We start from the raw sequence: 123,516 nt of genomic DNA on the forward strand, positions 1-123,516 counted from the left end.
TGTGTGTGTCCTATGTCCTTCAGTAGATTGTAAACTCCTCCAGGGCAAGGGGTGTGCTTTTTACTTCAGTCTGACTGTTGCCAGGTGCCTAATAGAGCTGGACCATGGCCAGCATTGAGGGGGGTGAAGATGGGCGAGTTGAGAAGCAGCGTGGTCTAGTGGCTAGAGCCCAAGCTTGGCAGTCAGGAGAGCCTGGTTTCTAATGGTAACTCTGCCACTTGTCTGCTATGTGACCTTGGGCCAATCACTTGACTTCTCTGTGCCTCAGATCCCTCACCTGCAAAATGGGGATTAAGACTGTGAGCCCCATGGGGGCCAGGCACTGTGTCCAAGCTGATGAGCTTGTATCTACCCCAGTGCTTAATATAGTACCTGGCACATAGTAGGCACTTTACAAATATTAAAAAATAGAGGAGGGGGAGCTACACAGTGCTGAGGGAGGGTGAGATGCTACCTGAGCTCAGGCAGAAGCAGCCCCAGAGGGCAACTTGAAAGAGAGGCCAGGAAGAGAATGCCTCCATTGATGCCCGGCTCCAGCTTGTCTGGTGGACGCCCACCTCCCACCCACGGGCTGCAGGGCCTGTGCCTTGTTCCCTGCTCAGGTCAGTCCTGCCCCTCCTGGGCTGTGTTCTGCCAAGGGAGTCCCCGTTCCTGCTCAGAAAGACTGCCTGTTCTCTCAGTCAAGGGGAAGGGATGGTGGAGGCAGCCAAGGACACAGAGAGTAGTGGTGAATGAGCAGGAAAATAAGTGCTTGGAGGAGAGGGCAAAATTAAATGAGAGACTTGGAGGTGGTGTGAAGGGAATGGGAAGAAATCAAATAAGGTGTGAGGAGAGCAAGACCCAGTAATAAGATGGATAGTAGCTGCAGAGAGGGAGAGAGAGACCCGACCCCCACCACACACACACACACACACCAGGGACTGGTGGGCCATGGCAGAATCTGTTCCTCTCCTTCACAAACCCTATATCAAGTCAACCCTGCCTCACCAGCTGTTCCAGCTCTACCCCTTGGAGGCCAGAGCCTGGAGGCAGGGAAAGTAAGGAGGTGGGACAGGAGTTGCGGTCAGGAGCGAGGGAGGAACCGGGATTCCTCAACTGTACCGACCACTCAGCCTCTTAGACAAGGGGGCTTTTTGTGTGTTTTAAAGTTTAAATTAAAGTCTGATGGGCCGGAGCCATTTTTCAGGTACAGTGTGCATGCCTCAATGTATGACCCAACTATAGGGAGGGAGGAGAGTTGCCAGCCAGGAGAGGAGTGGAAGGGTTTGGTTGGGTGGAAGGGGTGGGGGGTGGGGGGTGAGGGCAGGCATGGTCCTCCCCTCCCCCATAGAGAAGATCCATTCCTTCCCCCTTCCCATGTAACAGAGGCTCCGGTCACACAGGACTGGCTCTTGGGGGATTGCTGGCCAGAGCCTGGACACACAACTTCTGTGCTCAAGCACAATCAGGCACACAACCACACAACCCACACGGTCACACTACTCACCTCCACTTTCTCACACACACCATCACACATTGGCACAAATGTCAGCATCTTGGCTTCGGCCCAGAGATAAACCACCACAGTTCTTTAACTTTCTAGCTGCAAATCTGTTCTGTACATGTGTGGCTAGCTGGGGTAAACTGTATATATCTATATATAGAGAGAGATACACACACACACACACACACACACGGTGACTTGTGCACATCTATGCAGAATCAGCCCCTATGCTAAGGGCCCATACATGTTATCTTCCTCCTTCTCTCTGGGAGAATGGGGGCATGCAGGGGGAGATTGCTCCACACTGAGTCTGGCCACAGCTTCCAGGGCCTTCTTGGGGTCACAGCAGGAGACGACTGGTGGGGAAGGGGGAAGAAATCCTCTGCCCCCACTCCCTTGCTCTGGGGCTCCCCGCCAGCCTGGCAAGAGCAGCAGAATAAGCAGGGTAGGAAGGGATTTGGGAAAAGCCATTTCTGATATGTGGGTAAATTTCAGCCTGGTTGGAGACATGGTCAGCCAGGTCCAAGAGTGACGGAAAGGAGTTGGAGGACATGACCCTACTGAGGGCTCAGAGACCCCTGCCTCCCCCGACCTCTTTCTCTCCCCCTCTGCTTCTCCATTCTGGACTGGAGGAATTAGAGCACCTCAGGTTGAGCCACCTCCTCTCCCCACAAGTCTGGGGGTCTCCCTCGGCCATACCACTAATGACCTCCTGCTCAAGTCACCAACCAGGGCTCCTAGCAAGATTCTCTTGAGCCAGGTTGGCCCTGCCTGTAGCTGGAACTGCTCCCATGGCTGTGGGGAGCCTCCCATTTAGACTAAAGGAAGGTCCCTCTTAATCCGGCCCTGCAGAGGGAGGAGGTAATAATAATAACAATGTTGGTATTTGTTAAGCGCTTACTATGTGCAGAGCACTGTTCTAAGCACTGGGGTAGGCACAGGGGAATCAGGTTGTCCCACATGGGGCTCACAGTCTTAATCCCCATTTTACAGATGAGGTAACTGAGGCCCAGAGAAGTGAAGCGACTTGCCCACAGTCACACAGCTGACAAGTGGCAGAGCTGGGATTCGAACCCATGACCTCTTAACTCCAAAGCCCGTGCTCTTTTCACTGAGCCACGCTGCTTCTCATATCACATCAAAGTAGCTATTCAGCAGAGGAAATCAAGATTCAGGAGAACGTAGCACCTGGTCAGTGACAGAGATTGGTGAGCTGGGAGGGGAGGGGGGAGAGGGAAGGCTGGCAGAGAGAAGAGGGGCAGAAGACAGGCAAGCAGAGGGAGAAGGTGGTGGGGAGGGGAGAAGAGGTGAATCAGGGAAGTGGCCAAAGGGACAGACACATGCAGGATTGCTGCTATGCCCTTGGGGACAGGGTGGGTTTTAGACCACCCTGAAGACCAGGGGGCCCCATTTCCCCTTTCTCATAGCACAACTTCTGTTAGTTTTCAGAGTAGACTTTCAGGCTAATCCTCTTTCTTCCTTCCAGGAACCTTTTTTGCCAAGACCCCAGCTCCAAGGGATCCACCTCTCCTCATCCCATGGCCCGAGTTGGGGAAAAACAGGCCTGGCTTACTCCAAGGCAGTAAATCAAGTAGGGACACAAAGAAGAGGGGAGAATCCAGCACAGCCAGGTGTCTCTCAAGTCAGAAGCCCTTCCCCTGTACCCCAACTGGTGCTAGACTGAGGTGCCCCTCGCCCAGGGCTCACCCTGGGGACAGATGGTAGGGACCAGGATGCAGATGTACATCCTGGCCAGGGCTCTAGCCCCATGTGTTGGTGGTTGGGGGGTGCTGTGGGGAGAGATGGCAGGTGGAATGGGAATCAAGCTCAGCGGTAGAGCTGAGGTCTGGCTGAATGCCCTTGTCCCTGTGCCAGAACCTTCCTATTCTGCAGCTGTGTCCAGAAACGCACCCACCTCAGCCCCATCCCAGGGAAGAAAAGGGCAAGAACTCACTCCCCCCATCCCAAGCTGCAGGAAGACAGCTGAGTTAGGGGGGCAGGGGCCTCAGGGACAGGAGCCAGGGGAGTTCACGCAAAGGATTTAAGGAGTCCTGGGGGGTGCGGACGGGGCAAGCAAGACAGAAGACAGGAGGATGCTGGAACGGCCGTGTCCCCACTTCCCCGTCGTGGCTCAGGTGTCAGGAACTGAAGATCCGGTTGCCAAGGATTACAGGAATATGAGTGGAGGGTTAGAGCCTCCTCAGGCCAGACAAGAGCAGAGTAGGGGATGCGGAGGTAGGGGGGAGGGGAGGAACCTGAATTGGAAGCACCACGGGCAATGAGAATGAGGCCAGCAGGGAGTAAAATACTACAGATCCCTAGCTTTCCCTCCCTTCTCTACAGCCTCCCCTCCCCCACCAAACACACACACACATCAAGGGAAGGGGATGGAGCTATGTGCCATTCTGAGGTAGAACTATGGGGAGCAATGGAAGAGAAGCAGAGTTCAAATTTAGAGGTTCAAGCCCCTCCCACACCCAACCAAGCAGCTCATCTATCACCTTGGGTTCCAAGGGCTTATGAAGGAGGTGGCACTAGGTTGCCACGCCAAGCCTGGAGAAGGCAGCAGTGTGGTTTTAGTTTGCAGGGATGGAAAGTGGACTGACACGGGTTGGTAATGAGGGGCATCCTGCTGGAGATGGGCGAAGGGGCCAGGGCAAAGGGAGGCCCAAAAGAGAGTCCAGGGGGGCATTTATTGCAGCGGGGGGGGGGGGGGGGGCTGCACGGGCAGGTTCAAGACAGCACGAGGTCTTCCGCTTTCTGGTCCAGACTCTTGAGATCTTCCAGGAAGCGGGTGGGAGTGAGGATGTGGGAGGAGCCTGAAAAGGGAAACAGGGAGGGATAGAACACCCCCAACCAGCCTGCCTGCTCTTGGGCCGGCTCTGCTCTCCCTCCCACAACCCTGGCTTCCTGCCACCCCCGTTTCCTGAGTCCTCCTAGTGAACCCGGCACCTTCTCACGGCACTCACCGATCAGCACTTCCCATTTGCCTTCAGTGGCGTGGGTGACCTCATAGGCCGTGCGCATCTCGGACATGGTCACCCCTCCGATCACATAGACGATGAGGCGAGGTCCACCCCGGGATTCCACCCCTGCCTTGTGCCTGTGCCAGTGGCCAAACCGAGCACTGTGTGGAGAGGTGCGGAAGATCAGCTGGGAATGCTGCCTCCCTCTTGGCAGTCTGCGCCCCCACCCCTGAATCTCACATTTCTTCTTGCCCCTAGGACGCCTCCACCTCCACTAGCCCACCGCTACCTTAAACCTCAATACGTCTGCAATGGAACATCTCACCTTCTCGCCCCTTAACCGTCCTGTCTCAGTCCATCACACCACCACTCCCATGCCTGAAGCCTGCGAGCTTGGGGCTGTCCCTGACTCTCCACCACCCTTCAGCCCTCCCATCCAGTTAACTGCTAAACCTTGCGAGTTCCTCCTCCAGATCTACCCCTTCCTCTCCATCCCGGTTCAAGCTCTTGTCATCTCGCTGTCGGACTCCTGGATCGCCCTCCTCCCTCCCTCCCCCCCACCTCTAGTCCACACTTCGCTGCCTGGATCACTTCCCTACCACTTGGCTCCACCCCGGTCTCCCCTCTCAAAAGCCTCCAACGCCCTCCCACCCCCATTTTCCAAGGGCTTAGTACAGTGCCCCGCAAGCAGTAAGCGCTCAATAAATACGACTGATTTGATTTCCTTCCCTTCCAAGCAGAAACTCCTGACCGTCGGCTTCAAATCTCAGCATCGGCTCTCTCCATCTTCTGTGTCGGCTCTCTTCACCCACTACTCCCCAGGTTGCTCACCCTCTTCGTTCCTCTCAATCTCTCCTGACCGGATGCCGCGCTTTCCCCTTTCCCACCTCCCAGCCCTCGCTCAGGCCGCTCCCCCCGCCTGGTCCTCCTTCCCCACACAAATCCATCGAAACACAATCTCTCTCATCTTCACAGCCCCCTCTGATAAATCTTCCTGAATCAGTCCCCAACACCAACCTGAGCATTTATATACCTAGGCCCATCCTCAGCATACACGTACACACGCACACATCTAACTTACTTTCAGGTCTATCTCCCCCCCGTAGACTGTAGGCTCTCTGTGGCCAGGGATTGTTTCTACTAGGTTGTCTTCTCCAGGAGCTTGGCACAGTGCTCTGCACAGGGTAAGCGCTCGGGCAATACCACTGAGTGCTTGATATATACGTATGTCCAATGGTACAGATACACATTCAGCTCTCTGGTACTGACACATTCAGGCTGCTGCTCCCTCCTTGCTCCTCCTCTGACCCCGGCGATTTGTCTGTTTGGACCGTACGGGGCAGAGACGGTGTCTTCCGCTTCAGGCGCACTGACCCAAGGGCTCAGTGCGGTGCCTTGCCTACGGCAGGGGCTCGACAGAGGGCCAGTTCCTCACGCGCCTCCATTCCCGGCTGTCACCCCGTGTCCTCACCTGACGGCTGTCTGGGTGCTGGCTATCGGGGCTGGGTCGGACACAAAGGGCCACAGTCTCCGGTCCAGTTTATCCTCCACGGCGTCCTGGGAAAGGGGAAGGATGGGCCAACGAGGTGGGGGCGGAGGGGGCATTTTCTAGAACCCGGCAATCTCCCCCGCCTACCGTTTCCCGTCTCCCCACCCCCAGGGAGAGGAGGGACCTGGGCACTCTCTGCTGCAGCCTCTGCAAAGTGGGATGCCAATTCAATGCCCTCTAACGAGGGATTGGTTCTTAATCCTCCGACCGAGGAAAGCGGGGACAGGACAGCCGGAGCGGGGTTTGATTGGATTAGGATTTTGGAGGGGGATTCTGGCTGGGGTAGAAAAGTCCCCCGTGGCCCTGTCCCTGCTCTCCCACTTTGCCCTCCACCTCACCTCCATCACATCCTTAATGACGGGTGTCCAGCGGGACAGCTGATAGGTGGATTCCATTCGCTCCTTCCGCTCCCATTTATTCGAGACCTCAGAGACCTGAGAGGTGGAAAGACAGGGTCGCGGTCAGTGGGGCTTGTTGGGGGAAGCGGAAGGACAAACATTTTGGAGTCAGAAAAACCTACCTGGGGACATCAGGGCAGCTGGCAGGAAGAAGGAGGGAGGGAGAGAGGAAGAGGCTGAGCCCAGAGACAGAGCAGATGACGACGACGAAAGGGGACACGGAGGTTGGGGACCAGAGCGAAGAGGATGCAGGAGGGAGCAGGGCCTGCCACCCGAACCTGGCTGCCCGGGGGGGGGTGTCAGGAACCGCTGGGACTCCCCTTCCCCCAGACTTGGGGGGGGGTGGGAAAGGGGGAAAAGAGGGGGGAGTGGTCACAAGCAGTATCCTTGCCTGTCTCAGTGGCCTCTGGGCTGCTCAGTTCCCTTACCTTACCCCTCGGGCCTCTCTCCGGCCCCAGTCCCCAGCCCCTTCCATCTGTCCTCACGGCCCAGGAACTCACTGTTCCAGCTCCCTGCCCTCCAGGCATCGGGCTCCGAGGGCTGGCCGGGCCACCCTCCTGTCCTCTGGGGGGTTGCTCGCCTCCCCCTGCCCCCCACCCCAGATCCTGGACCCTCCCCACCCCCATACCCCGGCAGAGTGGGAGGTGACAATGACCCCCAGCTGCTCCAGGTTGCGGATGAGGCCGCTGTAAGCCTGCACGTTGGCATGCTGGATCAGCTTAGTCAGGTTCTCCTCGCTCACCCCTAGGGACAGACGGACAGATGGAGGGACGGACACTCCTCCCCCGCAACACACACAAGCACCAGACACCTCCCAACCCCCTGGGCCGAGAAACGCCTTCTCCAGCAGGGAGCGGAACGGAGCTGCAGCTCAGAGAGGGGTCAGGACTAGGAAAGTCCATGTGGTTGGGGTCTGGCCGGGGGGAGGAGAAGCCATCGGTGTGGATGGGCAGGAGGGAGGCCTCCCCCACGGCCCGCCACCCCCCGATCCCGGTACCATTCTTGTGCAAAACGTAGAGCAGCAGGATGCGGATCTTGCTGTAGGCCGGGACCCCGGGGTCCAGCAGCACGGGCACAATCAGCTTCATGGCGTCCTTGATCTTCTCTCCCTCTGCGTCCGTGCCCAGCGCTAAGTCCTGGAAGCGGGCGAGGAGCGTGGTCCCAAACTCCGTGGGGGGAGGATGGGGCCATTCCCCTTAGTCCTCTGACCGACGACTGCCCCAGCAGGGTTGTGCCACAATTTGGGGAGGGCCTGTACCACTGTTGGGGATGCCCACTCTCTCCCTCTCCTCTCAGTCTCCCAGTTCAGGACCCCAGGATCCTTCCCTCTCCCGCCCCGAGAACTGAGCATCCAGAGCCCCGACCTGCTCCACGCTGCACAGCTTCTCCACCGTCCCCTTAAAGTGTTTCATGCAGTCTTCAGCCAGGTGCAGATGTGTTGAGTACTGGGGAGCAGGAGGGAAGGAGAGAGAGCGGTCAGGGGACTGGGGCGTTCAGGACCAGACTGGGACCCGGGAGACAGGACACACGGGGTCACACGCAGCATGGGGAAGCCCAGCTGCCCCTCACCTTGCTCAGCTCCTTCTGATACTGAGGCATTTTCTTCAAGATCTGGGACAGGTCCTTGATGTTGGCCTGGGGATGCATGAAGGGGGCACTGAGGACCTGCCGTGCTCCCCCCACTCTCTCTCTCTCACACACACACACACACCCACCCATCCCCCTCCCTCACCACCCCAGCCGGCCACATCCTCACACCTTGTCCGTGGTCAGCCGCTTGCTCTCACAGAAAGTCTTCAGCAACTCTGTCACCTTCCTGTCCGGGAGGGAGCCAAGGCTGGAGCACAGGCTCCAGACAGGCCCCCTGTGGGGGAGGGAGAAAAAGGGGCCCAGAGACAGACAGACCAGAGGCCTTGGGGCAAAGGAGACAGGGTAGGCAGGCCAAGCAAGAGGTCCAGCCCAGTGAAGGGGAGTACTGGGCAAGAGGAGGTCAGAGGGGGCGGGGCAATCTCCTTACTTGGAGACGTCCGCAATGTGCATGTGCCTCAGCTCCAGCCAGAGCTCGTCATCCTCGTCCAGGAGCACGGCTTTCTCCCGTGAATCACTCAGCCCCGTTGTCTCATACCTGGCCAGGTGGTGAAGGGGGTGGGGGAAGAGGAGTTAAAGGATACAAGATCTAGCACCCCTTGCCATTATGCTTGAGCCCTCGCTCTCAACTCTCACACTGAGGCTGTTGCCCAATGCTGCCTCAAGTGTTTCTCAGATCCATTCCGGACCCCGGAGACAGCTTCCACACCGGCCTCTCCTCTCTCCAGTCCAGCAGTCCTTCTGCTGCCCAGATCACTTTTCTAAATTGTTGTCCCATGCACCTCTCTCCTCAAAAAACCTCCAAAAAGATTGCCCATTCCCTCCCCCACATCTCAGGGTGGGAGCCCCATGAGGAACAGGTATTGTGTCCAACCTGATTAATCTGTATCTACCCCGGCACTTAAAACAGTGCTTGGCACATAATAAGCACTTAACAAGTACCGTAATTATTAATCGTTATTAAGTAGGCTCCCACCTTGACTTTCCCACCCCCCTTTCTCCCAATCCACATGGGCTCACGCTCTTCAAGCCTTTCAAGCAAGCCTCACCGTGCTTCGCTCTCGACTTCCCCACCTCTACCCCCTTGCACATGCCCTCCCCGTTTCCATATACCAGACCCCTGTTCTCCCATCTTCAAAGCCCTGCCTCCTCCAGGAGGCCTTCCCCAACTTAGCACTCTACCTTCCCAGCTGCCCTCGGCACTTCTGCACATTCCCAGCTTCAGTGAACTTACACTTCTCTATCCTTTCTTGTTTCCGCTCTCAGCTGCCATAACACCGTTACTATCTCTTCCTCCACTGATTTCGAAACGGCTCGTGTCTGTCAGTCTTCCCCGTCAGAATGTAAGCTCCTTGAGGGAGGGGCCAGTGCCTCGTCCTCAACTGTGCTCTCCTCGTTCTCAACTGTGCTCTCCCAAGCGCTCGGTACAGTGCTCGGCATACGGTAGGCGCTCAATAAATACCACTGTTAGGCCAATGGTCCTCAACCCCTCCTCCCTTCCCGGATCCCAGCCCCACCCACTTGTAGGTGTCCTGCTGGATTTCGAGCAGGTCATAGGCCATGGCCTGGAAGCTGAGCTCGTGCAGCAAGGGTGACACTGGGTCATAACCGCGGTCCACGATCAGCAACTGGGAGCGCATCTTCTCTGGCCCCTGCAGGGGAGAAGAGCCACCGGCAAACAGCTTCCCCTCCATCCCCCCTCCCCCTCCACCCCAACCCATCCCCTCCCTCCGTCCCCAGGTCCCGGCGGTCCAGCTCTCACCTCACCCATGCTCGGGTTGTCGGCCTTAAAGGCGTTCAGTTTGGCCAGGACGGCGTGGGCAAGTTGACTGGTGCCATCGGGGCCCCTGGGGGGAGCGGGGACACTGAACAGAGAGCCCTCAAAAGAACCCAAGTGGCCCCACTGAACGGAGACCAAAGGTCGGGGGGGGACAGGAGGAGCAGAGTTTGCCTTTTCGGAGGGAAGTCCGACTCTCCCATGGCGGGGCGGGAGGGCTGGTGAGGAGACTGGAGGAGGAGGAGAAGATGGACGGAGACGGGCAGAGGCGGACGGCGGGCGGGAGGGGGCGGAGCCTCACTTGCGATAACGGATGGCCGGGTACTCGCGCAAGGTGGCGCAAAGTGTGGCGATCTGCTCGGCCAGAGCCTCCAGCTGCGGCCCTCGCTCCTCAAGCCGGAATGGGCAGAATAGGTTGTAGTTGCTCTCGGGGGCGTCCAGTGAATACACCTGGAGGGGAGGGAGCAGTAACTGAGAACCAGGAGATCCTGCCTCCCCCAGGCCCCATAATTCCGCCCCTACCCCCAATCCACAACCCCCTTCCCCCCGCCGGCCAGTCCCCACCTCGGGCCGCCCTCCAGACCCTCCCCGGTTCCCACCTGGGCCTCATAGGGCAGGAAAGCCACATGGATTTCCTTCAGCGTCTTGATAGCCTTTGCCAGCCGGGAGCGGCCCAGCTCATTGAAGAGGGGATCGGGGCAGGCTGGAGGAGGCAGGGAGAGAGCGGAGGGAGAAGGGGCAGGGCTCAGGATGGGAGTCTCCACCTTCCTCCCCGACCCAACACCTACCCTACCCCTGATCCTCATCTCTTCATCATCCCAACTTCCCTGGCCCTGTCCTCCCCTTCCCCAGGAGTCACTACTCACTGTCGGTGAAGAAGACATGGGCAGCCTTGTATGTATACGTAGGGATCCCCCTGAAGTCATTGATCAGGGCCCGGACTGACTGGAAGAGGAGAAGGAGGGTGGATTTCTTTCAACATTCTTTTTATTTATTTATTTTTTAATTGCATTTAAGCACCTACTATGTGCCAGGCACTGTAGGAAGCACCGGGGTAGTCACAAGATTAGCAGGTTGGACGCAGCCCCTGTCCCACACGGGGCTCACAGCCTTAATCCCCGTTTCATAGATGAGGTGACTGAGGCACAGTGAAATGACTTGCCCAAGGTCACACAGCAGACAAGTGGCAGAGCCAGGATTAGAACTCAGGTCCTTGCTCTATCCACTAGGCGGTCCCACCCCCTCCTTCGCCCCCACAGCCACTCCCTCACCTTCTCACAAGGGTTCAACAGGTAGATGGCCTCCAAGCTGGGGATGGGCTCCCGTCGCTTGTTGATGTCTTCAACGACTGTGAGGAGGGAGGGACAGGTGGATGGACATTGGGAGGAGAAGCCAATTCCCTCCCAGGCCAAGGAAGCCAGGCACCTGGAGCTCAGAAGGGGATGAGACCCCTGATCTGGACATCTTGTGGGGTTAGAACTAGGGTTAAAGTTGAGAAAGGGGTGGGAGTTGACCTCTGGGAAACTCCTGCTCCCACCATAAAAGGGAGACCCTGGGAGGCCGGGGCCCGTGCTAAGGGGCGCACTCACTGGTGATGCCCTCAGCCAGAATGTCCGACATCTTGCAGCAAGAGGACAGGATCCGCATGCTGGGATGGTCCATGATGAGCACCTGCAGGCACAACAGACACGTCCTGATGATCTGGCTCCCAGGCTGCCTCCCGGATTCTAACCCAGTCCCTCAGGTTGGTGGCGGGGCAGTGTGACCTAGAGCCATGAAACCCCAACTCTCCGCCCCCGCAGCTCAGCCCTCCATCCCATCCAGACAAAGGTCAAACTGGGAAAAAGCCTAGGCTTCCCAGACCTGGCCGCCTCATCTGATCCGAGTCTCTGACAGGTGCAGCCATGGAAACCAGATGTCCCATTCAACCTCATTCTAGGACTCTGGCCCCAAAGTGGGCGGAAGGGTAGGAAGCTCAGAGCCCAAATAAAAACAGTGACTCAGTGTGGCCCTGGCATCTTGCTCAAATCCCCTCTCACATTCTCTGGCTCAAAAGGTCAAATGGGGGGAGGGGGGGAAGGGGGCCCAGGTGGTGAGCGGGGGCTGGAATGAGGGCACAAAAGGTCTGCTCCCCCCGCCTCCCCCACGCAACAAAGACCCTTGACATCATAGAGTGCCCGCACTCTGGTGGGGGGGGGGGGGAGTGGGGGACAGTCCTGAGGCCAGAGGACCTGGTCAGGGGTGGAGCACGATGCTCGCCCATCAGGACCCAGACTGACTAGAAGAATCAGAGCCCCACACTGAACCGTCCCCCAGCTACGTCCGGCCCAGATCCAGAGGGAGGAGAGCCAGGTATTTCTCTCCCAGGGTCCTCTTGGGATCCCCTACCTTCCACTCTCCATCCTTCTTGACGCTCCTGATGACCCCACTCAGGATCTCTGGAAACAAGGAAGAAGATGGGCGAGGTGGGGGTCGGGGGGGGGGAGGAGAGATCGGGGTCCCCCACCTTCACCGCGAGACCCTGGGCTCCTCATCCATCCGTCCCCTTGAGGGGGGCTCGAGGGGGTGCGGCCTAGTCTCCAACCCCAGGGGAAGGGGGCGGGAGAAAGAGAGCGACCAGGTGGCCGGGCTACGAGGCCCATCCCTCAGAGCCAGAGACCGGGAGGCGGGACCCTCGGGGACCCCCACGCGGGTACGGGCGTGCTTTGGGAGAGAAGGATCTCCCGGGCTCTCTCTCCTCTAGACCGTAAGCTCCTTGTGGGCAGGGAACGTGACTCTTGTATGGTACTCTCCCAAGCGCTGAGTGCAGTCCTCTGCAACGCAGTAAGCGCTCCCTAAGTACGACCGACTCTTTCTGCCCCTGACGCCCCCGTCCCCCCTAGGGGGACGAAAACCACGACGGCCTCTGGGGAGTGGCGGGGCTCGAGCGGCAAAGCGGTCTGAGGCCCTTCCGCTTCCTCCTCCCCCAGGCCGAAAGGGAAGCACCGAGTCACTCCCCACGGCCCTCCCCTGCCCGATCCCCCTCGGGGACGGTTTTCGGGCCTCGGGCCCCGGACCCGGGAGGCTTGGCTTCGCAGAGAGAAGCGCCCGGGGAGGAGGGGGCGGGGAGGAAGGGTCGGGAGAAGTCGCTTTCCCGTTGCGGTGCCCAGATGAAAATGGTAAGATGGGGGCGGGGGGCGTCGGCGAGGGGGCCGCGGAGCCTCCTCAACCCCCGTGCCGTCGTAATATCCCACTCCTTTCTTCCCGTGACCTCAGGTGGCTTCGTTGAGGCGCCATGAACACCAGGGGGGGGAGGAAAAGCCCAGTCCCCCTTTGGGTGTATAGATTTCTCCCCAGGAGCCTCGTAAGTTATCACCCCCCGCCCAATCCCGGCCAGCAAACCAACTCGGCCGCGCTCCCCTCCCTCGGGCCCCTTTCCATCTCGGGGCGCCGTTGGCCCGCCTCGCCGATTCGCCCGCCGCCGCCCTCGGCCCCCGTTATCACTCCCGTCCGGCAGCAGGGGAGGGGCCGGCAGGGAGCGGCCGGCCGCGGCCAAACCCTCCCGTCCCTCCGCGAGCCGGGCGGCCGGGGCCGGGGCCGGGGGACCGGGGCCCGCTGCCCGCCTTCGAGACGGGGGGCCAAGGCCGCTCCGGCTCCCGGCGGCGGCGGCCTCCCCCAAGAGGAGGAGGATGAATCGAAGCCCGACCAGCCGCCCCAGCCCCTCCCCCGCCACTGGTACTGCGGCCGCCCGGCGACGACGCTCCCCCCTCGCCAAAGGGGGCACGGGACGAGCCTCACACCCAGGCTGATGGAGCTGCCGAGGATCTGCTACCCACTGCCGCCTTGGGGGTGAGTCGGCGACGGGACCGCGCGGGGGGGGGGGGGGCAGGGAAACGGAGGCACCCGACCCCCCACCCCCACCCCACCGGCCCCGGACCTCCCCGCCGTCCTCCCCGCCCAGCGGCGGCCCAGGCCGGGCCCGGCACTCACTCTCCCCCACCACCGCCTTCAGCCCCGAAGGCGCCATCTTCCTCCGGGCCCCCGACCCCACTTCCGCGTCTGGGTCCGAGTATTTAGAGGCGGAGATCTTTCTGCTCGTCATGTTTGCGGTCCGTCCCGCCCCTCGGCGACGTTTTCAAACCTTCCGTCGGCTTTCCCCTCGGCCCGTTCCACGCCCCGAGCCCCGCCCAGCCATTATCCACGCCCCTCCTCCCCCCCCCCCCCCCCGGCCAAGCACTGTTCTAAGCGCTGGGGCGGATAATAATAATAATAATAATGTTGGTATTTGTTAAGCGCTTACTATGTGCCGAACACTGTTCTGAGCGCTGGGGTAGACACAGGGGAATCAGGTTGTCCCACGTGGGGCTCCCAATCTTAATCCCCATTTGACAGATGAGGTCACTGAGGCGCCGAGAAGTGAAGTGACTTGCCCAAAGTCACCCAGCTGACAAGTGGCCGAGAAATCGGGTGGTCCCACGCGTGGGGCTCAGTCTTCATCCCCATTTGACAGATGAGGCACAGAGAATAATAACGTTGGTATTTGTTAAGCGCTTACTATGTGCAGAGCACTGTTCTAAACGCTGGGGGAGATACAGGGTCATCGGGTTGTCCCACGGGAGGCTCACAGTCAATCCCCGTTTTACAGATGAGGGAACTGAGGCACAGAGAAGTGAAGTGACTTGCCCACAGTCACACAGCTGACAAGTGGCAGAGCTGGGATTCGAACCCATGACCTCTGACTCCCAAGCCCGGGCTCTTGCCACTGAACCACGCTGCTTATGTTGGTATTTGTTAAGCGCTTACTCTGTGCAGAGCACTGTTCTAAGCGCTGGGGGACATACAGGGTCATCAGGTTGTCCCACGTGAGGCTCACAGTCAATCCCCGTTTTACAGACGAGGTAACTGAGGCACAGAGAAGTGAAGTGACTGGCCCACAGTCACACAGCTGACAAGTGGCGTCACTTGCCCGTTCGTTCCTCCCTCGTATTTATCGAGCGCTTACTGCGTGCAGAGCACTGGACCAAGCGCGTGGGAGGTACGATTCGGCCACGGAGACCATCCCTGGCCACAACGGGCTCACAGTCTAGAAGGGGCAGGGGGATGACGGGGGCTAAGCGCTTAGTGTGTGCCAAGCACTGGGGTAATAATGATGATGATGCTGGTGTTTGTTAAGCGCTTAGTGTGTGCCAAGCACTGTTCTAAGCGCTGGGGTGGATAGAAGGGAATCGGGTGGTCCCACGTGCGGGGCTCAATCTTCATCCCCATTTTACACGAGGTAACTGAGGCGCAGGGAAGCGAAGCGACTTGCCCAACGTCACCCAGCTGATAAGTGCGGTGCAGGGATCGGAACCCACGAAGTCCGAATCCCCAAACGGGGTTCTTTCCACTAAGCCAGGCTGCACCCTCGCTCTCCGCACCGTGATTCCGATGGTTATTTGCGTTCGAAGCGCTGGGGTGGATAGAAGCTAATAATAATGTTAGTGTTTGTTAAGAGCTTACTATGTGCAGAGCACTGTTCTAATTGCTGGGGTAGATACAGGGTCATCAGGTTGTCCCACGTGAGGCTCACAGTTAATCCCCACTTGACAGATGAGGTAACTGAGGCCCAGAGAAGTTAAGTGACTTGCCCAAAGTCACACAGCTAAGTGGCAGAGTCGGGATTCGAACCCATGACCTCTGACTCCCAAGCCCGGGCTCTTTCCACTGAGCCTCGCTGCTTCCCTAATCAGGTTGGACACGGTCCCTGTCCCACATGGGGCTCCCACCCAAAGTAGGAGGGAGAACGGGTATCGAATCTGCCAAGTGGCCTTCCCTGACCAGGCCCTCCTTTCCTCTTCTGCATCAACGCCCTCACCTGTTCCTTTTGTTCATTCCCGCCCCCCACCCTTCCCCTCAGCCCCACGACACTTCCGTACATATCCGTGATTTATTTATATTAATGTCTGTCTCCCCCTCTAGACTGTAAGATCGTTGTGGGGTAGGGAGTGTGCCTGTTTATTGTTATAGGGTACTCTCCCAGGCGCTTAGTACAGTGCTCTGCGCACGGTAAACGTTCAGTAACTACGGTTGACTGACTAGTTGAGGAAACCAAGGCACACGGAGAAGCGAAGTGACTTGTCCAAGGCCACGCGGCAAACAAGCCGCAGAACTGGGATTGGAGCCCAGGTCCTCTGATTCCCAGGCCCCATGCTGTTCTCCGCTCTGCCTCTCCCCACCTCTGGCACCTTTTTCATCCCCGAATTCACAGTGAAGATGGGGAACCTCGGGCTCTTCACCTTCAAGAGCCCTGACTCTTTTTACCCCCAAGGACCCGATAACTTGAGCCTCACACTCAAAATAAAGCTTCCCACCTCAGTGTCCCTTCCCTCCGGGTGTGACTGAGGTGTGGAGAGTTCCAATTTGGAGGCATTTACCAGCTCTTGTGCCATTCCTCCTTAGCACATGTACAGTCCTCTAGATTATAAACTCCTTGTGGGCAGGGATCGTTTACTGTACTCTCCCAAGTGCCTAATACGGTGCTCAGCACACAGTAAGCACTCCATAAACCCCAGATTGAATGTTTTTTTTCTCTCTCTCCTTGCCCTCCACCTTCACCAGTGGCACACACTGGGTTCCTGTCCTTTCCTGGTAGCCAGAACAGCTGTGGATTCTGGTTGAGAGGGGTGGATGAGGGACCTAGGGTTCTCGAAGGACACCCAGATGTTGGGAGCTAGGGGCCACAGTAGAAGCAGCATGGCATAGCGGACAGAGCCCGGGCCTGGGAGTCAGAAAGTCGTGGGTTCTACTCCTGGCTCCGCCACGTGTCTGCTGTGTGACCTTGGGCGAGTCACTTCTCTGTGAGCCCCACGTGGGACAGGGACTGGGTTCAACCCAATTTGCTTATATCCACCCCAGCGCTTAGTACAGTGCTTGGCACAGAGTGAGCACTTAACAAATACCGCAATGATTATTATTAGCTGAAAACAGGACACCTGGGTTCTCTTTCCAATCCAGAAAAACGGGAAAGCCAAGGGGAGAAGATGGCTACTGCTCCCAGTAAAAAAAAAAAAAGCGTTTTTAACTGGGCTTTAAAATTATGCAACTGGTAATGCAGCTAAGAGCCTAAGAGTCAGGGAGAAAGCTGTTAGGATTTCTGTCATCTGATCACCCCAAATTAAACCTCATCTCGTAATTGCAGGCCCCTGGGCTAATGACTACTGGACACAGTCGCTTAAAGGAGGAAGGTGGGGGGACAGGACAGGAAATGGGTCCATTTCTCCTTCCCACCCCACCGTGAGCCCTCACTCACTCATTGCTGCGGTCTGTCCCGTTTACCTACTTCAGGACTTGGCCATCTGCGGAGGACTGGGGGAAGCCGGGAGAGGCAGGACTTCCTGGGTCCAGTCTGGGAGAATGAGGGGACTGACTTGGGAGTGGGATGGGGCCTCTCGGCTCTGATTTTGAAGGCAACGGGGCCTCCTCCTACTCCCTCACCCCAAGATCAGCCCCTCAGGACCATTGTCATGGTAACTGACCCCAGCGCTTGGGCTGGAAGAAAGCTCGGGGCTGGGGGGAATGAGCCCCAGGAGCTGCTTCACCCCTCCCTCCCCCCGGGGGACCCCGAAGCCCAGAACATTGCCAAGGAGACAGCCGATCAATACCGGTTTGACCAGCGTTTCCAGACTGGTGGCCCTCAGTGAGGAAGGGAGCTAGCGGCAGGCTCTCTTGGGTGGGTGATGAGGAGGAGGAAGGAGGAGTTGTGCGTCTGGCCAGTTCCTTGGGGATGGATGGCAAGAGAGAGTCTCGCCTTCCAGAGAAGATTCCAGTGATCCACTCTCTTCCCCACAGACCTGAGCTGCGGGTGCCACCATCCAGACGTCAGGTCATAATGCCCGCCTGGTCCCGACCTACTGATGCTATAGGCCTCCAGGTACTGGCTTCTCAGATCCTCAGGGTGAGGAGAGAGGGGACGACTGGGGAGGAAAGGGTGAAGACTGAGTGATCTCTCTCCTGCAGGAGGGCTCTAGGCCCCCCGCCTCAAAGGCTCTGTTTTGTTCATGCACTCACCCTCCTGACTTCCCCTTATAAGGTACTGCCCACCACCTACCTGGAGAATCCTGAAGTAGAACGGCGCTACGCTGCCCCCGCCCCCGCCCCCGCCCGGCCTTCTCAACTCTCAGTAAGTTGACGGCAGAGACCCCGATGTTCCGTCTGAGAAGAGGGGTGAAGGTAGAGGAAAGGGTCAATCCGGAGTCAGTGATCAGGGCCGGGGGCGGAATGGGGCCCGAAGACCTGGAGTTTGGGTTGGGAGTCCGGGTTGGGTGACGGGTCTGGGGAGGGTCCAGCCACTGGCGGCTGACCGAGTGGGCGGCAGCCTCTTCTCCCCCCAGGAGGGTCAATCCAAGTGCTACAGCTGGAGAGGAGGGCTTGGCCCCCTGCAGTGCTGACTGGATTGAGCCAGCGGTGAAGATAGCCCGAGGAGGCTTGGGCCGGACCGGGAGGAACAAGGGGGCCCGGCTCAGGCTGAAGGGGCTACAGAGGTCTGAGCCAAGGCTCTGGGATCTGGGAGTTGCGGGCCGAAACCACAGGGACATTCATTCATTCATTCATTCAATAGTATTTATTGAGCGCTTACTATGTGCAGAGCACTGTACTAAGCGCTTGGGATGAACAAGTCGGCAACAGATAGAGACAGTCCCTGCCGTTTGACGGGCTTACAGTCTAATCGGGGGAGACGGACAGACAAGAACAATGGCACTAAACAGCGTCAAGGGGAAGAACATCTCGTAAAAACAATGGCAAATAAATAGAATCAAGGCGATGTACAATTCATTAACAAAATAAATAGGGTAACGAAAATATATACAGTTGAGCGGACGAGTACAGTGCTGTGGGGATGGGAAGGGAGAGGTGGAGGAGCAGAGGGAAAGGGGAAAATGAGGCTTTAGCTGCGGAGAGGTAAAGGGGGGATGGCAGAGGGAGTAGAGGGGGAAGAGGAGCTCAGTCTGGGAACGCCTCTAGGAGGAGGTGATTTTTAAGTAAGGTTTTGAAGAGGGAAAGAGAATCAGTTTGGCGGAGGTGAGGAGGGAGTGCGTTCCAGGACCGCGGGAGGACGTGACCCAGGGGTCGACGGCGGGATAGGCGAGACCGAGGGACGGCGAGGAGGTGGGCTGCAGAGGAGCGGAGCGTGCGGGGTGGGCGGTAGAAAGAGAGAAGGGAGGAGAGGTAGGAAGGGGCAAGGTGATGGAGAGCCTTGAAGCCTAGAGTGAGGAGTTTTTGTTTGGAGCGGAGGTCGATAGGCAACCACTGGAGTTGTTTAAGAAGGGGAGTGACATGCCCAGATCGTTTCTGCAGGAAGATGAGCCGGGCGGCGGAGTGAAGAGTAGACCGGAGCGGGGCGAGAGAGGAGGAAGGGAGGTCAGAGAGAAGGCTGACACAGTAGTCTAGCCGGGATATAACGAGAGCCCGTAATAGTAAGGCCAAGGGGGCTGGATTGCCCCCTCCACTCACCGTCTCCTCACACCCAAAGTCATTTTCCAAAAACAATCATCCGGGATAATCTTTATGGAGCTTAGGCTACAGAGGGACCAGATGGGGCTAGACCCACAGCCTGCCGGGCTGGAAATATGGATTTGGGGCTGCGGGGGTGGAGGCAGCGCAGGCGGTAGGGAATTCCAGGGTCTGCCGCACCTTTAAAAGCCCCATTCCGGCCCCTGGAGTGGAGGGATGGGGGACTGGTAGCCAGGGAGCGAGGCTCATCGGGAGCCTGTGGTGGAAGACCTGAGGGGTGGAGCTCAGGGATCAGGAGGCTGGGGAGCAGCTAGAGTCAGGGATCCACTGCGAGAATTGGGTGGGGGTGTTCTGATGTGATGGCTGAGCTGGAGAAGGAGGAGGGGAAGGACTCGGGTTCAAATCCTTCCAGTGGGGTAAGTAAGGGACCTAGGAATCCCTGGCCTGGGGAGGAGGCTGGGGCTGTGAGGGGCTGAGGAGGGGAAGGGCGAGCCCACCTCCTGCCTTGGCCCAGCTGCTTGGTCCCGAGTGATCTCTTAAGCACTAGGAAGCCTCAAGGAATTGAAATTTTGACCAGGCAAGCCAATGAATTGGCTCCCTTCAACCCTGAGGCCAGAACCCCAGGGAAGAGAGCCGAGGATGAGGTGGCCGCCCCAGCCCGGGACAGGGCGAGGGGGCTGGGGAGACCAGGAAGGAGCCCCACGTGGGGCGACCTGGGCCACGGATCCCTCGGGCAGAGAACCCCAGAGCAGGCCACCTAGGGCCTGGTCACGGGGACCCTACTCCCTCACCAGAGGGAAGGAGACAGGGTGAGCAGCGGGGCTTAGCTGCCGAGTGACCCTCAAATGCCCCCCATGAGGAGTCCCTCCTCTGCCCTCAATTCAGGGTATTCTTGGCAGTAGCAGCAGTCTCTCCCCAGAGCCAGCTGCCACGTGGCCGCAATCTACTTCTTGGCCGGGTCTCTGGGGGGCCTTGGGAGGGTTGAGAGTAGGGAGCCGACCCAATTCCCACAGTCAGTCAGATTACCAGCTCCTTGCTGTCCACCGCTCAGGCAGCTGAGTTCTGTCCCCCGCATCCTGAACCATGGTGAGAGTGATGGGGAGGAAGGTCAGGGGCTGCTCTGGGAAGTCTGGGTGGGGATGGGTCTCCATGGCCCAACTGGGAGAGGGAGGCAGGGGAGAGACTGGAGAGATCAAGGGAATGGAAACTCTGTGTATGGGGGTGGGGATAGGGGCAGGGCGCTCAGAGGAGACCAAGGAAGGTAAGTTGGGGTGGGGAAGGGCTTAAAGGGGCAGGGGGAAAGAGTTGGCTGACGCTGCTGCTAAACCGAAGGCCAAGGGGTAAGGTCGAGGGGCAGAAGCTGGGTGCCCAAAGGCTTCAGCCTCTTTCTGGGGGAAGGGCAGAGCTGGTTGCCCAGGGTGTGGATAGTCCCTGACCCCCTTCCCCCACCCCCTCCAGGCAGGCACCCCAGAGCAAGAGGGATTCTTCAATCTGCTGAGCCACGTACAGGGTGGGAGGATGGAAGAGCAGCGTTGCGCCCTTCGGACCAGGCCGGACCAACGAACCTCGGGAGCCAATCCCCCCAACCGTGAGTGCTCCCGGTCCCGCCCAGCCTCGGGCAGAGAACCCCAGAGCAGGCCACCTAGGGCCTGGTCACGGGGACCCTGCTCCCTCACCAGAGTCCTGGAGGTCTTCTGGGAACACTGGCCACCGCCAGGCCCCTGGAGAGCCACCTCCCGATCCCAACTCAACCTGACGCCAGCTGGGGACGGGGCACCGATCCCCCTCTTCGAGCGGCAGGTGGGACCCAGGAGTCCCCAGGACCCAGAAGCTCAGACCTCTCCGTTCAATCCCCCGCCCCTGCCGGGGCGGGGTGAAGCCCAGAGTCCCAGCCAGGGGCAGGCCTGGCTGGCTACGGCCGAATCCCTTCCTGTGGGCTGACCCCCGGTGCCCGTGTCTCCGCCCCAGAGGACGGCCCCGGGCCCGCTCCGGAGATGGACAACCTGATGGATATGTTGGCCCACACCCAGGGCCATCGCATGGATGACCAGCGAGTCAGCGTCTCCTACCTGCCCGGCTTCCGGCCCGGTGAAGACAGGGTAAGGAGAGGGGTTTAGCCTGGGCTTTGAGGGCGGGTCCAGGGGCTACCCGGGGCCCGAGGAACACGGCTGGAGGGAGAGGGAGGGGCAGGGGCAGGGGTGTTGATGCGGACCGTTGGTGGGAGCTGGGTCAGGTTCCAGTCCTACGAGGTCAAGTGGCTTCCTGCGAGGCCCCCTGGTGGGTCCTGGGGGTCACTGCAGCCAGACGGTCGGGGTGAGCAGAGGGGCGCAGGGCCGGAGGGGCGAGCGGGGAAGGAATGGGCAGGGGCTGTCAGCAGCCGCCCTCACAAAGCCCCAACGTGGGAGCTCTGGGGGGGGGGGGGGGGGCTGATCCTCCTCTTCTCCCCCAGAGGGCCTCGGAATCAGACACCTCCCCCTCATCGCAAATGCAGCTAAGCCAAGCGGGTAAGGGGGACGGCAGGTCAGACGGAGTCGCCGTGGGGCCCCGAACTCCACGGGGGCTGGGTGGGGACGGGCAGGCAGCTCTCCCGGGTCCTGGCAGTGGCCGGTGTTCCCGGAAGGCCGCCAGGATTCTGAGAGAAGTGGGGATGGGCTGGAGCGGGAGGGGCAGGGGCCCCGGAGCCGCATATCCCAGAGCCACCTGGACCTCTGTGCGTTCCAGAACCTGACCCCGGCCTTCCCGTCCCGCCCTCTTCCTCCTGCAGAAATGAGGGGCCGCCGAGCAGAGGACCACTCTGGTTCCCATCTCCAGTAACTCCAGAGCCGCAGCTCCATCAAACTGAATAAATTCAGCCCTTCCTTTGCTGTGTACCTGGCTGTCCGTTTGTCTGTGGCAAGGGGTCTGCCCCATGGTCTCCGCCCCATGGTCTCCAGGAAGACTGGGAACCACGGGATGGGGAAGGGGGTGGGGGAAGGCAGGTCGAGTCTGATGCAGAAGCCCTGGTGGAGGGAGAACAAGCCAGCCAGGTGGACAGCGTAGTCTCATGAGGTCTCCTGGAAGCGGGGTAGGGCCGGGCTGAGAACAGAGGGAAACCCGGGGGCACCAGAACACCTGGGCTACCAGCCAGAACGTCCCGTTCATCCTCCTTCCTTGCTAGCGTGGCCCAGCCCCCTGCCCGTTCGCTCCCCGGCCTGCGTTGGTCTCCTCCCTGGGGTCCCTCTCTCAGATGTTCCCGATCCCGAGCGAAAACCCAGAACCAGAGGCTCCCTTCTGCTCCCCAAGTTTGACCCTAAGATGGTTTCCCCGTTAAGTGGTGACGGGGAGGTTGGCAGGGAGAGGAGGAAGGGGGAGCAGTGTTGGCTAAAATTCCACCAGTGGAACGGGACCCCGAATGACAGGGAGCTGAGCCCGCCCCCACCAGCCACAACAACCCACAGGGTGTCATCCGACCCCCTCCACCACCTCTGAGATCCTAAACCAGTCCCCTTGACCCCTCTCTAAGGGACAGGAGGAGTCAGACAGCCACTGAGCCTCTGGGCCATCCTGGAGGTCAAGCCGGGATTCCAAAGTTCAGACAGAAGCAGGGGAAAGGTGGAGCTTAGCGGAACCCCTCCAACCCTTCCCCTCAACTACTCTCCACGCAAAGGAGAGAGTGAGAAAGAGGGAGAGGAGGATCTGGGGGAGGAGACGACAGCCCCAATCTACGTCTCCAGTCAAGCCCTCTCCGCCTGCCACAGCCCTGAGACATCCCGGCTGGAAGTCCCCTGCGTCGCCCTGCGACCCACCCCAACCCCTCCCCGAAGCCGATGCTCCCACTTTGTCCCTGCAGGACAGTGGGGGACACAGGCCCCAGCCCCCAACAGACTACAGGCACCCTTCTACCTGCGCCTCCAAGAGGAACAGCAGCTCCGACCCCCAAGCCTCTGGGCCCTGAAGTCGAGAGGACTCTGGCACCCGGCCCCTCCCTCTCCCTCTGCCGAGGGGTCAATAAATAACTTTTACACCATCTCAGGAGGTTCTGCACATTGTTATTGGGGGGTGGGGGGAAGGGGGCGCTCGGTTCGGGAAAAACTCGAGAACTCCCTCCAGTTCTGCCAAGGCCAGTACAGGTCCTCTCACTGGCAAGCTCGGCTCAGCCCCCGAGAGGGCTTTGGCTCCAGATGGGGGGGGCCCCTCCCGAGGCCAATGAGAGCAAAGTCTCCTCCAGTGGAGTTGGGAAACCAGGCCCTGCCCTACCTACATCGATGGAGGAGAGGGCACCATGGGCCTGGAAAGAGAGCTTCTCAGAAGAGCTGAGGAGTTCTACTTCCCGGCTCTCTTGCCTGGGAGAGGCTTGGCCTGCCCACCTTTAGCATCAGAGGCCCGGGACCCTCTCTGGAGTCTACAGGAGGCCGTTCCCCAGCTCCCCCCAGTCCGGGGTCACTGCTGGACGGCTTGCAACCGTTTCTCCTCCCGCTGCTTCCGCATCCGCTCCTTGAAATCTTCCAGCTCTTTGCGCTGAGGAAGAGGAGTCGGGAGTGAGGGGGTAGGGACCTTGCGGGAGGGAGAGGCTGAGAGTAGCGCTCCCCCCCTCACCCCACCAGCTTAATTACCCTCCCCCAACCCTGAAGCCCAAACCCACCCTTCGGGGGCGGGGATCTGAGGCGGGGGGATTGGCCTTCTTGTTCTTCAACCAGCCTCAGAGAGCAAGAGAGACCTTGACCCAGAGTAGGACTTCCTGTCAGGCCCTCCTGGGGCTCCCCAGGTTGGGGCAGGCCAGGGGTCAGGGGGCCACCTGGGAATTTGCAGAATGCCTGTGGGACAGGGCCATCTATTCTCAGGCATTTTTCACATTCAAATTAAAATTCCAATCCCTAAAGGTTATTTCCTAGCTTCTCCCTCCCTAATTGCTCACGCTCACCCCCCTCGGTGACCTAGATCCATCCCAGCTCTAGAAATGAGTACTCGGTCAATGGGGGGTGGGCAGGGAAGGGCAGGGAGGGGAACAGGCCCAGTCTGGAACCCACTAGTCCTATTGTGGAAGAATAAGAATAATTGTGGTATCTGTGATGTGTTTACTATGGCCATGCACTGACCTAAGCATTGGGGAAGATACAAGATCATCAGGTCCCTGCCCCTGGCCCACGTGAGGCTCACAACCTAAATAGGAGGGAGAACAGGTATCGAATCCCCATTCTATTTGATGAGGAAACTTGGGCCCAGAGAAGTGAAGTGACTTCCCCAAGGTCACAGCAGACAAGGGGAAGAGCCGGGATTAGAATCCAACCTGCTCTGACCCCAGGAACACCTCCTCGATGGGGAACAGTTCTCCTGAGGCAAGAGACTCGAGGAACTGAAAGGGCCTCGGGATGGGGCCCGGGACCTCTCTGGGTTTGGTCTAAGCTCCGTGGTCCCCACGACTCAATTGTCCTCTCCCAGGTGCTTAGTACAGTGCTCTGCCCACAGTAAGTGGTCATTAAATACCATTGATTGACATCACCTGACAGACCCCCAACCCCACCCCCCCAGGGGTGCTCTAGAGAGCCGGGGGCCCGGGACTCACCTGGTCCTCCCGCTCAGGGGGGTAAATCTCCCTCTGCGGAGGAAAGAGAGAAAGAAACCATCACTCAGGAAGGTCAGAGAGATGGACAGACCCCATCATTCCCCACCTGAGTAGGGCCTGGACAGGGAAGCAGGGAGGGGGAAGGCCAGTGTTTTGGTGGAACACAGCCCGAGACCAATCTCACCTGGAGAGCCCCTGGGCCCGCAGGGACGGGATGACCGTCAGCCCCATGAGATCGTCACCGAGGGGGCGAAGCCAATGACCTTTCGGCCAGGGCAGGTAGCCCTCCCTGCCCCGCTGAGCCAGAAAAGGACCGGATTTTGGCTCCACTCCCGTGCCTGGCTGGCCAACTGTCAGCCTCCACCACCTTCTCCTTGGTCCTCCTGGGGCTCTGGGGTTGGCATGAGGGGCTGCCCTTGGCCTCAGAACCCCACGAGAGCTACCCATCTGCCCGCCTCAGTCCTGCCGGTTGTCCCGGGCATCCTGAAACCGGGAGACCAGCCCGTCCCGCGGGGTGCCCGCCACCCACCCCTCGGCCCCGGGCTGCTCGGGCCGAACCCTTAGTCCCAAAGGGCTTGAAAAGCAGCAGAGGAGGACGATGGAGAGCAAACAGCTCGGCGGGAAGGGTGAGTGCTGTTACCGGCCTCTCCTCTCTTCTTTTCCTCTTTCCCCTCCCATTGCCTCTCGGCCCCCCGAGGTCCCACCCTCCGCTGCCAAGCCCCAAGTTAACCCATACGCTCAAAATGCGAAGTGGGCACTCCTACACTGATCTGACCAGCTGGGCCTGAGTCTGAGTAAGTCAGAGTCCCAAGAATGAGGAGAGCCTTAACCCCTGAAACCACCGAACACAGCGAAGTCAGCCTCTGCTCTAACCCTTGTTCCCCTCCCAGAAGCTGGACAGGACTGACGAACTGGAGTGGGGCCCAGGTGCTCTGCTCTCCCAGCAGCCCACACCTTGCGCTTGATAACATATTCCTCAAAGTAGTCGGCCTGGTTGGAGATCCAGAACATGGCAACAGGGAAGGACAAGTATAACACCATCTAGGGGAAAAGGAGAGACAGGAAGGTTACAGAGAGAAGTGTTCGTGGGCTTGGGAAGAGGGGGGAGCCAGGGGGCTCTAGACTTTGACCTGGTTGGGAGCAGGAAACGTGCTTATCAACTCTGTTGCACCATACTCCCTCAAACACTCAGTACAGTGTTCTGCACAGTAAGGGCTCAATAAATACCATTGATTGAGGCTCTGGACATTACCATTCCTTTCCTCTCCCTCACCTTCCTTTTATCTCATTATTAGCTAGTTTGGATCTCATTAGGGGGATAAAGAGCAAGTGTTTTGGCTTGTGGGCCATCACATTCCAAAGGCCTGAGCATGTGTGAAGAAAAAAAAAGCTTACAAGGGCATAGAGCTGAGCGTGTGCAAAAAGCCAACAGCCATCTTCAAGTGCTCACTTTCCGACGTCTCCTTCCTCACTGCCTACAAACATGCCCACATCTCCCCATCCTAAAAAGTCCTTCTCCAGATCCCACAGCATCATCCAGTTATTGCCCCAGCTCCCTAGTAGCAGCAGTGACAGAAAAGGTATTTAGTGACTCCTAACATGAGAAGCAGCATGGTGTAGTGGATAAGAGCACAGGCCTGGGAGTCAGAAGGTCATGGGTTCTAATCTCAGCTCTGCCATTTTTCTGCTCTGTGACCTTGGGCAAGTCACTCCACTTCTCTGTGCCTGGGCTTGGGAGTCAGAGGTCATGGGTTCGAATCCCACTCTGCCCCTTGTCAGCTGTGTGACTGTGGGCAAGTCACTTCTCTGTGCCTCAGTTATCTCATCTGTAAAATGGGGATTAAGACTGTAAGCCTCACGTGCGACAACCTGATTCCCCTGTGTCTACCCCAGTGCTTAGAACAGTGCTCTGCACAGAGTAAGCGCTTAACAAATGACAACATTATTATTATTCTCGGAGCCTCAGTTACCTTATCTGGAAAATGGGGATCGAGACTGTGAGGCCCATGTGGGACAGGGACTTTGTCCAACCCTTGGAAGCAGCATGGTTTAGTCGAAAGAGCGCGGGCTTGGGAGTCAGAGCATGTGGGTTCTAATGCCGACTCCGCCACCTGTCTGTGTGACCTTGGGCAAGTCACTTCACTGGGCCTCAGTTACCTCATCTGTAAAATGGGGATTAAAAATGTGGGCCCCACGTGGGACAACCTGAATGCTTAGAACAGTGCTTGGCACATAGTAAGCACTTAACAGATATTATTATTCGTGGCTCAGTGGAAAGAGCCTGGGCTTCGGAGTCACAGGTCATGGGTTCGACTCCTGGCCCTGCCACTTGTCAGCTGTGTGACTGTGGGCAAGTCACTTAACTTCTCTGTGCCTCAGTTACCTCATCTGTAAAATGGGGATTAACTGGGAGCCTCACGTGGAACAACCTGATTACCCTGGATCTACCCCAGCGCTTAGAACAGTGCTCTGCACATAGTGCTTAACAAATACCAACATTATTATTATCACATCTCCTCCAACTAAGCCTTCCCTAACTAAGCCCTCATTTCCCGTATCCACCTTTCTCTCAGAGCTGATTATGCACTTGGCTGTGTACCCCTTAGCACTTTGATATTCACCCCAGCCCCACAAAACTTCCAATAATAAGTAACAATAATAATGATGGCATTTGGCTTACTATGTAGCAAGAACTGTTCTAAGCACTGGGGTAGATACAAGGTAATCAGGTTGTCCCATGTGGGGCTCACAGTCTTAATCCCTATTTTACAGATGAGGTAACTGCGGCACGGAGAAGTTAAGCGATTTGCCCAAAGTCACCCAGCTGATAAATGGCAGAACTGGGATTAGAACCCACGACCTCTGACTCCCAAGCCTATGCTCTTTCCACTTTTCTTCTATGCTTCTACATTTGTCCAAATCCTTATGCTCTTCTATTTCTAATTTATTTTAATGTCTGTCTCCCCCTGTAGACTGTAAGCTCCTTAAGGGCAGGGATCGTGTCTTCCAACTCTATTATACTGTACTCTCCCAAGTTCTTAGTACAGTGCTCTGCATACAGTAAGTGTTCAATAAATATCACTGATTGAGTACCCACTGGGTACAATGCACTATACAAAAAAGCACTCCCTTCTCCCGCTCCTGTCCAAACTCCTCAAACAGACTGTACACAATCACGATCACCCCATCCTCTCTTCCAACTCAATTGATCAATCAGTGGTATTTATTGAGCACTTACTATGTACTAAACACCTGAAAGAGTACAATACACATTCCCTGCCCATAAAAGGCTTACAGCCTACAGGGGAACTCCTTTCTTGACCCTCTATAATCCAGTTTCCACCCTCTTTGCTCTTTTGCGATGGCTTTCGCCAAATCACTAATAACCTCCTTCTTGCCAGATCTAACAGACTCTACTTTATCCCAATCCTTCTCAAGTGCTCGGCTTTGGCAATGTGGGCCAGCCCCTTCTCCAGGTTTTTCTGACACTGTCCTCTTTTGGTTCTCTTCCAACCTCTATGGCCGATCCTTCTCGGTTTCCCTCCGCTGCCTTTCATTCCCTAGCTGCAGGTACCCCTCAGGGCTCAGTTCTGGATCATCTCCTCTTCTCTACATACGCTGTCTCCCTTGGGGAGCTCGGGCCTTCTCATGGCTTTAACTACCACCTCGATACTATAATATGTGACTCCCAAATTTATGTCACTAGCCTGGAACTCTCTCCTCTGCAAAGTCACATCTCCTCCTGGCACATAGTAAGCTTTTCGTAGTTAAATATCAAAACGACCTTTATAGTGCTCTCCCCACTTTCGATTCCCCCTCTGTGACTGTCACCTAAGCCCTCAACCCCCACCCACTATCTCCTTATACTCCATCGCTTGACTTCTCGGTGCCTCAGTTACCTCATCTGTAAAATGGGGATTAAGACTGTGAGCCTCAAGTGGGACAACCTGATTACCCTGTATCTACCCCAGCGCTTAGAACAGTGCTAGGCACATAGTAAACGCTTAACAAATGCCAACATTATTATCTCCTATGGAGTATAAGGACATATGTCCATCGCCTTATACTCCACTACTTCCTCCTATCGGTAATATATTGCAGTGTTTGTCTCCCCTGCTAGATTCTAGGGTCCTTGAGGGCAGGGATCTAATTGCATTAGTACAGTACCTTGCACATGGTAAACGCTGAACAAGTACCATAATTATTATTAGTATTATTCGTGCTGCTTAAACTGTGTGGGGCAGGGACTGTGGCCGACCTGATTATCCACTATCCACCCCCAGCACTTAGAAGAGTGCTTGACCCCATATTAAAGTGCTTCATAAATACCACAATTATTATTTGTACTAATGCTAGGGTACTCTCCCACGTGCCTAGTACAGTACTCTGCACACAAAAGGTGCTCAAGAAATAGGACCACCTGATAAGACTGGCCTCTTGCTCAAAGACAGCGTGGCTTAGTGGAAAGAGTACGGGCTTGGGAGTCAGAAGACATGGGTTCTAATCCCGGCTCCGCCGTCTGTCTGTTGTGTGACCTTGGGCAAGCTAATTCATTTCTCTGGGCCTCAGTTATCTCGTCTGTAAAATGGGGACGAAGACCGTGAGCCCCACGTGGGACAACCTGATGATCTTGTACCTGACCCAGCACTTAGAAGACTGCTTGGCACATATGCCATTATTATCCCTTACCTCATCCCACACCTAACCCCTCTCCCAGGGGAAACCAACGCCCCCCCCAAACTGGGTCCCAAAGTCTTTAGTTCATTCAATAGTATTTATTGAGTGCTTACTATGTGCAGAGCACTGTACTAAGCGCTTGAATGATGGTATTTGTTAAGCGCTTACTATATGCAAAGCACTGTTCTAAGCGCTGGGGGGCTACCAGGTGATACCAACATTATTATTATTATTGGGGAAGGAGCGTGGCTCAGTGGAAAGAGCCTGGGCTTTGGAGTCAGAGGCCATGGGTTCGACTCCCGGCTCTGCCACTTGTCAGCTGTGTGACTATGGGCAAGTCACAACTTCTCTGTGCCTCAGTTACCTCATCTGTAAAACGGGGATTAACTGTGAGCCTCACGCGGGACAACCTGATGACCCTGTATCTCCCCCAGCGCTTAGAACAGGGCTCTGCACAGTTAGCGCCTAACAAATACCAACATTATTATTATGAGGTTGTCCCACATGAGGCTCACTGTCTTAATCCGCATTTTCCAGATGAGGTCACTGAGGCCCAGTGAAGTGACTTGCCCAAAGTCACCCAGCTGACAAGTGGCGGAGCCGGGATTCGAACCCCTGAACGCCCAGTTACTCCCCAACTCGGGCTCTTTCCACTTTAGTCAAAGCGCCGCATGGAATTGGGAGGTGAGGGTGCGAACACCCTGATTATTATTATTATTAAATTCTCCCTCCGAGCTCCCACTGACCCGAAAGACTTCCAGCTTCACCCCCATCTTGGTCCGGGCAGGATTTTCCCTTCGCCTCGGCAATGGCGGGGAGCGGCGCAGCCCCTTTTTCGCCACCCCGCAACAATCCGGCCTCCCATTGGTGGACCCCGATCCGGAGCCCGTGCTCGATTGGCGGCCACTGCGGCGCGACCGTCGCCACTTCCGGTCTTCCTCCTCGGGCCGAGGCCGGCCAAGATGGCCGCCGCCGAGCGACGACAGTCCACCTTTCGGCCTATAGGAGCGGCCGCTCTCCCTAGCCGGGGCGGGGACGCCTGACGAAATCGCCGTGCGCGGCGGCGGGCTGGACGGTAGGTGACGAACTCAACTAGACGAACATGCCGGAGGCGGCGGCGGCCCCCGAGCCCGAGTCGGAAGTCGAAGTCAAAGCCCAGGCTAAGATCAAGGCTGGAGCCGGCCCCCGACCCGAGCGGACCGACATCTTCTTCGTGAGTCCGGGAGTCGCCCTACCGTCAGCATCGTCGGTGGCGTTTGGGGACCGCTCAAGGTGTACGGAGAGAAACAGCGTGGCTCCGTGGCAAGAGCCCGGGCTTGGGAGGCAGAGGCAGCGTGGCTCAGTGGCAAGAGCCCGGGCTTGGGAGGCAGAGGTCATGGGTTCGACTCCCGGCCCTGCCACTTGTCAGCTGTGTGTGGGCAAGTCACTTCACTTCTCTGGGCCTGTTACCTCGTCTGTAAAATGGGGATTAACTGTGAGCCTCACGTGGGACAACCTGATCACCCTGTATCTACCCCAGCGCTTAGAACAGTGCTCTGCACATAGTAAGCGCTTAACAAATACCAACATTATTATTATTAATCCCGCCTCTGCCACTTCACTTCTCTGGGCCTCAGTGACCTCATCTGTAAAAAGGGGATTAAGACCGTGAGTCCCACGTGAGACAGCCTGAATACTTTGTATCCCAGCGCTTAGAACAGTGCTTGGCACATAATAAGCGCTTCACAAATACCACCGTTAATAATAATAATAGTTATATTAAGCGCTTACTATGTGCTGAGCACTGTTCTAAGCGCTGGGGGAGATACAGGGTAATCAGATTGTCCCACGTGGGTCTCACTTTTTTTTTAAATCCCCATTTTTAATAATGTTGGTTTTTGTTAAGCGCTTACTATGTGCCGAGCACTGTTCTAAACTCCGGGATAGATACAGGGTAATCAGGTTGTCCCACATGAGGCTCACAGTCTTCATCTTCATTTTCCAGATGAGGTAACTGAGGCCCAGAGAAGTGAAGTGACTTGCCCAAAGTCACCCAACTGACAGGCAGCAGAGCCGGGATTCGAACCCACGCCCTCTGACTCCCAAGCCCGGGCTCTTGCCGCTAAACCACGCTGCTTCTCATTCTTATTGTTACTAAATACTCGGGAGGGCCCCAGAAAGTTAGTGAACATTCCTGCCCTCGAGGATCTTTCAATCTAGCGAGGGATCACGAAGAGAGACTTCAATTACCGATTGGGGGCGGGGAGGAACAGTATATGAGATACATGCGTAAGTGCCCCGGGGGTTGTGGTAGTTTAAGTGCTTAGATTATGAAGGGACTAAAGCGATAGTTGGAGAGGTGAGATTAATTCGGGTAAGCTTCCCGGAGGAGATGTGATGATCGTAGTAGAGTTTTGAAGATCGGTGGTATTTATTAAGTGCTTGGGTGAAGAGCACTGTATTAGACATTAGGCCAGAGTTTGGGAGACCTGTTCCCTGTCCATAAGGAACGTAGAGGGGAGACAGACATTAAAGTAAGCTGCTAATAGGAGAAGTGGCAGAGTGTAAAGATATGGACATAAGTGCTGTCAGGGTGAGATGAGTTTCAAGTACTTGAAGGAAATGTGTGGGCAACGTAGAAGGGAGGGCGAATAGGAGAAATGAGGACTTAGGTAAGACCTCTTGGAGGAGATGCGATTTTAATAAAGCTTTGAAGGTGGGGAGAATGATGGTTTGTTGGATGGTGAGGAGACTTCCAGGCCAGAGGCAGGATGTGGGCAAGAGGGCAGCAGCAAGACAAGAGATCGAGGTTCAGTGAGTAGGTTGTTGTTAGAGGAGCAAAGTGTGCATGCTGGGTCAAAGCAGGAGATCAGTTAGGTGAGATAGGAGAGGGCCAGCTGATTGCTTACAGCCAGCGGTAAGGAGTTTCTGTTAGACACAGAGTCGGATGGGCAGCCCTTGGAGGTTTTTGAAGAGTGGGGAGATGTGGACCCCTTGGTTTTTTAGGAAAATGATCTGGGTAGCAGAGCAAAGTAAGGACTGCAGAGAGGAGAGACAGGAGGCAGGGGAGGTCAGTGAGGAGGCTGATCCCGCAGCTGATGAGGGCTGTGATAGGAGTTTTGGATTCGCGTGACAGCCGTTTGGATGGAGAGGAAGGGGTAGGTTCTAGAGGTGTTGTGAAGGCAGAATGGGTGGGATGCGGTGACAGACTGAATATACAACAATAATAATACTGGTATTTGTTAAGAGCTTACTATGTGCCAGGCATTGTTCTAAGCACTAGTCGAATGAGAGAGATAAAGTCGAGAAAAATATACAGGCACATGAGATGGGGTGGATGATGATGTCAACAGTGACGGGAGCAAAGTGTGCAGGCTTGGTTATAGTGGGAGAGGAACAAGGCTAGGTAGGAGGAAGAGAGATGATTGCCTTACAGCCGACGGTCAGAAGTTTTTGTTTGATGCAGAGTGGGGAGCTGGGTGCAGAACAGTTTTTTTAGAAAAATGATGCAGGCAGCAGAGTGAAGTATGGACTGGAGAAGGGAAGGGCCGGAGGCAGGGAGGTCAGCGAAGAGGCTGATCCAGTAGTGGGGATGGGAAATGGCAAATGGCTGGACCAGCATGGTGGCCGTTTGGGTGGAGAAGAAGGGACGGATGACGTATCCTGGAGATATCACGGAGGAAGTACTGTCAGGATCTGGTGACAGACTGGATGGAGGTGGGGGTGGGGTGGGGGGGAGAGTGTCAAAATAAAAAAGAGAAGGGAGTCACGGATAATGCCAGAGTTACAGGCTTGAGAGAGATGGGGAGGATGGTGGTGTTTTCGACAATGGTGGGAAAGCGAGGTGGAGGTGGGGAATTGGGAGGGAAGATGAGGAGTTCCATTTTTGACAGTCGAGCCTGGGGTTCCAGCGAGACATCCACAAAGAGATGGCCTGGAAGCAGAAGTGCCTCAGATTACAGAAAAGAGAGGTTGATTTGGGGGTCATCCTCAGCTATTTAAGCCCCACTGAGGGCAGCAATGTGCAGGCGCTTAGTAAAATCTTTCACCTTCAACAAATCTTGTTGATTGATTGGTTGATTTCATCCGGAGGTGGAGGACCCTCTAATGAGAGCTCTCCCCCAGGGACTGATCTCATATACTATCCCCCAAACCTGGCCCGGGAACAACTGTGAGGGGAGCAGCAACACCCCCTTCCTCCACTGGCCCCTACGCGGTTTGGGGACGGGGTCGGGGAAGGGGGCGATGATGGTGATGACCCTGCCTGAACCCTTCCCAGCTCCCGCCCATGACCCCCGGGGTTTCCCACCCTCTCCCCAGGAAGAGGAGGATCTGCAGTATGAGGAGGAGATCCTGCGGAACCCCTTTTCCGTCAAGTGCTGGTTCCGCTATATCGAGTTTAAGCAGAGTGCCCCCCGCCATGCGCTGAACCTGCTGTACGAGCGGGCCCTCAAGGAGCTTCCGGGCAGGTGAGCATCCCTGCCCTGCCTGCCTTTTCCTCTCTCCCTCTCGGGCCCCAGACTCTCTCCCCTGTCCCTTCTGGGTCAGGATGGGGCCCCAAGGGGAGCCAAGGCCCCTTGGGTCTGACTGGGGAAACTGATGGCAGAGGCCCACCTCCAGGCCTGTCATGTATGGCTAGAGCCCAGGCCCGGGAGTCAGAAGGTCATGGGTTCTAATTCCAGCTCTGTCTCCTGCCTGCTGTGTGGCCTTCGGCAAGTCACTTCACTTCTCTGGGCCTCCGTTACCTCATCTGTAAAATGGGGATTAAGACCTTGAGCCCCACGCGCGACAGGGACTGTGTCCGACCCGATTTGCTGGTATCCACCCCAACACTTAGTACGGTGCCTGGCACGCAGTAAGTGCTTAACAAATACAGCTGTTGTTGTTACCGTCTCCATTGTGTCGCAGTTACAAGCTGTGGTATCACTACCTGAAGGCCCGGCGAGGCCAGGTGAAGTCCCGCTGTGTGACTGACCCAGCCTATGAAGACGTCAACAATTGTCATGAGCGAGCACTGGTGTTCATGCACAAGGTCAGGAGGTGGGGAACCGGGGCGGGCGGGTCGTGCCAGGCCTGGACCAGGGAGACCCAGACGGGGACTGAGGCGGAAGGGAGCCCCGGAGTCTCACCGCCAGCTGTCTCCGAGCTGGGGTCGAGCTCCCTCCCCCTGCCTTCCCGCCAGATGCCTCGCCTGTGGCTGGATTACTGCCAGTTCCTGATGGAGCAGGGCCTCATCACCCGCACCCGCCGCACCTTCGACCGGGCTCTGCGGGCCCTGCCCATCACCCAACACCCACGCATCTGGCCCCTCTACCTGCGCTTCGTGCGCCTGCACCCGCTGCCGGAAACGGCCGTGCGAGTGTACCGCCGCTTCCTCAAGGTGAGCCCACGGGTCGACCCGAGCCCCCTCCCCTGCTTCCCACCCAGAGACTCCATCCCTTGCTCGTTCCCCACCGGGGCCCACCTTGCTTTTTAATTTATGCCCCCTACATCTTCCGCTTCCTTTGGCATTCTCTTTACTCTCCATCCTCCCGCTCTACCTGACCAACCTGGGCCAAGTGAGGGAAAGGGATCGGCCGGGGGGTGGGGAGCTTGAGGCTGATGGATGGTTGGTGGGGTCTTCAGCTGAGCCCCGAGAGCGCAGAGGAATACATCGAGTACCTGCGCTCCATCGACCGGCTGGACGAGGCTGCTCAGCGCCTGGCAACCGTCGTCAATGATGAGCGCTTCATCTCAAAGGAGGGCAAATCCAACTACCAGGTCAGGTTCCACCCGATGGTGAATAAGAATTGTAGTATTTGTTAAGTGCTTACTGTTTGCCCAGTCCCATGCTCAGCTCTGGGATAGATGCGAGGTGATCGGGGAGGAAGAATGGGCGTTGAATCCCCGTTTTGCAAATGGGGAAACGGAGGCCCAAAAGCCTCCAGAAGCCAAGGGAAGGAGTGGGGATGAGAACCCAGGTCCTCTGACTCCCAGGCATGGGCTCTTTCCACTAGGCTGTGCCGCTTCTCCAAACTCTTATCCTTGGGGGCATGGGAGGAGATGGGGAAGCCAGTGAGTTGGGGAGACACCAGGACAGGAGTCGGGCTAGGTCCTGCGTGGAGAGTTGGTTGGCTAGCCCCTCTACAGAACTGTGTGGTTTCGGGTCTGGGAGTTTTCCGGGGTTTTTTTCCTACTTGGTGGTGTAGCTCGGATGTGGCCTCAGGCTTCACTCTGGGGGCGGGGGGGGAGGGGAGCGGGTGTCAGAGGTCCTTCTGGAGAAACGCTCAGCACTCCTGCAAAAGCAGCACAAAATGGCACCCAGGACCTCAACAGATCCCACTGGGGGCCATGGAGGGCATCTCCTCCCCGGCGGGAGGGCCGGAGAGGCCCGGACTCTGACCTTTTCTCTGGCCCCACAGCTGTGGCACGAGTTGTGTGACCTGATCTCCCAGAACCCAGACAAGGTCCAGTCCCTGAATGTCGGCGCCATCATCCGCGGGGGTCTCACTCGCTTCACCGACCAGCTAGGCAAGCTCTGGTGCTCGCTGGCTGACTACTACATCCGCAGCGGCCACTTCGAGAAGGTGCCGCGTCTGGTGGTGGGGGAAGGGGCGGTCGTGAGGCCACACATACGCTCACACATGATGGGGGTGCGGGGCACCTTCCCAACATGCCGCCGACTGGTTTTCAGGCCCGGGACGTGTACGAGGAGGCGATCCAGACGGTGGTGACCGTGCGGGACTTCACCCAGGTGTTTGACAGCTATGCCCAGTTTGAGGAGAGCATGATCGCCGCCAAGATGGAAACCACCTCGGAGCTGGGGCGGGAGGAAGAGGGTGAGACCAGGAGCTGGGGGTGGGTGGCTCCCTGAAGCCCGGGGTGGGGGGTTTTCTAACCTGTTGCCCCGCTTCACCCTCCCCCTCTGCGTGCCCTCAGATGATGTGGACCTGGAGCTGCGGCTGGCCCGGTTCGAGCAGCTCATCGGCCGGCGGCCCCTGCTGCTCAATAGCGTCCTGCTGCGCCAGAACCCCCACCACGTGCACGAGTGGCACAAGCGCGTCAAGCTACACGAGGGCCAGCCCCGAGAGGTGAGCGGGCGCCCCCCCCATTTCCGCCCACACCTGGAGCCTCGCCCTCTTCCCCAGCCGTCGGCTTCACCCCCGGAGTCCGGTCTTTCCCGGGCGTTGGCCCGGGACTCTCCCATCTCTCTCTCATTCCCCGCGTCGCCTCATCTCTCTTTCCAGATCATCAACACCTACACAGAGGCCGTGCAGACGGTGGATCCCTTCAAGGCCACGGGCAAACCCCACACGCTGTGGGTGGCCTTTGCCAAGTTCTATGAAGACAACGGGCAGCTGGAGGATGTGAGGCCTAGGGGCCGGGGGTGGGAACCGGGGGAAAGGGCGCTGGAATCCGGGGCTGGCGGCGGAGGAACCGAGCACCACCCCCATTCCCTTCCAGGCCCGCACCATCTTGGAGAAGGCCACCAAGGTGAACTTCAAGCAGGTGGATGAACTGGCCAGCGTGTGGTGTGAGTGCGGGGAGATGGAGCTGAGACACGAAAACTACGACCAGGCCCTGCGGCTGTTGCGGGTAAGGGCCCGTGGGGGGGGCGGGCAGGCGGGCGCGGCAGTGAGAGGGGGGCGGGCGGGCACTCAGGGCGTCTTGTACCTCCCCGCAGAAAGCAACCGCCCTGCCTGCCCGCCGAGCCGAGTACTTTGACAGCTCGGAGCCCGTGCAGAACCGCGTCTACAAGTCTCTGAAGGTGTGGTCTATGCTGGCCGACCTGGAGGAGAGCCTGGGCACCTTCCAGGTGAGGCTCTCCCACCGTCGCCACAGCCAACCCCTACCTCTGGCCCGCCGCCGCCGGGGGCCGCTCCCCACTCTGCCTCTCCAGGACCGCCTAGGCTCCTGAATCAGCCACAAGCTGCCCCAGCGGGAACCCTCCCGCCCCCCCCCCCGCCCCTCCCATCATTGAGCACCCAGCACCGGCTGCTCCTCAGACCTGCCTCACCCCCCACCGCCCGCACCACCTCCCACAACCCTCTCGGAGGTTCTGTGGCCTCCCTCCTCTGTAACCGCCCACCTCCCCCGGCCCACCCTAACCCCACCCAGTCCACCAAGGCTGTGTATGACCGCATCCTGGACCTGCGCATCGCCACGCCCCAGATCGTCATCAACTATGCCATGTTCCTGGAGGAGCACAGCTACTTCGAGGAGAGCTTCAAGGTCAGGGGCCCCGGGGCTCAAGGGAGCATGGCCCAGGCACTTGAGTCCCTACCCCCTAAGAGCGTTGATTCTCACCCCAGCCCCAAGGCACTTTGGTCCATCTCCTTATATTCTGCCGCTTCTCCTAGATGTGATTTCTTTTAACTTCTCTCTCCCCTACCAGACTGTGAGGCTCCTTGAGGGGAAGGGTCTACCACTAGAGCCTCCCACCCCTATGCCCCCCCCCCCCCAGTACTCGGTGCAGGGCGCTGCACTCAGCGAGCGCTCAGTACCACGGATCGACGGATGGAGGGGGGCAGGCGCGTCCCTTCCAGGTCCTGAGCGTCCACTGTGCGTCCCCACCCTAGGCCTACGAGCGCGGCATCTCGCTCTTCAAGTGGCCCAACGTGTCAGACATCTGGAGCACGTACCTAACCAAGTTCATCGCCCGCTACGGGGGCCGCAAGCTGGAGCGGGCGCGGGACCTGTTCGAGCAGGCGCTGGATGGCTGTCCTCCCAAATATGCCAAGAGTGAGGCCAGGGGCGGGAGGCAGGGGGCAGGGGGCGGGCCGGGGTTCCCCTCAGGGCAGCGCTGACCCACTCTCTCCCCCAATCGCCCTTCTCCCCCAGCCCTGTACCTGCTGTATGCGCGGCTAGAGGAGGAGTGGGGCCTGGCCCGGCACGCCATGGCCGTGTACGAGCGGGCCACCCGGGCCGTGGAGCCCGGCGAGCAGCATGACATGTTCAACATCTACATCAAGCGGGCAGCCGAGATCTACGGCGTGACCTATACCCGCAGCATCTACCAGAAAGCCATTGAGGTGGGGGCCTGGATTCGGGGTGGAGGGGGTGGTGGGAGAGGTCATTTTAGAGCCGCCACCCTTCTCCCTGATCCTTTCGGGAGCTGGCGGAGTAGAGAGGGGGTGGGGGCTGCTGGTATCTGTTAGCGGGCCGCTAGCTCCCAGCACAGGCTGGGTGGGGCCGCAACAGGTCTCCGGCCTGTGCAGGACCCCAGGAAACCCGTGGGCCGACTGGCTGCCGAGCCACCCACTGACGGCCCCGCCCCTCTCCTCCCTTCAGGTGCTCTCAGATGAGCACGCCCGAGAGATGTGCCTCCGCTTCGCCGACATGGAGTGCAAACTGGGGGAGATCGACCGAGCCCGCGCCATCTACAGCTACTGTTCCCAGATCTGCGACCCCCGTGTGGGTGCCGGCGGTGGGCGGGGGCGCTAGGGGCGCAGCAGGGGTGGGAGGGAGCCGGCGGGGGAAGGCCCACTCACGCCCTCTCTCCCCTCCCCGCCTCCAGACGACAGGGGCCTTCTGGCAGACGTGGAAGGACTTTGAGATCCGACACGGGAATGAGGACACGATCCGGGAGATGCTGCGGATCCGCCGCAGCGTCCAGGCCACGTACAACACCCAAGTCAACTTCATGGCCTCCCAGATGCTCAAGGTTTACAGCAATGCCACGGGCACCGGTGAGAGCCCGCCTACTCGTGCCCCCTGCCCCCGGGATTGCCGACGAGCGGCCGGGCCCGTAGCCACCAGCGGTGGTGATGACGAGGGGGCTGGGGGTGGCCGTGGGGCAGATGGCCGAGTCCAGCTCTACCCCACTCACCTTCCTCTTTGCTTGCCCAGTGTCTGACCTGGCCCCGGGTCAGAGCGGACTGGACGACATGAAGCTGCTGGAGCAGAGGGCCGAGCAGCTAGCAGCCGAGGCTGAGCGGGACCGAGCCCCCAGGACCCAGGGCAAGATCCTCTTTGTCAGGTGAGCGGCCGGGCCACCCGGGCCCTTGGAAGGGAGGGTTAGGTTGGGGCTGTTGCTACCGTCTCTCCGGGTGTGGGCATGTCTCTGGGGAAGCAGCTTGGCCTAGTTGATAGAACACAGGCCTGGGCATCAGAAGGACCTGGCTTCTAGTCCCGGCTCCACCGCTTGTCTGGTGGGTGACCTTGGGCAAGTCACTTCACTTCCTCAGTGCCTCAGTTACCTCATCTGTAAAATGGGGATTGAGAGTGAGCGCCCCATGTGGGACAGGGACTGCATCCTCGCGCTTAGTACAGTGCCTGGCACACGGTAAGCGCTTAACAAATACCACAATTATCATCATGGGCCAGGAGTGACGCCTCCCGCCACGAGCTGGCTGAGCTGGCCCAGCAAGCCAACCCTGAGGAGATTCAACTAGAGGAGGAGGAAGATGAGGAGGAAGAGCTGCAGCCCAATGGTGAGTAAAGGGGCCCAAAGCGACGGGGATTGGGTGCGGGGGGGAGCAGCCTCACGGCAGAGGCCTCTGACTCCCCCTTTCCCTTCTCACAGAGGTGCAGCTCGAGCAACAGAGCATCCCGGCCGCTGTCTTTGGGGGGCTCAAGGAAGACTGAGCCCGCCCTCCCCCTTTCCCCCCCACCCCCCACCTTGCTAATAAAAATGGGTTTGTAATTCTGCCTCCTTTCCCTTTCTCTTGCCAGGGGTGGGCCACGGCCACTCTGCCTGTCCCGCTTCTGGCAAGGAAGGATCAGAGAGCCCCGGCCCAGGCAGGAGGGCAGTAATGGTGTACCTCCTCCCTTCCCCGAGCCTCGACTGGGCTCTTTGCTTCTCCCTCAAGGCAGGGAGCCAGGATGAGAGCCGGCGCATGCCAAGTGTGGGTGTGTGAGAGAAAATCAGGCAGGGGACCAAAGCACCCAAGAGGCGGCTTGGCCCTCCCCTTCCTCCGTGGGGCTGACTAGTGCGGAAGTAGAAGGCCTCTGTGCTCACTTCCCCGCCCCTGCCGCACACCAGAGGGCAGGACACGCGGCTCTTTCAATGACTTTATTCCAGGCGGGGGTACAGACAGACTTGAGGGCAGGGAAGGGGGCAGAGCTGAGCCCTGAGTCCCTGAAGCTCCCAGCTTCCCCCTCCCCAGAGCAGGACAAAACACAAAGTGGGGGGGCCCACTGGCCCCTTTCCAGGAGAGACACACCAAGCAGTGGAGGGCAGAAGACCCTCTTCCCGATCCCACCCCCCCACCCCCGAATGACTCCAGCATCTTTATATACAAATCAGCTTCAAAATCATTTTAAATAATGTCACTATGTATATCACTATATAATATAAATACAGAGCTGGGATGGGGGTGGGGGAGGCCCTCCCGCCCCCACCCCCCGAAAAAAAACCCCAAAACATGTACACAAGACATCCGTCCAGGCAAGAGGTGGCTGGGAGAGGGGGAGGCCCCACCCAACCTCCCCCCGACCCCCGATCCCTAGGGGTACCCAGGAGAAGGGGACATGCAGGAGGGGAGCGGCCAGACTCCTCCTTCCTCTGTGAAGCGGCTCCCTGGGCCGGACAGGGAGAAAGTGGGCGGAGTGGGGAGGGGGCGTTGGTGGTTCTCTACCCCCTCTGAGAAAGCCAGCGAGGGAGGCAGAGCGCAACGTGGAGAGGGCTAGCTCCCTCTGCTAAATGCAGCCCTGCGGTGGACTTTTCCCCCTCCTCAAACAGCCCCAAGGGAGACCCAGGCCTAGAAGAAGTGAAGGATGGGAGAGGGAGGGAGGGTGGCCCCTTCTATTTAGGGGTGCTGGGCTTCTTGGGGGTGCTGGGCTTCTTGGACTGCCAGAGGTGACCTTGGATGGTGATGGCGTCCACACTCATGGACATGGTCTTGGCCGGGATCTGGGTGAAGCGCTTGCGGTCCGAGTTGTACTTGTAGATGCCGTCAACCATGGACTTGGTGATGGTGCGGGGCCCGTAGCCGGCCAGGCGGGACATCTCCTCCGTCTCCCCCGAGAACGTGTACAGGGCTCGGAATTGGCAACTCGAGTCCCGGAACAGGATCAGGAAGTGGTTGGATTTGCTCTTCTCGATCTCCTGCGGGAGGAGGGGAGGAAAGGGGGAACGTGAGGAGAGGGGAGACCCGCCCCCAGTGGGTCGCGGGCCGCTCCTCGGGTTGGGGCAGCTTTGCGTAACGTAAAGTCCTGAGAGGAAGGCTGGGCTCCTGGCTGGGGCTTTCAGGGAGTGGTGATGGCACTCGGGGGCCCGCGGCTGCCTCCTCCCTCTGTTCCCAGAAGGGCGGGCTATGAGCGGGCACTGCCCCCCGACCACGGGGGATGGGGGGCGGCCCACCCTGCTCTGGAGGCCCCCGGGACTGGGCCAGAACCAAACTTGGCTTCCAGGGGAGCAAGGAGACTAGTCACTGGAAAACGAGCTGTGGGCCGAGCACCGTCCTCGGCGCTTGGGAGTATACAACAGGTGTTGGCAGACACGATCCCAGCCCTCAAGGAGCTTCCAGTCTAGTGGGGGAGAGGTAGAGCGACACAAGCCAGGCAGATCATCAAGCCTTTCTTCTCCCCCCAAACTGCTACCATGTTGATCCAAGCACTTATCCTATCCCGCCTTGAGCCTCCTCGCTGAACTCCCTGCCTCCAGCCTCTCCGGTCCATCCTTCGCTCTGCTGCTCGGATCATTTTTCTACAAAACCATTCAGTCCACATCACCCCACTCCTCAAGAGCCTCCGGTGGTTGTCCACCCACCTCCAAAGCAAACAGAAACTCCTTATCACCGGCTTTAAAGCCCTCAATCACCTTGCCCCCTCCTATCTTACCTCGCTGATTTCCTACTACGACCCAGCACGCTCACTTCACTTCTCTAATGCCATCCTACCCGCTGTACCTCAGTCTCATCTATCTCGCCGTCAGCTCCTTGCCCACATCCTGCTTCTGGCCTGGACCTCCCTCTCTGCCTTGATATCCAACAGACCACCACCCTCCTCACCTTCAAAGCCCTTTTAAAATCACATCTCCAAGAGGCCTTCTGAGACAGAGCCCTCATTTCCTCTCCTCCCTCTCCCTTCTGCATCACTCTTGCACTTGTACCCTTTATTTACCCTACCTTCAGCCCCACAGCACTTATGTACAGGTCTGAAACTTATTTTGATGTCTATCGCCCCCCCAGACTGTAAGTTCCGTGTGGGCAGGTAAGGTGTCTACTAACTCTTATAAAGCACTCACTACTCTCCTACTACAACCCAGCCAGCACACTTGGCTCCTCTAACGCCAACCTTCTCACTGTGCCTCAATCTCGTCTATCTTGCCGCTGACCCCTCGTCCACATCCTGCCTCGGCCTGGAATGCCCACCCTCTTCGTACCTGACAGTTACTCTCCCCTCTTTCAAAGCCTTATTGAAAGCACATCTTCTCCAAGAGGCCTTCCCTAAACCCTCCTTTCCTCTTCTCCCACTCCCTTGTGTGTCGCCTTTACTCATCCCGCTCCCAGCCCCACAGCATTTATGTACATATCTTTTATTTATTTACATTGGTGTCCGTCCTCCCCCCAGGCTGTAAACTCGTGGGCAGGGAATGCGTCTGTTCTATTGTTCTCTCCCAAGTGCTTAGTACAGTGCCCTGCACACGGTAATCACTCTATGACTGACGTGATTGATCGAGACCCTTTCTTACCCAAGTCCTCCCCGGTCCCCCCTCACCTCCAGGATGCGGTTTTTGTGAGGCTCGTTGACCTTGCCGGCCAGACAGCAGTGAGAGAGGGCGTTGTGGATGATATATTTGTTAGATTTAGCACTGGGCTCCTTGTACAGCTTGGGACCTGGGCGGGGGGCCGGAGAGGAAGGGAGCAGTCAAGTGGGGAAACAGCTGATCCCCCACCCCAAAACCTGCCCACCCACCCTCCCTCCAAGCCCCCTCGCCCCCTCCTCCCACACCCGCCACCCCCCCACCTGTGTACTCCGGCACCGAAGCCGGAGACGAGGCCGTGCTCCCGTTCTCCCAGTCTTTCTCTCGGCTGCCCAGTAAACGGCTGGGGGACATGAGGCCAGAGGGAGATGGGGCCCTGAGGGGGAAAAGGGTGGCATTGCCAGTCGACAGAGGGAGGGGGACCCCAGGGACGAGGCCCACACAGGCTGCTTCCAGCCTCAGTTCACCCCGCCTCAGGCCAGAAGCAGAAATCACCAGTCGGGCCGAGCTGCCGCTGCAGCTCACGGGGACCAGAGTTCCGCGGCCCAAGCGTCTCCACGAGGCCTCCCCTGATAAACCCCGCCCACTCCACCAGCACCATCCATGACCCAACTCGCCCCCCCGCCCCCCTCCCACACTCCTTGTCCCACGCCTCGACCTTTTGGATGTGGATTAGCAGGCCCGCCCCTGCCACCAGGCCGGGCGCTTCCTGAGGACAGGGCCGGAACCTCGTCCCTAACTCAGATCCAGCGGGCCTCGACCAGGACTCGGTCCCGACTTCTCTCACTGGCTCTCGGGGACTCACCGGGACGATCTCTTGACCGCGAGGCTGTTGGCCGACTCGTTGGCGACAGTGGAGAGCGACAGGGTGGACTGAGAGTAGACCTTGCTGAGCCGGGAGCCTGAGGAAAAAAGCGGGGGAGCGCGACAGGCGTGGGGGAAGAGGACAGGGACGGGGAAGGGGAGTCACGGCCCCGCCTCCACCTCCACCCCAGCGGCGCCACCTCGTTCACGTTCACCCCGACCTCCCATCTCCCCTGCACGACGGGCGGTCAGCCCCTCTTACCCAGAAGGCCACGGGCCGGGCTGCGCCCCAGGGCCGAGTCATCACAGCAGCCGGAGCGGGGCCGAGCCGCACGCCTTCCCCGCCCGGGCCCGGCGGCTCGCGGCCGCAACACCTTGTCCAGATCCTCCATCAGCTTCAGCTGCGCCCGCCGCTCATACTCCTGCCGCGTGAAGTCGCCCCGCCGGGCCCCGCTTTCCTCCTCCACCCGGCCCCTCTCCTCCTGCGCCAGCCTGCCCACCAGGGGGTAGAGGCGGTGTCACGGGAGGGGGGGGCCCCACAGCTGGGAAGAAGTGGGGAGCACTGGCCCGACTCAGAGGCCGAGGAGCCATCTGAAGAGGGGCAGGGGACGGGAAGGCCGCCGGGGCCAAGCGCCCCGAGGGGCGAAGGGGAGCCTGGGGCCTGGCGCGGGGCCAGGCTGCTGGTTCTCTCACCGGGCCGCCGCCTCCTTCTTCTGCTCCTTCTCAGCCTCCAGCCACTGCTTCCGCCGCTTGGCCTCATCGGCCCGGCGCTGCTGCCGCTCCAGAAGGCTGGCCCGCTTCTGCGCCATCTCGTCCTCCGGCTTTTCCTTGTCCTGCCGGGGGAAGCTCGGAGCTGGCCCCGGCCCCCGTGCCCGGCCTTGCCCTGCCGGCCGGCCCCCGTGCCCGGCCTCCCCCTGCCAGCCCTCGGTGCCCCTCCACGCGGCCCGTCTCCTCTTTGCAATTCTCCCGGCCCCCGCCCCCTCCCTCACCTTATAAAAGAAGCCCAGCCCGGCTCTCTGCTCAGCCTCCGCAGCCTCCTCGAGCGAGTCGTCCCCGGGGGGACTCCCGTCCTCGTCCCCACCTTCGGGCTGCAGGCTGCCCAGGGGGATCTCGATGAGGGTGGAGCGCCGCTCCGTTGAGGGCGTGGCTGCCTGGGCCCCGCCGTCCGGCCCCGGCCGGGCCCCGCCGCCCGCCGCCTCCACGGGATTCCCGGGGGGGTCGCCCCCAGGCTCGGGCCGGGCCCCGGGGGCCCCGTCGCCCTCGTCAAAGAGGATGGACGAGCGGGTCTGGACGGGCACCTGGGAGGGCGAGAACTTGCGCAGGTGGGGGAGGGTGTCCACGTTGTTCGGCGGGGTCAGCACTCGGGTGAGCGGCGGCAGCAGCTTCAGCTCCACCGGCCGCGCGTGCTTGGGGCTCTTGGGGGCCGCGGGGGCCGCGGCCGGCGGGGTTGCCCGGCGGGGGCCCGGCTGGGGCGAGCGAGGTGGGGGCGCCGCCCGGCGGGCAGGGGAGGGCGACAGAGGTCGGGCAGGGGCTGCCGGGGCAGGGATGACCCAGGCCGCCGGGCCCGGGGGCGGGGGTGGTGGCGGTTTGTCCCCCATGAGCCGCTGCTGCTGGGCCGTCAGTCGCTGCATGTCCCGCTGCAGGGAGCTGAGCGCCGCGCTCAGCTTGTTCACCGCCCGGTTGTAGTCCCCGAGGTTCTCCTCCGCCGGGCGCCCCACCTCCGGACCGAAGGTCACCGTCTTGGCCCGCTCGGGGGGCCGCTCGAGGGCCTCCCCCCGGTCCTCCCCGGCCGGCCGCTCGCCTTCCCTGCCCTCCGGGCCTTCCTCCGGGCCGTCCACCGGGCCGTCCTCCGGGCCGTCCTCGCCCGCCTCGCGCCGCTGCACTTGCAAGAAGGCACTCTTGCCCAGCCGCTGGCGGTGCTTGGCAAAGATGGCCTCGATGCGCCGCTTCTGCGCCTCGATGGCCCGCCGCTTTTCCTCCAGCCGAGCCCCCAGCTGGCTCATCTCCGAACTCATCTCCGACGTCAGGGTCTCAGGCCCCGCCGCACCCACACCCGCCGCCATTGCCGCCTCCTCCTCGGCCCGTCCTTCCGGCTTCAGCAGATGCTTCTTGCGCTCGGCGAAACTGGTCATGCGCACCGGGCCCTCGGGGGCCATGGCCGGGGGCCCCCGGGCCGGTGAAGTCGCCGGGGGAGCTTTCGGGGATGCCTCGGGCGGGTACGTGGCCGCCGGGGACGATTTCGGCGAGCCCTCCGGGTGGGGGTGGTAGGCGGGCAGACTGCCGCTTTTGGAAGGCCCCTCGGGCGGCGGTCTCGGGGACCCCTCGGGAGAGTGGAGATAGAAGGCGCCGTCAGCCGCTCCGTCGGGTAGCAGGCGAGGCTCGGCGCTGTGGATGATCTGCAAGGCCTCTTCGATGGTGGGCAGGTCCCCGGGCTCCGGGGCCGGCTCCACGGGGTGCGGCGGGGGCCGGGGAGCCGGCGGGGCGAAGGCCGGGGCCCGGCTGGGGGGGCCCAGGCTGTCCGAGCTGGCCGAGCGCAGGAGCACCGGGTTCCCCATCACGATGTCCACGTCGCTATCCAGCCCAAAGGGGATGCTGAAGGAGATGGCCTGCGACAGGGGGCGGCTGGAGGAAAAAGGGGCAGGCGGTGGGGCGGGAGGGGCGGTGAGACCCCGGGAGGGGTAAGGATCCCCACTCCGGGATTCCACCCCAGCCCCCGGCCCACCCCAGCCAATGCTCACCTCAGCTGGCGGTTCCAGGTCTTCCCAAATCCCTCCACGTGGGACAGTGAAGGAGAGTGGTGCAGGGAGCCTGCAGGGACCCCCAGCCAGTGAGCATGGCCTCTACAGGCTCCGGGCGCCCCGCAACTCGCAGGGTTCCCCCCAGTCCCGCCGATGGGAGAGGGGCTGGGGCATCGGAGGGCACAGTGTCTCCGGGGCAAGAAGTGGCGATCGTGGGGACTGCCAGAGAGCTGGTGGCAGTCTCGAGGGGCCCTGGGGGTGGAGTGGTAGATCTGGTGGTGGTGTCAAGACCCTCCCATCCCTCCCCAAGGAAGGAATCCTTCTCACCTGCAGAGCCCCGGAGTGGGGACTGAGGGCCCCCGGGGGACAAGAGTGGGTGCCGGAAGTTGAAGACCGGAGAACTGAGGGAGAGAGGGAGGGAGAGAGAGACCCCATGATCCCCAGACCCCACTCCCCTTGGCAAGGGAGTGGGCACTCCTGGATTCTAGCCCCAGCTCCAAAAGGACGTGGCCTGGCGGAGGACTGGGGACAGGCTGCCTGGGTTCTGGGTCACCCATCTGGGGATGGGAAGGCAAAGGGGGTGGGGGGCGGAGGAAGGAGAGACACGCTACCTGCTCCCACTGCCGCTCGGTGGGGTGGCCGTGTCGCCGAGGCGGGGGGAGCCTACAACACACACATACACACCAAGTCAGTCAACACTCCCCCAGTACTCCCAAGCGGGGAGCCCCAGGGAGGACACTACCCTCTCCTCCCCTCTCCCACTCTGTCCTCCAGTCTCTCCTCGTCCCCAAGAGGCCGGATGGGTCTGGGAGCCCGGACACTTGACTTCTCACCTTGCCCATCAGGTAACTCCTTGGGGCGGACAAAGTCCGGCTTCAAGACCTCGAAGCAGAAAAACAGCTCCGCCAGGAGCACCCCGATATTGATCTGTGGGAGGGCAAGGGGAGACTGAACCTGAGGAGCAAGCTGCCCCTTCGAGGCCTCCCCCCGGCCAAGAGGAGTCTCCTGGCAGCCAGAGTCCTTCTCCCAGCCGCTCTCCCGGCCCCTCCTTCTCAGACCAGTTCTCTGTCGTCCCTCAGCGGACTCAGCCCACAGGAATGACATATCGAGGACCGGCCTGATCCTCAGAGGCTCTGGGGCGGGGCCTAAGGCCCAAGGCCAGGATATCGGGTCTCTAGGAGGCCCCAAACCACCTCCCCCTACCCTGGCTAAGGAGGCTGGGGGCCAAGGGAGGGGTGGAAGGTCACCTTGAGGATGGGGGGGACATAGAGCAGGTCCTCCAGGGCCAGAGGGCAGCCCCCAGCGAGGCGAGCGGCACAGAAATCTTGGAGCAGCTGCAGGTTGTAGAGACTGTCGGCCACCGACATGGTGTCCTTCAGGCAGACATCTGCGGGGAGACCAGATGCCTGGGTTCCCCAGACCCTGTCAGTTGTGGGCCGGGAGAGAGGCCTCCTATGGGAGCCGAGGGCGTAAGGGGCAGGGACGGCACCGACCCTAGGCCAGAGGGCCTCGTGGGAGGAGCCGGAGGGGGCGGAAGTCCTGACCCAACAGGGGTCCCCTCCCCACCCCGACCCAGGCTCCCACTCACCCTCGAGGCGCAGCAGCTGGGGGCAGTAGTAGTGGATGGTGGCTGCCAGCGCTGCCCCACTGGCCAGGTCCTGCAGCCCAGACACAACGGGGAAGCAGGGGGCCCGACGGGCCACGGCACGGTCTTTCCGATAACGGATCTGTGGGAGAGGGGGCAGAGCTCAGGGATCGGGCCCCCGTCCCGGAGTCACACTTTCTCCCGGTCCCACCAGCTCTACAGTCACTGTCAGTGGGCTGGACAGACCGGATGTCTGAGTTCACGCAGAAGAGGGGAGGTGATGGAGGGAAGGGGGGTGGGGGCAGAAGGGCTGGGTGCCTGGGTCCCCTACTCCATCTCTCTCAGTGGGGGGGTGGGGAGGGGGCAAGGGGGAGGGAGGGCGGCCTCCCCCACCCTGCCACTCAGGTATCCAAGGCAACCACCCCCAGAGTGAGATGCAGAGTCGAAGGGGAAGAGGGGTGATGGGCCATGCGGAGGGGAGACAGGAAGATCTAGCAGCCATGAGCCCGACAGGACGGGGGGATGGAGAACACCACAGTCCCGGTCCCATTCCCTCCCGGAGTCACTATTGCTCAGAGTCCCCTGCTGCCCTCCCCAAGTTAGCCTCAGAACCCCCCAGTCCTGGCTGAGACCCTCGCGCTGGTCACTGATGGAAGCAGAAGCCACAGGCCCTGGGGGGGGCGGGGGAGGCGGCGACAGCGGCAGCAGCAGCAGCAGGAGTGGGAGACAGAACTGGGGGGGCCCTGGGGGTGGACGGGGGGGGCCCAGGGGCAAGGATACTTTACCACTGGGGGTTTGCTCCCAGATTCCTTTAAACAGAATGCGATGGCGTGCTGGGGTGAAAGGAGAGAGGAAAGGAGAGAGGAGAGCGGACATCAGTCTCAGCCCGGGGGACGGGCAGAAAAGGGAGAGGGGTCAACGGGGCCAGAGCAACCCCATGTCCAGGTTTAGGGGATTTATTCTGAGCTCACTTTTTTACTTCTCCGATCCTAAGGGCCTCTCCCCACACTTTGGAGGGAGTCCCCCTCTTCTGTGCTCTAAGTAACCCCATCCCTCCATAGAGTCTCTTGGAAGGGTGGTCCTCTAACAAATCCCAAATACCTGATTTGGGGTTGGGGGGGTGGGTGCCGGAGGGGACAAAGCTTCCATCCTCCATCTGGAGCCCCTCTAGAGGTCAATCCATCCATCCCCCTGCCATTGGACCGGCCCAGGTCGTGAGGCGTCTTCCCTCTTCCTGACTAGCCTTGGGGTTCTCGCTCCCCGCTCCCACCCGGCCAGGCACCCCAGAGATCTCACCAGAGGTCCTGACTTTCAAACCTATCTCCCCTCAACATGAGGCTCGGCCCGCTCCACCGCACCCACCTTGGGGCCTCTGTCTCCCCAGCTCCTTCCTTCCCTAGGCCTCATACCCAGATAGCGGCGAGCCGGGAGGGGCTGGGTTTGGGCTCTGATCGACTCCAAACGCTCAAGGGTAGGCTACAGGGACAACACATCTGTGGGCCTCTGCTGGGACTCGGGACTCCTACCCCACATTGATTCCCCCAAACTGGAATGGAGCTACCTGGCCCGCTCTGGCCACCTGAGGAGTGGGGTTGGGGGGAAGGGCGGAAGAAGAAGAAGCAAGCAGGGCGTGAGCATGCAGAAGGAGACACCCCTCAGTGGATCGGGACACCCCAGACCTACACCTTTCTCCCTCAGGGGCCCCTCGGGACCACAGTGGTGGTGGAGGAGGAACCCTGGAGGGACAGAGTGGAGAAATGTGTGAGCAAAGGATGAGACGCTCTGACTTCTCACCTCGGGATGAAGTTATCCCCCCAAGCCAGCTACCCCCCTTTTCCTCCAGACCCCAAATCTGAGGCGTGTCCCCAGAATTTCACATCATTGGCTCAAGGAGGGGTGAGGAGGGTGGGAGTCTTCAGGCAGCCAATACCGATGCAGGAAGGGTGAGAAGGAATGGGGTGCAGTGAGATTTTGGGGTGCGGATAAGTATAAAAGAATAGACGAGCCCCCACTTACAGGAACCAGTTTCCAGTACCACCGGGTGGGACACTGAAGGCAGAAGGGAAGAGGTGGAAGGGAGGAGAGGAGATGAGGAAAAGAGAGGGGGAGGGGGAAAAGAAAGAGAGAGAGAGTAGAAGTCATAGCCATGTCTGCGAGGGGGAGCCTCAGGGAGGGCTCCTCAAGGATAGTGGGAATGGAGATCCTAATGCCGACGCCGGGGAAGGGATGGGAGGCTCCCGGCCGCACCCTGGGAGGTGAGAGGTGGTGGTGTTGGGGCGGTGTTTCCTATTTGTTCCAGCCCCACTCCCACCCTGGAGTCTGCAGGCAGGGCTCTCCACCCCAACCCCGGGCTCACCGAGGGTTGGGCCGGGCCATCGGGCACAGGGCCGGAGGGCCTTTGTGCCGCCTCACGCTCTGAGGTCTCCTGGAGCCGCCGCACGGTCTGCAGCAGGAATCGGAGAGGGGCATCAACAGGAGTGACAGAGTGGGGTCACTCCCCCTGCTACCCCGGGTCAGGCCCCTGCCCGCCCGTCCCCCACACACCTACCGTGTCCACCCAAAGGAGGATTTTATGCTCCCAGCCCCCGGGGGCTGTGGGTTCCGCGAGGGGCCGGGTCCACTCGATGGCGAAGGCTGTCATCAATGCATCAATCACTGCTAGGTGGGCACCCTGAAAGGAGCGGGGCGGAAGGGCTCAGGCTGTCGGCTCTGGGGAGGCCACGGCGCAGCTGCCGGGATCCAGAGCGGGAGGAGGAGCTGGGGACAGGGGCAGGACTTCGGGGGGGGGGGGGGGGGGGCGCGGTCTGGGAGGGAACCCAGGGAGACTGTGGGCGGGGCCGGGCTGTATGGGAGAGGAGAGGGGAACGCACCTGGGTGAGGGCGGGGGTGTGTGTGGGTGTGTGCGGGTGTGCGTGTGGTGTCTCTCTCTCACCATGAGGATGGGCTGGTGGCGCAGGTCGGCCTCGCGGACCGGCCGCTCGGGCAGGGCAGGCGTTAGCCCCCGTCGCGCCAACAAGGCCAGCAGGGCGGGGGGATCAGGTGGGGCTTCCATCTTGGGCAGCGCGTGGCGCCAGGCCCGACAGTACAGCTCGGCTGACAGCAGCAGCCGCGTCACCGGTGGCTTCATGTGTTCCTGGGCGTACTGGTCCGTGTAGAAGGGCTCCCACAGTTCTGCGGGCACGTGCTCTGGAGGGAGGACGGGGGGGAGGGGGAGAGAGGTGGTCAGCACCCAGGGCCCAGGGGGACAGACCTCAAGACACATAGATCGGCTACCCGAGCCAGGCGGGTACGCATCGGGATTCGGTCACTGAGAAGGTAGGAGTCGAGTCGTGGGTAGGGGAGAGGAGTGGCGAGGGTGAGGTGGGGTAAAGGGAAGCTGGCCCCAATCCTTGTGGGCTTCCTGGAAGAGGCAATACTTGAGCAGAGTTTGCCGAGACGGGAGTAACCTAGATCGGCGAAGAGAAGCAGGGAGGGGAACAATCCGTTCAACGGCAGCACCAGAAGAATTGGTTGGGGGGTGGAGGGGGCATAATCTGTCTAACGTTTCATTGGCCTAAGCGCTTTCCTTATCGGTCATCTTTTCTCATCAAGACATCCCCCGGTTGGTAGGCAGAGACAGGTTCTAGTATCCCCATTTGTAGATGTGAAAACCAAGGGCCAGGGAAGGAGACGAGGGACACGGAGAAGGTCCCAGGCTAGGACCCAGGTCTCCACTTCCCGGCCTAGCGCTTGTATGTGGCTGGAGCAGAGAGCATGAGTCAGAGCAGGGCAGCGATGGAGAAAGAGGGCAGTGGCTGGTCAGGAGCTTTAATCAAATCAAGAGGCAACTGGGAGTCGCTGCAGGCTTCAGAGCAGCAGGATTGATGTGAGCACACTGGTGCTGGAGAAAAGACCTCCGCCCTGCTTGGTGGAGGGAGGAGCAGCTGGAAGCAGGGAGAAGGGAGTGACGTTCTGGGGCACAACCCCAGCCCAACACCCATCTTCCTTTTGCCTGAGCCTCACTTGACCTGATCTGGGATCTGGGATTCACAGTGGGAGTTGGTCCTACGGACTGCGTGCCACCTGATGATAATTGTGGTATTCCTTAAGCACATGTGTCAAGCACTGTACTAAGCACCAGGGAAGATACAGGATGATCAGGTCGGACACAGTCACTGACCCTCACAGGGCTCACACTCTCAGTCGGAGGGAGAACGGGTATTGAATCTCTATTTTGTAGATGAGGTAAGTGAGGCACTTGCTCAAGGTCACACAACAGGCACACGGCGGAGCTGGGATTAGAGGCCTGTGCTCTAGCAGCGTGGTTCAGTGGGAAGAGCACGGGCTTAGGAGTCAGAGGTCATGGGTTCCAATCCCGGCTCCGCCACCTGTCAGCTGTGTGACTTTGGGCAAGTCACTTCACTTCTCGGTGCCCCAGTTACCTCATCTGTAAAATGGGGATAAAGACTGTGAGCCTCCCGTGGGACAACCTGATTACCCTGCATCCACCCCAGCGCTTAGAACAGTGCTCGGCACATAGTAAGCGCTTAATAAATACCAACGTTATTATTATTATTTCCACTAAGCCCCACAGCTTCACGATGATGATCTGGTCTCGACCCCAGCCCTAAGGACAGTGCTCGGCCCAGAATAAGCACTTACCATAAGCTACTGTTATTGCCATCGTTATCATCATGACTTGCCCGGGACAAAATGACAGGGCCTAACCCACCCCAAGCTGCGGGAACAGAAGGCCTGAACCTAACCCCGTTGCCCTCTACTGAGGTAGGCCCGGCCAGGCCCTCTCTGCGCTCCTGGAGGGAAGGGGTCGTGTGTTCCCGGTCATCCTTGGGCACCTCTGAGATCAGTCGTTTGGCCATGCGAGTGCCGACTCCCACGCTGGCGCTTACCCCTGATGGGTAAGCGGGCAGGGGTCATGAGAGCCACTGACCCTACAGGGATTGGGACTGGAAGGATGAAGCCACAGATGGCCCGCCCCACACCTCACGACAGGACTGGGGTCGGCCCGGAAGCTGAAGAGAAGCTGCGTGGCTCAGTGGAAAGAGCCCGGGCTTGGGAGTCAGAGGTCATGGGTTCTAATCCCGGCTCTGCCATTTGTCTGCTGTGTGACTTGGGGCAAGTCACTTCACTTCTCTGCGCCTCAGTCACCTCATCTGTAAAATGGAGATGAAGACTGTGAACCCCACATGGGACAACCTGATCACTCTGTATCCTCCCCAGCGCTTAGAACAGTGCTTTGCACATAGTAAGTGCTTAAAAAATGCCATCATTATTATCATCATCATCTGTGACAGGACTCCAGTCAGCACGTGCTCATACCCCACCCAGCCCCAGCCAAAGAAGCAACGTGGCCTCGTGGATAGATATTGGGCCTAGGAGTCAGAGAGTCTGGGTTCTAATCCTGGCTCTGCCACTTGTCTGTTGTGCGACCTTGGGCAAGTGACTTAACTTCTCTGGGTCTCAGTTACCTCATCTGTAAAATGGGGATTAAGACTGTGAACCCCACGTGGGACCTGGATGGTGTCCAATTTGATCAGCTTGTATCGCTAAATGGTACTTAAGTGCTTACAATGTGCCAGGCATTGTAATAATAATAATAATAATAATAATAATGTTGGTATTTGTTAAGCTCTATGTGCAGAGCACTGTTCTAAGCGCTGGGGGAGATACAGGGTAATCAGGTAATCAGGAAGCTCACAGTCTTAATCCCCATTTTTACAGATGAGGGAACTGAGGCCCAGAGAAGTGAAGTGACTTGCCCACAGTCACCCAGCTGACAAGTGGCAGAGCCGGAACTCGAACCCATGAACTCTGGCTCCCAAGCCCGTGATTTTCCACTGAGCCACACTGCTTCACTGCGTACTAAGCACTGGGTTAAATACCAGAAAAGCAGGTTGGATGCAGTCCCTGTCCCACATGGTCTTCATAGTCCCATAGTCTTCATCACCACTTTGGGTCCCCCTATTGCACTCTCCCACCCCACCCCGGGAGGCCCCGCTCTCCCCCGCGGTCACTCGGCACCACACCTATTGAGCTTGCTTGGGGCCCTGGGTGCCCCCTGGCCTCAGGAGGCCTGATCCAAGGGGCTTGGGTAGTGAGGAAGTCGTCCAGCTCGTCCTCACTGGATTCCAGGGTTGGGCCTTAGAAAAGTCAGGTGAGAGGGCAAGAGAAAGCCCACAGGCTCTAGGAGCAGGTCGGGGAGCCAGGGCCCTGGCCAGTCTGGAGAGGCAAGAAACGGAGCCACCACGTTGGCTCCCAGGGACGAGGAGGGCTCCGCTTCCACAGTGCCCATCCCGTTTTACACTGTGCAAGTGTCACTAGGAATTATGGCCCAGGTCCATGTGCCAGATGTGCCTGAGCTGGAGAAGGAGCTCACTGTGGGCAGGGAATGCGTCTCGTCTGCTTATTGTCGTATTCTACTCTCCCAAGCACTTAGTACAGTGCTCTACACACAGGAAGCGCTCAAGAAATATGAGTGAATGAATGAATGAGGGGGACACAGATGATCACAGGGGTGGAGCAGCTTTGGTACAGTGCTAAGAGCTTAGTACACTGGTCTGCACATGGTAAGCCCTCAATAAATACACTTGATTGACTGATTCCATCTCAGAACAGACAGAAAAGACTAGGATTCTTCAGTTTGGAAAGACACAGGCCAAGAGAGGGACGCAATCGAAGCCGGCAGAATCACGAAGGGCGTGGACAGGCGGACACAGAATCGTTGTTCCCCAAGTCTCACAACCCCAGGACGAAACAGCAGCCAATGGAGCTTGAGGGTGGAAGGTTCCAAAGAAACCAAAGGCAGCTTCGTCACCCAGCGGGCCGGAAGCGTATGAAACCTGTTACCCCAGGAAGTCACTGAGCCAAAACAGTATGAGATTCAAGAGAGTTTTGGCTAGGTTCATGGATGAGTGATCCACAGTGGGTCGGTCACTAGAGGGAAAGTCAGGGCTGACCCAGAAATGGCCGTGGACCAGCACCGCACAGACACGAGCCCCACGCCCTGGTGGCAGGCCTGAGCAGGCCGGATCCGTGAGGACCTGGGTCATCCGAGCCTGGTCCACCCGTCCTCTGCTGCCCGGCCTGGACCTCACTCTGGGGCTCCTGCAGTAATGCTGACATGAGAAAGTTAGGCCTTGAACTAGGGGGAGTAGCTGTGGAGACAGAAAGGAAGGGACGGACGGACCTGGGAGATTTCGTTCGGGACAAAAGAAGCGGAATTTGGCAACACATTGAATAGTGGGGGGAGGTGGGGAAGAGAGAAGGGAGTCAAAGATGACTCCAAGGCTGCGAATGTGAGGGTCAGAGAGAACAGTAACAATGGGGGAGAAAGGGGAGGATCTGGGTAGGAGTGCGTGAGAGAGAGTGTGTGCACACACAGGGGCTTGTGTGCATGCACAGGGTGGGGGGAGGGATAAGCACAGTTGTAGTTGTGGTGTGGTTGTAGTCCCCTTCTAGACCGTGAGCTCGTTGTTGGGTAGGGATTGTCTCTATCTGTTGCCGAATTGTACTTTCCAAGCACTTAGTACAGTGCTCTACACATAGTAAGTGCTCAATAAATACGATTGAATGAATGAACAAACTGAGGTCTCTCCCAGAAGGCAGGAGATCTGAATGGAGATGCCCTAGAGGCAGGAGGAGATAGGAGGGGAGCTGGAAAGATGGGGCTTTGGAAGACATCCAAGAGTCACCCAGGACAGCAAAAGCTCCCTGAGGGAATGAAGGTAATAGGGGAGAAGACTGCAGAGACCCACACCTGGGGCCCTGGGGGAAGTCCGCAGCAAATGGGTCAAGGCAGGAAGGGGAGGCCTAAGAGGAGTAGACAGATGAGGTGGGAAAACCAGGAGGATAAGGATCCTCAAAGTTGGGGTCGGAGGGAGGGTCTCGGAGGTGGGGGGTCAACAGCAGCGTCCAGAAGTACGAGAACAGAGGAGAGGCTATTGGATTCACCCAGGAGGTCGTCCTGGGGACCTGAGAAAGGGAGGATTGTTACTCCTGATAACTGGCTTCGAGGCACTCAATCCACACTCTCCCTTCTACTTAGCCACTCTCCTCTCCTCCCACACCCCGGCTCGCCCCCTTCGCTCCTCTCAGGCCAACCTGCTCACGGCGTCTCATTCTCGCCTCTCCGGCTGCCGACCTCTTGCTCACGTCCTATTTCCTGGAACTCCCTCCTCTTCCCATCCAGCAGACCACCATTCTCCCCATCTTCAAAACCCTTCTGAAATCACATCTCCTCCAGGAGGCCTTGCCTGAACGCTCTCATTTACCCACAGGACATCCCCCAAGAGCCACTTGAGTCCTTCTGAACCATATCTTATATACTCTATTACTTCCTCCTCTTTGGATTTCTTTAAGCGGCTATCTCCCCGCCCCCCATCAGATTGTGAGCTCCTGGAGGGCAGGGTCACGTCTACTAGCTATTGCACTCTCCCAACTGCTTAGTCCAGTGCTTCACACACAGTAGGTGCTCAAGAAATGTGACTGGTGGGTTCCAGTGGAGTAGGGAAAATGGAAGTCAGAGAGCTGAAAGTCAAGGGGGTCCAGGGTATTTTGCTTGCTTTGGATCCCAGGTGACCTATTCACCCTGTCTTCCCCCCCACCCCCAGCTCTCCCTCTCATCCCCAGCCCTCAACGCCCTCGGCCTCCAACCCCCAGCAGGAGTCCTAGCGTAAACCCCCTCACCAGCTTGGGGAAGGAGGGTGGGGTCTGCCTGGAGGGGAAGAAGCCTGGGGGCAAAAAGCCCCTCTGCAGGGTCCCACCAGCCCCTCTGTCAACAGCTGGGGTCAAATTGGCAGGGCTTTGGCCTGGGGGCCAGGATTCCTGGGTTCCAGCCAGGGCAGGTCTTGCATCACACAGGCCCAGGGGGGCAAGATTCCACATTGCCCTCTCCCACCGCCCCCAATCGCATTTGCTGACATCACTGAACTGAGAGTTGTGGTAGGGGAAGGAAGGAGAGCTTAAAGTCCCAAGAGTAGACTACGCACAGAATGATAATAATAATAATAATAATGATAAAAAATAATAGTATTTGTTAAGCGTTTATCACATCTCAAGCACCTTGCTAAGCGCTGGGGGTAGGTCCAAAACACTGACATCAGGCGCAGTTGAGTCCTAAGCTCCCACTGCTTAGCTGACTCCGAATCCTGATCCAGGAAGCCAGGAGTTCTGTGCCAGACCCTGGACCCCATGCTTCGAGGAACAGAATCCCAAAGGACTGCCAACGAAAGGGGCTCCTCTAGCTTCCACGGCCCTGGGGCAGGGACCCCGGCGACCCCGATGGGAGCACGGGGAGGGCAAGGTGAGTCCCGGTTCCTGGCCCAGCTTCGCTCCAGTTTCTTCCTCTGGGGAAGAGCCCAGAGAAGCTGAGGAGGGACGAGGAGGGAAAGGTTGGGCTGAGGAGGAAGGGTTCCTCCAAACAGGCTGATACGGAAGCAGGGGGTGGGACATGACCTCTGGAGCAACTCTGGAAAACCAGCTCCTGAGCAGGCCCTGAATCTCCCCAGAGAAAATGCAGGACACCTTGCCCACTCCCAGCTGCTCCCCATCCAGCCTCTACTTCTCTTTCTGTTACCCAGCCCACCCCAAACCATCCTGCTTCAAGGGAGGAGAGGGTGGGGGTGAGGGGTGGTTGAAGGGCAGAAGCCTTTGGCCCGTGACATAGTCTCGGGCCCGGGATTTCAGCCCTCACGTGGGCAGGGAAACCAGTTTGTCCAGGAGCTGCTGGCCAGCTGCCCAGTCAACTTTGATCTCTCCCTCCTGGGGGGGAGGAGTGAGGGCTGACAGAAGTTCCCAGGGACCCAGAGTGCAGGAGCAGGGGCTGAGGGTGCGGGGGCAGGACACCTGGGTCCTGAGAGGAGAAGGGAGTCTAGTGGGAAGAGCTGGGAAACAGGACGCCCTGACTCTGGGAGGGAAGCCAGGTTCCGATGGGGAAAGTTGGAGGACAGGACGCCTGGGTCCTGGGTGGAAAGGCGGAACTGAGTAACTGACAGCCACCACGTAACTCTGTGGCTCCCAAGGGAACAGGTTGATCTGGGTGAGAACCGGATCCCTGAGGTGGTAGTGGTGGTGATGGTGTGTGTGTGTGCGTGCGTGTGTTTGCGGTGGGGCGGGGCGGGGGGGGGCCCGGGCAGGTCCCACAGGTCAGATTCCCCACTCTGTGGTTCTAGACCCCCCTCCTCAGGAAAGGAGGGGAATCAGGGGGAGAGTTCAGAGAAGGAAGGAGGTCAACAAGGTCCCTCTATTGTAATGGGAAATGGGAAGAGGCCTCCCCCATCCCCACCCCAGAGAGCTCATTAAAGTGGAGGTGCTTAATTAACCCAGGGCTTCCCCTCCCCCTCCAGCCAGCACCCAGGTGGAGCAGCTGCTGAGCTGCGGACTGGGAGGCAGGACGCCTGGGTTCCGAGAGGAGGAACCACCAGAGCGAGGAGAGAATCCAAGTGCAGGCAGCGAGTTGGAGAGCAGAGGGTGGGCCCCTTTTCCACCGCCCTCTGTGCAGAGGAGATCTCCCTCTCTGGCCAACTCTCCAGCTCGGCTTGAGATACCATTCGGCCTCACAGGTCCGGTTTCCCCCCGCCCCCGCAAAACCAGCCCAACCCCACACGCCCACGTGGGGAGGTGGGCCTCGGGGCACCCTGTTTCCTAGGGCCAGAGCAGGAGGGCAGCTGAAGCTCAAGAGGAGCTAGAGAGAAAAACTTCTTTAGGCCTCGGTTCCCTCATCTGTAAAACGGGGATTCGGTGAGCCTGTTCTCCCTCCTACTTGGCTTGTGAACCCTGTGTGGAACAGGGGCTGGGTCTGATCTGATTAACTTGTTTCTACCCCAGTGCTTAGAACAGTGCTTGGCACAGAGTAAGTGCTTAAATAGTGGACTAAAAATATTAAATACCCTAACAAAACCCCAAACTTCAGAGCCCCCGCATATCCGGCACCAGGCTCCTAGGATTGACGTGTCATGGCCTCTAGCTTTCCCCTCATAATAATAATAACGTTGGTATCTGTTAAGCGCTTACTATGTGTCCAGCACCGTTCTAAGCGCCCCAGCCTGGGGTTGTGGGGGTGGAGAGGGTGGTGAAGGGAAGGAGTGGGGAGGAGGAAAGATGGGAGGAAAAGTGGACTGTCAACTCTTTGAGGGCAGGGATCGTGTCTATTAACTCACTGTACTCTCTCCAGCACTTAGAACAGTGCTCCGCGTAAACACTGAATAAATATCACTGACGGAAAGGGAGGGGGGAAGGGGGAGGGGAGAGGAGGGTTAGGAGGATAAAGGAAAAATAAGGGAGGGGGAAGGGAGATTGTAAACTCGAGGGCCGGGATTGCATCTAGCGACTACTGTACCTTTTCCAGAGTTTAGCACCCTGTTCTCCACACGGTGGGCGCTCAGCAAATACCTCTGAGGGACTGAATGGAGGGGGACGTGAAGGAGGTAGAAAGGGGAAAGGGAGAGAGGCAAAGAGGGGTGGAGGAGAGAGCCACGGAGGGATGAGATAAATGGGGGTGGGAGAGGAGGGAGCTGGAGGGGGAGGTGAAGGAAGCGAGGCGCGGTCCTGTTTGCGCAGCACCTCCCCTGGCACAGGAGGAGGAGGGAGCGGAGAGGGGGCGGTAGGGGCGGGCAGTTCCAGAACCTGGGCATCGGGCTCCCCCCGCGTTCCAGGAGCCTCTTCCAGCCTCCTCCACCTCGGCCGAACGGTCGGGTCGGCCTCTGCCAAGTGGCAGCCTGGGGGCCGGTGCGAGATAAAGGGTCGGGCGGCTGCCGGGAGAGCTGGGCGGCAGAGAGGAGGGGCGGGCGGGCGGGGGGCGGCAGGTAGGTGGGTCGGGGCAGCCAAGAGCCGGGGAACCTCAGGCCCCAGTCGGCTGGGGGCGGGGGCGGGGCGGCCGTTCCCCCCTAGCCGCTGCCTCCCCTGCCAGCCCCCGCTCTCTGCCTTGGGGGAGGCAAAGTCCAGCCCCACGGAGCCGGAAGGCCGGGAGGGGGCAGAGGGCCGGGGACCGGCTGGGGAGGGACTGGAGAGGAGGACCCGGGCGGCCCTCTGGCTGGGCCTCCGCTTCCCTCTAAGCCCAGGTTTCCTGGCCTCCCCCGCTTCCCACCAGCCAGGCTCTCCGGTCGTCGTCGTCCCCCACCCCCCCACCCCACGGCCCTGTGGAAACCCAGGGGGCCCGGCGGCCCCGCGAGCAGGGAGCCTGCACAAAGCGGTCGCCCCCCGCCCCGTTTCCCCCCGCCTCCCCTCCCCGGCCCCCTCCCCGCGGCCTCTCCCGGCCGCCGCCGCCGCTTCTATTGTTCCCGGCGGGGCCCGGGCCTTGGCCCCCGTTCTCGCAGCCGCAACGGCTCCACCCCGGTTCCGGGCCGGTCCCGGTCCGATCCGACCCCGGCCCCGTCTCCCCCTCCCTCCCCTCCGCCGCTCCCAGAGGCGCACACCTGCGGCCCGGTCCGCCTTCATCTCCGCGCTCCCGCGGCCCCTCCCCAGCCGGGGGTCCGGCCGCTCCGCTCGGCCCCCGCACCTGCGGCTCCCCGGCCCCGGCTCGTCGCGCCCCGCCGGCTGCCCAGCGGCAGGGGGGCGGAGCCCGGGCCCACCCCGGCTTTCGATCCCCGGCCCCCCGATTCCCAGACCGCAGTGCCCTCCCCTCCCGCCCCACCCTCGGCCCCGGAACGCGCTCCCCGGACCCCGGATCGCGCCCGGTCCCCGGGGCTCTCGCCGCCCCCGGCAGCCGGTACCTGCGCCTCCGAAGGCGGCTCGGAGCAGCCAGGCCAGACTGGCGGCGGTCTTAGCCCGCGGGAAGTCATATTGGTCCAGGGGTTTGATCTCCGGCACCAGGAAGGTTTTCCGCAGCGGCCCGCGGCCGGGAGCCGCCTCCACCATCCCGGGGCCGGGCTGGGGGGGGGGGGGGGATGGGGGGGGGAGGGAGCGAGGAAGGAAGGAAGGAAGGAGCGAGGAGCCGGGGGACCGAGCCGGTCTCGCACCGGGGCCGCCGCCGCTGCCGCGCCGCTCCAGGTGCAGCCGCCTCCCGCCGCACGGCCCCACCTCCCTCCGCCAGCCGACCGGCCCCGCCCCGGGGCGGGGCCTCGGCGCTGCCCAGCTCCACCAGGACCCTGCGGGCTGGGGGCGATCCCTCAGCCCCCCGCTCCTTCCCCTCCTTCCTTCTTTTCCTTCCTGGCCCAGGAACCCAGGCGTCTGGGCTTCCGGAGCCCACTCGGCCCCGCCGGCCGGGCCGGCGGCTTCCAGTCCCCTTCCTCCAGCCGAGGTCGTGGGAGAAGGCGGTGGAATGATCCGCGTGTACATGGCCTGACATGCGTGTGCTTCAGGTTGAGTGTGGTGAGATGATAATCTGACGCTCGGAGGAGGTTGATGCTCTTCATTCAGGACCAGCGGGCGATCGTATTGCCGGCTGTGTCGGTCGGGGCCTGGTGTGGAGATTGGGTATCCAGGGGGAAGGGTCTGTAGCCTTGGGCTTCTGGGTCCGGCTCCAGTTGGATCTACGGTTTTGGAACCGTGGGGGCCCCCAAGGCAGCTGGGTTTGGAAGCTCTATGTGTGTTTGTGTGCGCGACGAACGGATCGGGATGTCTAGTTGGATGCCCCCATGGCTTTACTTTGCTGGGAATGGATGTGTGCAGCTCCCGCACGTGGGGAGTCCCAGGGAAGAAGTGGCTGTATTTGTGTGCTAATGGGACATGACTCTACGTAGGGGAAAGAGGTATGGAAAGAGCATAGGCCTGGGAGACGGAGGACCGGGGTTCTAATCCTCGCTCGCTCCCGCCACTCGCCTGCCGTGTGAACCTGGACAAGTCACTTCACGTCTCGGGCCATCAGTAAAATGTGAATGAAATATCTGTTCTCCCTCGTCTTTAGACTGGGAGCCTCATGGGAGGTAAGGACCGTCTGACCTGATTTTCTGGTATCTACCCCAATGCTTGGTCCAGTGCTTGGCACGGAATAAGCCCTTCTCGAATACCACGCTTATTAGGAGTAGTATTATCGTCGTTAGGTGTGAATGAGTGAGGGTGTGTCTTTGGGGCTGCAGAGATGCGCAGAGGAGGGTGGATATCACTGTTGCTGGGTTGGGGCTCTCCGTCTATGTAGTGTGTAGGGGGTGGGGGGAGGATAGGTATTGGAGTCCGTAGGTGTCGGCATGTGGCTGCCTGCAGATACATGTGTATTTTCATGCAATACCTGCTGACAGTTCCCATGACCTTTTTCAGCCACAGAGGACAAAAGCATATACACAGATATGGGATAAACTGGTGACGACTCACGCAGTCGCATCCAAACGTGGACAGGACACGCAGACCCATCCAGGACCACAGCTAAATAGGTGAGGATGTGTACATGCTACAATAATGAATACAAATATATTAAGAAGCACCAAGCTGTGCCTTTGTGTTTGAAGGCAGCACTGGCGGCGAAGTTCAAAATGTGGATACCTGCACATTCACACACACTTCCATAGATGGGCATCACCACGGAAGATGCATGCGTAATCAAGAACACGCACCCTCACTTGCCCACAAACATGGTTTTTCATCCTTTTGGCCACATGGCGTACAGACCTACCTTCATATACAAGTACCCGTATTCACACGCAAAGGTCACATAAGGTGCAGTCATCCAAATAATGATAATAAAAATGGTAATACCAATAATAATAATTGTGGTATTGGTTAAGTGCTTACTATGTGCCAAGCACTGGGTTAGAAACAGGGTGATCAGGTCGGACACGGTCCCTGCCCCAAATGGGGCTCACAGTCTAAGTATTCCAAACGTTTCAAGTACTCCGCACCAGACATTATAACAATAATAATAATAATTGTGGTTTTCGTTAAGCGCTTACTAAGTGCCAGGCACTGTACTAAGCGCACCCAGTACAATCCAATCAAATCAAACTTGGATTTGATTAGTCCAAGCAAATCAGTTTGGACACAGTCCCATCCTGCATAGAGCTCACAGTCTTAATCCCCATTTTACAGACGAGGGAACTGAGGCACAGAGAAGTGAAGTGACTTGCCCAGGGCCACACAGCAGCAAGTGGCAGAACCTGGATTAGAACCCATGACCTGACTCCCAAGCCCGTGCTCTATCCACTGTACCATGCTGCTTCCCATATGTTTACATTCGTTTGCACATACGAGTTTACCCTCACACTCACACCCATGTGCAGGCACACATTTCCGCAAGCGCGTGCGTGCATACACACACACACACATACATATTTTCCTCCTTGATCATTGTTCCCAACGAGAGCCAGGCTGCCTCAGGCAGGGTCTGGCATTCCGACTGTGCCACCTTGTTGCCCAGAAGCCCAGCCCAGCTCCCCAGCTCTGCCTCATCACCACCCACTGCCAGCTCCACAACCTGGTGCTATCCAACCCAGTCCCTGGGAGGGACGTCATCCTCATGGGGCCTAGCCTGGGGGCAGGGTTGGAGGGAGAAAAAGGCTGAGGATGAGGAAGACTGCTGGGGGGGGGGGGTAAGGGGAAAGGGGTAGCCTTGGGCCTATGGCAAGGGACAGGAGAGGATCTGAAGCTGGAAAAAAGGCGAGTCTCGGGCCAGTCATGAGGACTCTTGGACTGAGAACCTGTGCAAGGGAAATCAATTACTGTAGAACCGATCAAGGGTATCGATTGTTTACTGTGTGCAGAACACAGTACTAAATGCTTAGGAGAGTAGACTACAACAGAGTTGGTAGACCTGATTCCTGCCCACAAGGAGCTTACGGGCTAGTGGGAGAGACAGGCATTAAAATAAATTACAGTTAGGGGAAGTGGCAGAATATAGGGATATGTGGATGTAAGTGCTGTGGGGTTGGGGGTGGGGTAAATATCAAAGTGCTCTAAGAGGTACAGAGCCAAGCGCCTAGACGGTGCAGACAGGAGGGCGGATCGGATGGGATCACGGGAGGTTAGTCAGAGGTTTCTCGGAGGAGATTATGATTTGAGCAGGGTTCTGACGATGGGGAGAGTGGTGGTGTGTTGAATAGGAGCAGCGAGGGAGTTCCAGGCCGGAGGAAGGGATAGAGCTAGTAGTTTGCCCAGGGCCACTTGGTCTCTCTGGTCCCGGCCAGCCGGGTCCCCCCTGGGACGGTGGGTGTAACAAGCAAGTGGGCGGGCAGTGGTGCAACGAGGTTCCAAAATGCTTGGGAGAGCATAACATCCGAAACCCATTTACGACCAAAGCGACTGCAGCGCGGTGCCCGTGCCGTGCCGTAGTGTCACGGGCCAGTGGGCGGATGCCAGAGTAGACGCCTTGGTAGCTGTCACGGTCTTTGCGACCAACTCTAGCTAGCTATTTTTCAGGATCCCGCTGGGTGTGTCCCCCTCGTGGAATGCTTTAGGTGGTCTTTCGGTCAGCAAACTGGTAGAAAGAGCATGGGGCTGGGAGTCAGCAGATCTGGGTTCTAATCACAGCTCTTCCACTTGCCTGCTGCGTGACTTTGGGTAAGTACCTTGACTTATCTGGGCCTCAGTTTCCTCATCCGTAAAATGGCGGTGAAATAAATACCTGTTCTTCCTCTTAGACTTGGAGCCACGGGACAGAGACTAGGTCTGATCTATGTTGTTTCTAGCCCAGGCTTAGCACACTATTTAGCGTAGAGTAAGTGCTCAAAAATACTGCGATTATAATTACTACCACTACTAACAATAATGATCATAATGATAATAAAAAACAACCTTCACCCCCGATGTCTGATGCACAGCCCCAGCAGATACTCCTGAACTTCCGGCTGTTTCGCTCCTCCCCACGGTGGTGGAACTCAGACATCCTGGTTCCCAGAACCTTGTCTCTGCTCAGGCATCATGGCAGGGAATAGAACCCCAGACATTCTAGCTCAAGGCAGTGGGTTTCCCCACAGCAGCTGCCTTGGCCCCCAGCTGCTATTATATCAGCTCCAGAAGGCGCAGAGAGGGTGAGGAATGAAGAAGAAGGGGATGTGAGGGAGAGGGAGGGTTTCTCCCCTCTGGGGCAAGATTGAATGATGGGACTGGGAGAAGAGGTGAGCAGCAGCTCAAAGTCCTGCTCACCACCCCCACCCCACCCCCAACCACCACAGGACCCTTTCTGGAATCTCTTCCGGGTGACTGGTAACCTCAGAAACGCTACATCTCAGAAGCTGGAGTGGCGGCAGAGGCGGGGGAGGCTGAACAGGGACAACTGGAGGAAGGTTGGAAGGCTCCCAGCTTCAGTGAGAGTCATTCCCTTTCCCAACCCAGAATTCACACAACTTGCCCCCAGCATCCAATTCCCTCATAGAAGCCAGACTTTTGGGCCTTCTTCCCCCCTCCCAACCCAGAATTCAGACACCTCAGACCTGAACCTTCCCTCTCCACCACCGCCCCCCTCCCCACCTCCAGAACGCAGACATCCGTGCTTCTTAGCTCTCCCCACTAAACTGACTGGTACATCCGGCTGGGTAGGCCCCACCCCAGAGCCAGCCGCGTGGCTGGGCCGGCTGCAGTCCAGCACATTGGGCCCCACGTGTTCCGGGCCCCGCCCACGCTACCTGGGTAATTGGGGCCCCCTGCTCTCCACCCCACCCTGGGGGCTTGTTCCCTGGGACTGGGGCGGGCCCCGCAGGCCCAGGCAGCTCCCCCAGACACCCTGGCTCCCTAAGCCTCTGCAAGGAGAGTCCAAGCGTCCCTTCCCCATCCCGTCCCCCCACCCCCTCCAGAAACCAGGCGTCCCAACCCCCAGATCCCTCCTTCCCTCCACACCCCACTCCCCTTTCAGAACCCAGACACATCCTCCAGTGGCAGTAGTAGATAGCCTTTCTCCAAACCCTGCAGCCCTCCCTGGACTGTACACTTTCCCGACCCTGCCCCCTCCCCACCTGTTTTCCCAGAAGGACCTCCACCCCTTAACTTCCATCCAAACCCCCTTCCCTCGGGGACAAAGATGGGAGTCTCAGGCTGATAAGCATTCATTGGCATAGCCTAATTAAACGGGGCGGCATTAGTTCTTCGCTAAGGAGCCCCAGTAATTAAAGAGGGCGGGCCGGGCAGGGCGTGGGACCAGGAACCCCCGGATGCCTGGGTTCAGCCCATACAAGTGGGAGGGAGCAGGGGCTGAGGAGAGGTAAGAAGCCTGGGTCTCTGGCACTCCAGAGAAGAGCAGAGGTGGGGAAGGGAGCCCACGCCCTCCCCCTCCCCCTCCCCCAAGCTGAACGTTTCTCATGGCTCAGCCCAAGGCCCAGCAAAGAGGATTACTTTCCCAACACATTCCTGATCTTTGATTCCATCTGGGCAAGGATTTAGTGCTAAGGATTGGTCTCCCTCAATTCCTGACCCCAAAGAGCTGTCCCACCTAGCCTGGGGGCAAAGAGGAGTTAGGGAAGCCCTCAGTCTAGGAAAGAGAGAGGGCTGTGGATCTTAAATTGCCTGATCCAGCTGGTGATGGCTGAGGGGGTGAGGGGGTGGTGTGAAGAGAAGGTGAGCAGGATGCCCAGGTCCCGGAAGGGAAAGCGGAGGGGCGTTGAGTGTCCCCACCTCCCAGCGGACATTTGAAAGCAGCGTGGCTCAGTGGAAAGAGCACGGGCTTGGGAGTCAGAGGTCGTGGGTTCTAATGCCGGCTCCGAAACTTGTCAGCTGTGTGACTTTGGGCAAGTCACTTAACTTCTCTGTGCCTCTCTTACCTCATCTATAAAACGGGGATTAAGACTGTGAGCCCCACGTGGGACAACCTGATTACCTTGTATCTCCCCCAGAGCTTAGAACATTGCTTGGCACATAGTAAGCGCTTAGCAAATACCACCATCATCATCATTATTATATTGGAACATTTATGTTGGCAGTGGGGGTGGTCATTCATTAAGCATTTTGTCTGAGCTAAGCATCGGAGTAGAGACAGTCACCAGATCGGACCCAGTGCCTGTTCCACATGGGGTTCCAGGCAGGCCTCCCCCTAAACCAGGCCAGAGCTCAGTCTGTCTTTTCAATTAATTGTATTGCTTGAGCCACCTACTGTGGGCAGAGCACCGTACTAAGTGCGCGGGAGAGGACAAAAGAGACACAATCTCTCACATGGATCAATGACTCAATAGTATTTATTGAGCTTTTACTCTGTGCAGAGCACTGTAGTTAAGTGCCTGGGAGAGTACAATACATTAGAATTAGTAGACATGATCCCTGCCCTCAAGGAGCTTACAATCTGGCAGGGGAGACAGGCACTAAAATAAGTTACAGGTAGGGGGAAGCAACAGAGTTTAAAGATCTGTACATAAGTGCGAGGAGTCAGAGTGCAGTGGGGGCAGGTACACAATTGTTTAGGTGAGACCGAAGTGCTGAAGTGGCAGTAGTGGGTGGGGGGTGGGGAGGCTGATAAGGTGGGGAGATGAGAGATCAGGAAAGCCCTTCTGGAGGAATTGTGATTTCAATCTATCGATCGAATGTATCGAGCGCTGTGTGCGGAGCACTGTACGAAGCGCTTGGGAGAGTACAGTACCAGAGAGTTGGGAGACACGTTCCCTGCCCAAAATGAGCTTACAGTCTAGAGGGGGAGGGCTCGAAGATGGTGGGAGCAGCGGTCTGCCAGATATGACGAGGGAGGAAGTTTCAGGCAGGAGGGAGGGCGTGAGCAAGGGGTTGACAGCGAGACTAACCAGAGTAAGTCGGTTTGAGGGGAACAAAGTGTCCAAGCTAGGTTGTAGTGGGAAAAGAGCGAGGATCAGTAGAGGGGAGAGAGTCATGGGGTGATTTAAAGCCGAAGGTCAGGAATTTCTGCTTTATGTGGAGATGGGAGGGCAGCCATCGGCGGACGTTGCGGAGTCGGGAGATGTTTGCAGCACGGTATCTGAGAGAGTATAGACTGGAGAGGCTGGAGGCAGAGAGGGCTTCGTTGCAGTAGTCAAGTTGGAATAAGCCAGGTGGACGGACTAGTGCGGAAGCGGTTTAGAAGGGCCCGATTCTAGAGATGTTTTTAAGATAGAATCGACAGGATTTGGTGACAGACCGAATATGTGGGGTCGGGGGGGAAGAGAGAGGAGTCAAGGATAATGCCGAGGTCGCAGGCTTGAGAGACTGGGAAGGTGGCGGTGTTGTCTACAGTGATGAAAAAGTCAGAGAGAGGATAGGGTTTGGGTGAGACGAAGTGCTCCGTTTTAGACAGGTTAAGTTTAAAGTGTCGGCGGGACATTCAAGTAGAGATGTCCCGGAGGCAGGAGGGAATGAGAGAGTGTGGAGAAGGAGAGAGATCAGGGCTGGAGAGGTAGATTTGGGAGTCATTCACATCAAGGTGGTAGGTGAAGCCATGAGAGTGGATGAGTTCTTCAAGGGAATGGGTGTAGATGGAGAATAGAAGGGGACCCAGCACTGAGCCCTGAGGAACCCCCATCGTGGTCGGGGGGGTGGGGTGGGGCGCGTAGGCAGAGGAGGAGCCCTCAAGAAGAGACTGAGAAGGAGCAGCCAGAGAGATGGGAGGAGAACCAGGAGAGGGCGATATTGGAGAAACCAAGGTCCCACAGAGTTTTCAGGAGAAGGGGGTGGTTCACAGTGTCAAAGGCAGCTGAAAGGCCAAAGAGGATTAGGATGGAGGAGAGGCCATTAGATTTGGCAAGAAGCAGGTCACTGGTGACCTTGGAGAGAGTAGTTTCAGTGGAGTGGAGTCGAAGGAAACCAGCCCGCAGAAGGTCGAGGAGGGGGTTGGAGGAGAGGAAATGGAGGCAGCGGTCATTTATACCGGGTATAAATGACCCATTGGAGGAGTTCGGCCAGGGACGGAAGGAAGGAGACGGAGTGATAGCTGGAGGGTGCCGTGGGGTCCAGAGGCTTACAGGGAAAGGGATTCCCCATCTTCCCCGTTACCTCATTCGGCGTCTCACCCTCCTCTCATTTTGTCCTGACGTCCACCCTTAATCCCTCTTGCTGCAGTTCTGACTCCATTTGAACGGTTTGCCGGGTTGAACGTAGTTGCCATCCAGTGGGCCGGTAGGGGGAGGCAGGGATGACGTCGGAACAGCAATGCCTCCCCAAGGTCCCTGGGGTGAACTACACCCTAGCTGGGACTCACCTGGGGCAGCACAGCCTGGAGCTCGCCCCAACGGATTCTGGCCCAGGAGGCCTTTTCAGCCCAGAAGACACCCTGCCTTTCTTCAGGTTGCCCCAACAACTTGGGCCTGACCTGGATGATCTTGGGCTTCCCTCTCCCTAGCCTTGGCCTCCTGATCCTGAAGGCAGCAGTTGAGGTGGAGTGGAGATCTCATTGGAGCTGTGAAGTCTCGAGGAGCAGGAAGGGGGCGGGGGGGGGAGAATAAGTTAGAGGCCATTTCCAGTGCAGAACCCAGCAGCACAATTGAGTCCAGTGCAGTGCTGAATGGGGTGGGGGGAGGGATGGGAGGGAGGAGATCCCCTGGGTTGGGCAGGCCCCACCTCCTCTCCTTGGTAGGGCGCTGATCGAGGGCTGAGGCAGAGTTGGCAGGCCCCAGGATCAGGGCTCCTCCCAGAGTGGACTAGGGGGCCGAGGACCCCACTGGAGGGATTCAGGCATCCAGGCTGGAGCTGGTAGGGTCCTGGGGGCAGCCTTGACGGTGCCGCACACCCTTATCCTCATCCTGCAACAACACGTGAAACACACGCTGAAGGGCAGGCATCTGAAGCACGTGCTAACAGGAAGTCACACGAGGCCCTGCTTCGGTTGTTCACAAGGTCCCGCCCCGTGAGCGGTGTTCATTTTGTTCAAGATGGCCATAGATACAAAGGTAGGGCCTTTGGGCAGGAGTGTATGGGTTTCGGGGTGGAGGGTTTCAAGGGTCCTACTGGGGGGGGGGGGATGGGGGTCACGGGTCAGAGTGTCCCAGAGGCAGGATGAGGACTTCCCACTCACGGTCTCAAAGACGCCACTGGGGTTCCAGCTCCGGGGTGAGCCACCTTCCTCCCGAGCTCCGTCGGGGCCCCCATCTTCCTCGTATTCCGTCAGGCAGTCCGACTCCTCCCCTGGGGTGGGGATGGGTGAGTCGCTGGGGCCTGGCCCAGCCCCACCCCTTCATGCCACTATCCCCCCGGTCGCCCCCCGCCCTCCATCGTGCCTCCCCTCACCATCGGCGTAGCCATCAGACACGTAGCTCTTGGCCGGTTCGATCCGGGACACGATCTCAGCCAGGTCAGTGAAGCCAGCGCTGGGGCAAGTCAGCACCTGGAGTTAAGGAGGGAGGGGGTATCAGGTGGTGGAGGAGGCAGTCAGGGGTCACTGGGAGCCCGTGGGGCAAGGGAGTCACGAGCGGGAGCCAGCCCCTCAACTCACATCAGTGCGGCGGCTTTCGTTGAGGTCAGCAGACCGCCGGTCCCACAGCATCTTCTCTATGATGTCACCACGGCTCCAGCCCCCGAACACCACCTTCCCATGCTGGTAACCCACGTCCTGGGGTTGGGAGGGGAAGGGACAAGGGGCTAGACAGCCACCCTACTCTATCTGCCTTCATCTTCTTCCCTATCCCTGCTCACCCTGCTGCCCCCTCTTCCCCTCCCCCAAGGCCCCTCCTCACTCTGCTCACGTACATAGATCTGGTCGAACTTGCCGAAGTCCATGGTCTTGAAGCAATCAATGGGTGGCCGCAGGTATTCACAGTAGGAACTCGATTTCACCACCTCCAGTTGCCGCACGCACGACACATACGCCAGGCGGGACTGGATTTCAGCCATGTCGGGCACCTGGGCAGTGGGCCAGTTGGTGGGGCTACTAGCCCGCTCAGTTCTACCCCCTGAGGAGCTCCACCCACTTTTCACCACTGCGCTCCCCTCCCTCCCCCCACCCGAAGCAACCCCTCTCCAAGCTCTGACTCCTAAACCTGCTGTGAGATCTTGGGCAAGTAGCTCTTCCCTGTGTGGCAGTTTCCTCATCTGTAAAATGGGGATTCGATACCTGTTCTCTCTCTCCCTTAGACCATGAGCACCATGTGGGAGACGGACCACGTCCAACCTGATGATCTTGTACCTACCCTAGTGTTTCGTACACTGTTCCAGTTACCACGGTGGTCTGTGAAGCAGACCGCCGCTCTCCCCATCTACAAAAATCACATCTCCTCCAAGAAGCCTTCCCTGACTAACTCATCTCCCCTACTCCCTCTCCCTCCTGCATCGTCTATGCACTTGGAGCTGTACCCCTGATTTACCCCACGGCACTTACGTATATATCTGTAATTTATTTTAATGTCTGTCTCACCCAGTAGACTGTAAGCGCCTGGCAGGCAGGGAACACTTCTATCAATTCTATTGTACTGCCCTCTCCTAAGGGCTTAGTACATGCTCTGCACACAGTAAGTGCTCAATAAATGCCACTGATTGACCGATCAATCCACCAATGCCACAGTTCTTATTTTGGGGGCCCCCTGCCTCTCAGCTCTGACCTGGGTGGTCCAAAGGGATGGCGGGGGACCAGGGCCAGTCTCACCTTGACCTTCTCAGCCCAGGGGTTGAGCCGCTTCCAGAGCAGCCACCAGCCAGACAGGCTGTCCCCATAGTTGCTGAGATCGGTCTCGTCTTGGCTCCCCACGTCGATCGCGATCACCGTCTTAGCCCCCATGGTCCGCGCTATGTCCGCTGTGGGATGGGGGTGGCGGGGGGAGAGGGGTTCAGCCAGGAAAGGGGAGATCATGGGGGTGGGGGGAACAAAGTTGCTGGCCACGGGGTTGAAATGCACCCGGCTCCCCCTACTCCACTAGTGTGACCCCAGCCCCTCCTGCCGATTCCCAGATCCAGGGCTGAAACCAGGTCACTGGCTTTGAATTCGCAGAAGACTGATCCAACTTGGTTCTTGCCAGTGGTGGTGGTGGGCGGGGAGTGGCTTCAGGGGAGGAAGAACAGACCCCAGAAAGGGTCTTCAGGAGCAGGGTGACTCGAAGAAGACGAACCAGAGAGGTAGGGGATTTCCTCTGGGTAAGAGCCACCCCTCTCCCCCCATCCCCGTGAAGATTTACCAGGTCCAGGGTAAAAGGCTGGAAGTGCCCGGTCACTCTGGGGCCCCCAGAAGAGGAGTGAGGTGGGCACCACTGAGCTAGGCTAAGCCAGAGAAGGGGAGGGCAACCACGGGAGCCAAAAGACAGAAGGACCATCCGGACAGCCATGCTGACTCCTAGACTCAGGCCAATGAACGGGCAAATGAGCATCTGGTGGAAGGGGCCGGGGGGGAGGGTGGGGAGGACAGACGGACGGACAAACAGACACCCTTGCCCAGGTCCTGGGCTTTTCAAGGTTTGTCCCATTCCCGGGGCGGGTGGCTGGAGAAACTAGGCATGCCTCAGGGCCAACACAGGGGGCAGAACCGGCAGGGTAGTTTTGGCCTGGGGGAAGGCCCAGCCCCGACAGAGGCAAGAAGGTTAGGTCAGGGACCTTGCGGACCCCTCCCTCACGGACTTGGCCCAGGGCGGGGTAGAGGCTCCCCAGGCAGAGCTGGCCTGGGACAGACCGACAGACCGATACGCATGTCACCGAGAAGAGTAGACCCAAACCCAATGCCTTGGGAGGAGCCTGCGTCCCGCCACCCTGAAGCTGGGACCTGTCCCCCTCTCTTTCCCCGCCACCGCTCGGGCCTCAGCGAGAGGGTCCACTCCAAAGCATGGGAATAACCCCAGACGCTTAGGGAGGAGGGAGGAGTTCCGGCCAGTAGGCGTGTTCAGAGACTGGGCAGCTTGCCTGAAAGCAGGGACTCCTGGGTCTCATGAAGAGGGTGGAGAACAACCCAAGAAGACCAGTGAGAAGGGGAGATGCGGAGACAGTTGGAGACACAGAGACAGACCAAGACTTAGATTATGAGAATGAGAGAAAGACAAGACTCGGAGATCCAAAGAGAGATAGGCAGAGAGAGACTTGCTTGGACAGACAGACTAAAAGGGGAAGAAAACTTCAGAATGAGGGTAGGGGGATGGAGAGAGATAGTAAGCCGTGACCTCAGAGAAGACCTCTGTCCATCCATCTGTCTGTCCTTGCGTCCATGCCTCCTGCCCGGGGTCACCCACCCCCTCTCCGGCCCGTGGCCCCCTACTTGCCTGGCAGATTGTTGATGTAGCCGCCGTCCATGAGCAGGTGGCCGTCCTTGGGGTCACAGAGGGGGGGCAGGTAGCCCGAGAGCGTCATGCTCGCTCGGACGTACCGCCATAGAGACCCTGCCCGGGGGAGGGGGGGAGGGGGGACGACATCACGTCAGCCCCTGATTCCACCCTTGGGGAGGCCCCCTGGGGCGACCCTCTGGCCCTCACCCCCAATGTACGGGGGAGGAGGGGTGGGCCAGAACGTGGCTCCTGGGGGGTGGGCTGGAAGGGAGAGGACACAGTGGCCCCCCCCCCCGAGTGCTGACCTGGGACATTGTTAACATAGCACCCATCCACCAGCAGGTGACTGTCCTTGGGGTCACAGAGTGGGGGCAGGTACGGGGGGTAGGAGGAGCTGGCCCGCACGTACCGCCACACGCTACCTGGGGACAAAGAGGCGGAGATAGTGAGCTGCGGGGGGGGGGGGGGGGCGGGAAGGGGGAGGAGGGGGGATGGAACGGGAGAGACATGGAGGGAGAGGGGCAAAGGCGAAGAGAGAAAATGGGGGAGAGGGGATGGGGGGCAGACAGAAGGAAATAGCTGGATAGAAAGGGGAGAGAGAAAGAAAGATGGGGAGGCCACGGGGAAGGGAGGGGGGAGGCGGGCGTGGAATGGAAAGAGAGAGAAGAGGAGAAGCAGCCTTCTGGCCAAAACCCTGGGGGGCTGGCTGGGGCTAGGCTGTGGGGGAGGCTGGGACAGGATCCCGATTCCCCAGAGGGGAGATATTGACCTCTGGGACCTGAGAAGGGCCCCCCCCCGAGCCCTTGGCCTGCGGCTCCAAAGTCCTCGGTAGGTTAGCGGGTTACAGACAGTTAGGGGTTAGAGGTTAGAAGGCAGGGGTGGGGTTGTGTGTGGAGGGGGGAGAAAAGACCCAGGACAGCTCCCCACGGCAGACGAGAAAGGCTTGTTAACAATGTTCCAGACAGCTCAGCCCCAGTCTCCCGGCCCCTCCGCCCAGCTCCCCACAGCCCCCAATGTTACCGCTACCCCCGAGGCTGGTTAGCAACATGAGGACCCCCCACCCAGATCTGTTCCCCGATAGGGAGAGGAGAGGTCCCAGAACGACTGAGGGGGGTGCATGGATCTAGGGGAACCAGCGTCGGGGGGAGCCGGAGCAGAGGTTACCAGCGCAGGAGTTAGTGGGGTGAGTCACGTGGTCCCCAACAAGACAGAGGAGGAAGCTGGTTCTGGAGGGGCCCCGGGTTCCCCCATTCTCACTGCGAGCTGGCCACGGCCACCTCTGGGGGCCTCATCTCAGCTGCTGGCCTGGGTGGGGGCAGGGGGACCCCGAGAGCCAGAGGGGTCTCATAGGGTGTCAAGTGTGGTGGAGGGCTGGGGAGAGGCTGGGGGGCAGGAGGCTGGAAACAGCTTCCTTTGAGCTGAGGTGAGGCGGGGGGTTCCCCCAGAGTACAGGCTGGGGCTGGGGGTGTCCTACCGTCCTTGTGAACCCGCATGGCGGAAGCCGTGATGTCTGTCGTCACATTGAAGTACGGCAGCCACAGGTCCTAGGGAGCGTGGCCAGTCAGGGGGTGCCCAGCCCAGGGGGAGCAAGTAGGGTCAGCGAGGGGAGGCCCAGCCCAGGGGAAGGAGGACACCCCCACCCTTCTAGGGCCAATTCCCTGCTCTGCCCCTTCAGTACTGGGGTTCTGGTCTCCACATGTCCTCTTGGGGAACCAGGAGATGGGGAAAGGGTTGGGGTTAAGGGTCAGGGGAGGCTCAGGGCAGCACCTCGATCTGCTTGTCCTGGAAGACGCGGTAAATGCTGCGGTTGAAGGCTGAGCCCGAGAACATGGAGGTGATGGGGTAGGTGAGGTCCAGGACCGGCTCAAACACGGATGTCATGCTCTGTGCGCACACCCACAAACAAACACACACATATACACACATATGCACACACAGACGCACAGAGACACGCAGACAAGCACAAAAGAGACAGCTGTCTGTGGGGGTGTGGGGCAGAAGGGTTGGAGGACAGGGCCAAGGGTTGGAGGTAGGAGGTAGGGACCGACTGGGCATCCAGCCCAGGCATGATGGGAGTCCCTCAATGGAGGGTCCCAGGCGGGGCTCTGGGGGCGTGGGGTTCTGGGAAGGGGGTCCCGGGGTAGGGGACCGTGACCGACAGCGCTACCTTGGCCCACTCGCGGGCCCGCTGCTTGGTGCGGCTGGCGCTGCGTTCCTCGGCGTACAGGGCCCCGATGAAGGAGCCGATCGAGGTGCCGCCCACAATGTCCACGGGCACCCCGGCCTCCTCCAGGGCTTTCAGCACCCCAATGTGTGAGCAGCCTCTGCGGGAGGGGTCAGGAGGCGAGGAGGGATGGGGGTGGGGAGAGGCATGGGAGTCTGTGTGGAGCATCACTCAGATGCCCTCCGGGGACTAAATTTCCCAACCGGAGTCCAGAACAACCCTAGCCTGGTGGGGGGCTCAAAGGGCACTGGAAAATTGGGGGTCCAGCCCATCTGGATCCCAAAATTCTTAAAAAACATTGGCCCACTGTTGGCTTGAGACTTTTAAAGAGGGAATGGACCGTTTCAATTGCTGCTACCCCTTCCAGATGGGCACTGGCGTTCGGAGGACTACACGTCCCAGGGTGCACTGCAGTGCCTACTGCCATGTTAAGGCAGCTCATCCACAGCCCCATTTCTCTGCCTCAGCCTGAGGTGAATGCAAAGTATTTCTTTCCAGAATCTGGGGGCCAGACAAGCCCAGACCTTACTGGGGTGGAGTTTTTGGCCTGGTTTAAACCTGGCCCCACAGGCCAACTTAAGTCCCCCTGGGGGTCTGGGCTATGTCCCTCCTCTTCACCCTCTGGTACGGGCCCCGCCCACCTCGCCAGGTCTTGCCCCCTCACCTGGCTCCACCCCCGCCCAGCACCAGGGCGATGGTATTCCCGGTCAGCACCCGGGCTAGGCGGGAAAAGTCACTGTGGCGGTCAGCTCGGCGGGCAAATACCTTCTCGTAGAGCTCCCTCTGCCAGGATAGGGGAGGAGACAGGGAGAAGGGCAAACAGTGGTTGGGGGAGAGATGTACCTCCAGTTGTCCCCTCCCCAAAGTTACCAGCTACCCTTTCCACCTGGCCATCCCTTAACCCCCAATCCCCCTTCCCCAGCTGGATCCCAATCCCGAACCTCAGCCCCCAATGTCCTCTCTTGCCCACCACGTCACGCTCCAGCGGGTACCAGTTTAGCGGGGCTGCGGCGGGAGAAGAGGCGGCGGGGGCAGCGCAGGTGCAGGTGGCCAGAGCACCAGCTGCGCATATTAAGCCATTCGACGGTGTGGGCGGGCCCTGGGCCCTCCTCCCGGTGCAGCAGTACCAGCTGCTTCAGGGCCCGGACAGCCGTGCTCTCCAGCATCTGCTCCAGCTAGGGGTGGGGTCAGGTGAGACGGGAGTCAGGCTCTTCTCACCCAGTTCAGGGCAGTGGGGGGCGTGAACCCCCTCTAGACTATAAGCTCGTGATGGGCAGGGAATGTGTCTACCAACTGTGTTGTACTGTCCTCTCCCAAGCACTCAGTACAGTGCTCTGCACCCAGTGAGCACTCAATAAATACCCGGACCAGAGGGCCCTGGGGATGGAGCCCTGGGGTGCTTGAGACTCCAAGGGTGGGGGGCTATCTATCAGGGCAGAGGGATTCAGGATGGTATGGGGCAGAAGTTCAGGGTCAAAGCTCAAAGATCCAGGTGGGGTTGGCAGCAAAGTCGGGGGATCAAAGGTCAATTCCTGGAGTCAAAAGGTGCGAGGCTCAGGCACCAAGGCTGGGTCAGGAGGTGAGAAGTCGGGCTGACCTGGCCGAGCGTGGGCTCCTGGTCCCCCAGGCCCACGATGAGGATGCAGTCAGCTTGGCGCAGGCAGCGGACGGTCCAAGGTGTTAGCGAGCCATCAGTCTGGTACAGGACGATGCGGTGTGTGTCCTCCTGCTGGGCCAGCCAGCCCGACAGCCGGAACTCCTGGATGCTGCGGAGGCAGGGAGCTTGCAACCCCGGCCTCGGCCCCTCAACGGACCCCTCCGCCCTGCCTCCTTCCCCCTCACCTATCCAGGGCCGAGGCCCCCAGCCGTGCCCGGATGATATCGCTGTTCAGGAGCAGAGTCGGCCCTGCAGGAGGGGGCGGGGAGAGCCCGGTCACCACCCAAATAGGCAGTCTCTCGGTCACCGACAGTGCCCGCCCACCATGTAATTGGGTGCCCTCACACTGACCTATGGCCTGCAGTGCATGTTGCAGTTCTAGGGTGAAGGCCGCCATGGGGACCTCGGCACACACAGGCAAGACGGCCACGGTCGCTAGGTTGCTTGCGGGGTTGGTGAGCTCTGACGGGGGTGGCACCCCGAGCCCCGAGCCTGGGAGGAGAGAGAGACCAAGGCCCACTCAGGGGCGGCAACCGAGACCTGGGTTAAGCGACCTCCTGCCTACAGCCCCCAACGGCTCCCCTTCACCCTCGCCCCCAGATTCCATCTCCCAACATCCCCCGCAGCTCCCCGGCCCCTTCCCCTACCTGGAAATGGGCCCTGTAACTGTTGCAAGTTACCCAGGATCTTCTGACTCAGTAGATGGATGAGTCGAGTCACCACCTGGGGAAGGGGGAGGTGAGGGTCAGAGTGGGGAACTGTACCAGTTCTCTGTTCTCCCTCCCCCTCTGACTGTGAGCCCCACGCGGGACAGGGACTGTGTCCAACCTGATGGTCCTGTATCTCCTCTAGGACTTAGGACAGAGCTTGACATGGAGTAAGCGCTTCACAAATACCACAGTTCTTTCTGTATTATCATCCCCAAGGGCCTCGGGACATCTGCCCCAGTTTCCCTCTCCCTGCTCTCGTGCTCCACCCCTAGGTCCTAGCCCCTGCCCCTTGGGCTAAAAAAAACCCGGCCCCGTCCTTGGGTCCCTGGGGATGGCTGGCACCTGTGGGTATATTCTCTTGATGTGGCTCAGGGTTCCTTCGGGAAGCTTTGCCAGCTCCGTGTCCCTCACGGCATGCACAGTGGTTGCCCGGGGCTGCCGGGTCAGGGCCTCCACCTGGAAAAAAAAGGGTCAGGTGATTAGGCCGGTCTCACTCCCTCTGGGGCTCCAACCCCTCCACTTCCCGAGACAGTTGGGGTCCAGAAACCAGGTGACTTCCTCTTCGGGCTCTCCCCCCACCGACGGCCCCCAAGTCTCAAAGATATGCAGGAAACGGAGGTTTGCTGGCTGGCAAGGGTGAGGGAAGGGGGCTGTGAACTGTTTTAGGATATAAGAGGGAGGGGGCCAAGTCGGGGGGTGCTGCTCACCACCCCGATGAGGTCCCCACGGCCATATTCCCCGACCAGCTCCTTCTTGCCAGTTCCCCTCTGGATGACCGAGCGCAAGCGTCCATTCAGCACGATGTAGGTGCAGTCTGATCGGTCCCCCTGCCTGGGAGAGGAGAGAGGGGCCCGGTTAGAAAGGGGAAATCCTCTGGAGGGGTGGGACAGGGAAGAGCTCGGGGCTGAGAGGCCAAGGGCCCGGGTTCTCATCTTGGCTCCACCACTTGCCTGCTGGGTGTGTCCTAGGGCAAAGCACTGTACTTCTCTGGGCCTCAGTTTCCTCATCTGTCAAATGGGACTTCCAAACCTGTTCTCCTGGGATCTGATCTGCTTGTTTCTCCCCTGGTGCTTAGGACAGTGCTTGGCACATAGTAAGCGCTCAGCAAATATAACAATCATTATTGTTATGATTATTGTTATCATTTGGGTGGAGTAGGAGAAGGAGGGATCGGTGGCCCTGGGGAATGGGGAAGGGGGCCGGGGACACCCCCGAGACCTGTAGAGGGCACGCCCGGCCTCCACTGCGGTCCAGTCGATAGCGAAGTCCATCTGGCGCACGAAGGGTGACATGCGGGCGGCCACAGTGTGAGCTGCACTCAGAACCACACTTGGCTGCTCCCGCATGATCCTGCGGGGTTCAGGGGGGCAGAGGGTCAACAGCTCAGCCAGCCTCTTTCGTCCCCAAAGCCCCCCCCCCACATTATAGCAACCCAAGCTGGTCTCCCCACATCCACCACCTGGACCTGAAAAGTTACAAACTGCCAAGATGGGGGAGGGAGGGGTCAGCGCCCTCTAGACTGTAAGCTCATTGTGGGCAGGGAACTTGTCTACCAACTCTATTGGACTGTACTCTTCCAAGTGCTTAGAACAGTGCTCTGCACAGAGTAAATGCTCAATAAATATCACCAATTGAGCGAGCAGGAAACCACCCTCTGGGCCCAGCTTCAGCTCCCTCTGACCACCCACCCCACCCCACCCCCACGCCCACCGGAGACGCACTCATAGAAGTCAGACTTGGAGATGCGCAGGAAGGTGCAATCGCGCTGGGCTCGAAGCGTGAAGATGAGAGGCTCCCCCGTCAGCACGGCAAGCTGCCCCACCAGCTCCCCGGGCTGTGCCACAAACAGGCACACATCCTCCGCCTTGTCGATCATGCGCTGGTAGACGTGCAGGCAGCCCCACAGCACAAAGTGCAGGCTCACGTCCTGGGGCACACAAGAGCATCAGGGGAGCCCAAAAAGCAACACCAATTGGGCAGACCAAAGCTGAGCCTAGATGGGCTTAGCCACCTCCCCTGGCAGGGCGATTCTGGGCTGAGAGGCAATGGCCCAGTGGCCGGGCCCACACGGGCCGGGTGGTGCCAGAGGACTGCAAGAACTGCAAGCCCCGGGTCATGCTGGGGCAACTGCACATACGTCGCATCTTCCCCAGTGAAGCTTGGGTTCCCATCCAGTCCCACCCAGGCCCACTACTCCCACTTCTCGTTCTCAGCCCTAGTAGGCTGACCTCGGGTCCTGCGGTCCCCGGCTTCCCCTGGACTGGGCTGGGTTGCCTGGACGGGGCCGGGAGCAAAGGCGGGGCGCGCTGCACTTTTGGGGACGGCTTTGAGTTGGGTCAGTTCAGGAAATTTGGGTCTGAGCCACTCGGCTCTGCCCTGAGCCCAGCCCGGCAACCCTGAAAATGCAGGGCTCTGTCCCAGGAAGTCAGAGATACAGAGGCTGGGGAGTGATAGGTCAGGGTTTAGGGATATCCTGGAGAAGTTGGGGAGCTGATGTCTCACCTGGTCCCCTTGGCGGGCGATGACGGTGCCAGCTTTGGCGTGGTGCAGCAGCACACGGCTGTTCAGGAGAGTGGGGTCCTGGGGAGGGAAGGAAAGGGTCCCCTGCTCAGAGATTGGCCAGTCCCCAGGACCTACGCCATCTGCCCTCCCTCCATCCACACCTCTCCGGTAACCGCCACCCCTCTCTCCACTGGTCTGCCCCACCTCAATGTTCATGAGCTTCACTAGCTCGCGTTTGGCGGCCTCGAAGATGCTGCTGGTCTGGCGGCCCTGGTAGGGTCCAAAAGGACAGTCCCCGCCAGCCAACTCATCCTCGCAGAAGCTGTACTGGCAGGCGCCCGCTGGCTGCTCTCGAGGTTCCTGGGACATCGACTGGGGAAGGCGGCAGGGGGGAAAGCTCAGGGCTACTGGGGATTCCTTCTTCCTGCCCCCGATCCCTCAGGGCAGAGGCGAGGGAGCCCCAAGCAGAGGAGCACACGGGAAGGGAGGGCTCAAACTGGGGTCAGGAGCCCCAGGGCCCCAGGGGGAGCTGCCCAGGCACAGCCCAAACGATGCATGAATCCTCCAGTGTAGCAGCTCTGCCCACGGAGGCCTCAACTGTGACATTTGGTAATTCCTAACACATATGCTCTACCTTCCGAGCTACAAGTCTGGGGAACTTGGTGCGGCCCCTCCCTGGCCCTCCTACATTCACCAGGGTGCTGCGGGGCAGGCAGGCAGCACGCTCCAGCCCCGAACTCCCTGCCTGGCTGCCCCACGGCAATTTGACCTGCCGCTGGCCTGGAATCACAGAGAAGGCTGGTGTGGGGTGGGGACCGAGGGCAAAGGGTTGAAAGGCAGGCGGCTGGAAAGCAGAGGGCAGGGGAACCAGGAAGAGACTGGAGGTCGGCGGAGTGGGGGGGGGAGGCCTCACCCGGGGCATCCCAGACAGGGGGGTTTCCGAGCTCTCTTCCTGCAGCGACACAGAAATGCGTCCCCGCTCATAGGCCATGTCAAAATCAGAGCGTGGTCCCCGCTGCAGACCTGTATGGGGGAAACCCAGCTTAGCCCTACCGGAGCTCCCTTCCACCCGTCAGAGGCTGCGACGGCAGCCCCTCCGCCACCCCGTCAGTGACTCTCTTCCCCTCCCCCCCCCCGCCCTAGCCAACATCCCCAAACACACACACACACATGCCCCCTCAACCCCACTATGGCCCTCAGCGACCCACCAGAGATGTCCACGGGCATGGAGATGCAGCGGCTCAGCAGAGGGGCAGACGGGGGATCCAGGTTACCAGGGCCGGAGCCGGGGCCAGACCCAGAGCCGGACTTCAGGGGATCCGCTGGAGGAAAAGAGATGAGGACCCAGGACGTTGAGGGCATGGGACATTTCTATCCAATCCCTGGTCTTCTTAGCTGAGTTCCTGGAGCCAAGGATGCGGGGCGGTCCACGGGGCCCTGGCCAGCCAGGGGACAAAGTGGATCTGTTCTCGAGATCTCACGGGGCCCAGGTGGGGCCGCCTTGGGGAGGTCAGGGGGTTTGGGGGTCCTGGCTGGGCAAGAGGGTACCTGGGGACTCGGGGGGCCTGGTGGGGTTGTCCCGTGGTTCCTCTGAGGACGGGGTGCTGGTGAGGCGCTTGGGGCCCCGCACGGGGCTGGTCCGGGCTGGGTGCCCGGGGCTAGGAAACAGGCGCAGGGGTTGCATCTCCTGGGGACGGGGATGGGAGGGTTCAGGGATCTGGGTGAGAGAGCCGTGGACCCTCTCTGCCTAGCAGCCGCGCCCTTTTGGAACAAAAAGCCCCTCTCCCACACCCACCCCGAACGACAGCCCGACTATTCCCCCGTCTCCCCAATATCTTCCACATCCTCTTCCTGTACTCCCGGCGCCTCACCCTGCCCCTCCCGAGACCCCAGCTTCCCTGCTCTTGCCCGCCTGGGCCCCTGCCTACGTGGCTGAAGAGCTCATTAGTGAGTCCCAGGTAGTTGTGCAGAGCCAGGAAGGTGACCCGCTGCAGTCGGACCATGATGATCTGAGAGAGAGGAGGAGTAGAGTTGGGCGGGGGAGGGGGCGCATCATGGCAGGAAGGAGGAAGGTGGGGGTCAGAGAGGAGGCCAACTGGTTCCTGACCTGCACCACTCGCACCAGGCTCTCGGGATACTTGGCAAAAACCGCAGAGAAGGCCTCCACCGGCAACCGCAGAACCGTCGAGTCCAGGGCTGCCCGGGCTGAGACCGTGCGATACGGGCGCTGGTGCCCCTGGGGGAGCAATCAATCAGTCGGTCAATCCATCCATCCATCCGAGGTTTTGACTGAGTGCTTGCTGCGTGCAGAGCACTGGGCTAAGGGTTCAGGGAAGCCCAGTAGGGTGAGTAGACCCAATCCCTGCCCCTTACAATCCAGCGGGAGAGACGGACACGGAAAGGCATAAATTCTAGGAAAAGGGAAGCAACCAAGTTCAAAGAGGTGGAGACCCCACAGGCAGAGCTCCTCCCAAGCTTCGGACCCCTCTTCCTCAACCCTGTTTCTCTCTCCTTCCACACCTCGCTCAGCCCCCTCTTCTCCTCTCCCCACTTCCATCCATTTCATCTCCTTCACCCAGCCACCCGTCTGTCCTCTCCCCATCCCTCTTTCCCTCCCCACCCCCTAGACCATCTCCGGTTCTGGCAGTCACCGTGATGACATCCAGGATGCTGAGCAGGCTATTGACACTGTCCCCAGGGAACACCTCCTTCACCACCGCTTCCTTCCCGTCCTGCAATCACACATATCGCGCACTGTACCCCAACCCCATCCCTCCCTCGCACCCGCCCCCCTCCCTGTACCAACCGCCTACTCTCCCAGACTCCAATGTCCGCCCAAACCCTCACTAAGGCCCCACTCCCCTGGCAACACTCCCTTCCCCCTGGTCCCCAGCTCACGGGGCCAGTGAGGCAGAGTTCCAGCTGCCCGTCCTGCACCACATAGATGCTGGCATCAGGCTGGCCTGGCCGGAACACGTAGTCACCCTGGGACAGCCGCTGAAACACCATGTGGCGGCACAGCTCCAGGAACAGCGGTTTCTCAAAGTGTCCCAGCACCCTGGATGGGGCAGAGAGAGGATTAGCTCACCATGCTCCTTGCCCCGCAGTCCCCGGAGGTCCCCATCCCTCCGCCCCCAGGCCACTGACCGGACATTCTTGAGCATGTAGAGCACCTCTGAGGGGAGGTGGGAATTGGCCACGTCAAACTCAGTCAGGTCAGCCTCCAACACAGCCGGGGGCGGCTCTTTCCGCTGTAGCGTTGGAGTCTCCTTCTGGATCCGCAAGATCCTGTGTTGGGGTGGGATGAGCCGTCAGGGGGCGGGGGCTGCTGCCCAGAGGAGAGGGAGGGAGGGAGGGTTGAAGAAAGCTCTCAGGTCAGGGCAGTGGCCACCTCTGGGATGAAGAGCAGTGCTGTCTTACTTCTTGGCGATGTTGAGCATCTTGAGTTTCTTCTTCATGCGGGGGCGGGAGGCAGTGGAGATGGTGGTGTCCACCAGTGAGGAGGTCGACTGGGAGACCTGAAAGGTTGGGGTGGGAATGCCAGTCAGGAGCTGCCTCCAGCCTCTGACCTCTGAGCCAATCCCGGGATTCCCGACCTCCGGCCTCTGCCTCTGTGAGCCGCATCCTCGGCCCAGCCTGGGCACCCCGGTGGAGGGGGAGGTAGAGCCACACCTTGCGCATGATCTTGCGGCCATAGAAGAGCACTTTATCCCTCTTACGGAATCGGTACTTTGGCGTTTCCTGGGCCTGCACCTCTGAGGGGGATGAAAACGGAGAATCAAAGTGAGCCCCCGACATTCATCAGTCATCACTGAGCTCCCAAGCTCCCTCCTCCTCCTCGGTGCCCAGAGGCACCCCGAGGCACCCAGAGACGCCCAGAGGTGCCAGACCGTACATCCTCTGGGGAACTCACTCACTTTTGACACGGAACCTCCGGACCAGCACAAGTATGAGGGTTGCGATGAACAGCACGGCAGCTCCCACGCCAATCATTACTCCCAGGACCTGGGTAGGGAGAGTCAACGTGAGCCCCTTCACGGGGACTGCAAATTCCAGCAGGCACTGCTTCCCTAGGGCCAGTCCTTCACAGCAGCACTACTCAGTGCTTCCTGCGGGTAGGGCAGTGGATTCTCCTGGAATACAGAAGAGCAGAGTCTGGAGAGGGAAGAGAAGGGGGAGTTCGAAGGGAGAGCCCGACCCCTTCCCAACACGGATTACTTCATCAGGAGCAGTTCTTCCCCAGCTTGGAAGGGAGCTCAAGAAACAACTTAGATCAATTTGCATATTCATTGACTGAAGAGGGCATCCTGTGTTACCAGAATCAATCTGATATAAACTTCAAATCCCAGCAAACCACTTCCTTGCTTTGTACTTCCCAAGAGCTTAGTACAGTGCATCGCTCCCCGTGGGCGCTCAATAAATACTACTAATACTGCTACTACTGTGTCTACCAACTCTATTGGACTCTTCCAAGCACTTAATAGAGTGCCATCAATCAATAATACTTTTTGAAAGTTTACAATCCGTCAATCATATTTACTGAGCACTTACTGTGTGCAGAGCACTGTTCTAAGCGCTTGGGACAGTACAATATAACGGTGTTGATAAACACGCTCCCTGCCCACAATGACTTTACGGTCTAGAGGAGGATATAGACATTAATATAAATAAATAAGTTATGGGTATGTACATAAGTGCTGTGGGGCTGAGGGAGGGGAGAATAAAGGGTGCAAATAATAATAATAATAACTGCAGTGCTTATTAAGCGCTATGTGCCAAGCACTGTTCTAAGCACTGGGGTACATATGAGGTAATCAAGTCGGACACAATCCCTGTCCCACGTGGACAGAAATCCCCATTTTACAGATGAGGTAACTGAGGCACAGAGAAGTGAAGGGACTTGCCCAAGGTCACACAGCAGACACGTGGCAGAGCCAGGATTAGAACCAAAACCAAGTGCAAGGCTGACACAGAAGGGAGTGAGAGAAGAGGAAATGAGGGCTTAGATGGGGAAGGCCTCTTAGAGGAGGCGTGCTTTTAATAAGGTTCTGAAGGTGGGGAGAGTGATCGTCTGTCGGATGTGAAGAGGGAGGGCTTAACAGGCCAGAGCAGGATGTGAGCGAGTGGTTGGCGGTGAAATAGATAAGATTGAGGTACAGTGAGTAGATTGGCATTAGAGGAGTGAAGTGTGCTGGCTGGGTTGTAATAGAACAGAAAGTAGGAGGGGGCAAGGTGATTGAGTGCCTTAAAGCCGAGGGTAAGAAGTTTCTGTCTGATGTGGAGGTGGATGGGCAACCACTGGAGGTTTGCAGAGCAGTGAGGACTCAACTACCACTGACTAAATCAATCAATCACTGCTATCTGTAGAGCAGTTACTGTGTACAGAGCACTCTACTAAGCACTTAGGCAAGTACAATATAACAAAGTTGGTAGACATCATCCCTGCCCACAAGGAGTTTACAATCTAAAGGGGGAGCCATTTAGGAAAATAGATTAGGGATAGGGGAAACAGTAGAGTGTACGAATATTTACCTAAGTACTGCAGGGCTGGGATGAGGACCAAAGTGCTTAATGATAATGTCGGTATCTGTTAAGCGCTTACTATGTGCAGAGCACTGTTCTAAGCCCTGAGGTAGATACAGTGTAATCAGGTTGTCCAATATGAGGCTCATGGTCTTAATCCCCATTTTACAGATGAGGGAACTGAGGCACAGAGAAGTTAAGTGACTTGCCCAGTGCTTCATTGACTAATTACTACCCATACCCAGATTTCTTAGACCACTGCATGTTGGGAGTTGTACTTTCCTAGCAAGGGTGGGAAAGGGAAGTGACAGGAGAGCCCGTAAGGCAGACCATCCTGGGCCCTATCCCCCACCCTCTTCTGCACCATCCCTTATCTATCCTCCAACCCCTCAGGGACTCACCATGCTGGTCTGGAGCTGATCTTCCACAAACATCTTGATGCTGGGCAGCATGTCGGCGAGGGCCGTGTCCTATGGGGGAAGGGTGGCATAAAAGGGACCCCTTAAGACCCAGTGCAGCCAGTCCCCTCCAGCCTCGACAAGCCGTGTCTAGGGGAGGGGGTGGGGGTCGAGGGGAGACGCAGGTCTCCGAGGCAGGGAAGTCCCACCTTCTGAAAGCCCCCAGGCCAGGCGACCCCCTCCCGGCAGCCCGTCTGCCCCGCCCTGGCCCAACGGCATCCTACCTTTGACTCCGGCTGCTGCTCTGATTCGCTCTGCCCCATATCTGCGGCCTCCACGGGGGCCCACCTCTGGCCATACAGGGAGCTGCGGGGGACGGGGCAGGTTAGGGCCCAACCCCGAGGGGGAGGGCTGGGCCGGGCTACGGTGCCCAGCATGGTTGGGGGGACTGGATGGACAGAGGTGGCAGCAGGGACAGGGAAGCCCTCCTGTAAGGGCTCCAAGACTCTGGGGCCAAAGGGCAAGTGGGGTGGGAGGGGTGTGGTTGAGCGGGGCCTGTTCTCACAATTGAAGCCCTGCCCCTACTGTAAACCGTTCTTCTCCACCTGTGTGCCACCTACACACCGAGAGACCTAGCCTGGATAATGGGGCATGGCACAGCCAAGACAATCCCAGAGCCTTCTGGACAACCCTCCTGCCCCAGGGATTTGGGGGGAGCGAGAAAGGCTCTTCCCCGGTTCACCTCCCAAGACTGGCCACCCAAGAAGAAAACTGAGCCAGAGCTTCCCACCCAAACCCTGTCCTCTCCCTGACTTTCCCATCACTCTAGACGGCACCACCATCCTTCCTGTCTCACAAGCTCATAACCTTGGCATATCCTTCACTCCTCTCTCTCACTCAATCCACATACTCAATCTGTCACCAAACCCTGTCGTTTCACCTTCACAACATTGCTAAAATCTGCCCTTTCCTCTCCAAACTGCTACCGTGTTAATACAACCACTCATCCTATCCTGCCTGGATTACTGCATCAGCCTCCTTGCTGACCTCCCACCCTCTTGTCTCTCCCCACTCCAGTCCATACTTCACTCTGCTGCCCGGATCATTGTTCTACAGCAACGTTCTGGACACGTCTCCCCGCTCCTCAAAAAACTCCAGTGGTTGCCCATCCACCTCTGTATCAAACAAAAACTTCTCTCCAATTGGCTTTAAAGCACTCCATCACCTTGCCCCCTCCTACCTCACCTTGCTTCTCCCCTTCTACAACCCAGCCCACACACTTCGCTCCTCTAATGCTAACCTTCTCACTATGCCTCAATCTCGCCTGTCTCACCGCCGACCCCTAGCCCGCATCCTGCCTCTGGTCTGGAACACCCTCCCTCCTCTAATCCAGTGGACAACCACTCTCCCCTGCTTCAAAGCCTTATTGAAGACACATCTCCTCCAAGAGGTCTTCCCAGACTAAGCCCCACTTTTCCTCATCTCCCACTTCATTCAATCGTATTTATTCATGCATTCAATCGTATTTATTGAGCGCTTACTGTGTGCAGAGCACTGTACTAAGCGCTTGGAATGTACAATACAACAATATCTGTAATTTTATTTATCCCTTTGCTCTTCCCCCTTCCCAGCCCCATAGCACTTCAGTACAGATCTGTAATTTTATTTACTTGTATTGATGTCTGCCTCTCCCATTCCAGACTATGAGCTCATTGTGAGCAGGGAATGACACTGTTTATTGTTGTACTGAGCTCAATAAATACATTGAATGAATGAATGAATGAATGAACTGAAACACAAAGGAAAGGGACTGGCCCAGGGAGAGAACTCTGGTGTCCCCCCACCCAGCTCACATGGCTGCCCCTCCAGCCTGCATCACATAGGGTAGGCTCCCTGAGGTTGCACCAGGCTTGGCTCAGGACTGGAAAGATCGGAAGTCCCCAGAGATCTGCTGCCAACAGCAGCCCTGGGGTATCCAAGCCAGCTGTGGGTTCTCTCTGCTTCTGAGGAATCTGGGGTACACGCAAGTTTTCAGTTTGCCTTCCTTCTCTCCCAAGGGTTCAGATCTCTGTTTTGGCAAATAGCATGGCCTAGTGGAAAGAGCCTGGGCATCAGAGGACCATGAGAAGCAGCATGGCCTAGTGGATAGATCACGGGCCTGGGAGTCAGGTCATGGGTTCTAACCCAGCTCTGTCACTTGCCTGCTGTGAGACCTTACGCAGGTCACTTCACTAGGCCTCAGGTACCTCATATGTAAAATGGAGATTAAGGCTGTGAGCCTGATGTGGGACAGGGACTGTACTCAATTCAATTTGCTTGTATCCCCCCCAGTGCTTAGTACAGTGCCCAGCCCACAGTAAGCCCTTAACAAATGCCACAATAATTATCCATTCAATCATATTTTTTAAGCACTATTATTATTATTGTTATCCTGGCTCCCCAACTTGTCTGCTAGGTGACCTTGAGAAGGTAACTTAACTTCTCTGGGCCTCAGTTTCCTCATCTGTAAAATGGAGATCCAATATCTTGTTGTCCCTCCTACTTAGTCTGTGAACCCCAGGTGAGACAGGGACTGTCTGATCTGATCGTATTGGATCCACCCCAATGCTTAATACAGTGCTTGGCACAAATACCACCATCGTAATTATTATTGTTATTACTACTGCAAACTCGGGATGGACCCAGTGGATCCAGATTGAACTGGACTTCTTGACCCCTGAGGGAACAGGATTCCAGTTCCTCACCCTTGGCCAGGACTGGCCTGGACCCCTGGGGGGGTATTGCTGAGGGAACAGCTGCACTCCCCCCACCCCCAAGGAGTCTCCCTGGAACCAGCCCTTCCATAGTAATACACGGAATTACATAAAAGGCTCCTGCATCCAGTTCTATCCATCACTATATCCTTTCTGCTGCTCCCACCCTCCCTTGAGGAAAACAGGGACAGAAAACCCAGTACGGCCTCCAGGACACCGAGCCCCTATTTCTGCAGGTCCCGCCCAAGGAGAGATTGGGAGAGGAGCATGCCCTCGCCCTAGCCTCAGTCCCCGAGGGAGGCTCTGGAATGGGCAGGGAGGAAAATTTCCCATAACTGGGTACCCAGTCTTTTGGAAAGGGGGAGGAAAATCCCTATTGGGATCCCAGGCTTCTGGACTGGAGATCCACAGCGATCAGGATGAAGAACACATCCCGTGACCGGAGTCTGACCCCCAAGGCCAGTGTTGCTGCTGCAGGGAGAGACACTGTGAGGGGAGGAAAGCAAGGCAGTGTGTGTTTTACACATTCACATGTATGCGTGTGCATGCACGCACATGCACTCACTCACATATGCACCCACTCTCATCCGGGTAGGGCATCGGAGACACTCACCAGCTCAGCAGGTCTGGCAGAGCCTCACCAGTTCTCATGCTCCATCCAGCTCTGCACAGAGCTGGCCCCTCCTTCTCCACCCAAGCCGCAGCCAAGACAGGAAACCCGGGTACTTCCTCATGGGGGAGGGGGGTACGTGAGGATTCCCACAGAAGCTGTCTGAGGGGGGCAGTGACCACCCCTTTCCCATCCAGGAGTCAGGCCTTCATTCTGACAGTTCCTGGTTCTGCTGACTCCGCCAGGACCAGGGCCAGGGCCAGGGGTGAAGAGACTGGTTTCTCCGGGCCCAGCGGAGAAGTGGGTAGGCAGAGTAGGGAGGGAAGGTTATCTGGGGTGACTCGGGGACGGAAATGGAAATTTCCTTGGGGCAAGGGACCTCCCCCAGCGTCTCCGTTTTTGCCCCCCCCCCCCGTCCCCCGTCCCCATCTCTAGCCCCGAGCTCAAGCGGTTGAACAAGGAATCCCTGGGATGAGGAGGAAGAGGAGAGGAGGAGGACGACGATGACGGAATCAGGGGAAAGAGGGGCAGGACCCCAGAGGGCTAAGGAGGGGACTATCCTCGCCCCCATTTGCCCGGGCCCGGGAGAGGGTCCCGCGACTCCGGGAGCTCCCGGGGGAGCGAGGTTGTTGAGGGGGCAAGAGTAGAAGCCGGTGAGGGTCCGCCTGGGAAGTGAGGGATTCCTATGGGAAGGATCAGGGGAGAAGGCAGAGGAAAAACTCACCCTCCCTATCCCCTTCCCCCTCCCCCGCGCCGCCGCCGCAGCTCATTCCACCTGCAGGAGCCGCAGGGGTGCGGCCAGAAGAACGGAAGTTTTGAAAAGCAGCCGGGAAAGATACTGGGGGGAGAAGGAAAAAGGGAAGAATCCCGCGCGGGATGGGGGAGCGACGGGGCCGAGGCGGAGGACACGGCGGGCAGGACAAGGAAAAAGACAAGCAACGGCGGGGAAGCGGCCAGCGCCCCTCCCGAGCAGTAGGAGGCTGGAGGAGAAGAGGAATGCCCGGGGGCATTAAGGGTGATGAAGATACGGAACCCAGGAGATGCTGGGGACGTCGGGAAGAGCGGGAATTGGAGACAATCCCTCCGGAGGAGCGAACCCGAGGGGCCGGTAGGCGCTGCCGACTCCCCCGGGGCCGGGACTCACCGGGAGTCGGGGCGGCCGCCAGTCGCGTCGGTCGGTCGGCCTGTCTGCCCTCCGCAGCGGCGGCGGCCGGGGCAGCCCGGCTCCTTTAAATGGTTCGCCGCAGGGCGCTCCGCGATGACCTCATGCCGTGGTCCCGCCCCCGGGGAGGGGGACGGGGGGGGGACGGCCAGGGAGGGGATCGGAAGGGCGGGCCGGAGAGGGGGGCGGGCCCAAAGAGGAGGGGAGCGGCGGGGAGGGGCGGGGAGTCGAGGGGAGGAAAGGGGAGGGAAGCACAGAGGAGGGGAGGGCCGGGCGGGGAGAAGAGGAGGGCCTGGCGGGGAGAATTAAAAGGCACCTCCTTTCGGGAGGAAAACCTCGACCTCCACCGACCGGCCTCACCATAATAATGTAATAATAATGTTGGTATTTGTTAAACGCTTACTATGTGCAGAGCACTCTTCTAAGCGCTGGGGTAGATACAGGGTCATCAGGTGGTCCCCCGTGAGGCTCACAGTCTTCATCCCCATTTTACAGATGAGGTAACTGAGGCCCAGAGAAGTCAAGTGACTTGCCCACAGTCACACAGCTGACAAGCGGCGGAGACGGCATTCGAACCCATGACCTCTGACTCCCAAGCCCGTGCTCTTTCCACTGAACCACGCTGTTTCTCTACCCCATCCCCAGTGCTCACCCAGCGAGAAGAAACAGCGTGGCCTCATGCACTCAGTGTACAGAGACTTGGGAAAGTACAATATCACAGAGGTGGTAGACACAGTCCCTGTCCACAACGAGCTTAAAGTCTAGAGGGGGAAAGGCATTCGTTAATCCAATTCATGGATTAATCCGATTAATCCAATGGCTCCTACTGTATCCTAATCCACCTGGACCTCTCAGCTGCCTCTAACACTGTCGACCACCCCCTTCCCCTATAGAGAAGCAGCGTGGCTCAGTGGAAAATGCCCGGGGTTGGGAGTCAGAGGGCAGGGGTTCGAATTCTGGCTCTGCCACTCCTCAGCTGTGTGACTGTGGGCAAGTCACTTCACTTCTCTGTGCCTCAGTTGTCTGTAAAATGGGAATTAAGACTGTGAGCCTCACATGGGACAACCTGATTACGCTGTATCTACCCCAGCGCTTAGAAGAGTGCTCTGCACATAGTAAGCGCTTAACAAATACCAACATTATTATCATTATTATTATTATTATTAACACATTATCCAACCTTGGCTTGACAGACTCCGTCCTTTCCCGGTTCTCCTCTTATCTCTGTGGCCGTTCATTCTCGGTCCCCTTTGTGGGCTCCTCCTCCCCCTCCCATCCCCTAACTGTAGAGGTTCCTCAAGGGTCAGTTCTTGGCCCCCTTCTGCTCTCCAACTATACTCACTCCCTTGGTGAACTCAATCGCTCCCACGGCTTCAACTATCATCTCTATGCAGATGACACCCAAATCTACATCTCCTCCCCCCCCCAGGCTCGTATCTCCTCCTGCCTTCAGGACGTCTCCCCCTGGATGTCTGCCCACCACCTAAAACTCAACACATCCAGGACTGAGCTCCTTATCTTCCCTCCCAAACCCTGTCCTCTCCCTGACTTCCCTGTCACTGTGGACGGCACTACCATCCTTCCCGTCTCACAGGCCCGCAACCTCGGTGTCATCCTTGACTCTGCTCTCTCATTCACCCCATACATCCAATCCGTCATCAAAACCTGCCGGTCTCACCTTCACAACATTGCCAAGATCCGCCCTTCTCCATCCAAAAGGCTACCTTGCTGGTACAAGCTCTCATAATATCCCGACTGGATTATTGCATCAGCCTCCTCTCCGCTCCCATCCTCCTGTCTCTCCCCGCTCCAGTCTTTACTTCATTCAGTAGTATTTATTGAGCACTTACTATGTGCAGAGCACTGTACTAAGCGCTTAAGAATGTACAATTCGGCAACAGAGACAATCCCTGCCCAGTGAGGAATTAAAATCTAAATGGGGGAGACAGACATCAAAGCAAAACAGAACAAAACCAAACAGTGCTGAGGGGGAGGGGAAGGGGGAGGAGCAGAGGGTGGGGGGGAGAAGAGGGGGAGCAGAGGGAAAAGGGGAGCTCAGTCTGGGAAGGCCTCTTGGAGGAGGTGAACTCTCAGTAGGAGTTTACCTCACTCCACTGCCCAGATTCTTTCTACAGAAACGCTCTGGGCATGTCACTCCCTTCCTCAAAAACCTCCAGTGGTTGCCTCTCGACCTTCGCATGAAGCAAAAACTCCTCACTCTTGGCTTTGAAGGTCTCCATCACCTTGCCCCCTCCTACCTCACCTCCCTTCTCTCCTTCTACAACCCACCCCATATACTCTCCTCCTCTTCCGCTAACCTCCTCAAGGTGCCTCGTTCGCGCCTGTCACACTGTTGGCCCCCGGCCCACGTCCTACCACTGACCTGGAATGCCCTCCCTCCTCACATCTGCCAAACTAACTCTCTTCCCCTCTTCAAAGTCTTACTGAGAGCTCACCTCCTCCAGGAGGCCTTCCCAGACGGAGCCCTCCCTTTCCCTCTGTCCTTCCTCCCCTTCCCATTCCCCCTACTCCCTTTCTCTGCTCTACCCTCTTCTCCTCCCCACAGCACTTGTGTATATTTGTATATATTATTTATTACTCTATTTTATTGATGTGTGTATATCTATGATTCTATTTATCTTGATGGTATTGATGCCTACTTGTTTTGTTTTGCTGTCTGTCTCCCCTTTTAGACTGTGAGCCTGGCTTCCGTCCCCTCCACTCTACCGAGACTGCTCTCTCTAAGGTCACCCATGACCTCCTTCTTGCCAAATCCAATGGCTCCTACTCCATTCTGATCCTCCTTGACCTCTCTGCTGCCTTTGACACTGTCGACCATCCCCTCCTCCTCCATACCTTATCTCACCTTGGCTTCACGGACTCTGTCCTCTCCTGGTTCTCCTCTTACCTCTCTGGCCGATCATTCTCGGTCTCCTACACTGGAGCCTCCTCCCCCTCCCATCCTTTAACTGTTGGAGTTCCTCAAGGGTCAGTTCTTGGCCCTCTTCTGTTCTCCATTTACACTCACTCCCTCGGTGAACTCATCCGCTCTCACGGCTTTGACTACCATCTCTACGCAGATGACACGCAGATCTACATCTCCGCCCCTGTCCTCTCCCCCTCCCTTCAGGCTCGCATCTCCTCCTGCCTCCGGGACGTCTCCACCTGGATGTCGGCCCGCCACCTAAAACTCAACATGAGCAAGACTGAGCTCCTTATCTTCCCTCCCAAGCCCGGTCCGCTCCCAGACTTCTCCATCACCGTGGATGGCACGACCATCCTTCCCGTCCCGCAGGCCCGCAATCTCGGTGTCATCCTTGACTCGTCCCTCTCGTTCACCCCACACATCCTATCCGTTACCAAGACCTGCCGGTTTCACCTCTACAATATCGCCAAGATCCGCCCTTTCCTCTCCACCCAAACGGCTACCTTACTATTACGGGCTCTCGTTATATCCCGGCTAGACTACTGTGTCAGCCTTCTCTCTGACCTCCCTTCCTCCTCTCTCGCCCCGCTCCGGTCTATTCTTCACTCCGCTGCCCGGCTCATCTTCCTGCAGAAACGATCTGGGCATGTCACTCCCCTTCTTAAACAACTCCAGTGGTTGCCTATCGACCTCCGCTCCAAACAAAAACTCCTCACTCTAGGCTTCAAGGCTCTCCATCACCTTGCCCCTTCCTACCTCTCCTCCCTTCTCTCTTTCTACCGCCCACCCCGCATGCTCCGCTCCTCTGCCGCCCACCTCCTCACCGTCCCTCGGTCTCGCCTATCCCGCCGTCGACTCCTGGGTCACGTCCTCCCGCGGTCCTGGAACACCCTCCCTCCTCACCTCCGCCAAACTGATTCTCTTTCCCTCTTCAAAACCCTACTTAAAAATCACCTCCTCCAAGAGGCGTTCCCAGACTGAGCTCCTCTTCCCCCTCTACTCCCTCTGCCATCCCCCCTTTACCTCTCCGCAGCTAAAGCCTCATTTTCCCCTTTTCCCTCTGCTCCTCCACCTCTCCCTTCCCATCCCCGTCCGCTCAACTGTATATATTTTCGTTACCCTATTTATTTTGTTAATGAATTGTACATCGCCTTGATTCTATTTAGTTGCCATTGTTTTTACGAGATGTTCTTCCCCTTGACGCTGTTTAGTGCCATTGTTCTTGTCTGTCCGTCTCCCCCGATTAGACTGTAAGCCCGTCAAACGGCAGGGACTGTCTCTATCTGTTGCCTACTTGTTCATCCCAAGCGCTTAGTACAGTGCTCTGCACATAGTAAGCGCTCAATAAATACTATTGAATGAATGAATTGAATGAATGTTGGGCAGGGATTGTCTATCTGTTGCCGAATTGTATGTTCCAGGTGCTTAGTACAGTGCTCTGCACACAGTAAGTGCTCAATAAATACAATTGAATGAATGAATGAATGAATGAATAGCAAGAAATAATCTATACCTAAGTGCTGTGGGACTGAGAGTTGGGTGAATTCCAAGTGTCCAAAGGGTACAGGACCAAGTGGAAAGAGCCCAGGCCTGGGAGTCAAAACCAAGGTTCAGGTGCCGGCTCCGCCTCTTGCATGTTGTACTGTGTGACCTTGGGAGAGTAACATCATTTCTCTGGGCCTCAGTTTCTTCATCTCTAAAATGGGAATTAAATGCCTGGCCTCCCTCCTAATAATAAAAATTAGGGTATTTGCTAAGTAAGCACTTACTAGGTGCCAAACAATGCACTAAGCACTGGAGTGGATACAAAATCATCAGGTCAGATACGGTCCCTGTCCCCCATGGAGCTCACAGTCCAAGGGGGAGGGAAAAAAGGTATTGACTCCCCATTTTACAGATGGCGAAACTGAAGCCCAGCAAAGTGTCTTGCCCAAGGTCACACAACAGGCAAGCGGTGGAGCTGAGATTAAAACCCAGATTCCCTGACTCACGGGGCCCAGGGTCTTTCCACTAGGCCAGGGTCTTCTTGCCAGCTCATCACCTGCTTGATTAGCAACATAGCCCAGGTTGAGCTGTGCCTTGTGTCTGGTTTATAGCTACAGCCCCAGTACCAGGCGATCTGGTCCACTCTGAGTAGTGCCTCTTCAGATTGGACTGAAAGGCCACATCTCAGGTCAGGACAGTTGAACTGGAGCTACTGTCACATCTGTTTGGGCAATGGAAGAGGTGGTGGAGGATGGCAAGCCCTGCCCTCAAGCTGACTGCAACTCTCCCTACACCCTGCCTCCCCTGCCCCCCCAACCCTCGACCGAGCTAAATCTACAACTCAGTGCATCTCCCCCCGCAACCCCCTTTTAGGTTTTGCAGGGCATAAATATGTCCCAAAGAATGAAAACCAGGTGGCAATACAGACCTTCAATCTGAAGAGACAGCCCATCTAAATCAGGATGCCCGGTCACCTTGGAGTCATGGTCCATTCAGACCAGTATCCCGCCTCTTACATTGGTGGAAGCATGTAACGATTGCCCTTCCGGACACCCGTCCTCACAGACCATCTACCCTTCCAGTCTTTCCCCTGGTCCTCTCATCGCTGGATTTATCCCAAACTCTCCTGAGTCTACTGCTATTTTCACCCGTACAACCTCCCGGGGAAGCAAATTCCCTATGCTTACCACTTGCTACGTGTCCACACTTCCATGCTTTGGCAAGCTTCACTTATATCTCCTCACAACTTGTCTTTCCATCATCCACAATCCCATCACCACATTTATCAGGTCAGACCAGAGGCGCTACTTCTCTCAGTGTTACAGCCTCATCTTCAAACTGGGTGCGGATCACCATACAGGACACTTGGGAGCCAAATGGAAGTCAAAGAGATGGTCGCTCTCATCAAGGAGCTTACAATCTAATGGGCAAGTCAAGGAATTCAAATTGCCAAAAATATATCTGGCGGATCCCAAGTCACATCTCCTCCAAGAGGCCTTTTCCGATTAAGCCCTCTTTTCTGTGCATCCTTGCACTAGGTTCTGTACAAATGCATCTGATATTTGTACACTCTCAGCCCCAAAGCACTCATGCCCATATCTGTAAATTATTTGTATTACTATGTCTCCCCTTCTAGGCTGTCATCTCCTCGTGGGCAGGGAACATGTCTACTATCTCTGTTGTATTGGACTCTCCCCAAGTACTTAGTACAGTGCTCTGCACACTGCAAGAACTCAACTAAAGAACGGTCCAACATGATGAATATGATGAAGCTGAGTGTCAAAGTCTTGATGCAGTCTGCGCTGAGCCTGGGTAGAAGCTTGGATTCAGATTATCCTCCCTTGCAATAGTTCCTTTTAGTAATAGAGCACTGTCTCAAACATGGGCTAAAAGTTAAAAAGAGTTTTATTGGCCAAAATAAGTCCTTATTTGGGCCCCTGGAGCTGGTGGAGAAACTCTGTCCTGAAGCATCTGACATAGCAACTAGTCTTTAAAATCTGCCAGAATTAAAGTGAGTTGGGTGTAAAGCATTACCAGCAATATACATTCTTGATTTTTAAAAAATAAAAAATTCCAGTTTTACCAGATAGCTAGTCTTTCCTGCAGTTCCTCAGAGACATATTTATATTGATGCCTATTTAGTTGTTTTGATGTCTATTTCTCCCCCCTAGACTGTAAGCTTGTTGTGGGCAGGGATTGTCTCTATTGCTGAATTGTACTTTCCAAGCGCTTAGTACAGTGCTCTGCACACAGTAAGCACTCAATAAATACGATTGAATGAATGAATAATTGATAACAGTCTTCTTGTCTTGCTCCTTGGTGATAGCAGGGCTGCTTTTTCAGGCTGAGATTTCTCCCAAGTTTACCTCGGCTTTGACACCTCCCTTCCCTTCAATCTATGACTAAAGCCTATTTCATAAACTTAGCACAGGCTGTTTTTTCATTGAAGGAGATGTGAAAGAACACTGAAAAATGTACACGTTTTTGAAAAAATCTGTCAAAGGCTTTTATTAATTGTTCTGTAATTATATTGTTTTTAAAATCACTGTTGATTTTTTTACGGTATTTGTTAAGTGCTTATTATGTGCCAGGCACTGTACTAAGCACTGGGGTAGATACAAGCTATATATATATATATATATATATAAAAATATATATATATAATGCAATATAATATATTGCATGAGAAGCAGAATGGACTAGTGGAAAGAGCTTGGAAGTCAGAAGACTAGACTGTAAACTCGCTGTGGGCAGAGAATGTGTCTATTGTTATACTGTATTCTCCCAAGTGCTTAGTACAGTGCTTTGCCCACAGTAAACGCTCAATAAATGATTGAATGAATAAATGATCTGAATTCTAATCCCAGCTCTGCCACTTGCCTGCAGTGTGATCTTGGGCAAATCTCTTAAATTCTCAGTGTCTCAGTTTCCTCATCTTTCAAATTAGGATTAAATACCTGTCCTCACTCCCCCTTAGACTGAGTCCCATTTAGAATAGGGACTGTGTCTGACCTGATGACATTTTATCTCCCCCAGCCTTGGCACAGAGTAAACACTTAAACACCTCAGTTATTATTATGTCCACTTTTTGGATTTCAGAAATACATTAATGCCCTTGGCATTAATTCCTGTGGGAAACTATACTTCATTCACTGCTCCTTTAACATTTTTTTCCTGGAACCAATTAAAAGCAGGGTATAGCTGTAGCAGTTATGTATCTTTAAATATTATAAAATACTTACTTATTCATATTAATGTCTGTCTCCCCCTCTAGACTGTAAATTCATTATGGGCAGGGAGCATGTCTGCTAATTCTGTTGTACTGTACTCTCCCAAGTGCTTGGTACAGTGCTCTGCACATAGTAAGTGTTCAATAAATACCATTGATCGACAGTAACAGCAGAGAGGCAAATGATAAAAACCACAGTAGGCAAATCAATAGCTATACCAGCTCTTTGCTACAGTGGCTGATGGGAGGGGCATGACAAGAAGGTGGGGAAGAAGCAGGGAAGGCCTGGGGAAGAGGTGCCCTCTGAAGGCAGGGAGGGCCACTAATAGAAAAAGCATGGGCCTGCAAGTCAGAAGTTCTGTGTTCTAAACCCCGCTCTGCCACTAGCCTGCTGTATGACCTTGGACACGTCATCTAACTTTGCTGCCTCAGTTTCCTCAACTGTAAATTGGGGATGAAATACTTGTTCTCCCGCCTGTGACCCCAGTGTGGGACAGGGACTGTGTCCAACCTGATTAATGTGCATCGATCCCAGCGCTTAGAACAGTGCTTGACACAAAGTAAACACTCTACAAATAAAATGGGGTGGGGGTAGGCGTGAACCATGAACTAGAGATGGGAGCATCAATGAGGGAGGTGCAGTTAGGAGGGTAAGCCTGGTGAAATAATCCTAAATTTTCAGCCTTATCCTCACACAGAAACCACTTCTTTTTGGTTGCTCTTCTCCGCAGTGTCTATTTTGGCCTTCCTAAGCCGGAGCAAACAGAAATGGCACCTGGCATGTTGGCCAGGCCAGGGGCAAACATACACAACTACAGTTGTGCAGAGGAACAGAATCCAATTGTTGGGTTTCGATCCCCTTCCCGGTGATGCTCAGCACCGCTGGCTTTTTGAACAGCTGCTCGTGAACCAAGGACTCCAAGACTCCCCACCCTTCTCTCCCTTCCCTCCCCCACCCACCCAGAGTTGTGACCGACTGCTCCAAGCCCACAATCCTGCACTTGTAAATTTGGATTTTCTCCCTTGCACGTGCTCACACTGCAGCTCATCTGCTGTTTTCTGGTTGCTTCTGCAGCTGCCACACACTAGACAGATGGTGTAAAAGGACACTCAACCATGACAGGGAGATCTCTTTCCTCAGATGGGACTGGGAACTCCAAACCCCTCATCCCAGAGTTGTGGTTTGCAGCGTGGCTTAGTGGAAAGAGCCCGGGCTTGGGAGTCAGAGGTCATGGGTTCTAATCCCCGTTCTGTCACTTGTCTGCTGTGTGACCTTGGGCAAATCACTTAACTTCTCTGTGCTTCAGTTACCTCATCTGGAAAATGGGGATTGAGACTGTGAGCCCCACGTGAGACAACCTGATACCTTGTATTTACCCCAGTGCTTAGACCAGTGCTTGGCACATAGTAAGCACTTAAATACCATAATTATTATTATTCTGCCTGGGGGCGTCCCCTGGCACGGGCTTAGACTGAAGCTCATCTGCCATTTTCTGGCCTCTCCTTCAGCTCCAGGAGACCTTCCGGCAGTTTGTCCCAATCCGCCCGGCCTCCCACCACCCGCAAGGACTCAGTGGCATCTGCAAATTGGGAGATATCACTGAACGCTCCCTCTGCCAGATCGTTCATGAAGACATTAAAACCGGTTCTAGTACCGTTCCCTGGGGGATCCCCACCATTTATCCCTCGCTAACCTGAAAAGTGGCCATGAAGAGACCTGCCTCCCCCCAGCTCACCTGACCAGAGCAGTACCGGCCACTGGGGCTGAGTCAAATGCCCCTAGGATGCCTGGAGTAAATCATGGCCTGGCTCCTGCCACAGGGGGAGAGAGGAAGATAAGAGGTTATTTGAGGCTGTATCTCTCATTTTGCATAGGTTCTCAGGCCCAAGGTCTCCTATAGGACCGAGGCTCACCTGTCACTCTGAACAGGAGGCTCCATTGTCATCACCACCCTCCTGGTAGTGCCTGCCTATTATGGTGCTCTGGAAAAAGTGGGTGGGGAAGCACCCAATCAACGATCTTACTTTGCTACCCCCCTTCTCCCCATCTCCATTCTAGTACACAGAATGCCTCTAAGCTTATCATCAGTGGGCCGCTTGCTCGCCGAGGCAGCTTCATGCCCAGAGAGAGGTGCTGTCTTGTCCCCAGGTGGTGGTAAGAGCAGTCTGGCGAGAACAGCGGGAGCCACATTGGTCGCTGGCCCGAATCCTACTGGCCCAGGGTAGGGGGTAGAGCTGCCACACTGGCTCCAAGAGGTTGGGGGGACTAGCTACAGCTACCTGCCCTGGCCCCAAAACCACGAAGGAAAAGCTAGTGGCATCACTTGCAGCGGTACATCCATAAGGACGATCACGCCCCTCATCTCCGTGAAGCAGGGCCAGTGGGGAAACTACAGGAACAGGGCATGGCCTCTGTCCAGGTCTCTAGTGGCTTTTTATCCCCAGACGCCCATCTCATGACGATTCATCTTTTTGGTGCAGAATCCCATCAGAGGGCTTTTGGCAATGTAAACAGATCACGTCCACTGGTTCCCCTCCACCTACCTGGTTGTGGACCCTGGCAGACTAGTGAGGCCTGGCGGCCCCCGGCAGGCCGGCAGCCTTTATCTGTCTGCTTCTCTCACGGGGCGGTAGTCTCCCAAGGTGACTTCTTACTTGGTTGGCCAGTTAGTCTTGTGGGGATTTTCTTCCGGGTCACGTATCTTACCTGGCCCTGATGGGGGTATTGTCAAAAAGCCTCCAGGCTTCTTGCAGAACACTTGCTTGTCAGCTCTTCCTAACCTTCCCAGGCCCCTTTTCCCAGGGGAACATGGGCCTGGCTTGCTCTGGACCGTCCTCTGCCCCCTCCCTCACCCCACACAATGAGAGAAACCAGAATATGCACAAGACCTGTGTTTTCCTTTTATTTGTGCCAACCCTGCTGTGGCTACAGGAGTATAAAACCATTCCGGTCACCTCCTTGTCCTATGATCTTAGTGTGTATTGGGGTCGAGGGCAGTTGGGAGGGGGAGGGGGCGAGTGCAGCAGTGAAGACAAGACACAGCTGTTACCCAAGTGCAGAAGGCGACAGGCTGGAAGGGTGGTGGGGAGGGGCAGTGATTCAGGATTCACTGCAGGGCACAGGCCATTCCTAGGAGGGCATGGATGTAACAGCATATGGCTATGGGATGGAGACCAGTTTTCCCAAGGATGGAACGAGTCAAGGAAAGGGTGGGGAGAGGGGAGGGGAAAGCCAGGGTAACATTTCCTAAAAGCACACTTTAATTAAAAAAATAAATAAGGAGCCAGGGAGCCCGTTGTCCACTGCTCTGTTCCCACTCTCCCCAATCCCATTCTCTGGGGCTGAGACAGGGCCCCGTTTCAGGGGGTTGGGGCGGGGAAGTGCCTGTTGGGAGTTAAAAATCCACTTAAAAAAAAAGTGCAGGGGGGCCTGGAGCCCTTTGTGCGTTGGGAAAGAAGATTCAGACTCAGTTCACCAGCAGTGAGTTCTCCTCCAGAGGATCCCTGGGAAGGGGAGAAAGAGAGGAGGTGGGGTGGGAGGATTGGGAGGAGGGAGGGTTCTGATCCCCACCCCCCACCAAATTACCCTTAAGGGTCATCCTTGGCTTCTGACTGTGGTCTCCAAAGCCTGCCACCTGCTCGACCCGGCTTCCCTGTCTGTTCTGCCCTCCAATGCCACTAATCTCCATGGCTACATTTCTACTGTTTGTGCTTTTGTGAGACCACCTGTCCTAGGGTTCTGACTCTGGTTTCATGCTTGTGTTCCTGCATTCAGATCAGTCGTATTTATTGAGCGTTTACTATGCGCAGAGCACTGTACAAAGTGCTTGGGAGAGTACAATATAACAGAGTTGGTAGACATGTTCCCTGCCCACAACAAGCTTACAGTCTTCAGTCAGATGCCTGTCTGGGCTCCCCAGTGAGACAAACTCTTGCCCAGCAACTTTCTGAACAACTTTGATCCCTTTCACACGTTCCTTCTCTTTCTCCACCCCTTGATTTTGATCCTTGGGGACTTTATTATCCATGTGGATGTCCCCAACAACCCTTCCAATGTCCATTCCCGCTCACCCTTCAACTCCAATGACCTCCTGCTCCAGCCCACCTCACACACACCAACTTGGACACATGCTCAATCTCATCATATCTAATCACTGTACAGTCTTTTACCCTCACCACCAACTTTGAAAGTCCATTCTCCTGCCACAGCCTCCTCCGATCCGCAAATCTGTCCTATTTCCCCTGTGGAGACCTCTGACCTTTTGACTTCCCCTCCTACTTTCTAAAAAGTCATCATACCCCATTTGGTTTCCCTAACCCAACTACCATCTCTTAATGCACAGTGTAATTCTACTTGTTCATATTAATGTCTGTCTCCCTCTCTAGACTGCAAAGCTCGTTGCGGGCAGGGAATGTGTCTGTTATATTGTTACCCTGTACTCTCCCAAGCATTTAGTACAGTGCGCTGCACACTGTAAGCTTTCAATAAACTCATATGACTGACTCAAATCAATGCTCTCAACACTGCCCTCTCCACTTAACTAAACTCCCTTGCTCCCCTGACCCGCTGCTGATCTCATACCACTACCCCACAATCTGGATCACTTCCACACTATGCTCCCTCCACTACTGTGCTTGAGCTGCAAAGCACTGCTGGCAGAAATCCAGACACCTGGCTGACCTCATCCATCTCAAATGCAGCTTCACCTACTTTAACTCTGCCCTGTCCTCCACTTGGCAACAGTATTTTTCTATCCTTATTGACTCCCATCATTGTCTGTGACAGCTGTTTCACACATTTAACTCCCTCCTAAAACCCTCTGTCGTTCCCCTCCCCTCCCCTCCCTACCAATCCCCTTTGCCTATCAGGCATGGTCTCTAAAATCTCCCCTGCTCCTTTCCAGTCCCATCTTCAATTCTCTCATTTTTCCAGGGGTATCTCTGAAGATCTTCTGACTCCTCTCAAAAATCTACCCTCTTCACCTGCGCCTCTGACTCCATCCCTTCACAACTTATCAAAACACTTGCCCCTTTTCCCTCTCCCTGACCACTTTCAACACTTTCCAATGGCTTCTTCTCCACTGCTTTCAAACATACTCATGCAACCCCTCACCTAGAAAAACTCTCTCCCCTTGAACCAAAGCCTCTCCCGCAGTTATTGCCTCATCTCCCTCCATTCCTTTCCAAACTCCTTGAGTTATCTACACCCATTGCCTCCACTTCCTCTCCTCCAATTCTCGCTATGACCTGCTCCAATCTGGTTTCCACCCCCTTCACTTCATGGAAACTGCCCTCTCAAGTCATCAAGGATCTTCTTCTTGCCAAATGCAATGGCCTCTATTTCATCCTAATCTTCTCACTCTGGGCTTCAAGGATCTCCATCACCTTGCCCCCTACTTCTCCTCCTTTTTCTCCTTCTACTGCCCACCCTGCACGCTCTGCTCCTCTGCCGCTCACCTCCTCACCATCCCCTGTTCACACCTATCCCGCCGTCGACCTCTGGCCCACGTTCTCCCGCTGTCCTGGAATGCCCTCCCTCCTCACCTCCACCAAACTAACTCTCTTCCCCACTTCAAACCCCTACTGAGAACTCACCTTCTCCAAGAGGCCTTCCCAGACTGAGCTTCCCCTTTTCCCTCTGCCTCCTCTGCTCCCCCTCTGCCCTCTGCTCCCTCCACCTCCCCTAAGCTATGCCGCCTTTCCCTTTGCTCCTCCCCCTCTCCCTTCCCCTCCCCTCAGCACTGTGCTCATTTGTATATATTTTTATTACACTATTTCTTTTGTTAATGAGGTGTACAGCCCCTTGATTTTATTTATCGGGATTAGGTTGTCTTGTTTTTGTCTTTCTGTCTCCCCTGATTAGACTGTTAGCCTGTCATCGGGCAGGGATTGTCTCTATCTGTTGCCCAAATGTATATTCCAAGCGCTTAGTACAGTGCTCTGCTCATAGTAAGCGCTCAATAAATACTATTGAAAGAATGAATCCTCCTTAACCTCTCAACACTTTCTACCACCCCCTTTTCTTGGAAATATTATCCAACCTCAGCTTCGCTGACACTGTCCTCTCCAGGTTCGCTTCTTATCTCTCTGAGCACTCCTTCTCAGTCTTCTCCTCTGCTTCCCACTCTCTGTGGGAGTCCATCAAGGCTCAGTTCTGGGTCCCCTTCTACTCTCTCTAAATACCATTCCCTTGGAGAACTCACTGGTTCCCACAGCTTCAACTACCATCTCGATGCAGATGATTCCTAAATCAACTTCTCTAACCCTGACCTCTCTCCTTCTCTGCAGTCTTGCATTTCCTCCTGCCTTCAAAACATCCCTATCTGAATGTCTCGCTGGGACCTCAGACTAAACATGTCCAAAACAAAACATCTTCCCATCCAAATCCTGTCCTCCCATGAGGACATCACCATCTTGGCATTACCCTTGACTCATTTCTCTCATTCAACCCATCACCAAATCCTACAGATTCTACCTTCACAGCATCACTAAAATCCATCCTTTCTTCTCCCAAATGCTACAGTGCTGATTTAAGTACTTGCCATATCCCACCTTGACTACTGCATGAGACACCCCTTGCTGACCTCCCTGCCTTTCCCCACTCCAGGCCATACTCCTTGCTGCTGCCTGGATCATTTTTCTAAAAAAAAAATAAAAATAAAAATTCAGTCCATGTCTCCCCACTCATGTCTCCCCACTCAAGAACCTACAGTGGTTGTCCGTCAAAACAGAAACTCCTTTCTAATTGCTGTAAAGCAGTCAATCGGCTCACCCCCTCCCATCTTACCTTGCTGATCTCCAACAACCCAGCCCCACACTTTGCTCCTCTAACACCAACCAACACACACTGTACCTGGATCTTATCCATTTCGCCACCAACCCCTTGCCCACCTCCTCCCTCTGACCTGGAACTTCCTCTCCCTCCGTATATGACAGATCACCACTCTCGCCACCTTCAAAGCCTTAGTAAAAGAAGAAGCAGCGTGGCTCAGTGGAAAGAGCACGGACTTTGGAGTCAGGGCTCATGAGTTCGAATCCCAGCTCTGCCACTTGTCGGCTGTGTGACTGTGGGCAAGTCACTTAACTTCTCTGTGCCTCAGTTCCCTCATCTGTAAAATGGGGATTAAGACTGTGAGCCCCACGTGGGACAACCTGATTCCCCTATGTCTACCCCAGCGCTTAGAACAGTGCTCGGCACATAGTAAGCGCTTAACAAATACCAACATTATTAGTAAAATCACATCTCCTCCAAGAGGCCTTCCTTGAATAAGCCTTATTCTTCTCCTACTTGCTCTCCCTTCTGCACCACCTATGTACTTGGACCTGTACCCTTTAAGAACTTGATATTCACTCAACCCTCAGCCCCACAGCCCTTATGTAAATATCCTTCGCTCTGCACACAGTAAGTGCTCAATAAATACGATTGAAGGAATCCATAATTTAACGTCCGTCTCCATCTCCTTGGGGGCAGGGAACGGGTCTACCAAGTTTGTTATGTGGTCCACTCCCAAGCACTTAATACAGTGCTCTGCACACAATAAGTCCTCAATAAATATCATTGATTTATTGCCCCATCCTTCCTCCCAACTTGCCACAATGCCTAGGTCTGTGCTCTCCACCGCTCATATTCCCTGCCAATCTTTGTCCCCTTCTCAGAAAGTTTTTCCTCCATCGACCCCGCCATCATTCCATCTCACAAGTACATCGGCCTCACCCACCACCTCCTCTCTACCCATTCTAGCACCTCTTATCTGGTCAGCCTGGGACCTCCCTGGCACCATCTGCTCTCCTAGAGGGATGCCAAGGAGCCCAAGAGCTCAGGAATAGCTTGTCTCCCAACTAGCTGTTCCCTCCTCCAACGTACCTGGTGCAGCAGCAGAGCAGACTGCAGGCCGAGCCGCTGCCCCGGCGGAACTTGCCCGAGGTGGGACTGTCTTGGCACTGGGCAATGTAAGCCTGGAGCTGGCTCACCTGGGCCTCCCCCTCACACTGGTGCTGGGGGAGTGGGAGAGAGGGGAGAGAACAGACACAAACACATGGCTGACCACCTGAACTTTCTGCTCAGGCATGAAGGGGGACCTAGGGCAGCCCGCCACCGCCACCCCCATCCCTCAAGTTGTCCAGTTGGGGGCGGGAGGGAGAGAAGTGGGGAATTTCCTCCCTGCACCTTGATAGTCTCATAGGAGCCAGTGATGAGGGCGATGAAGAGGCTGAGCACCATGTAGATGAAGAGGCTGATGAAAGAATACAGGTAGACCTGGGAGAAGAGCCAAACCAGCCAACTGTGCTGTTGCTGCTGTTGTTGGGCTTGCATGGCCGCAAAAGTCACAAACATGTCATCTCCATTGATGAGGGAGAAGAGGCACTCGGATACCATGGACAGTGAGCGGAACTGGAGAGGATGGAGAAAGGGAGCTTACGCTGGGACCAAGGGAGGGGAGGAAGAGCAAACCACAGGAAGTAAGGGGAGAGAGTCGGTGGAGGAAAGAAGTGTGGGTACCCTCAGTCACATCCCCAAAATACTCTGGTGTTGAAAATGGCAGTGGAGGGGAGGAGACTTGGGGCTGACTCACCAGGTTATAGCAGGAAATGACCACTGCCCCTGCACTTTTCTTCACTGTCTCTATCCCCTTCCCCCGGGACCCACCTCCCATTACCCAGTCTAGCTCATTGCGCACAGGGAACGTGTACTTTCCAAGTGCTTAGTACAGTGCTCTGCACACAGTTAGTGCTCAGTAAATACAACTGACTGAATGCCAACTGTAACATTGTATTAGTGCTCTGTATACGGTAAACGGTCAATAAATACAAGTCATTGATTTGCGCGGCTCCCCCAACCCTCCACTGCCTCCAGGAAGCCTTCCAGAGCTCTCGGAGCCCGAGCCAGACCCAAATGATACCAGGAACCTTGGAGTCTGGGTTGGGCCTGGCCCCAGCTTCTCATTCCCCCTACCCCCGTGCCCCCTAGCACCTTGACATGGTACGGTCCCAGTACAATCCAGCCACAGAAACAATAGCCCAGGTAGATGACGGCCACACAGCAACAGAACCGCATGACGTTTGGCAGGGCAATCCGGAGTGTGGCGATGAGAACCTGGGGAGAGGGGAGAGTGGGAGTGAGGGATGCAGAGTGGGCTGACGAGTTGAGAGGCAAGATAGTGGGATTTGGGGAGGTGGGGTCAACAATATACTGTGCGTGCGCACACGCACACACACACAGGGAGGCCAGTCACAGAAGCCTAGAGGAGCCGGGGCAGGGGAGTGAGGGGAAGGAGGAGGAGCAGGAGGCGGGTGTTGGGGGCTCACGTTGTATTTCTGGAAGAAGGTGAGGTAGCGGATGACGCCGACCCAGACCAGCAGAGTGGAGGTTCCCAGCAAGATGCTGCAGACGTCGTAACTGGCCAGATTCTGAGGCGGGGACATAGGGAGGGATTCCCCGTTCAACCTCCGATCTCTGTGTCAACTCCCTGCTCTCCAGGTCCCCTTCTGGGGGGCCCCCAGGGGAGACACCTCCCGGACCCTTCGGAGGTCGAGCCGAAGCTGGATGCGGGAGTGAAGGGGCAGGCCCCTCAGCCTAAGCTCCATCAGGGAAGGTTGCCTAAGCTTGCTCGGGGTTGGGACGGTCCGGGGCCCACCTTGGCCTCGATGCCAATCTTCATCACGGTGCCCGAGAGGGTGAGCACATCACTGGCCACCAGCAGGATGTACCAGCCATTCACAAACTCCAGCCGCTCCCATAGACTCACTGCCACGCCCCGGCGCCGCCAAAGGAATTGGGAGAACTCCTAGGGCGGGAAGAGAGGGAAAAAAGGCTTTTGAGAGGGGCAGCGTGAGAGGGGAGGGGCGGCCTCTACAGTGGCTTAGGAAGGGCCCCTCCTTCAGGTTCCCCTCTTCCTTCCTGGGTTCCAGTGCTAGTGTGAGAAGGAGGAGAAACTCCCCACCATCAAATTCAAGGCAATCAGCTCTCTCCTCCTTACTTTTCCTGGCTCCTCTCCCACTAGAATCCAGGCCCCACCACTTTCCTCCTCTAATATCAACCTAGGCACTCACTCTCTCCTTACCCATTGTCAACCTGCTGCTCATGTCCTCCAGGCTGGAACTCCCTCCCCCTACATATCCAACAGGCTAGCGCTCTCCCCATCTTCAAAGCCCTACTGAAATCACATCTCCTCCAAGAAGCCTTCCTGGACTATGCTCTCATTTCCCTCACCCCTCATTTCCTCCCTCCACTGCCTCTCCCAAGCACGTAGTCCCACCCCCACTGCACTTATACACATATCCTTATACTAGGTGAGTTCTCTTACCTGTAGTTTATTTTAAGGTCTGTCTCGCTCCCTAGACTATAAGCTCCCTGAGGTCAGGGATCGTGTCTACTGCCTGTATTGTACTCTCCCAAGCACTTAGTATGATGCTTTGCACAAAATGCTCAATAAATACTATTGATTGACATCCTGGAGGAGAGGGAGAGTGCTCCAGGGTCAAGGGAAACGAGAAAGGAATCTCGGAGCCGGGGCTGGGTGGGGGGGACGGGACGTCACAGGGCCGCTCACATTCTGCAGCAGGAACCCTCGCAGCAGGGAGCGGGCACACAGCAAGAAAGAGAGGGCACAGGTCAGGATCACCACCACGTCAAAGAACAGGCGGAAGTTGTTGTCCCCTTTAGGAAGAGATGGGCCAGGATTCAGGCTTTGGGAGAAAAGGGCTTGGGTGGTCCCTGACAGCTCTGCAGGACCCAGGATCCCACCCCTACCGCCAACGCGGTGATGTCCCCTAGCTCACTTTTGGCTGGCAAGTATGTGCAACCTAAGGACACACCATGAGGAAAGATTCTCTGTGGAAGTTCACAGAACATGCATAGTTGCCGGGTGTGTTGTTGGAGGCAGGGAGTGGGGGGGGGGGGGGGTGAGGGGGATGGGGAGAGAACTCCTGCCCCCCTTCTGCTACTCCAGAGCCTCTCCCCACTCAGGTCTCCTAAAGTGTCGGGGGCGAGAGCCGGGGGGAGGCGCACCATTTAAAAATAGGGACCTGAGCTAGAAAGGCATCCAGGGCCGAAGTCTTGCCAGCTAGGGGGCAGACTGACTGAAAACCAGACGGCCTGGTAACGTGAGGGAGATCTGGCATGGCTGGAGAGAGAGGGAACGGGGAAGGGGATGCGAGATGGGGGTTAGAGTACACAGAAGAACACAGAAGAATATTCCAGTGTGGGGAATGTGAATGGGACTATGTTTAAGAGCCTCACCCCAGCCAGACACCCTGGGGTCTTTACACTCCTGGATGTGGGCCCTGGTCTCCAGCCCGATGCACACCCGTCCACTGTGGGCTTTGTTGTCAAAGGTGATCTGGGAGGGGGCGGAGGGGGGCGCACAGTGAGGGCAACGAGCACGCCAGAGATGCCTCCCCCCATCCCTCCACCCTCTGTCTCAGCAGCCTGGGCTCCATCGCTCCAGCTGCTGCCTCCACTTTTGCCCGAAGAGCCTTCCAAGACCCCCGGCCCAAAAGCCGGCTCACCAGGATGGTGAAGGTGTAACAGTCTGGGATCTCATTGTTGATGATCGTCTGGATGTTGATGGCCTTGAGTTGGAAGCGGATGGTGACGTTGATCAGCCTGGAGGGGTGGGACAGGTGAGGGGGGAGGGGCAGGAGTCCCTCTCACAGACCACGGCCTTCCTTCTCCCCTCCCAGAAGGACCTAGGCAGTGGGCTTTCCAGCAGAGAGCCACTGTTGGGTTGAAAGCAAAATCAGCAGCAGGCTCCTTTTCCTGCTGGGGGGCCAGAGAGGCAAGTAGAAGGGCACTGGGCGAGGTGGGTGAAAGGTATCAGCTTGGCTCTGCCCCTGCTACTTTCAGTTCCTAGGGAAGCTGCCAGAGAACAAGGCTGACAGCACTTAGTATCAGTAAAATCCAGAGGCATCTTCTCCCTCCCCCCAGATCTCTTCTAGAACAGGGAGGGGGAGGGGCATGGGGGAGAAGGGAAGGAAGTAGAGACTTCGAAAGGGACCTACCCAGGGCCACACAGTCATGCACGAAAAGGCTCCTGACCCCCGGTCACTGCTTCATTCCCCAGAGAATCCTCGTTCTCCCCAGGCAGGGAGCAAAGTCGCCCCCCCTTCCCCCAGTGCCCAATGGGGCACCCAGATCCTATCTGCTGCCTCTCAAAGTTGTGTCAGGGAGGGGGCAGAGGGCTGCAGCAGAACCAGGAGAGCGAGGAGGAAGGGGGAGCCAAAACCCCGGGACTGGAGCAGCTGGGGTCCCAGAGGGGGAGGACCCAGCCCCTCTGGGGAAATGGGGCAAGGGAGGTGACTGAGACTGGTACTTGTGGAACTTGAGGGTGAGGTTCCTGTAGCTGCTGTCCAGTGTGAGCAGCGGGGGAGGCAGAGCCTCCTCGTCCGGGCGGGGCGGGATTCGCTCCATGGGGTCCACCCCGATGCAGTCTGCGTGGTGGGGGGGGAGGGGGTCAGTGAGGCCCCCCCACCCCCTACGCCCCTGTTCTGCCAGGGCCAGCTCCGCTCCCCCACCGGCCAGCCCCACCCACTGACCGGAGATGACCAACGGGTCGATGTTGAAGGTGTCGTTGGCCGGGTCGATGTGGCCGTGGCGGTAGTACTGCTGGCACAGCGCCAGGGCTGAGCCATTGCTTCCAGGCCCACCCCCTCCAGGTACATAGGCATAGCGCCCAAGGGTCACCTCGGGGATCTTCAAGTACTTGAGGGGAGAGAAAAGAAAAGGGGTCATTCACCTAGCTCCCCCTGCCCCCCAACCCCCGGGGCCCGGCCCCAGCCCCCCAACCCCCGGGGCCCGGCCCCAGCCCCAATTCCTTAGGCCTCACTCCTAAACCCCTGACCCACCTGCCCGGTCCCAGATGGCCCACCTGCTCGACGGCATAGAAGATATACTGGTAGAAATCGTCTTGCGTGTAGACGGCATAGGAGTCATCGGCCCCGTCAGCATAGTCCTTCAAGAAGAGGTGCTTAAAGGCGATGGTGTTTTCCTCTTTGAAAGTCACCACCATCTGGTTGCTGAGGCCAAACAGGATGAGCTGTTGGGGAGGGATGGAAGGAAAGAGCCGGTGAGGAGGTGAGCAGCCCGTTGGCACCTCACAGGCCAGCAGCCTCCTGAACTTTGAGGTGAGAGCGGGGGCTGGGAGCTCCTGGTCAACCCCCGCCCCCACCCCAGCCTCAAGCCAACCGGATTCACACAGGGGATTTTCACAGAACAACAAAGCCTAGTTCCCTTCTTCTTACCTCGTGGGCTGCCCCCCCCGCCCCCACCAGGGCCAGGTCCAACCCCCGGGTGTATTCTCTCCCAGAGCTTAGCACAGTGCTCTGCCCCCAGTGAGTGCCTAAGACAACCACCCCTCCTCATCTCTATCCCCCGCCCCAGTTTCCCCCACAGCATTCCCCACCTCTCGGCCCTCTCCCCAGCCTCAGATCTTGAGGCACGCACATCTCCACCTCCTCCTCCGCCCACCTGAACGGTAACTATAAGGATCTTGCCGATTTGCAGCACCAGCTTGAAGGGCTTGCGGCCCTTGGCTCGGAACTTGTCGCAGGGGCTCATGAAGAAATATTTGAGCCGCCGGCGCAGGTCCTCCTCCTCGGGCAGCGAGGAAGGTGGTAGTGGGCCTGGAGGATCCCCCCTGTCCCACGACCCGTAGCCCGGGGCCGGGGCCGGGGTCAGCAGCCGCTCAGTCTCTGCAGGTGGGAGCAAAGGAGACTGTGAGCAGGAGACGCTTTGAGGAGGGATAGCGGGCCCCGGGAGTAAAGAAAGAGGGGAATGGGTTGGCTGGAGGGGGCGGCAGACAAGATGCCCAGGTCTCAGAATGGAGAGAACTGGGAGGGCAGGGTACAATGCCTGAGTTCTGGAACCAAGAGGGGGGAGGTTGTCTGGGGGGGGAAGGAGCTAAATCTGTAAAATGGTGATGAAGACTGTGAGCATGTGGGACAACCTGATTAGCCTGTATACCCCAGCGCTTAGAACAGTGCTCTGCACATAGTAAGCGCTTAACAAATACCAACATTATTAAGGGGTGGGGGCATTGGTGTTCTGAGGCAGAATGGAAAGACATATGGGTGTTTGGGGGTGGGGGGGGGCGCCTTGGAAGAGAAGCAGGCTGAAGTCAGGAGACCCCAGGGCTGATATCTAAGCTCAGGTGGAAGCTTTTCGGAAGCCTTAGCTGGGCAAAATTATATATTCCAAATTATTTATATTAATGTCCGTCTCCCCCTCTAGACCCTAAGCTCGTTATGGGCAGGGAGCACGTCTACCAATTCCTGTCATCTGTCCTCTCCTAAGTGCCTAGTACAGCGCTCTGCACCTAGCAAACGCTCAGTAAATACCATCGACCGGTTGAAAATACCAAGGGCAGTCGTGAGCATTATGGTATTCTGATCCTACGCAGGGGTTCCATCCCCTGCCTTTAAAAGGAACAAAATTAAATGCTTTAAAACCGTTCCACGAAGATTCTGAAGAAGGAACGCACTGTAAAAATGATGTCTACTGGGGAAACGGATAAAACGGGAGACAAAAGGTGAAGGCCTCCGGAACGGGAGGCCTAGGGCAAACGACCTAAGACCCCGCTCCGCCTCCCCCCTCCTCCTCAGACCGGGCCTACCGGGGCTAGGATGCAGGGGGTCGGGGGGCCTCCTTGGAGAAGGGGACGATCGGACATCAGGGGCCGTAAGATCGCCCCGGGCCCCAGCGGCCCTACGGGGAGGGGAGACGACCGTCCCCCGCAAACTGCCCACCCCCCAACAACAACAACAACCCCCCCCCCCCCGCTTCACTCACCTGAGCCGCGCCGCCCCTTGGGGGCTGCCATGTCGGGAGAAGGAGGCGCCAGCGGGGCGTCCAAATAGGGGTCGGTGCGGGGCCTCCCGGCTCCGCTTCAAACACAGACGCGTCAGCTGACCCAGCCGGAGCCGGGCCCGCCCCGCCACGTGACGCGGAAGCCCCACCCACCGCCGGCCCCCACGCCACGTGATGGGGACCCAACCCCCTTTTTGCCCCTTTGGAAAGGCCGCACTCCCGTCACGTGCCTGGGTGAAGCGCGCCCTAGATGGCCTCCTCCGTAGGACAAGGGGGAGGGGATTGTTCTGGGGGTGGGTTTTTTTTTTCCCCCTTAAGAATATCTGTTAAGCACTTATTCTGTGCCAGGCGCCGTACTGAGCGCTAGGAGCGGATTCGAGCTAAGCAGGTTGGGCACAGGCCATGTCCTACATGGGGCTCAGTCTTAATCCCCATTTTACGGATGAGGTAACAGGCGTGGAGAAGTTAAGTGACTCACCCAAGGTCACACAGCAGACAAGTGGTGGACTCAGGATTAGCAACCTGGTCTTTCTGACTCACAGGCCCGTGCTCCTTCCACTGGGCCACACTACTTCCAGTGGGGCTTGGGGGGGATAAGCGAGTGTCCACGTTCTAGAAACCCGGATGCCCGGGGCTTTTCAAGTCTTAACTCTGGCCTGCCTCCTTCCCATCTGCCAGGAATCGGGCTCGGTCCCACTTCCCCTCCGAGTCCCCGTTGCCCCCTCTGGACCCAGGCAGGAGAGTGCAGCCCAAGGTTGGGAGGTTAGGGGGATCGGTCATGCCAGGGGCGACTCCAACTCTGTGCAACACCACTGCTGTTAATCCCTCCACATAACCCCGACTATAGGTGGGTCTGTTTGCTGCTGCCCACCTGGCTCTGAATGCTTTGGTGTGTCTGTTTGCGTGGGTTGGGGTGAACTTCCAGTACTGCAGCCTGGCTCTCACCGCCTGGGGAGGGGGTTGAGACACAGGAAGAACCCATTTTGGGCCTCTTGAGTGGCTAACGAGCATCTGGCCCTTTCCCAAGAGCTTGGTCCCATGACCTGCCACATGACCTCCAATCCTGCAACGTGCCAGTTCCCTCTGGCGGGTAGAGCAGCCGCTCGCTTGGGTCTTGTCCAGGAGCCCCCTCCCCCAAGATGCCACTGTGGGCTCCCCTGCCTCCCACTCGTGGACCAGGGCCTTAGAGAATCGACAGGAGGACAGCAGAGAGGGTCCTGTTTCTCTGAGGCAGCGTGAGGAAACTGAGCAGAGCCCTGGACAGGAACAAGAGCCTGCTGAAGCCTCAGCTCCTGGCCTGGCCTGGGTGTGGAGAAGAGAATATCCTCACACCCTCATGGGGAGAGTGGGCTGAGACTTCCCAGGCAAATGATAAAAAAAAAAAAGTGCATTTGTTAAGCACTTACTACGTGACAAGCACTGTACCAGGCGTTGGGGTAAATACAAGGTAATTGGGTCAGACCCGATCTCTGATCCACATGGGGCTTGGTCTAAGGGAGCGGGAGAACAGAGAACACTTAGAAACTAAGTGATTTATCCAAGGTCACACAGTAGGCAAGAGGCAGAACTGGGATTAGAACCCAGGTCACCTGACTCCCAGGTCCGTGCTTTTCTCACTAGGTCATGCTGCTTCTCCACTGAAGGGGACCCACATGGGGGTTGGAGAAAGCTGGAATCCTGGGTCGACACCCCAAACGATGGTGGGGAGATGGGCGGCGGGCAGTGAAAGAGAAGAGAGCTGGGTGGGGCTGGAACCTAGGCATCGAGACTCCCCGGGCTCTGGGACCCAGAATGTCTGGGCTCTTTCAGGTCCCAGCTCTGCTCTAGTCTGGAGCTGTAGGGGATAGCATTCAGGCCCACCTCAGTCGAGGGCTAGGAACCGATCCCCAGTCCTCAGGGAGGTTGGACAGAGTGTGATGGACCAGGGCTGGAGGTGCCCTGAGAAACCCCCGACCCCCCTTCCCCCTTCCAGATGGGAAGGTGACCATGGCAACTCTCAAGGAAGCCTGGGGAACCGCAGAGGGTAAAGAGGGCCCCCGTGGAGAATGGGGCAGAAAATCCCCTCTTGAGATCCAGGGGAGCCATGACATGGAGCCACAACACAGAGCCAGGAGGCAGCTGGAGGATTTTACTTACTCAAGGAGACATTAAGAATTTGCCAAATCCCAGGTCTCCAACTTCCAAGGTGTCCAGCCGCCCCACCCCCCACCCCCCACCCCCCACCCCGCGCAACTCTAAACTCCCCCATTCCTCCACGACTCTGGATCTCTAGTACACTCAGTTCTACCATAATGTGTTTTCAATAGAAGGTTAGGGAATGCGGGAACATTGTCCCGCCAACGGGTGTCTACCTGGAGAGGACAGGAGGCAATAGCCTAGAAGAAACAACTGTGCTTATGTGTGCGGTGCAACTCTTCCTTAATGCGGGGTTTGTCAGGCGTGTAACTCCTCCTTGGGTCACAGGAGGACTGAGTGTATCCCCGGTTTCTAACTCCCTTTTTCCGATTCCCCGCCCGCCCTCCCAGCCCACTGCCAACCCCCCACCCCACACGCACGCACACACGTTCCTCCTCCCTCACCTTCCCCTCTTCTCACCCGGCTCCTTCCAATTCTCTCTGTCTCCCCTCCTCCTCCTGCTGCTGCTCAGCCCCCTCCACGGGCGGCCCCTCCCCTCCATCGGCTGCCGCCCGGGCAGCTGCCCCTTCGTGGGTGCGCCGGTGCTTGGTGAGGCTGGAGGCTTGGCCGAAGCCCTTGCCGCAGAGGTGGCAGCGGTAGGGGCGCTCACCCGAGTGCACGTGGAGGTGCTGGAGCAGGGCGGAACTCTGCCCGAAGGCCTTGGTGCAGTGCGGGCAGGCGTAGGGCCGCTCCCCAGTGTGGGTGCGGAGGTGGTGCTGCAGGTTGGAGCTCTGGCCAAAGGCCTTGGAGCAGTGTGGGCAGCGGTAGGGGCGCTCGGCCGTATGGGTCCTCTGGTGCTGGAGCAGGGCCGAGCTCTGGCCGAAGGCCTTGCCGCACTGCGGACAGGGGTAGGGGCGCTCGCCGGTGTGGGTGCGGAGGTGCTTGAGCAGCCCCGAGCCCTGGCCGAACCCCTTCCCACAGGCACCGCACTTGTGGGGCCGCTCGTCCCCATGGGTGCGCAAGTGCTGGGCCAGCAGAGAGCCGTGGCTGAACGCCTTGCCACAGTGGGGGCAGGAATGGGGCTTGAGCCCAGTGTGGCTGCTGCGGTGCTTGAGCAGGGTCGAGCGCCAGCCGAAGGCCTTGCCGCACGTGCCACACTGGTAGGGCTTCTCACCCGTGTGGATGCCCCGGTGCTGGCTCAGCGTGGCTCCGTGGCTGAAGCTCTTGCCACACTCCGGACAGCGGTACGGCTTCTCACCGCTGTGCGTGCGCCGGTGCTGGCTCAGCCCCGAGCTGCGGCGGAAGGTGCGCCCGCAGTCTGGGCAGCGGAAGGGCCGGGTCGGGTCATCGGAGTCGTGGCGAGCAGGTGGCTCCGGGGCCCCAGCCGGCTCCGGGGCCGCTGCGGGGCTCTCGGAGGCGAGCCCGACACCTGCGGGCCAAGAATAGAGTGTGAGCCCCTCGACGGCAGGGATCGAGTCTTTTCCTTCCTCCAAAACTCCCCTGCGGCACTCAGGGCACTGGGCACCGGACGAGTGGTTTGACACCCCCCCACCCCGCCCCCTGGGGGCACAAGCCACGCTGTTGCCAGAGAATCAGCGTGGCCAGTGGTGAGGGTCCAGAGTTGGGGGTGGGCTGAGATGAGGGAACTCGAGTCTGCATCACAGGGGGAGTTTGGGTCTGGTGATCAGGCTGTGTGGTCTCACCGTTCGATGGGCTCCCCAGAGACAGCTTCCCCCATCCCCCTGCCGCCCATGCCCCTCCCCCATTCCTCGCTTCAGGCTCAACACAGCCAAGGACGAGGAGGGGGAGGTGGCAGAAGCGGATGAGAGCAGAGTGCCTCCCTTTTTGGCAGCAAGTCCGGACCCCGGGGTGGGAGTCGCTCCCAAGGCATAGTACTGATCCACTGGGGTCTTAGATCAGTCCCACCCCCCCCGCTTTTGGGCCCCACTCATCCCACAACCCAGAAACCCCTCCCTCCAGTCCTCCAAAACTCCCCTCGTACCACCCGCCCACCCTCCCCTCACCAGGGGGAGCTCCCAGGGTATCCCCTTCCTCAGAGGTGGCGGGATCAGGGGCCGGGCCCCAGGGTTCCTCTTCTTGGTCCATGGCAGCGCAGCTGGGACAGGGAGCTTCTCTCTGGCAAAAGAAGAGGCGAGTTATGGGTGAGTCCCCAAGTGAGCTGGACTGGGTTTAGGGGACACCTGGGATCCCCTCCTTCCATGCCCTCCCGCCTCGGTTTCCCCATCACAACGCTTTCCTCGGCTAGGAGCTCGAGTGAGGGAGACAGGATACTCGGGGGCCTCGCCTGTTCCGATTTCGGGCCCTAAACTCTAGGCAGCACCCCTGGGCTGGGCTGGGGGGCGAAGAGGAGAGCAGTGCTCTTGGACCCCTTTCTCATATCTGCACGGAACCGAGGAGCAAAACTCGTTGTTTGGGAGGTGCGGGGAAAGGGAGGGGGCGGCACGAGCCATCACGAGGGCGAAAACGGGCAGTCCTGAAGAAAGTGCCTCGGAAAGTCTCCTTTCTTTCCTCCCCACCCCCTAGGCTGAGCTTCTGCTCCCCACCTTGGGGAAAAACTAAGGTGCCGAGAGCCGCGCGACTTCAGAAAGACGAGGGAAGGCTGCTCTGTGGTCGTGCCCCCCACAAAAAGCAGGCTTCTGGCAACCTCCCAAACGACCAGGCTCCTCCGCCGCCCCCTCCCTCCGCCCGCGGGGACACAATTAGCCCCCCTCCTCCCTCTCGCCCTCCCGACGCGGCCCCGCTGGGCTTGACCGGGCGCCTGCCTCCGAAGTCCCCGACGCCCGGTCCCCCAGCTCCGTGCCTGGGACGTCGCTCGCTGTCCGCCCGCCGTCCCCTCGGGAAGGGGCTAGGACTCACCCTGCGCCTCACTCCCGCCTCCGCGCCGCCTGGCCTTCCCGGCCCTGACCTCCCCCTCCTTCTCCTTCTCCTGGGCAGGAAGCGCCCTTCCCCCACCCCGGCTTTTCCCTGCAGCCAAAGCGGGAGCTGCTGGGATTTGTAGTCTCCTCCTGCTCCTCCTGCTCCTCCTCCTCGCCGAGCGGGTAGCCGCGGCGACTGGGTTCTCCCGGGCCGGGCTTGTGCGGGAGGAGGGAGCTGAGAGTGTCTGGCCGAAACCCGAGACCCTCGGAATGGGCACGGCGGGCGTGGGCGGGCGGGCGGGAGCGCGCGCGCGTGCGCCTGGGCCACCAGCTTAGGGACCCGGCCGCCGTTTGTCCCAAATAACAGAATTGGAAATGGACGATCTGCCGCCACCTCCCGGTTGTCTGGGACCATTCATTCATTCCTTCCTTCCTTCCTTCATTCATTCATTCCTTCATTCATCCCTTCCTTCCTCTAACCGATCGCATTTCTTGAGCCCTTAACTCTGTGCAGAGCACTGTACCGAGCGCTGGGAATGTACAATAAGCAGCGTGGCTCAGTGGAAAGAGCCCGGGCTTGGGCGTCAGAGGTCATGGGTTCGAATCCCGGCGCTGTCCCTTATCAGCTGGGCGACTGGGGGCAAGTCACTTCACTTCTCTGGGCCTCAGTGACCTCATCTGGAAAATGGGGATTCACTATGAGCCTCGCGTGGGACCACCTGATGACCCTCTATCTACCCCAGCGCTTAGAACTGTCTGCACATAGCGCTTAACAAATACCGACTCTCTACAGTTCATTCATTCAATCGGTTTTCCTGAGAGCTTACTGTGCGCAGAGCACGGTACTGAGCGCTTGGAATATACAATTCGGCAACAGATAGAGACAATAATAATAATAATGATGGCATTTGTTAAGCGCTTACTATGTGCAAAGCACTAGACAATCCCTGCCCCGCAACCGGCGTCCGGCCCCTCTTCCTCTGCCCGGAGGGGCCCCGGCCCTGACCCTCGCCCCCGCCACACACCCCCGGGGACTCCATCTCTTCATCTTTTCTCCGCAGGAATCCCAACTCTTGCTCGTCTACCTTCCTAGGGCCTCTAGCCTAGCCCCCGACTCCTCTCTTCAGAAGGAGGGAGGGGGAGTTGAAACTTTTCCAAGAGCTTTCGTTTGTTTGTTTCTATTTTTTTTCTTTAGTTTTGTTTTTTTTAAGTGTTTACTACATGCCAGGCAATGTGCTAAATACTGGGGTAAAAACAATCAATCATATGTACTGAGCGCTTACTGAGTGCAGAGGAGCTTGAGAGCATACAATTTAACAATATAACAGACACATTTCCTGCCCACAGTGACCTTGGCCTAGAGGGGGAGATGGACATTAACATAAATAAATTCCAGATATGTACATAAGTGCTGTGGGACTGGGAAAGGGAATGGATAAAGGGAGCAAGTCAGGGTGACGCAGAAGGCAGTAGAAGATAAGGAAAAGGGCTTAGTCAGGGAAGGCCTCTAGGAGGAGATGTGCCTTCAATAAGGCTTTGAAGTGGGGAAGAGTCATTGTCTGTCGGATAGGAAGAGGGAGGGCGTTCCAGGCCAGAGGTAGGATGTGAGCGAGAGATCGCTGGTGAGATAGACGAGATGGAGGTACAGCGAGTGGGTTGATATTAGAGGAGCGAAGTACGCGGGCTGGGTTGTGGGAGAGTAGGGAGGTGAGGTAGGAGGGAGTAAGGTGACTGAGTGCTTTAAAACCAATGGTAAGGAGTTTCTGTTTGAAGTGGACGTGGATGGGCAACCACTGGAGGTTCTTGAGTAGTGGGGAAACATGGCCTGAATGTTTTTGTAGAAAAATGATCCAGCTAGCAGAGTGAAGCATGGACTGGAGTGGGGAGAGACGGTAGGCTGGGAGATCAGCAAGGAGGTTGATACAGTAATCAAGACATGAAAGGAACACCTTCCTATCTACCATAATAGCTACCATGATTAACTGTGGTAGCAGTTTGGATGGAGAGGAAAGCGTGGATTTTAGCAATGTTGTGAAGGTTGACCTGACAGGATTTAGTGATAGATTGAATATATGGGTTGAATGAGAGACAGGAGTCAAGGATAATGCCAAGGTGGGACAGACTTGCGGGACAGGAAGGATGGTGGTGCTTTCTACAGTGATGGGAAAGTCAGGGGAAGGGCAGGATATGTGTGGGAAGATGAGGAGTTCTGTATTTAGCATGTTAAGTGTGAGGTGACACCAGGGCATGCAAGTAGAGATGTCTTGAAGGCAGGAAGAGGTGCTATACTGCAGAGAGGGAGAGAGATCAGGACTGGCGATGTAGATTTGGGAATTGTCTGCATAGAGGTGGTAGTTGAAGCCACGTGAGCAAATGAGTTCTACCAGGGAGTGGGTGTCGATGGAGAATAGAAGGGGACCCAGAACTGAACCTTGAGGGACCCTCACAGTTATGGGGTGGGAGGCAGAGGAGGAGCCCACGAAAGAGACTGAGAATGAGCGGCCATAAAGATAGGATGAGAACCAGGAGAGGACAGTGTCAGCGAAGTCGAGGTTGGATAAAGTTTCCAGGAGAAGGGGATGATCGACAGTGTAGAAGGCAGCCGAGAGGTCGAGGAGGATTAGGATGGAGTAGAGGCTCTTGGATCTGGCAAGAAGGAGATCATTTGTGACTTTTGAGAGGGCAGTTTCTGTGGAGTAAAGGGGATGGAAGCCAGATTGAAGAGGGTCGAGGAGAGAACTGGAGATACAAGATAATCGGGTTGGACACGGTCTATGTCCCACGTGGGGCTCATAGTCTTAATTCCCATTTTACAGATGAGGTAACTGAGGCAAAGAAAAGTTAAGTCAGTCAAGTGTATTTATTGAGTGCTTACTGTGTGCAGAGCCCTCTACTAAGTGCTTGGGAGAGAACAATAATAAAACAGGCACATCCCCTGCCCACAGGGAGCTTAACAATCTAGAGGGGGAGACAGATATTAATATAAATAAACAAATTACAGATACGTAAATAAGTGCTGTAGGACTGGAGGAGGGTGAATAAAGGCACTCAGGAGGGAGTTGAAGAAAAGGAAAAGAGGGCTTAGTCAGGGAAGGCCTCTTGGAGGAGATGTGCCTTCAATAAGACTTTGAAGCAGGGGAGAGTAATCGTCTGTTGGATATGAGGAGGGAAGGTGTTCCAGGCCAAAGGCAGGATGTGGGTGAGAGGTCGGTGGTGAGATAGATGAGACTGAGGTACCGTGAGGTCGGTTGGCATTAGAGGAGCGAGATGTGCGGCCTGGGTTGTAGTAGGAGAGTAGCGAGGTGAGGTAGGAGTGGGCAAGGTGATTGAGTTCTTTAAAGCCCACGGTGAGGAGTGTCTGTTCAAAGCAGAGGTGGATGAGCAATCACTGGAGGTTCTTGAGGAGGGGGGAAACATGGCCTGAACGTTTCTGTAGAAAAATGATCCAGGCAGCAGAGTGAAGTAAGGACCTGAGTGGAGAGAGACAGGAGGCCGGGAAGTCAGCAAGGAGGTTCATATGGTAATCAAGGCAGGATAAGATAAGTGATTGGATTACCATAGCAGTTTGGATAGAGAGGAAAGGAAAGTTAAGTGACTCACCCAAGGTCACACAGCAGGCAAGTGGCGGAGTTGGGATTAGAACCCAGGTCCTTCTGAATCTCAGGCCCATGCTCTATCCACTAGGCCATGCTGCTTCAAACCACTCCCCTTTTTTCACCGGCTGTATCTATCCCCCACCCCCACCCCAGTCCCAGAGTTCTGGGTTCAGACTCGGCTGTCTCCTTCCTCGGTCCAGTTGGCTGGGTTGGCTGGGGGCTGAGGAGGTGCGGGGGGAGCCCCACAGCCCAGGGACCCAGGATGAAGATTCTGGTGGTGAGATAGACGAGATCGAAGTACAGTGAGAAGGTTAGCATTAGAAGAGTGAAGTGTGCGGGCTGGGTTGTAGTAGGAGAACAGCAAGATGAGATAGAAGGGGGGCAAGTAATTAAGGGTGGGTTAGGATAAATGCTTGGATTAACGTGGTAGGAATTTGGATGGAGAGGAAAAGGGGGATTTTAGTGATGTTGTGTAGTTTGAACCGACGGGATTTGGTGACAGATGAAAAATGTGGATTGAATGAGAGAGATGAATTGAGGATAATGCCAAGGCTATGGGGATGTGAGAGAGGGAGGATGGTGATGCTCTCTACAGTGATGGGAAAGTCAGGGGGAGGACAGGGTTTGCGTGATGATTATGATGATGATGGTATTTGTTAAGGGCTTACTATGTGTCAAACACTGTTCTAAGCGCTGGGGGAGATACAAGGTAATCAAGTTACCCCACTTGGGGCTCACAGTCTTAATCCCCATTTTACAGATGAGGTAACTAGGGCACAGAGAAGTTAAGTGACTTGCCCAAAGTCACACACCTGATAAGTGGCAGAGCCGGGATTAGAACCCATGACATCCCGACTCTGCCCCTTGTCAGCTGTGTGACTGTGGGCAAGTCACTTCACTTCTCTGTGCCTCAGTTCCCTCATCTGTAAAATGGAGGTGAAGACTGTGAGCCTCACGTGGGACAACCTCATTCCCCTGTATCTACCCCAGCGCTTGGAACAGTGCTCTGCACGTAGTAAGCGCTTGACAAATACCAACATTTATCCGACTCCCAAGCCCGTGCTCTTTCCACTAAGCCACGCTGCTTCTGGCTTGGGTGGGAGGATAAGGAGTTCTATTTTAGACATGTTAAGTGTGAGGTGACAGCAGGACATCCAAGTAGAGATGTACTGAAGGCAGGAGGAAATGCGAGACTGCAGGGAAGGAGAGAGATCAGGGCTGAAGATGTAGATGTGGGAAGCATCCGCATAGAGTTGGAAGTTGAAGCCATGGAAGTGAATGAGTTCACCAAGGGAGTGGGTGTAGATGGAGAATAGAAGAGGAACCAGAAACTGAGCCTTGATGGACTCCCAAATTTAGGAGGTGGGAGGCAGAGGAGGAGCCCACGAAAGAGACTGAGAATCAGCGGCCAGAGAGATAAGAGAACCAGGAGAAGACCGTGTCAGTGAAGCCAAGGTTGGATAATGTTTCCAGGAGAAGGGGGTGGTCGACAGTGACGAAGGCAGCTGAGAGTTCGAGGAGGATTAGGACAGACTAGAGGCCATTGGATTTAGAAATCAACCAATCAATCAATGGTATTCATTGAGCGCTTACTATGTGCAGAGCACTGTACTAAGCACTTGTGAGAGTACAACAGAATCAGCAGACACGTTCCCTTCCCATAACGAGTTTACAGTCTAGAGGGGGAGACAGACATTAATACAAATAAATAATTTATAATATATAATTTAAAGATATGTACCTAAGTGCTGTGGAGGTGGGGTGGGGTGAATATCAAATGCCCGAAAGTCACAGATCCAAGTGCATAG

At 57.5% G+C, this 123,516-nt stretch overlaps 8 protein-coding genes across 20 annotated transcripts; 2 read left to right on the forward strand and 6 right to left on the reverse strand.

Annotated features, from left to right (window-relative positions):
* Positions 1–4,157: 4,157 nt before the first annotated feature.
* Positions 4,158–13,880, reverse strand: STXBP2 (syntaxin binding protein 2). Of its 2 annotated transcripts, XM_029051566.2 has the most exons (19): positions 13,730–13,880; positions 12,149–12,198; positions 11,350–11,431; positions 11,032–11,108; positions 10,627–10,705; positions 10,360–10,463; positions 10,062–10,210; positions 9,746–9,830; positions 9,505–9,635; positions 8,414–8,521; positions 8,155–8,212; positions 7,966–8,031; positions 7,761–7,841; positions 7,394–7,532; positions 7,025–7,140; positions 6,337–6,432; positions 5,921–6,006; positions 4,453–4,610; positions 4,158–4,302 (listed from the first exon to the last, which is right to left on the reverse strand). In XM_029051566.2, the coding sequence occupies exons 1-19, from the start codon at positions 13,839–13,841 to the stop codon at positions 4,217–4,219; spliced, it is 1,863 nt and encodes a 620-aa protein (XP_028907399.1). In that variant the 5' UTR covers positions 13,842–13,880; the 3' UTR covers positions 4,158–4,216. The 2 variants fall into 2 exon arrangements, with proteins under 2 accessions (XP_028907399.1, XP_028907400.1); XM_029051567.2 differs by lacking the exons at positions 12,149–12,198; positions 13,730–13,880 and adding an exon at positions 11,624–11,808.
* PCP2 (Purkinje cell protein 2) lies at positions 11,964–23,202 on the forward strand. Of its 7 annotated transcripts, XM_029051569.1 has the most exons (9): positions 11,964–12,112; positions 12,730–12,918; positions 13,016–13,588; positions 17,567–17,648; positions 17,808–17,897; positions 20,687–20,816; positions 21,197–21,327; positions 21,678–21,732; positions 21,950–22,098. In XM_029051569.1, the coding sequence occupies exons 3-9, from the start codon at positions 13,035–13,037 to the stop codon at positions 22,072–22,074; spliced, it is 1,167 nt and encodes a 388-aa protein (XP_028907402.1). In that variant the 5' UTR covers positions 11,964–12,112; positions 12,730–12,918; positions 13,016–13,034; the 3' UTR covers positions 22,075–22,098. The 7 variants fall into 7 exon arrangements, with proteins under 7 accessions (XP_028907402.1, XP_028907401.1, XP_028907404.1 ...); XM_029051568.1 differs by lacking the exon at positions 12,730–12,918; XM_029051571.1 differs by lacking the exon at positions 12,730–12,918 and having other exon boundaries at positions 21,993–22,098.
* Positions 23,203–23,236: 34 nt separating this feature from the next.
* On the reverse strand, positions 23,237–30,395 carry LOC114806547 (protein PET100 homolog, mitochondrial). The gene is made up of 4 exons (XM_029051577.2): positions 30,194–30,395; positions 25,725–25,811; positions 24,771–24,803; positions 23,237–23,725 (listed from the first exon to the last, which is right to left on the reverse strand). Exons 1-4 carry the CDS (start codon positions 30,218–30,220, stop codon positions 23,648–23,650), a joined length of 225 nt encoding a protein of 74 aa, XP_028907410.1. The 5' UTR covers positions 30,221–30,395; the 3' UTR covers positions 23,237–23,647.
* A 32-nt stretch (positions 30,396–30,427) lies between these two features.
* XAB2 (XPA binding protein 2) lies at positions 30,428–40,050 on the forward strand. The gene is made up of 19 exons (XM_029051565.2): positions 30,428–30,660; positions 33,747–33,895; positions 34,335–34,458; positions 34,609–34,806; positions 35,052–35,186; positions 35,828–35,992; positions 36,100–36,244; positions 36,345–36,496; positions 36,653–36,772; positions 36,870–37,001; positions 37,090–37,221; positions 37,524–37,637; positions 37,985–38,147; positions 38,247–38,437; positions 38,697–38,819; positions 38,923–39,094; positions 39,255–39,384; positions 39,732–39,838; positions 39,931–40,050. Exons 1-19 carry the CDS (start codon positions 30,550–30,552, stop codon positions 39,990–39,992), a joined length of 2,625 nt encoding a protein of 874 aa, XP_028907398.1. The 5' UTR covers positions 30,428–30,549; the 3' UTR covers positions 39,993–40,050.
* A 356-nt stretch (positions 40,051–40,406) lies between these two features.
* On the reverse strand, positions 40,407–61,042 carry CAMSAP3 (calmodulin regulated spectrin associated protein family member 3). Of its 3 annotated transcripts, XM_029051561.2 has the most exons (19): positions 60,888–61,042; positions 51,113–51,366; positions 50,729–50,851; positions 50,537–50,623; positions 50,197–50,229; positions 48,966–49,013; positions 48,184–48,322; positions 47,843–47,982; positions 47,429–47,522; positions 47,207–47,258; positions 46,923–46,996; positions 46,596–46,665; positions 44,847–46,479; positions 44,551–44,690; positions 44,120–44,349; positions 43,859–43,955; positions 43,317–43,429; positions 43,068–43,186; positions 40,407–41,454 (listed from the first exon to the last, which is right to left on the reverse strand). In XM_029051561.2, exons 1-19 carry the CDS (start codon positions 61,030–61,032, stop codon positions 41,152–41,154), a joined length of 3,894 nt encoding a protein of 1,297 aa, XP_028907394.1. In that variant the 5' UTR covers positions 61,033–61,042; the 3' UTR covers positions 40,407–41,151. The 3 variants fall into 3 exon arrangements, with proteins under 3 accessions (XP_028907394.1, XP_028907396.1, XP_028907397.1); XM_029051563.2 differs by lacking the exon at positions 48,966–49,013; XM_029051564.2 differs by lacking the exons at positions 48,966–49,013; positions 50,197–50,229.
* Positions 61,043–68,940: 7,898 nt separating this feature from the next.
* Positions 68,941–90,731, reverse strand: PNPLA6 (patatin like phospholipase domain containing 6). 4 transcript variants are annotated; one of them, XM_029051253.1, is made up of 37 exons: positions 90,661–90,731; positions 86,438–86,519; positions 86,157–86,225; positions 84,150–84,237; positions 83,905–83,987; positions 83,653–83,750; positions 83,380–83,520; positions 83,131–83,290; positions 82,884–82,964; positions 82,340–82,468; positions 82,161–82,241; positions 81,781–81,919; positions 81,441–81,554; positions 81,146–81,255; positions 80,437–80,604; positions 80,233–80,310; positions 79,452–79,657; positions 78,949–79,080; positions 78,438–78,561; positions 78,073–78,186; positions 77,668–77,743; positions 77,372–77,512; positions 77,206–77,269; positions 76,961–77,129; positions 76,356–76,538; positions 76,028–76,146; positions 75,307–75,463; positions 74,907–75,023; positions 74,614–74,683; positions 73,445–73,561; positions 73,137–73,253; positions 71,543–71,691; positions 70,651–70,803; positions 70,397–70,513; positions 70,192–70,288; positions 69,980–70,089; positions 68,941–69,707 (listed from the first exon to the last, which is right to left on the reverse strand). In XM_029051253.1, the coding sequence occupies exons 2-37, from the start codon at positions 86,474–86,476 to the stop codon at positions 69,636–69,638; spliced, it is 4,182 nt and encodes a 1,393-aa protein (XP_028907086.1). In that variant the 5' UTR covers positions 86,477–86,519; positions 90,661–90,731; the 3' UTR covers positions 68,941–69,635. The 4 variants fall into 4 exon arrangements, with proteins under 4 accessions (XP_028907086.1, XP_039766184.1, XP_039766185.1 ...); XM_039910250.1 differs by lacking the exon at positions 73,445–73,561; XM_039910251.1 differs by lacking the exon at positions 73,137–73,253.
* A 10,474-nt stretch (positions 90,732–101,205) lies between these two features.
* On the reverse strand, positions 101,206–113,238 carry MCOLN1 (mucolipin TRP cation channel 1). The gene is made up of 14 exons (XM_029051884.2): positions 113,104–113,238; positions 111,784–112,007; positions 111,185–111,352; positions 110,853–111,018; positions 110,630–110,747; positions 109,827–109,923; positions 109,558–109,657; positions 108,869–108,975; positions 107,954–108,103; positions 107,625–107,726; positions 107,290–107,412; positions 106,486–106,710; positions 106,183–106,313; positions 101,206–101,822 (listed from the first exon to the last, which is right to left on the reverse strand). The coding sequence occupies exons 1-14, from the start codon at positions 113,132–113,134 to the stop codon at positions 101,786–101,788; spliced, it is 1,779 nt and encodes a 592-aa protein (XP_028907717.1). The 5' UTR covers positions 113,135–113,238; the 3' UTR covers positions 101,206–101,785.
* A 2,474-nt stretch (positions 113,239–115,712) lies between these two features.
* On the reverse strand, positions 115,713–118,377 carry ZNF358 (zinc finger protein 358). Its single transcript, XM_029051137.2, has 3 exons — positions 118,114–118,377; positions 117,261–117,372; positions 115,713–116,665 (listed from the first exon to the last, which is right to left on the reverse strand). The coding sequence occupies exons 2-3, from the start codon at positions 117,340–117,342 to the stop codon at positions 115,713–115,715; spliced, it is 1,035 nt and encodes a 344-aa protein (XP_028906970.1). The 5' UTR covers positions 117,343–117,372; positions 118,114–118,377.
* Positions 118,378–123,516: the final 5,139 nt, after the last annotated feature.

Source organism: Ornithorhynchus anatinus, chromosome X1 (assembly GCF_004115215.2).
Source record: "Ornithorhynchus anatinus isolate Pmale09 chromosome X1, mOrnAna1.pri.v4, whole genome shotgun sequence".
Taxonomy (NCBI): domain Eukaryota; kingdom Metazoa; phylum Chordata; class Mammalia; order Monotremata; family Ornithorhynchidae; genus Ornithorhynchus; species Ornithorhynchus anatinus.

Bases quoted from the DNA above. Each gene is read 5' to 3' on its own strand.
- PCP2 (XM_029051569.1), top strand. From the start codon at position 13,035: ATGAACACCAGGGGGGGGAGGAAAAGCCCAGTCCCCCTTTGGGTGTAT. The intron at 17,649-17,807 runs GTACTGGCTTCT...TCCCCTTATAAG, and splicing joins CTGATGCTATAGGCCTCCAG to GTACTGCCCACCACCTACCT. The intron at 20,817-21,196 runs GTGAGTGCTCCC...TCTCCGCCCCAG, and splicing joins GGGAGCCAATCCCCCCAACC to AGGACGGCCCCGGGCCCGCT.
- STXBP2 (XM_029051566.2), bottom strand. From the start codon at position 13,841: ATGACGAGCAGAAAGATCTCCGCCTCTAAATACTCGGACCCAGACGCG. The intron at 11,109-11,349 runs GTGAGTGCGCCC...CCCTCCTCACAG, and splicing joins TCTGGCTGAGGGCATCACCA to TCGTTGAAGACATCAACAAG. The intron at 4,303-4,452 runs GTGAGTGCCGTG...TTCCCTTTTCAG, and splicing joins CAAATGGGAAGTGCTGATCG to GCTCCTCCCACATCCTCACT.
- LOC114806547 (XM_029051577.2), bottom strand. From the start codon at position 30,220: ATGGGGGTGAAGCTGGAAGTCTTTCGG. The intron at 25,812-30,193 runs GTCAGTGGGAGC...CTTTTCCCCTAG, and splicing joins TGAAGCTGGAAGTCTTTCGG to ATGGTGTTATACTTGTCCTT. The intron at 24,804-25,724 runs GTGTGGGCTGCT...TTTCCTCCGCAG, and splicing joins AATATGTTATCAAGCGCAAG to AGGGAGATTTACCCCCCTGA.
- XAB2 (XM_029051565.2), top strand. From the start codon at position 30,550: ATGCCGGAGGCGGCGGCGGCCCCCGAGCCCGAGTCGGAAGTCGAAGTC. The intron at 36,497-36,652 runs GTGAGCGGGCGC...CTCTCTTTCCAG, and splicing joins ACGAGGGCCAGCCCCGAGAG to ATCATCAACACCTACACAGA. The intron at 38,148-38,246 runs GTGAGGCCAGGG...CTTCTCCCCCAG, and splicing joins TCCTCCCAAATATGCCAAGA to CCCTGTACCTGCTGTATGCG.
- CAMSAP3 (XM_029051561.2), bottom strand. From the start codon at position 61,032: ATGGTGGAGGCGGCTCCCGGCCGCGGGCCGCTGCGGAAAACCTTCCTG. The intron at 43,430-43,858 runs GTGAGTCCCCGA...TTTCCCCCTCAG, and splicing joins GCGGTCAAGAGATCGTCCCG to GGCCCCATCTCCCTCTGGCC. The intron at 41,455-43,067 runs GTGAGGGGGGAC...CTCCTCCCGCAG, and splicing joins ACAAAAACCGCATCCTGGAG to GAGATCGAGAAGAGCAAATC.
- PNPLA6 (XM_029051253.1), bottom strand. From the start codon at position 86,476: ATGGGGCAGAGCGAATCAGAGCAGCAGCCGGAGTCAAAG. The intron at 83,291-83,379 runs GTCAGTGGCCTG...TGCCCCATCCAG, and splicing joins TACATGCTCAAGAATGTCCG to GGTGCTGGGACACTTTGAGA. The intron at 79,081-79,451 runs GTGCGTCTCCGG...TGAACCCCGCAG, and splicing joins TCCAAGTCTGACTTCTATGA to GATCATGCGGGAGCAGCCAA.
- MCOLN1 (XM_029051884.2), bottom strand. From the start codon at position 113,134: ATGGCAGCCCCCAAGGGGCGGCGCGGCTCAG. The intron at 108,104-108,868 runs GTGAGCGGCCCT...TTCCCGCCCTAG, and splicing joins GAGGGTTCCTGCTGCAGAAT to GAGTTCTCCCAATTCCTTTG. The intron at 106,711-107,289 runs GTGCTAGGGGGC...CATCCTCTCCAG, and splicing joins TGGGACCGTACCATGTCAAG to TTCCGCTCACTGTCCATGGT.
- ZNF358 (XM_029051137.2), bottom strand. From the start codon at position 117,342: ATGGACCAAGAAGAGGAACCCTGGGGCCCGGCCCCTGATCCCGCCACC. The intron at 116,666-117,260 runs GTGAGGGGAGGG...CTTGGCCCGCAG, and splicing joins TACCCTGGGAGCTCCCCCTG to GTGTCGGGCTCGCCTCCGAG.